The sequence below is a fragment of the Maylandia zebra genome, linkage group LG20 (genome assembly GCF_041146795.1).
Source record: "Maylandia zebra isolate NMK-2024a linkage group LG20, Mzebra_GT3a, whole genome shotgun sequence".
Lineage (NCBI taxonomy): Eukaryota > Metazoa > Chordata > Actinopteri > Cichliformes > Cichlidae > Maylandia > Maylandia zebra.
The window spans coordinates 21,977,559-22,078,934 of NC_135186.1; the positions used below are offsets into that span (position 1 = coordinate 21,977,559).

The 101,376-nt window shown below is 40.4% G+C and overlaps 6 protein-coding genes, 2 long non-coding RNA genes and 1 other non-coding gene across 19 annotated transcripts in view; 5 read left to right on the plus strand and 4 right to left on the minus strand.

The window, feature by feature from the left end:
* The window catches only part of LOC101466315 (SAM domain and HD domain 1), a 12,723-nt gene extending 4,028 nt beyond the window's left edge, over positions 1-8,695 (plus strand). The window contains exons 7-16 of the mRNA XM_014412815.4: positions 1,086-1,244; positions 1,984-2,084; positions 2,198-2,306; positions 2,403-2,494; positions 2,606-2,721; positions 3,737-3,876; positions 5,068-5,163; positions 5,350-5,454; positions 5,599-5,736; positions 7,822-8,695. Coding sequence (XP_014268301.3) covers positions 1,086-1,244; positions 1,984-2,084; positions 2,198-2,306; positions 2,403-2,494; positions 2,606-2,721; positions 3,737-3,876; positions 5,068-5,163; positions 5,350-5,454; positions 5,599-5,736; positions 7,822-7,965 — 1,200 coding nt within the window. The 3' untranslated portion in view covers positions 7,966-8,695. The remainder of the gene's footprint in view (positions 1-1,085; positions 1,245-1,983; positions 2,085-2,197; positions 2,307-2,402; positions 2,495-2,605; positions 2,722-3,736; positions 3,877-5,067; positions 5,164-5,349; positions 5,455-5,598; positions 5,737-7,821) is intronic.
* Positions 8,696-9,318: 623 nt separating this feature from the next.
* On the plus strand, positions 9,319-13,911 carry LOC112434749 (uncharacterized). 2 transcript variants are annotated; one of them, XR_013094827.1, is made up of 3 exons: positions 9,319-9,495; positions 10,913-11,922; positions 12,598-13,911. It is a non-coding gene; the product is annotated as an uncharacterized LOC112434749 (long non-coding RNA). The 2 variants fall into 2 exon arrangements; XR_013094826.1 differs by having other exon boundaries at positions 10,913-13,911.
* A 1,154-nt stretch (positions 13,912-15,065) lies between these two features.
* Positions 15,066-18,625, minus strand: LOC143414306 (uncharacterized). Its single transcript, XM_076878420.1, has 2 exons — positions 18,449-18,625; positions 15,066-17,031 (listed from the first exon to the last, which is right to left on the minus strand). The coding sequence occupies exons 1-2, from the start codon at positions 18,521-18,523 to the stop codon at positions 15,256-15,258; spliced, it is 1,851 nt and encodes a 616-aa protein (XP_076734535.1). The 5' UTR covers positions 18,524-18,625; the 3' UTR covers positions 15,066-15,255.
* A 15,819-nt stretch (positions 18,626-34,444) lies between these two features.
* snai1b (snail family zinc finger 1b) lies at positions 34,445-36,968 on the minus strand. Its single transcript, XM_004545959.5, has 3 exons — positions 36,652-36,968; positions 35,793-36,329; positions 34,445-35,468 (listed from the first exon to the last, which is right to left on the minus strand). Exons 1-3 carry the CDS (start codon positions 36,731-36,733, stop codon positions 35,287-35,289), a joined length of 801 nt encoding a protein of 266 aa, XP_004546016.1. The 5' UTR covers positions 36,734-36,968; the 3' UTR covers positions 34,445-35,286.
* A 9,971-nt stretch (positions 36,969-46,939) lies between these two features.
* On the minus strand, positions 46,940-47,011 carry trnaa-ugc (transfer RNA alanine (anticodon UGC)). Its single transcript has one exon. It is a non-coding gene; the product is annotated as a tRNA-Ala (tRNA).
* Positions 47,012-53,894: 6,883 nt separating this feature from the next.
* Positions 53,895-63,953, plus strand: tp53inp2b (tumor protein p53 inducible nuclear protein 2b). 4 transcript variants are annotated; one of them, XM_076877976.1, is made up of 5 exons: positions 53,895-54,183; positions 58,574-58,912; positions 59,620-59,796; positions 60,037-60,193; positions 60,288-63,953. In XM_076877976.1, exons 2-5 carry the CDS (start codon positions 58,789-58,791, stop codon positions 60,550-60,552), a joined length of 723 nt encoding a protein of 240 aa, XP_076734091.1. In that variant the 5' UTR covers positions 53,895-54,183; positions 58,574-58,788; the 3' UTR covers positions 60,553-63,953. The 4 variants fall into 4 exon arrangements, with proteins under 4 accessions (XP_076734091.1, XP_004546017.1, XP_023010650.1 ...); XM_004545960.5 differs by having other exon boundaries at positions 59,620-60,193; XM_023154882.3 differs by having other exon boundaries at positions 59,623-60,193.
* LOC143414183 (uncharacterized) lies at positions 55,804-66,411 on the minus strand. Its single transcript, XR_013094703.1, has 2 exons — positions 65,882-66,411; positions 55,804-56,124 (listed from the first exon to the last, which is right to left on the minus strand). It is a non-coding gene; the product is annotated as an uncharacterized LOC143414183 (long non-coding RNA).
* A 2,321-nt stretch (positions 66,412-68,732) lies between these two features.
* ggt7 (gamma-glutamyltransferase 7) lies at positions 68,733-80,963 on the plus strand. 5 transcript variants are annotated; one of them, XM_004545965.5, is made up of 17 exons: positions 69,062-69,348; positions 69,663-69,889; positions 70,002-70,252; positions 70,369-70,595; positions 70,778-70,929; positions 71,019-71,136; positions 71,247-71,314; positions 71,815-71,888; positions 71,989-72,182; positions 74,659-74,746; positions 75,166-75,293; positions 75,401-75,489; positions 75,589-75,741; positions 75,863-75,977; positions 76,073-76,210; positions 76,316-76,415; positions 79,308-80,963. In XM_004545965.5, exons 3-17 carry the CDS (start codon positions 70,036-70,038, stop codon positions 79,478-79,480), a joined length of 2,034 nt encoding a protein of 677 aa, XP_004546022.1. In that variant the 5' UTR covers positions 69,062-69,348; positions 69,663-69,889; positions 70,002-70,035; the 3' UTR covers positions 79,481-80,963. The 5 variants fall into 5 exon arrangements, with proteins under 5 accessions (XP_004546021.1, XP_076734325.1, XP_004546022.1 ...); XM_004545966.5 differs by having other exon boundaries at positions 69,663-69,801; positions 69,959-70,252; XM_004545964.6 differs by lacking the exon at positions 69,062-69,348 and adding an exon at positions 68,733-68,981 and having other exon boundaries at positions 69,663-70,252.
* Positions 80,964-83,475: 2,512 nt separating this feature from the next.
* ncoa6 (nuclear receptor coactivator 6) lies at positions 83,476-98,168 on the plus strand. 3 transcript variants are annotated; one of them, XM_076878730.1, is made up of 17 exons: positions 83,476-83,580; positions 86,741-87,078; positions 87,517-87,672; positions 87,818-87,940; positions 88,185-88,307; positions 88,404-89,210; positions 89,327-89,458; positions 90,572-91,868; positions 91,972-92,090; positions 92,291-92,802; positions 92,896-93,132; positions 93,265-96,292; positions 96,651-96,707; positions 96,821-96,851; positions 97,305-97,346; positions 97,595-97,728; positions 97,819-98,168. In XM_076878730.1, the coding sequence occupies exons 2-17, from the start codon at positions 86,781-86,783 to the stop codon at positions 97,863-97,865; spliced, it is 7,143 nt and encodes a 2,380-aa protein (XP_076734845.1). In that variant the 5' UTR covers positions 83,476-83,580; positions 86,741-86,780; the 3' UTR covers positions 97,866-98,168. The 3 variants fall into 3 exon arrangements, with proteins under 3 accessions (XP_076734845.1, XP_076734846.1, XP_076734847.1); XM_076878731.1 differs by having other exon boundaries at positions 91,975-92,090; XM_076878732.1 differs by lacking the exon at positions 97,305-97,346.
* Positions 98,169-101,376: the final 3,208 nt, after the last annotated feature.

The window sequence follows — 101,376 nt, forward strand, 5'->3', positions numbered from 1 at the left end:
CAGTAGTTCAGCACCACTTTATTCTGAGTAACCCAAAATAAAAATATATAATTACATATTTTTGTAGCTCCACTTTTTCTCAGTAGCAGCGTGGAGCCTCTCAATGTCCTCAGTTTCATTTTCCCTGAAACTACTCTTGCATTGTTGACATGTTGTTTTCTTGAGGTTTTAGCTGCTGCAGTGAGTCTTAATAAAGCTATTTGGCAAACAAAGAAATGAGAATCAGCACCAGTGAGTCACATCTACAACCTACTTGCCAGAACTTGCATTTAAGCATGCAAGAAAAAATACTTTTTTTTTTTCAAAAGCCATCATACTTGACCTGAAGTCCTGAAGCTAGTTATAATTTCTAAAGGAAATAATGTTTCTGTTTCTGAGTTGTTTAAAATTAGGAAGTTACTGCTTTAACAAGATGTTTTTAAAAATAAAACCACACTGGATCTGACTTTTTCCAGACAGATGATGACTACTGTCTGGAAAACAGGCTATCTTTGTTGTGGCTCTTTTGGGAAGTTACAGGAAAAGCCTCGAGTTGTCTAAGTCATCTCACTTTGGAGGATAATGAAGCTTGAGTGCTATTGTGTAAATAATTTCACTGCTACCTAAAGACATCCAGCTAATGTTAACATTTAATTGGTGATGTAGGCTTTTAAAATGCCTACCGGCTCAACTCCCTTTATTCTATCGATAGTTGAAACAGTTTTTTAAAATCAAATCATAATTCTGAAATTATTTCCACTCGACCTTACAGTGAAGATCAATTTGCAGCAGTTGCTGGCGATTTTTGTTTACAGAAGCTCTTTATTGGCAATTATAACAACTGCGGGTCAAGACCTAAGCACAAAGCATTATTTGATTTGAAACTTTCTCAGTTAATGGCAAAGATAGCGATTGTAGTGTTCAGACTGATAAGGAGAGCTGATAAGAACACTAAGCACACGGTCATTGTGTACGTTATGACCACAGGCATGCTGTCTGGCAAACGTGAGAGATAAGACGAGCTTTCACGGTTGTTTCCTGTCATGTTTATTCTGAAGTCAGCACTTTCAAGTCACTGATAGTTCAATCTACTGTGTATCTCCCAGCATGAGACTGCCTCTCTCTCCATGTTTGACTACCTGGTGGAGGCCAACGGGCTGAGGCCTGTGATGGAGGAGCACGGGCTGGTGCTGCCTGAGGACCTGGACTTCATTAAGGAGCAGATTGCTGGACCATTAGACAAAACAGCAGCTAAGGGCAAAAAGGTACCTATCAGTTATTCCTGAATGGAACATGTCAGTAACTTCAACGCTCCACTGTCGGATATGTGATTTCTGTATGAAGTAAACCAGGATTTAGAGCCCTGCTTTAAATCTACACTTTAGTCTGTATGTATATTTACACGCTGGTGTGTGTGTCTGCAATGCATTGTTATACCATCACAGGTGAAACTGTGTCTTTATGTTGAGACTTCTGTTAGAGTTTCTCTATATTGGGCACATCAGACTACAGTGTAGGCTGAAGGTTTAGACTAATCCAAAATCTTCAGGTTCAAAAAAACCTTGTTGAAGTTTAGTTTTTTATATTTAACCTTAACTTTTTTTTCTTAGATTCTTTAGATGAATTTACTTTGAAAATGTAATTATTGAAAGACAATTGGAAAGTCTCCTTTAGCATAAAGTGCAAGTTTATTAGGTTAACCATTAACCTGATTTGGTGCCATCACATTAATTGTGAACTTACACGACCTGTATAAAAGTTGTTTGTGTGTGTGTGTGTGTGTGTGTGTGTGTGTGTGTGTGTGTGTGTGTGTGTGTGTGTGTGTTTGGGGGGGTTTTGTTTTTTTTCCCCTAATGTTTTCCTCTGGTTGTTTGTTGTTTTTTTTGTCTGCTTGTATATTTTTTTGCATTTATTTTTGACACTATAAAAACCCAGCAGCTGGAAATTGAGGCAGATAACTGCCCTGTTTAATCACACTTCTGATATTATCAATCATCTCCACAGTGGCCGTATAAAGGCCGTCAAAAAGACAAGTCCTTCCTCTACGAAATCGTGGCCAACAAAAGGAATGGCATTGACGTAGATAAGTGGGACTATTTTGCAAGGTGGGGCTTATTGAGTTAGTGTTTTGTTTTAAAATGATTTCCCAGTTTGTATATTTTCTATTAGATTTAATTACCTATCTCCCTTATGTTTCTCTTTCTCCATCTTAACTCAGGGACTGTTACCACCTGGGCATCAATAACAACTTTGATTATAGCCGCTTCCTAAACTTTGCCAGGGTGTGTGAGGTGGACGGGCAGAAGCACATCTGCACTCGAGACAAGGTGCTAGATTTTGTTGCATCTGTTTGCTTACTTTAAGCAGCAGTTTGAGTTTTAAAAGATATTTGGTCACTAAAATACATCCGCTCCCTTCAACAGGAAGTGGGAAATCTATATGACATGTTCCACACCAGGAACTGTCTTCACAGAAGAGCCTACCAGCACAAAGTGTGCAACATCATAGAGACTATGTGAGTAGCTGATCCCTCTAATAGTTTTGCTTTGCTTCATGCTTTATATTCTCTAACTGTACACAGCAAAATGTCCTCACATGTAAAAATCTGTTGGACATGTTTCTCCAGGATCACAGAGGCTTTTTTAAAAGCAGACCCACACCTTCAGTTTGAAGGTAAAGAAGGGAAGATGTTCACGCTCTCCACAGCCATTGATGACATGGTGGCCTACACCAAGCTGACAGGTGTGTATGAAGGGGTGTTGTTAGCTTATATTTGTAGTGCATCAGGACAAAAAACGAGGCGAGGTCAAGACTTCATCCCATCAAAAACTATCTGTATAAAAGAAAATTTAATTTCTTTTTCAGTCAAAACCTGTAATTTTCAAGCTTGTCTTTCAAGAGACAGTATAGTAAAGATCTTTATCGATATTGATAACCCAAGAAAATTCTGCTAAATTAAACATGATCAGTTTTTATTACTAGTGCTTGTCGTTACTTGTTAATAATCTGCAGAACTAGCTGTCTTCTTTTAAGTGTGCACCTGCAGGTTTAGTGACTACCGAGTTTTGGCAAACCCTCAGTAAATATTTTTATTCTCTCAGACAACCTTGATCTGTTTGTGCACTGTGTTAACTGCCTCTGTGATTAATGGTGAACTTGTTGAAATACCAGTTTGGATTAAAGAACAACCTCACTTTTAATAATAATAATGGATTGGATTTATATAGCGCTTTTCAAGGCACCCAAAGCGCTTTACAATGCCACTATTCATTCACTCTCGCATTCACACACTGTTGGAGGCAAGCTGCCATATTGCGCCATCGGCCCCTCTGGCCAACACCAGTAGGCGGTAGGGTAAAGTGTCTTGTCCAAGGACACAACGACCAGGACAGAGAGCCCGGGGATCGAACCGGCAACTTTCCGGTTACAGATACGCTTCCCAACCCCCTGAGCCACGACATAATATATAGAGAAAAAAAAGAAACATTATGATTGGTGTTAAGGTACAATTTCTAATCAACTAATTAACTAACTAATAAACTCCAACCACTTATGCACTAAAATACAGTTTGTGTTGTGCTTGTCAAGTAACTCAGATGAGTAGAAAAAGACTAATTTGTGTTTCTGCGATAATCGTGTACATGAGAGATTGAACCGTAAAGCCACATTTTTATTGAAGGATCTTTTTAAATATTGAAATGATTTACTGACATTTTTGGTTCTTTATTTACCTGTACCCTGTTTGTTTGCCTGGTAGATAATGTGTTTGAACAAATACTCAACTCCTCCTCCCCCGAGCTTGCAGAGGCGAAACAGATCCTGCACAACATCGTCTGCCGGCGCCTCTACAAGTGTCTGGGCCAAACTACCTCAGAAACTTCCATACTTGTCACCCAGGTATTTTTTTTTCTTAGAGGATTTCTTATAAAAGCAAAAGAATTAGCAACAAAGCATGCAAAAAATTAAAACAACTTTGCTCAATAAAATAATACATAACAAAATAGCTCAGAAAGGTTAAAAAATTGCCTTCAAAATTGAAAGTAAAATGCAAAAGATGGCAGGGGTGTTTGAGTAAATCAGAATCCCAGTAAAAAGGAGCAGGTTTAGCACGTTTATTGGCCCGACGAGGTTCTCCCACCTTTGTTTTCTCTCAACAAACAAATTTTATAATAGAAAAAAATATTGAAAATGACGCACTTGCTTTCAGTGTTATTTGTGATTGAGCTCCAGCCTCTACTCTACACACACGCAGAGGGATGAAAAGAGGCTGCATCCAAGTGAAGTAAAAGATGAGCTGAAGTTAGTAATTAATTAAACTCCTTGTGGTTAAAAAAGCCAAAAGACTTAATTTTAAGTTCAGACTGAGCTTAAATGTGGAGGAAGGTGATCTTTTCACTTGTTTCCATTGATAATGAGCATGTTCTGCAAAGCAACAGCACAAATGATGTAAGAAGACACTAAAACAACAACCGTGTATGCAGTTTGTAACAATCTTCATACTTTGCAGACTAACAGCAGCCGTCTTTCTGTCTCATCACTGCAGCATGCAGGGAGAAAGCATGAACTCCTCCTAATTTAACTTCCTAATTATCTTTGCACTTTGAGATGATGATGATGGTGGTGATGAGGGGACATTATGTGTCCTGAAAGTAAAGACATAATGTTTCAGTTAATACTGAAATGAACGTAATCTGACAGCTGATAACGTGAGTTGCAGTCCGAGCTTTCCCGGTTGCTTGTTTTGTGCAATCAAGAAACAAAACAAAACAACAAAACACAGAGAGATTCTCTGTTCACCGACGCATACAGAAAAGAAAATGATCAGTACTGAAGTTTCAGCCAAATGTTGACATTTTGCAGTTCGCTAATTAAAAAAAGAAATGGAAAAATCTGCCTGTTATGTTTCTGCTGTTTTGCCAAATGGATTTGATATGAGAAATTGCTCAATCTGTGGTTCTGTGTTTGTTAGTGTTTTTTTATTTTATTTACATGCTATATATAGAATTTCAGTTATTTATAATATGTAACAAAAAAAAATATGATACAATGATATATCTGTTAACTCTGCAATTTCTTGCTGTTTACAAGGAGACGATCAAGAGCTTGGAAGCTGACCTGGCCCGATCCATCCCTCAGAGCGGCACCCAGGACGTCAATCTACAGCCAGAGGACTTCGTAGTTAGTGTGAGTTTTTAATTAATGTTAATATTTATCATATAATTTGCTCATGGCCTTAAAACTGGGAGATTCTTTTTAATATGGATGTGCTTTTGTTGCTTGTCATTGGATTTAGTTATATTTGGAGTCAGGGTGTTGCCTGTACTTTTGGGGCTTTAGGCTCTTCACGATGTAATACTTTGTCTGTTTTAGGTTATTGTCATGGATTATGGGATGAAGGAGAAGAACCCCATCAACAATGTGCGTTTCTATTGCAAGAACGATGTGACTAAAGCCATCCAGATACGCAAGAATCAGGTCAGAAGTAAAGCGAGATGCGAAAAATTCAATTTTTGAATCTATGAGCACGTTTCCTTTGGTTTTTCATTTATTCTTCTTTTAAAAAAACAGTGTCTCTTTCCCTCTGCCTCTGTAATTTGTGGCTGCTGTTGTTCTTGTCAGGTGTCTAAACTTCTTCCAGAGCAGTTTGTTGAGCAGCTGATCAGGGTCTACTGTAAGAAGACAGATGATAAGACTTTGGAGGCTGCCAAGAAGCACTTTGTTCAGTGGTGCATGGACAGGAACTTCTCAAAGCCTCAGGTACTGTTTATCTGCTGCACTGTAAAGAATTGCAGTTGAATGCAGCGGCAGTGGTTAAAATATTGAATGGAGTCACATAATGAATAGGTCTGTGTTGTTACCTCTCTGCCACGCCTTGCAGCCTTGCAGTGGTAATGCAAGAGTCTATGTGGATTGCATGGGCTTAAGTGCTAATTGCTTTTATCCATATGTTATTATGTGTGGATAAAGGCATGTGTAACAGTTGTCCTCTCCTTGCTGCAGTCATACAGTTTATCTCCAAGTTTCAGCTGCAATTATCTGGTGCTTTAAATTCTAAAAAGAGGCCATTAGTAGCATGTTATATCTGCAGAGTGTGCAGGTAAGTTATGTTAGATTATTAGCTGATTCAGTCAAGCTATAATAGATGTTTTTAACATTTGTATCAAGTGTTTACATTCACAGAGCTTTATACGTCCCACATAACTGTTTAGCTGCAACAGTGTGCTTTTTGTTTTCTGGCTTTGGGACACTGATCCAGCTCTGCACCCTCTCCAGGAAACTTGGAGAGGCATGTTCTTTGTGGACTTGGAAAAGGCTTGGTGTATCCTCCCACAGTGTGCCCTGTGGGAGTGTATATCGGGCCCATAAGGGCACAAGACTTGTTCACTGAGGGCGTAGAACTCTGTCAGACCTTCTTTTTGTCACATATTCTGTTCATCGCTCTTATGGACAGAATTTCTTGGCTGTGCCTAGAAAGTGTGTCCATAAAACACTGGAAAGCTTTCCAGTGTGGTGGCCTCAGGATGGAAGTCAGAGAGCTGCTTCTCTACTCCTCCATGACAAAAGGAGCCAATTAAAAAAAATAAAATTGTACACAGAACTTTTAAAAGACTGTGTGGTTTGCTTGTAGGTTAGATATAATGCCACTTCTGTTTTTTAACATAATGAACATACAGCTCATTAGCATTCGTGTTTACGAAGTATTGTGTATGAATTTGAAACCGATATGCTGTTAAATCCGGAATAAGTAGCATCACTTAACAGTCGAATTCCCTCTCGTGACTTGCATATCGTTCTTTCCACTGCAGCTGGCAGCTCCTCATACACTGTACCAATAGCAAACAAAAGCCTTTTCACAAAGAATTATTATTTCCAGGGTTGGTCATGTGACTTAGAAATGTTTTGTCACATATTTGAGCTTGTGATTCCTGTAAAAAACAAAAACAAAAAAGTCTCCATGCTTTGAAAGGACCAAAACCTCAATTTGCATCCTGAATATTTTCCAAAAACCAATATATTCTAAAACAAACTCCCTAATTTTGTTATTCAATATACTCAAAATGGTGATAAAGACAATCTGAAACCTTGTGGAGGGAAAACAAAGAGCACAAATAGCTGAGATGCCATCTGAGAGTTATATGGTTGGGAATTTGTGGTGCAGTTTGTACAGAAGAAGTAACAAACATGTAAATAAGGCTAAACCTGGTGACGAAATGATGAAGAGCTTGGATTTAGCAGCTAAAAAGCCAAATATACAGACAAAAAAAATCGAGTAGAAATGTAAATACTGAGTTTACACTTGCCACGTGGCCAGAAACTGCACTATAGAGGATCTATAAAACTGCTCTGTGACTGCTAGATGATTTAGTAATCAGCTGTTTTCTAAGCAGCAGGCTGAAGTAAATAAAAGGTGCTCACAGCTGGCTCAGACCCTGAACAACCAGGCAAACATCTCCCCATATTAGAAAGGACATAGAGGGTAAACACTAATCTTTTGTTGCTGAAGAGAAAGCAACTGTTTGACAGCACTTCCACTGACTAACAGCAGAGAGACATTTTCTCTGTGCATTAAAGGAAGTGACAGATCGAGATATTTTAGTTTTACTTTACATCTAGTATCAGTACTAATCATATAGAACATGCTCTGAGGCCTTGTTACTTTAGCATTTTTGCATAATTTAAAAAGGCATAAGTTGCTTGCTGCTCCTGTCTTTTGCTTAAAGACTGTAAGTCAATGTCCTAGAAAGGAAGAATTGTCTTCCAGATCCTTCAATTCCTGCAATCACTTGTTTATTTCCACCACTTGTCTCAACATCAGTATCTTTTGTTTCTGTTCTCACGCAGGATGGAGACATAATAGCCCCAGAGCTGACTCCTCTGAAACCCAGCTGGTCGAACATCAACGAGGATAGTGAAGAGGGCACATCCACAGAAGCAAACGGTGTCAATTTAAATGGAAAAAAGACGGCCAAAGCGAAGCTTTTCTAGTGAGAGAGGGAGATTTTACATATGGAGAAAGATCAGATGAAACAGTGTGCTATATGTTTCTGTGAGGAGTGTGCTGATGAACACAGCAAGTTGTTTTATATCAAAAAGGTTTCAAATATTCAAAAAGAGAAGAAGCATAGATGTCTTTCAGAACTTCTCAGGGTTTTTTGTTTGTTTGTTTTTTGGTTCGGTTTTGTTTGTGAATATGGTTTTAATTTAGACTTCTCTGGGGGGGAAATGTCTTATCATGTCATTAGATACCAAATGATGAATCAGGTCAGTTCAAATGTTACACAGACTACATTTCAGGGCAGTATATCTTATAGCTGGGATTTAGGTATTTTATTCAGCTTCAGCTAAAGTTTGAGGCTGTTTTCAGAACTCAGGCTTTCACGCACAAAATGTTACATATGAATCTGTGATGATATTTAAAGTGAGCATTTGCTTTTACTCTTGGGGTGGTTTGGAGAGTTGGTTTGACTTTTGTTTTGTGGTGTTTTATTTATTCTCCTTATTGTATCTCAGATTGCTCACTGTCATCTTCACCTCAAAGTTCAGTGCGACATTTTATTGGTAATGTGTTTGGGACGCCTTTTAAAATGATTCTTCTCTTGCCACGATATGGGGCATCATCATCAGATTTTTGCTGTGTTTAAAAATACATGTATTTTTAAAACAATCAAAATGATGGAGATAATCCTGTCAGAATAAATACTTTCATTCAACCATGTCCTTCTGTATGAAATTTTTATTGAACAGTAGAGGGCAGCATGCTCCCAGTCATGGCAAGGCAAGGAGTTTAATAAGTAAATGGCAATTTTGTGGTGTGATGGATCCAGCTCAGTGTATGAGCATGCAAATCACATGTCAGATGGCTGGAGTGCAGCACCTGGGTTCAACTTCTCTCTCTATCCACACCCGTCTGTTTATTACGGAAGAGGATTAGGGCCACTGGAAAAAAAAAAAAAAGAATTCTGACTTTAATCTCAGAATTCTGACTTTAATCTCAGAATTCTGACTTTATTCTCAGAATTCTGACTTTTTTCTCAGAATTCTGACTTTAATCTCAGAATTCTGACTTTAATCTCAGAATTCTGACTTTTTTCTCAGAATTCTGACTTTATTCTCAGAATTCTGACTTTAATCTCAGAATTCTGACTTTTTTCTCAGAATTCTGACTTTATTCTCAGAATTGTGAGATTAAAGTCAGAATTCTGACTTTAATCTCAGAATTCTGACTTTATTCTCAGAATTCTGACTTTTTTCTCAGAATTCTGACTTTAATCTCAGAATTCTGACTTTAATCTCAGAATTCTGACTTTTTTCTCAGAATTCTGAGATTAAAGTCAGAATTCTGACTTTAATCTCAGAATTTTGAGGTGGGCACCTGCAGGCTTCCAGCTTCGGTGACAGCGATGTGTCCAGTTTGGCAGGTGGAGAACTAATTCACTAAATATGGTGGATATAAGTGACTTTTTGCGTGGCCGAGGGGTCCCCGAAGATGCTATTTTATTAATGGAAGAGCAGAAGGTGAGTAACAAAAAAGAGAAATAGTTTGGTGTCTCCTATTTTTACAGGAAAACAGTTACGGTACAGTTACGGTTAGCTGTTAGCATGCTTGTTAGCTTATAATGTTATATAGGAATGAACGTGTTTCACGATGTTACAGTATACTAGGTGAATTGACGTTTTAACTGTTGTTGATCGCAGGATCATCCCAGATGGGTTCGTTGCATTTTATTTTATTGTTCTACTATTTCAGAGTTTTTCAAGGCAGTTAAGCGGAGCTGTGTTACAGATGCTAGCCGCCTGCCAATATCACTGATATATTTGATGTGTACAAGTAAGTTACACTTAGTACAGCGGAGGAGAGAAGCTGTAATGAATGTTTATGCGGATATTTCACTCAGAAAAATGGGTGGCGTTCATACACAGCCACCGACACAGCCCCGGTTGTTGTTCTGACGGTGGCCGACTGACGATCCCCTCACAACATGTTAGCTAACACAAACTAATGTAGTGCATGTAACTGTGTATACGTTAGTGGTACAGTGTCGGAAGAAATGAGCAAACTGTTTATAATGTCAGAATGACATCATCTTTCTCCTATATATAAAAGTGCTGGCTGAGGAGCGCTGCCGGGTTGAACTTTGACCTCGGAGTGACGTGACGTTTGTTCGCACAACCAATAGAAGTGCAGAAAGTCGCAAATCAGGCATATTGTTCGCATAAACACAAAAATAAATAACGAAATAATCCCGATATTGTGCCAAAGACTGATTTACAATGTTACTTTGTGTTCTATGTGTAATACCTTTGCTTAAATGACTAAATGGACTGTGTATTTATGACTCTGCGTTATAGTCTTACATACATAAGTAACATTCATATGTACAGATAAAAATGTACAGAGCTATGTACACAAGCGTGTACACAAAAGTCTACTGCTGATCGAGCTGCTCAGTGGTCGTACAGTCTCATGCAGAGAGCGTGGAGGTGTTGTCCATGGTGGATGTTAGCTTAGACAACATCCTCTCCTCCCCAGTCTGCTCAGTGGACTTTAGCAGACCGCTAAAGCTGGCCCTCCCGACCAGTTTGTTAAGTTTCCCCCTGTCCCTCTCTGCCATTCCACCACTCCAGCAGACCACAACATAAAAGACAGCAGTGTCGTAGAACATCCTTAGAAGACGTACTACCTACATCATAACCAATCAAGTCCCGCTTTTTTTTAAATACAGAAGAGGATTTATTATTTACTGAAAGGCTATGCCTTAGTTTGCTTCTTTCATTATTGTGTTTCGCCCTGCATAAAATAGATAGCTTTTCTGATAACTACAGTCAATACTCTCCTACTGGCATTAACGAGGCCAAGAGGCTTAACTGTAATATTGCTTTGCAGCGTAAATGTTGCAGAAAATGACTGTCTTTTCTTTCTTCCTGTGTGCAGATTGACTGTGACGTCATAGCGCTGATGGATGACGCAACTTTGGCAAACTACATTCCCTCGTACGGAGACCGAATTGCCGTCTTCAATTTCTGCAAAAGCAAGCAACCACTGTCAAAAAGAAAACTAGGACTTCTGCAAAAAGTTCACCTCTCAAAGTGAGAGAAACAGTGGCTGACATGTCAGATTTGGATGACTTAATAAGACTGTATTTCAGACTTTCTTTCAGTAACAAAGAAATACTTTCAATTTTAGCACATAGTCATCAGACAATTATAAGTGTTCGAACTCTAAAGAGAATTTGTAAAAGACTTGGGCTTTTTAGAAGGAAGAATCAATCAAACTTGGAGGAAGTGCTAGCCTTTGTCCAACAAGAGATCATGACAAATGGACAGATGCAAGGTTATCGTTGGCTACATCTACGTGCAATTCAACATGGATTTGTGGTGTCACAAGATACTGTAAGATGCATAATCAAATTGCTTGACCCTCAAGGTGTGGAACTGAGACGAGCTCGACGGTTGAGAAGACGACAGTACAGCTGCAGAGGGCCAAATGCTCTCTGGCACATGGATGGCTATGACAAGTTGAAACCATATGGTATTGCTATCAGTGGCTGCATAGATGGTTTTAGCCGCTATGTTTTATGGATGGAGGCTTATACTACAAACAGTGACCCTAAATTGATTGCAAGTTATTTTCTGAAAACAGTTTCATGCATCAGCGGATGTCCAGAAAGGTTACGTGCTGACCGAGGTACCGAAAATGGTTGTGTCGAACAAATGCAGATGTTTTTACGGAGAAACCACACAGACAGTTTTGCAGGTGAGAAAAGTTTCCTTTACGGAAGAAGTACGGCCAACCAACGTATAGAAGGATGGTGGGCTACCCTACGCAAACAGAGTGCACAATTTTGGATGAACTTATTTCAAACTTTTCAGGATGATGGCCACTTCACAGGGGATTTTTTGGACAAAAGTCTTATCCAATTCTGCTTTCTCAATCTTATTCAGGTAAAAGCATGTGCTCATGCTATGTAATGTCTTAGCTGCATAAATAGAAAATATAAATATGGTTAGAACATTTTTTTTCTTTAAATTAAATATGAATTTTATTTCCATTTTAATATGTCTTGATGCATGCTCAATCAGCCAGGTAAGGAATGTTTTTTGACAGAACATTTCTCACACTGAAAACGCTACATCCAGATGAACAGAATCAACTTTTTGGGATTCCATTTTAATACTTTGATGGAATTGTATTCATGTTATCAGTGGAAGTAACTGCACCTTTCTCAGCACAGGTGCATGGAGCATTTTTTTTTATTTATTGCCACATGGTTTAAATTACTATGGAGTCTGTTACCTAGTGGTCCTTTGGGCACGGTTTCAGAAAGCAATCCTATCATTTGGTTAATTCTCTATTGAAAATTTATTGTAGAATCATTGCACACTGAGTATAAAGTGTTGGGCTATCTATTCAACAGCAGAATCATGCAGCACCATTCTGTGTCCATGTGCTGTTTAGTGAAAGTGCTCTTTTGTTGTTGCTGCTTGGTTTTACATTAATTAGAGGTCAGTTTCTATGTCTGTTGATTAATGAGTTAATAAGCCTCAACTTTGGCTAAATCTACTGGTACATGGTCTGTTTCATATACCGGTACTTATATTGTGTTGTTTTTCATGTAGGATGAACTTGATGAAGTTGTGAACACATGGAACTCGCACAAAATCCGGCCAAGTGGTAGTGCAGCATCGGGTCGACCAGTAGTAATGTACTCATTTCCAGAGCTGCACAGTGCTGAGGATAGACTGAAGCCTATTTCTATGGAGGATATCACTTTGTGTATGGAAGAGTGTAGCCCAAAAGGTCAACACCCCTGTGATGAAACAGTCTTTGAACTGTGTTGTCTGCTTATGGTAGAAAATGAATGGGATGCCCCAGGAGATCCACTTGGTGCTGCGGATCTGTACATTAGGTTAAGAGAAGAAATACTGCAAAGTATTTAAGGAACTTCAGTGTGTAAATGTACAAATAAATACAAAATATTTCTCTTTATCTTGATAACGTGATTTGATAGTAGGTGCCATGTCTTACAGGTACCTTTTATGCAGGTATTTCTGCACTGCATTAAATGAAAAATGTTTTTCTACATTCACACTACCATTAAACAGAAATGTTTATATATTACTTGAAAAAGCTGAATATTGTGATATTATCAATCAGTTATGAAACACATGTCAATCCTTTTAAAAGGCCATACATTAAACTGCATTTACAAATGTTATATTTTTGATTGAATCATAAGTGGTGTAAACCTGCCTACCAGTAAATTGCAATATACATTTCTGTGTTTTGTTGCCAGACATGTGCATAGTATATAAAATATAAACTGACCAGCTCCCTGCTCATTGTTTTCTGTATCAACCTTTACTCTTAATATTCATGGCTGGAAACCCAGGCACCAGCATATGATATGCTAAGTGCCCGGGTTATCTGTGGTATGTTTCAGCAAACCATAGTAGCATTAACAATTCTAGGTCTTGACAACAGCATGTTTCTATAAACGTATCATTGTTAATATTTAAAGTCGTTATGCCTTTTGGGGAGCTTTTAGTGCAATTATATTAAAGCAAAGCTATTATAATCATTTACCCATATGAAGATCCATCACTTAATTATTAATGTATTTCACTTCTGTTAGTTGTAAGATATTTTAGCTGGTTTTTCATGTAAAATGACCACGAATCATTGCTATACTGATTCAGTGTTAGCTGTTGTATACAAGGCTCCTTCATGATATGAATCCTAAAATTATAAGAAACATACCAAAAATATTTTGACTTTTATTTGTAGTATTCCAGCAACAATGCAACAAAACAGTTCCTGCAAGTGGAACCAAGTTATTGTCCCATTAAGTGCAACATGTTTTACATTTATATTTGTGTATCTTTATGAAATATTTGAAATTAAAAATAAATGGTATTCTTCCATGTTACTGAGCTCATGTGTGGCAGTCTCTTGACTTCTGGCATGTTCAAATAGATATGGAGTTTGATGAACATATTCAAAACAACAATACAAATGTACTGTGTACAGTAACATTTTATTGGAAAAAGTTTACAAGAAACCTGTTCTTTCCAATGCCAATAACATGGCTAAAACTCATAACCGTATAAGCTGCCCTGTAACAAGAATGACTCAACTTTTAAAACAAACTTATAGATCTCATATAGTCTTGTTATGCATCAGTATACATCAGTGACTTACTGTAAAGACCATGAACACTGGCTATTGTGGTATCACATATTCCTTCAGTGTCATCTATGGTATAGAAATAAAAACAAGTGTGAATGACTGAGAACATACATGCATACAAATAAAAATGCATAATTTCTGGCAGTAACAAGACATTTTTTCAGGTGTTAAGATTAATACTATATCTGAGAACATGACAATTTGGCATTACAAAAGGATGCCTGAATAATCACAGTACTTGACCACTGCACTGAAGTGTACAGTGTTTATTTATGATCTCAGTAATCAATAACCATCTTCAAAACAGACTGAATCCTTTAAGCAGCTTGAATCAATTTGATGGATGAATAACAGGTATGCTTAGAAACAATATGACATTAAGAAAATACTGGAATTTAAAAAAATATTTTCACCAACTTTATATGGAACCTTTGTAATCAACAACAAATGCCAAACTTTGATACCTTAACCTACCTTAACTAAAAATTGCATATACTGTAAAGCAAAATGTTTTCAGACATGACAAATGCTAAAGTATAAAATTGTACTTATTCCTTTTACAATACAGTGTTGCATAACAGCATTACTTTTACGTTATAACTATGTTCAGTTTTAGCCCTGACCTAATAAGAAAATACCATCTGAATGAATTAGTCTTACTACTAATTACTTACAAAAGTATTTGACTGTGCTGAGCTCTCACACCACACATGGTGCATTAAAGAACGTTTAAGAGCAGTTTAATTATAGTTTATAGATCTTAAGTAATCTTTCTTCATGCTTTTGCTGAAGGTTTCTGTCTTACAGCTGGAAAGCTTGGATTTGGTGAAGACAGCTCTGGATATGGTAGTAAACAGTGTACCTGTTCGTTTTGTTTTGTGACTGTATCATGTAAAACTCAAAATGATAAAAGAAAATGAAATATTAGCCAAAACTAGACTTCTAACAGAGATGAGAAACTTCTCTCTAATTAAAAAAAGTATACTGTATAAGTTCAAAATACATAAAAATACATATTCCTAACATCTCTTTACAGTTATGCTCTAGTGTGCATGAGCAGTTCAAATGTAGCGCATTGCTGTCAGAGTCTAAACAAAATCCATCACCCAGACATTACTTTCAAGAACTGCATTAAATTCAGAACGAAAATCTGGGAAGTTTTCATAGCTGTTAGCTAGCTGCAGAACATTCCCACACGTGCGTCCGACTGGTCTTCTTGTAAACTCTGTCATATCTTGAAATTCCACATAAATACTGTTTGTTACTATAAGGTCAGATCCGGTGCAGAAACGCATAAATTTCTGAAGTTTAATGTTATCCAGCTCTCTGATGAATCTTTTGAGATGATTTTTCACTTCTTTTTGTTGTGGAGTCAAATCCACAGCAAATTTCAGCAGCTGGCACACTTTTTTTGAAGTTGGTTGCAGTTCAGAGAATAACTTGGTCAGTCCCTCTGGACTGAGGGAGATATGGGGGTCGATGATCTCCCGCCAGCAGTCAATAACAAACATTGGTTTTTGGACAAGCTCTTTGTGTGCTATTTCATCAAGGATTGTAGGAAGAGTCTCAGCAGTGATTCTTTTTCTACAGCCATAACTGTCAAGAATTTCCACAAGATCATCCAAGTCAACTGCAGAGAAATCTTTTACTGCTTCCATCAAAACATCACATTCTTGGCTGCTGACAAACTGTAGAAAGTGTGCTTTAAGATCACTGTAAACACCACTGAAAAGCACTTGTTCCATAAAAGGGATTGCAAGTTTATTTGGAAAATACTGACATTCTTGGTAACCTTTCAGGAGTATTCGCCCAACTGCCTTCCATTTTTCAGCAGGAAAATCATGGCGAATGAATGGCACTTTAATGGTTGCACCTAGGGTGCATCGCTCATAAAATTCATGCCAGAAGCATGTGAGTACATCTCTTAGTATTCCTGATCCAGTGCCTGGTTCTTCTGTGTTGTCTGGAAGTATGCGCTTCACATTCAGTGTTTTGGTCAAAATCTCCTCATCAGAGAAAGCAGTAATCATGTCATGTAAAGTGTCAGTATGACGTATGGTGATTGTTATTATGTTCTCTGAATTAGGTGGACTGAGGGGTACGAGAAAACCCTCATAGACTAATGTGTCTTCTGTATCTTCTTCAGCATCAAAAATTGGACCAAAAGTAATTTCTGGATCATCTAAAATTTCTGAACCAGCGATGACTTCATCAAAATTACCCCTGACTTCCCCCACTTGCAATGGATTAATATCACTGCCACTGCTTTCTGAGACAAACACCACTTCAGATGTCTCGCTGGCATCTTCTTCAGGATCTTTTGGTTTTGTTGCAATGTAGAAGCGTAACATTGTCAGTCTCGCTGCCTCATACATATTGCCAATAGACTGGCAGGTATCATCAGTAAGGTGGTTCTGTTTAAAGTCCCAAACCTCAAACTCAAAATCTGTTTCACATCCCTTAGGAGATATGCCATTAGGAAAAAAAAGTTTCTTTCCTTCCTGAAGAATATCTTTTAATCCAGCATCAGTGGCCATTTGAATTTTTCTAGTGCCACCTCCCTGCTTCGCTCTCACCTGTTTGGCTATTTTTCCATCACAATGTATCCATCCTATCTCAACATTGCGTGTTGCTTTTTGCTTCTTTGTCTGTCTTATTCCTGCATCTGTATGTGAAGTGTTCTCCTTTGGACTTTCTTTTCTGGTTTTCATTTTCTCACGAAGTTTTTGCAGAAGTCCTAGTTTTCTTTTTGACAGTGGTTGCTTGCTTTTGCAGAAATTGAAGACGGCAATTCGGTCTCCGTACGAGGGAATGTAGTTTGCCAAAGTTGCGTCATCCATCAGCGCTATGACGTCACAGTCAATCTGCACACAGGAAGAAAGAAAAGACAGTCATTTTCTGCAACATTTACGCTGCAAAGCAATATTACAGTTAAGCCTCTTGGCCTCGTTAATGCCAGTAGGAGAGTATTGACTGTAGTTATCAGAAAAGCTATCTATTTTATGCAGGGCGAAACACAATAATGAAAGAAGCAAACTAAGGCATAGCCTTTCAGTAAATAATAAATCCTCTTCTGTATTTAAAAAAAAGCGGGACTTGATTGGTTATGATGTAGGTAGTACGTCTTCTAAGGATGTTCTACGACACTGCTGTCTTTTATGTTGTGGTCTGCTGGAGTGGTGGAATGGCAGAGAGGGACAGGGGGAAACTTAACAAACTGGTCGGGAGGGCCAGCTTTAGCGGTCTGCTAAAGTCCACTGAGCAGACTGGGGAGGAGAGGATGTTGTCTAAGCTAACATCCACCATGGACAACACCTCCACGCTCTCTGCATGAGACTGTACGACCACTGAGCAGCTCGATCAGCAGTAGACTTTTGTGTACACGCTTGTGTACATAGCTCTGTACATTTTTATCTGTACATATGAATGTTACTTATGTATGTAAGACTATAACGCAGAGTCATAAATACACAGTCCATTTAGTCATTTAAGCAAAGGTATTACACATAGAACACAAAGTAACATTGTAAATCAGTCTTTGGCACAATATCGGGATTATTTCGTTATTTATTTTTGTGTTTATGCGAACAATATGCCTGATTTGCGACTTTCTGCACTTCTATTGGTTGTGCGAACAAACGTCACGTCACTCCGAGGTCAAAGTTCAACCCGGCAGCGCTCCTCAGCCAGCACTTTTATATATAGGAGAAAGATGATGTCATTCTGACATTATAAACAGTTTGCTCATTTCTTCCGACACTGTACCACTAACGTATACACAGTTACATGCACTACATTAGTTTGTGTTAGCTAACATGTTGTGAGGGGATCGTCAGTCGGCCACCGTCAGAACAACAACCGGGGCTGTGTCGGTGGCTGTGTATGAACGCCACCCATTTTTCTGAGTGAAATATCCGCATAAACATTCATTACAGCTTCTCTCCTCCGCTGTACTAAGTGTAACTTACTTGTACACATCAAATATATCAGTGATATTGGCAGGCGGCTAGCATCTGTAACACAGCTCCGCTTAACTGCCTTGAAAAACTCTGAAATAGTAGAACAATAAAATAAAATGCAACGAACCCATCTGGGATGATCCTGCGATCAACAACAGTTAAAACGTCAATTCACCTAGTATACTGTAACATCGTGAAACACGTTCATTCCTATATAACATTATAAGCTAACAAGCATGCTAACAGCTAACCGTAACTGTACCGTAACTGTTTTCCTGTAAAAATAGGAGACACCAAACTATTTCTCTTTTTTGTTACTCACCTTCTGCTCTTCCATTAATAAAATAGCATCTTCGGGGACCCCTCGGCCACGCAAAAAGTCACTTATATCCACCATATTTAGTGAATTAGTTCTCCACCTGCCAAACTGGACACATCGCTGTCACCGAAGCTGGAAGCCTGCAGGTGCCCACCTCAAAATTCTGAGATTAAAGTCAGAATTCTGACTTTAATCTCAGAATTCTGAGAATAAAGTCAGAATTCTGAGAAAAAAGTCAGAATTCTGAGATTAAAGTCAGAATTCTGAGAAAAAAGTCAGAATTCTGAGAATAAAGTCAGAATTCTGACTTTAATCTCAGAATTCTGAGAAAAAAGTCAGAATTCTGAGATTAAAGTCAGAATTCTGACTTTAATCTCAGAATTCTGAGAATAAAGTCAGAATTCTGAGAAAAAAGTCAGAATTCTGAGATTAAAGTCAGAATTCTGAGAAAAAAGTCAGAATTCTGAGAATAAAGTCAGAATTCTGACTTTAATCTCAGAATTCTGAGAATAAAGTCAGAATTCTGAGAAAAAAGTCAGAATTCTGAGATTAAAGTCAGAATTCTGAGAAAAAAGTCAGAATTCTGAGAATAAAGTCAGAATTCTGAGAAAAAAGTCAGAATTCTGACTTTATTCTCAGAATTCTGAGATTAAAGTCAGAATTCTGAGAAAAAAGTCAGAATTCTGAGAATAAAGTCAGAATTCTGAGATTAAAGTCAGAATTCTTTTTTTTTTTTTTCCTGTGGCCCTAATCCTCTTCCGTAGTTTATTGACTAAAATTAAAGAAATAATAATTATATTTCCATACACATAAGCTTTATATTGTATTGAATTGAGTGCTGACTTGTGGATGTGGCAAAAATTGTTTTGCAATACATATGTAAATGTCAGGTGTGTTGTTTTTTAAAAAAAAAAAAAAAAAACTTAGCCCAAACTGCAAAACATTTTAAGCCAAGAGTAACAAGTTAATATTTACCAATAAAAGCAGAATAAATGTTTAAGGAAGTCTAATGTTCCCATAACTAAACTAGGTTTTGTTTGCTGTCATATCTTCCTATCTCACAATAATTTAAAAAAATGTCTTTTATACATAAATTTAGTAGTCTAAAGCAGTGTAAGCATGGTAACTTAAGGAGGAACTTTATACATGTAGAACACCTTTGTGAGGAGCACGCTACAAACACTTTAGACATCATCAGTACTCCCAAGATCAGTACACACCTGTGTTTTTGTTTTTGTATTTTAAATTATACAGTAGACCAAATATGACAGAATTTTTCATTCATTTACAGAATTATAGTTTTTCAGATATTTCATTGCAAGCACAGCAAGGTCTGCAGTTTTTCAGTGTCGCTAAACAGATTTTGTTCTGAATAAAACAAACATGGTAAGACAGCTGTATCAATAGATAGCTAGATAGACCAACTTAATACTTTGCTGAATAGTGAAAAAGTGGACTTTCTCAAAATAAATGTTGTATACATCCAACAAGTTTAAACATGATTCTTGAAAATTATTGGCACATAGTTCTAAAATGTATTTACAAACGTTTTAAATGGATTTTTTGCAAAGTTTATCTGAGTCTTGTCAAAAATGTACATTTAATGTTATAGTGTGGGTTGTTTTAGGGTTTTTTTAATCCACTGAGTCGTTTTATTTCTTTCTGATAGCGGATCATATCCCGTCCATGGTCCTCCGAAGAATAATAGTAAAAATAGAAGAAGAAAAGTGCTTGACTCGTGCATTCAGTAACGGGTCACTGACTGTTTTGATTACACAGCCAATAATATTGCAGTCATATGATCTTTGTGGTGGCCTCAGGGTCGGCAGCACATCATGGGTTGTGATATTTGCGGCTTCAAGATGAACCCATTTTATCGCCGTCTTCTATAAATCACGAGATAATCTAAGATTATCCGCCTTTAAGCAGGTGACTGTTTTGACCCAAATTTAAGAATGGTTCATCGTCTGAGTTATCCAAACGTTTTTTGATGTAACAAAAGTTTTTCACTGATGTAACAAAGAATGTTCCAGGTTTATTGTTGTATTTATAATAGTCATGTTTCAGTTGTTTTCATAAGAATTCTTTTTAAAATAATGAATCTGAAAATTATTTAAAATTAAATTAAAGTAGTTGTTTTGACGTGTCATTAGTTTCTGTGAAAGATTCTCTTTAAAAAGAAGAGAAGTATTATAGCGCCATCTGGTGGGTTGTTTATGGACCCATCTGCTGTTGAGAGTAATCGAAATAGAGAAGTGAATGAATTGAGGTATTCATTATATTCTAAAACAAAGTGACTGATTTATTATTGAGGAAAAATATCTGCAAAAGAATGAATCAATCATGAAAAGTCTTTCTTTGTGTGCTGTCAAATATGAAGTTCAAAATCTTCTGTCTTTCTTTTTTATCTCTTTAGATTGACATTTTGTTCTTCATATGATAATTTTGGAATTTGATCAGTTGTTTTGTTTCTTAAATAATTTTTGTTTGCTATGGTACAGTTAGTGCCAATAATGCAGCGGTCCCCAACCTTTTTTGCACCACGGACCAGTTTATGCCCGACAATATTTTCATGGACCGGCCTTTAAGGTGTTGCGGATAAATACAACAAAATAAAACTAGTACCGGTACCGAAAAAAAGAAGATTTATTCATAACACACGTGAAAAGACCCAGGAAAACCGAGTTAACGATAAAAACGATAACAAAATGGTGCTGAAAACCGATAAAAACCCTGAAAATCATACATTTCACACCTGAGCCTCAACTCTCGCGACCCGGTACCAAACGACTCACGGACAGGTACCGGTCCGAGGCCCGGGGGTTGGGGACCGCTGCAATAATGGATGTATTTAAACTGATAAATCTACCTTATGAGTCAGGATTAGTTTAGGTTTCAGTCAGTGTAATCTTCTGATCGATCTGTACAGATATACCTCTTTGCCTTAAGTTATAGCAGGAAGGAAACTATTAATAATACACTGTGGAGTCTATTGTTTAATCTATTGTCACTGGGGTTTGGTAAATGACTTTGTAGTGGATATTTATTAGAATTAAACTGGTTTAGGTAAATAAATATTTTGTAAGATTTTAACCAGGAAGCCCAGTCCTCCTCATGAAATAACAGCTACTAATATCAGCTGCTAAATAAGATGTTAAGCATGGAGAAAGACTTGGGTTTATTAAAGAGTTCTGAAAAGGGTTTATGAAATAAGTTGTCTGACAATAACTGAGGAAAAAAAATTCTTGCAAATTTATTAAAAGTAAAAAGCAAAAATATAACATATTTATAAGCTTAGCAAACCTAATTTCAGACAGTTTCTCCCATTTGTCTTTGCACAACCTTTCGGTTCAATGCTCACTGCATCCACTTGTATTAAACTGTGTTGAACACAAGAGGGAATCATACACTCATCTTTGGCTGCTGATCAGGAAATGCTGCTGAACTTCTTTCAATATAAACAATAATCATTTGATACAAAATACACAACACTTACCAAAACTCTGTGTTTGTTTGTTTTTCACATTTTAGAAATATGGGGACTAAATGTCTCTAAATATTTGTATTTCATGTAGGAAAGAAGCACTTTTGTTCTTTGTGCCAGAAAAAAGTAAACGATTGATTTGAATTCAAAACTTTACTGATTCACTAAATATCATTTCAGTCATAGTCAGTCTGGGGTCTGACTGTGATTGACTAAAACATCATTTTTGTAATCTTTTTCTTTTTTTAACTACCTGAACAACTGGTGCAACAGTAATTGATTAAAAAACAACAACAAGGGATGAGCCCCTGTTACTCAACCAGGAAGGTTATCTCACAGGATGTATGCAGAAACACCCGCCCTGATGCACCATGGGCACTCTTCCACATCCTGTGGCACTGCGGCAGGCAAAGAGTATCTGCCACACACACTCACACTGTGCACCGGCAGGACCAAGGCCAACTGCCTGCTAGTATTTTTATAATCTTCATCCTCTCTGACCTGTTGCACCCCTCCTGGCGCCACTGGTCTCAGCCCTCCCCCTGTGATGCCTCAGCTTTACACACATGCACACACATACACACACATGCTCCTGTACACTCAGCAGTCACTCCATGTATAATTGAGACCAGCTGTTGCAAGGTGCCTCTTCCCTAGACCCTATACCCTTCCCTCACCCTGCTGCTGCTGCTGCACTTGCCTTTCTGACTTAAAGCTATTCCAAAGCCCTCCTCCCCTCCCTTTCCTTTCTCTTGCCTTACTCACCCTCCTCCTATCCCCCCCCCCCCCCCACATGCCTCCGAGTGTGTTTACTATCAGTTGTTGTGCTGATTGATAAATTGGTGTGATTTTGTTTTTGTTCTGCTCTTTTGTTTTTGTCTTCTCTCATTGATGATGCCTCTCAAGGAAAAAAATGTTGTTGTTTTTTTTAGCTGAAGTTGAATCCCGAAACAGATTTTTTAAAAATTTAAGAGAAGACATTCAATCCACACATTGTAATAGCCGTTTAGAGTCACGGCAGACTTTACTGATCTCTCAAAGCAAACTTTTCTGAGGCTCATCTGCAAGGTGGATCTATAACCCTCAGCTTCTCTTTGATTTTGACTAATTTCAGCCCAGTTTAAGTTTAAATTGGTGAAAAGGCTAGCGCACAAACAGCAACACTGTACAGACATTAAATATAATCTGTAGCTTTTTTTAATAACAAGTAATTTAAGTTACTTTTTAAGCACATATTTATTTTTTTTTAATTCATCTCGTGGCAGATTTAGATTATTTTTTAAGGTTTTGGCAATTCTTTGATTAAATGATAACTAAATAATTACTTTTAATTTCTGGACATTTCTGAGGACTATGCAAAACATAATCAGAAGTAACTTTTTCTTATGAAGATGTAAAGATTTTTCTTTACTTTTTGACAACTTCACATGAAACAGTCACTTTATTTACAAAGTTTTGGCAAACAAAACTCCAGTTAAAGTAATCCTTCCTGTTTGATAGATATCCATTGGATTGAGGTATGTTAGGGAGGTGAGATGTAACTGGCCCACTGGTGACGGCGAACTGCTGCACTGGGTCTGGAATGTGTGGATTTTTGGCAGAGGAATGGAAGAGGCAAGTGGAGGAAGGAGGGTGAGGAGAGGGCAGTAGGAACAGGCATGTCAGACTCTCTTTTCCAGCTGGTCGTGAGGGGTCAAACTGTGCGAGGATGTGTGCATGTCATGGCCTCTCATTAGGGGGTGAGACGCTGCGGCTCCAGACCCCCATGGTAGGATTGCTGGGTGAGTCTGCGGTGATCCTGCCACTTTGATGCCCCTGACCCCCACACCCCCCGCCAGGAGGTTAATGAGCCTCAGTGAGCTCCTAAACTATGCTGTTATTGTGTGTAGCTGTGGGTGTCTGTGTTGTTAGATTTGAGCTGCAAAGACCCTCCATAGTTTGCAGTGGTTAGATCACATGACCGGGTTGCATATGTTTGGGTGTGAAGCAGGATGTTAGAATCATTTCCAAACAGCTAAAGTAGCACCTGCTCCCCGTGGCGGCGCCATCCGAAGTATCGCATTCTCGTATCGCATTCTCGTATCGCATTCTCGTATCGCCCATTTAGTTGTATTTGTTGTCTGTAAGCTGCTGTATGTATCACTGCAATCAATAATCACCATCTTCTAATTTGTTTTTCATCAGCATTTTGGCCATCATTGGACTTGAACACATGGAGTATGCATGGTTAACAAGCATTAGAAATAAAAAGTATGAAAAACTCAAATCATTTTTTTCTCTTTTGTGCTGCCAGTTTAAAGTAAAAGGCTTTTTCTCATATCTTTTGACACAAACATGTTCCAGACCAGTCATATAGAAAGTGAAATCATTTCCTGATGAGAGCACAATGGTAAGTATGGCAGTGTTATCACACCTGCAGTGTGTGCACAGATCACTCTTTTTTCACCTGCAGATGGTTGAACCTTTTTCAGAGCCACAAAATGCACCTGTTTGGTTTTCAAGCTAAAATAAAACAAACCTGCAGTTTGCCGTTTGTCTTCTCCCCTGTTCACGTTGCCTCACCATTAGGCTGCTCAACAGAATGAAGTCTGCTGTTTTGTGTACTGCCTCAACATTGGTGATTACTGACCATAATTGCCGGTCTTACTTGACTATTTTCCCATTTGTGTTTTCCTCTAACCCCTTGAAAATTGACCCCGGCATTACTTCACATTGCTGAGCAGGCACTGAGACGTAAATGTGTTGTTAAGGGCGGGGCAGAGCGAGCCCCAGCCTGCAGAGGGAAGGCACGGGAGTCCAAAACAGGTGCTCATGTTCCCTTTTTCTTTTTTTTCTCTCCTTTCTTTTCATCGTTCGTTCTCTTTCCTTCTTTCTTCTCTCCACACCTGTTGAAGTGTGAAGAATCATGCTGTTTTATCCAAGCAGCTTCAGCCAAGCAAAGCTATGCCAAAAACAGTGGGAGTCTGTGGGTAATTACTTAACTAGTATGTTTTATCTCCTCTGCCTCCTCCCCCCCTGTCCTCCTACCTAATTCCCACATTTTATATCAGGTGTTACTTCTGGGCTGATGAGTTGTGTGTCTTTTAGCAGGTCATGCCAAAAAGGGGGAGGGATGGGGCAACATGTTTGTGAGAGTGCAAATGGGAAACCCCCAATAAGTAAGAAAGGTTACATGGATAAGAACGAAACAGAACGCAACCTGTTACGTTACACCTGTGCCATCTGCTCAGAGCTCAGCACTGTGCACTCTTACTGCAGTAGAAACCAAAGTGGCAGCAGAGACCTTCAGTGATTTGATTGTAATGTGACTGATGTCTCCAGAGGCAGTGGCGGGGGGGGGGGGGGTCTCTCAGGTGGAGCACCTTATGGGGCCCACAGAAAGCCCTCTGGCTTCTGTCTGTTGTCCCACAACAGGGGATCAAGATTTACCCAGCTGTTTGGGATCTGTGGTTATGCTTGACGAATGAAAGTTGACTCTAGGTGCAAAGCCCAACTGATGAACACTACTGTCTGCTGAAAACTATATAAATGTCTTGAGATTATTGGGGTTTTTATCAGGAGCGTGTGTGAGGAGATCTGTTAAAGAAGAATAAGATAACACCACATAAATAAATGATCAGCAGCCCTCACCAAACAAAGAAGGTCCAAGAAGAGTACAAGAGATGCACGATAACTTTTTTTGTGTAACATATGTGTATGATGTACACACCTGTTCATTAGAGTGTCTGGAGATCAGCAGCTGGTTTTCGTACCTGCAAGTGTAACCCGTGGATGTGTTAGAGAAAGAGGTCAGGAAAGGTAAAGACTTTGACAAGACAAAAGATTCAGCTCAGACAGAAAAATACAAGTGAACTTTGACAGAAGGTTTAGTCTAAATGTGTCTAATTTTCACTGACAATACATCTGTCTGCAGAGTTTTCTGCAGTCTGAACCTGATATCAAAGCTTTGCCCTGAACCAAATGAACAACAAAAGAATAAAGAAAAATTAAATGGGAAGAAAAATTATTAAGGTTGTTTTTGTTTTCATTTTCTATAATCATCAAGTGACGTGTGACACACATTTTAATTAAATTGCACACCTCTGGTTCTCAGCTTAGAAAACGAGAACATCTTTATTGTCACACAAGATGACAATAAAGACCAAGGTGAGCACATTATCTACCCCGTTGACTCTCGTTGACTGTGCTACGCACATTGTTTATTGGATGACCATGGACATTTATTTCAGCGACCTCTTATTTGATTATAAATTAGACATTTCCTGCAGACACAACCATTTTGCATTGTTTTGTTTTTTCCCTTGCAGTTTCCTTGCAAATGTTCTCATTGTTTTCCTTCACGCTGGCTTGAACAGACCAGTGAAATCAGGTGGAAGCTGACATTGTTGCTGTAAGTAAATAGCACAGTTAAATTAGAAGTTAGAAGAATTAGTGTGACAATATCACTCACTTTTAATGTCTCTGTATTAATATGGCCACTCTTCAGGAAATGATTGTGATGGAAAAAGAAGGTATGTAGTTATACTTGATGACTAATCGTGAATACATGAAATAAAATATTGACAGTGCTATCAGTTTTATACTTTTATTTTAGGAATGATTTCCTTAAGGATGCTTCGGCAGTACTAATGTTTAAAACCAATGAGTTCATGCAGCCTGAAGACTGCAGCTAACCAGTATGTGGGAGCTAAATAATGTGGTACCAGGACGTGTTTATTGTGCTGCATGGACTCACAGCGGAGCAAATTACATATTGTACACTGAAATAAAGCTTTACAAATAAAATCAAATTGTCCAACCACAAGTCACCCAAAGTCAATCATTAAATGAAACACGAACTCACACTACTGAGGGCTAAATACAACAACTTTTTGCATATAATGAAAAGTTTCAGTTTCTATAATAATACCTGAATGTAACTGCACATTCAACTATAAGTTATAAGTTAATTTTTACAATATGGCGATTCAGATGAGACAATGTGTAATTTAAGTTTGTAGAAACCGTTTGAAATAAATATGTTTACTGTAACTCTACAACCAAATTGACATTTATGCTTTCTGCGCTGATTTTCTTCTACAGGTGAGAAAAATAACTGCACCTAGTATTTGTTTCACTGATTAAATAACTGTGTTAAATCTAACGGTGGATGTTAAAGTGGCGTCATTGCAGTGAAAACTGACTTGGTCACATCTGGAAAGGCTTTGTGTGGAGCCTCTAGTTTCAAATGCTGCATTTTGTGTGTGTTTGGGTGGCACTGGGAGGCTGTCATGTGTGAATCCTTTCAGCATTCTCCACAGGGGTGTTGTTTTCTTTGGGTTTCAAAAAAACAAGCTCTCGGGTAATGATTTCAGCGTGGGTTTTTTTTTTTCTTTGTGCTACCAAAAGTTCTGCCTCATTCAGTGCAACGTATCAGGTGCAAATCTTCCATTAAAGTGCTGCGGCATCCGGCAATGTGGCGTGTTCAATCGATAAACCGACGGTGCGTGTCAGATGATGTGCTGTATGTGTGTGTTCGGGCACATGTGCGTGCATGCATGCCACCCTGTGCTCCTGTCATCTGTTTGGCCCCTCTAGCTGGTAATCTGAGCATAGAGATTAGAAAGAAAAACACCACAGAAGAATGTCTTTGGTTGAGCCAACGAGGAATTTACAATGGCCTTCAGGCTGCTTTGACCTGTCCCTGCCTTTCTCTTGCTGACTCTTTCTCTCACACACACAAACACACATAAAAATAACAGAAGAAAATATCAACCTGCACCCTTTTTCAGTTTATCAATTATTAAAACATTTATTTCACCAACTTCAAATTAGGCCAAACAACACATTCATTTGAAAAATAAAAAAATATTAGAAACATTATCTCATTTATCTGGCAGCAAACCAAATGTTAGCTCTCAGGGTAAACTCTAATTATCCTTTAAAAATATAATAATATGCACTTGTATTGAAGCTGTAATATCAATTAACAATCTGGGTAATCATTTCATTAAATTGCCTGTCTTTTCTCTTTTGATGCTGACGATTATTTACAGTTTATATGAACTTAACAGTGCTATCATTCCTTTTCCCTTCTCTATTGTTCACAGGGGCTGAAGCATCTTAAGGAATAGGTTGCAGTAATGTCGCCATGTGGGTAGACATGACAACATGTAACATGTTGTAGGGCAGAAAGGGAGCTTGAGGTCGATGCGTCGGTGGAGTTCTAGTTTCAGTGGGACAGCTGCTTCAGTGCCCAGGTCAAACTGGACACCAGACCGTCTGACCTGATTCCTCTCACTCCGTCACAGCCCAGCAACCTGCCTTCCTCATAGACAAGCCACAGCCGGTGTGTGTGTGTGTGTGTGTGTGTGTGTGTGTGTGTGTGTGTGTGTGTGTGTGTGTGTGTGTGTGTGTGTGTGTGCGTGTGTAACACAGGCAAAAAGGAGGTCTTTGCCCCGACGAAGGGGACAGGTGTTAGGGACAGGAGGTGCCGTGTGGCCCGGGGGTGTGGTCAGGTGGTGACACACCTGTCCCCCCTTGCACAGGCGGGTCTAGTTACACACAAATACACGCTGACTCGCATGCAGACGACTCACATCAGCCAGACCATGTGTTCTGACATGCACCATTAGACCATCTACCCGCTGATGCCATCTGGGATTGATGACAAACCTGGTGCGCCATAGAAAGCAGTAGATATGTTACACAAAGCTTTGCGTGGATATTTGGTTACCATGAAAAATGTGCATGACAAAGAGAGAGAGACAGCTTATAGAAAGTTTGTCTGGATGTGATAGATAATTTTTCCAAATATACTGTGGCTTAAGTTCCCCTGTGTAATGTGGCTCAGAAAATCAGTGTTGACTCTGTTGATGAACTTAGGAAGATGGCAAACCAGTGAAATGAGGAGGTTAACTCCCTACATCCAAAATGTTTAACGGCTAGTACTTGACTAACTAAGAATATCATCACAGCAGAGGCTGATTTATTCTCCTCTGAGTTCGTCTGAGAGCTAATGTAGCCTCAAGCCCTTGTGATTTTTTTTTTTTGCTTTTGCAGACTTGTCATCTTAAGCTGAAATGTACGCTGACTCAAGTTACAAAGTTGAAGCAATTTATTGGATTTCACTCAGCTTCCCCTGGAGCCATTAAATGTGTTATACAGCTTCTTTTTACATACACTATTGTCATCCTTAAAAGCTGTAAACAGACTTCAATTCCAGATTTTGGACCCTTAAGGTGCACCGTTGCTACATGTCCCTCTGTGCTTTCCATTTAAAAGAGTGTAAGTGGACACCAGTGTGTGTGGCACATGCGGCATTTCTGTAAAACCTTGGAGATGGGGAGATAGGCGTCTGGCCCTGGGGTGTGGATTTCAGGCAGGTGCATGTGCCTGCCCTGCGGCTCCTCAAGGGACAGGACAGGACGGGACAAAACGAAGAGGAGGAGGAGGAGAAGAGGGGAGGCAATCTGCAGTAACACACACAAACCCCAGATCCTCACTCAAAGGCTGTCCCCCACCCATCTTGTCCTCCCTGCCCAGAGCCCCTCCTTCCTTCGCTCCCCACCATATCCTTCATTGACTGGAATGTGCTTGGACAATAGAACTGTCCTGGTCCTTCGGCTGGTGCCCACCCACTCCACGCCGGGCCCACACAGGCCCTGACAAGAGGACAAAAGTGCACCTTGCACTTCTCAGCACTACCAGCAGCACCCTGGGGGCGAATACCTGAATACCTTTGGTAAAGAAAAGGAGACAGGCGGGCAAGAAAGAATGAAACAACATGAGGAGAGAGAGGGGAGAAGGATGAATTTTTAAAAAACAAAAACAAAATAATACTCAGCGCAAGATAATTTTCACTCTCAGCTGCCAAATGAAACACAGACTCCTGGAGAGATCCAAGCAAAACACAAGAGAGGTATTGCAGTTTTAATATCCTCCCCCTCATTAGTCATTATGTTGCTCATGCTTATATATTATATCCATTTTGATACCTGCTTTCTTGGCAATATCTCACCCAGAAAGTGTTTGATCCTGCTCTTCCTCCAGTACTCCTTTATTCCCTCATGTCACGACTTGCTGGCCCCTGCCTAGCTTGTCCTGCGTGTGGTTTGCTCACAATCAACCCTTACACTCCTTTTCTTGCATCACAGTTAGTCCTAACTGGCTCACAGCTGAAATACACACCAATGCCACTGGCAGAGCAGCAGATTGGTGATTTAACTGTTGAGCTTCGAACAACTTTTCTCACCAAATTGAAGCTTCACAGCCTCTCCTTTCATTCCCTCCTCCTGTCTCTGGGCGAAGGCGTGCTAATCAGTGAAGTGAAGTGTGCTAAGCCTCAGTCACATTACCGCTGATGAAACCGTAATCACTTTTCCACCGCACGGCAAATGTATGTGAGGTCATGATACTGAAAAAGTAAAGCAACTTTTAATAGAATACGCAGTCGCTTCACCTCTGGCAATACTTCATCAGTGCTTCTGCTCTTTGCCCAAGTAAGAACTTCATGAAGCATACTGTATGCAAAACCTCTCCTCCACCATTTCCTAAACCATGCTGCTCCCTTTGCACATGCATTACAATACCTACAGGTAGTGTGCAGTTGCAAAAGGTTAACAGATAAAATAACGTCAAATAAAGGTGCACATAAGACAACTTCAACATGAATATCTGTTGGTAGACACTGAGCATCTGCAGCCAAAACTACTCTGATCCACTGGGGCAAAGACACAGGATCTCAGGGGGTTTCCTGTGGTTGCACTGGGATGTTGGCAGCAAGCTCTTTGGGATAGAGCCTCCGTGAATCGGGAATATTCCACCATCTTGAGGGATTGTTGATCAGATTTTGATGTGGGGAGTCTGGGCTCTTTTTTTCCCCCCTCCAGCTGTTCTTGAGCACTCTTTATGTGTGGCAGGGAGTCTTGTCCTGCTGTTGACTACAGGGTTTTGCATGGCGGTCTTTAACAGTGTTAACGTGGGTGGTACATGTCACGTACACGTGAATTCTGAAGATCACTGCAGATCATTGCACTGTGATGAGATGAAGAATGTCTCTCATTTCACCAGCCATGTTGTGGCTCATTAACAGACCTGTTTGAATCTAAATCTAACTTGAATCTAAGTTGAATCTAAAGGAATTTTGTCCTAACATATTGGTATGTTTTAACAATTACATAATCATCTATTTATTTTTGTTTATTCTGACGAGAGATATTTGCATCCATACTACCCCTGTATTCTCTTGCCCCATATTCCCATGTAACTAAAGATTAGTAGTTCTTTAGCTGTTTATGAGCAGTAGAAACATTCATGTAGAGAGCTCTGCAGGACACAAAGTTGGAAACTTCTGTTAAGCACAAAGTACCGGTATCTCATTTGTTTACGCTCCTGTTTCTTTATGGCTCATCCTCTACCCTCTGACCCTGTGGGACAGAGTGTCTGTGTTTAGGAGGAAAGCACTGGCCACATAACACTGATACACTCACACACTCACACACACACACACACACACACACACACACACCACTGAAAGGGGACAGCAGGAGTGCGGAGGTGGGCAGGAAATGGCGTGTACCCCCTCCTGCAGGCCATATCCTGTCCTTGGGTAAAACTGGTTTATTTGTGCAGAGATCTGAGCTCTGCGTGCGCGTGTCTCACATAGTTGAATGTGGATGTCTTCGGAGAGGTAATGAAAAACAAGAATTTAAAACAAACAGAGTTGGAACAAGAAATAATTTCTTTGGACTCGACACAGGAATAAAAAATAAATTTAAAAAAAAGATCTGCACGTGATTTGCACATTGATTGTGTGTTTGTGGGAAACTCTCACTTGAAAACCTTCCATAGTCAGCATATCTCACACAGCATGTCATTGATCAAGTCTGCATTGCAACATGTAGCATTCCTCTGTAAATTCTACTCCCTAGTGATTTGATTAATGGCCCACAAACAGAAACAGTCATTCTTCTCCAGACACCCACCAAGCCACCCCACCCCCACGCTCCTCCAGTGTCCAGTCTCCTCTCCCTCGTTCTGTTCCTCCTCCCGTTATTATCTTCTTATCCTTACTTCACCCTCCCATGCAAACCTCAAGCCATTACTTTCCCCATCCTGCATTATTTTCTGGAGTAGAGAGGTGGAGATTTGTCAGCCCTCTGAAAAAATTGAGCTTTTTTAATGGCTTTTTAAGGACAAAGGTAGACAAGAGTCCATTGGGACAGCTCCAGGAGAAGAGCGGTGGCATTGTGTAAGAGCCACTTGCAAAAAAAAAAGTTTGAAACTTTAACCCAGTGACTTAACCCTCCTGGCTTGAATCTGATCCTCTAGTGAATTGGTTTTGCAACCCCTGCCAATTCTGATTTCAGCAACATACCTTCTTCAATATGGACCACTGTAAAATCCCAGCAGAGACACATCAGCCCCTCACAGAGACTCACAAATGCTCTCATGCAGTATGTGCACAGAAACAGCCGTAGCCGCACCCAGATGCTTTATATCAGCACTTTTTGGGGCAGGCTGTGTTTGTACAAGACCGACAGGCCACTTCCCGTGTCCTAAACATTACCCGAAACCTTTCAACATATCGGGTCCCAAAAATGTTCATGCTACACATTTGAAAAAAGTTTATTTCATTGTTGATATCCTCTGCTGCTTACCATTTCTCAAATCCAGAGACCCGGCTTAATCCAGCCTTGTGATCTGTTCTTTTACACTCATGCAAAGCCCCACTTATGAGTCAGGGTGATTGTTTAGAGAAAGCCATATATTTTGTGTTTCCAGGATGACGCCATCCTAACAAAATAAAACTCATCCCGCTGCGTATTGTCAAACATCAGCTTTTGCATACACAAAACCAAAAGCAGGGTTTGCTCTTCACTGGACACCGTCCAGCTTTTAAAATCACAGAGTTATCAGTGAATACATTTTCACTGTTTCATTTGTTGGAGCAAACTAATAACACTTCAGACATTCTTTCCATGACAGTAACACATGTGGTATATTTAAATGATCGGCAATCCCCTTTTCTTCGTAATCATCTCAGCATTACATTATTTCCTGTTACTGGAAAATCTAATTATTACTTTAATTCAGGAGCAAACTGCAATGACAGTAGACAGAGCAGCCCTCTCTGTGTTAGGCTGTGGTATTGTATGTCTGTCACTAATGGCTCAGGAATGTTAAATTAGTCAGGGGCTACATGCGTGACGATGTGAACATTAAAGCACTTTGAGGAGACCAATATGATATTACACACACACCGAAAAAGAAAGGTGACAGGTCCAGTGATCTCATTGCCTCAAAGCTACAGAGTGATAGACTGCCTCCCACACACTGCAAACCAGGAAAAATGCCCCCTGAGCAAGATGTCAGAGTTAAATTTCAAAACGGCCGAAACACATAAGAAATGACAGTCTGTTTGGTGGCATTGTTTTGGATAAATTTGGTTTGGCCGAGCTTCAATGTCCCAAGGAGAAAATGCAATATCTTTCTTTTCTATCTTTCTTTTTTGCATTATTTGACATGTTTTGCATCTATCTAACACATAAAAGTGACAAGTTCAAGCTCAGTTCAGTCCCTTGTGGCGTGCTTCTCTGCTTTTCTGACTCACTGCCTGCGTAGGTGTGCAATGACTAAATGACTCTCACCTCACAATTAACAGGAGCCCAGGACAGACAAATGTTTAAAAAAAAATCCCCCTTGATCACCTCTTTATTCAGCCGGTGTGTGTTTGAATGTGTGCACACACGTGTGTAGTCTTTCGGGTGCTGTTTACATTGGACAAGCTAAGTCATGCAATCTGATCTCAAGCTTTTTGAGTGCCCCCGCAAACCCCTGTCACACACACACACACATGCATCCACCTCTCAACACCGTGAGCTATTGGAGGAAACACTTTGTTACCTCACTAAGACATGCTGGCGTCAGTGTGTGTGGGTCAGGAGGGCAGTAGGGATTGGAGACACATTGCTGCCATGTGTTCACCCTGAATGTTCACATTCAGGTTGTGGAAGACTGCACTTTCACCAGAACTTCCTACCAGGTAACCCAGAGATTAACCATTCCTGCACAAGCTGCAAATTATTTCTGCATTTGCTCATCTTGACCCCAGAGCGCTCCTTCCTCTCCCAAAGCTGGACGTGGGTCAGTGGGACTCTTCTCAGCTGATTTCACACAAATTTTCTTCTGAAAAATAAAATCACATCCTTACCATCTTCTTTGACGCCAGTTTACTTGCCTGCCTTTTTCCCCCGCACCTGCAACCGCAGTGTTCCCCGCCTCTTGGGCATGTGTCCTCCATCTGTGCATGCTGACAGCCTGGCAGGTGTGCGCAGGTGTTCCCCTCATCACTCAGCATCACACAAACCCATCACCGCTCCCCCTTAACACACATGAACCCATATACAACAACGCACAGCTCTATCTTCCCATTCAGAAACTGTCATGTCTGTCCTGATGAACTCATTTGTATTTAAATAAGAAGCCTGCTGACACACTTCTTTAAAGAACAAGAAGCAGACGAGAACGAGCTGTTATTTTAAAACAATGCTTTTATTTACAAATGACAGAAAAATTCACAACCTTTAAAAAAGGCACATTCAGTTCAATGTTTCATAAAAACTGTATGTCAACACTTATCCTAAATACAAATGTCATTTAGATTGTAAAATAGCCCTGAGCAGTTAGTCCCTGGTTCAATTCCTGGCTGACTGAACCATTTGTTGCACGTCATGAGTGTCTGTTGTATATTTCCACTATTTCCTGTGACTCTCCACTTAAAAATGACAACTTTTTTCTTTTCAAATGAGACATTTGTAAAAAGGCAAGGTGTATTTTTGGTCCTATAACACACATATATTGGAGTGCCTATTGAAAGTGTTTCTGGCTTGCAGAGAGGCACACCAGGCGGGGGGTGTCACCTGTTGTCGAGGTCACAGCTAACACATCCCTCGGCGCCCTGCCTCCACAGTGCACCATGCAGACAGCTGTCTCAACACTCACATTTGCTCAGATACACACATGTCATGTATGCATAGTATAGTGAGGAAGGACATCCCCACACACACACACACACACACACACAAACAAACACAAGCAGCTGCAACATTGCCAAAGTCCCGGACTGGCGGGCACCAATGGGCTCCCCTGGGAATTAATTGAATGTCCACCTGCTCTCAAATCACAATGGATGAGACAAAATTGTGCCACAGATAGGACCTCAATCTGATCCTCTAATTGATTAAGGCACATTTCATAAAAGTATAACTGCATTTTTTTTTTCATGTGTGTGTGTGTGTGTGTGCGCAGCTAATAGCATTGGCTCCCATCACAACAGGTAGCTTCAACTGAAAGGACAACAGGAGGAATGTGACTTTTACGAGGAAGGACAGCATCCGGAGGCGCTGTGTTTGTTCAGAAGAGACATGCGACTGAAGGTCCTGGAGCAGGAGCCACACTGGTACTTCTTCACCTCAGAGTGGGTCTGCATGTGGGCGCGCAGATTGGAGCGATCGGCAAAGGCCCGGCTACAGTGCTGACAAGCAAAGGGGCGCTCACCTGGTTAAAAAGAAAAGAAAGAAAGAGAGAGACAATCAGTGCCAGCCCAACATTCCCAACACATTAACAAAAGTTTACCCCCGAGTCATTGTTTTTTCAGATACTCTAGAGATAACAGAAAACAGTGGTAGGACACACTAACTTCATTAATGCAGAGTGCCTTTTAACATGCAAAGCACCTGTGAGGAAGATTAGATTATGTCCCCCCCCCCAGCATTTGCTCACACATCAGGAAACATCAATGAATATCAATGAGAACAAGGTGCAACCAGCTGTTAAGTTAACAAGCCTACAGATCTTGGAAAAATCAATTGTCTGACATACCTGTGTGTGTGCGAATGTGTCCTCTGAGGAGCCACGGTCTGGAGAAAGCCTTGCCACACGTGGTGCACACGCAGGGCAACGTGTGTGATCGAATGTGCATTTTCAGGGCACCCAGGCTGTTGTACTCCTTGGGGCAGTGTTTGCAGTGGAAGACCGGGCGTGCTGAAGCCTCTGTGGTCATAGGAGTCTCGGGAGCACAGGGGGGGAGCTGGTGGGACATCTGATGCTGGGAAAATGCAGAGAGGCTGGTGTAGCTCTTGGTGCAGTGCAAACAGTGATAGATTGGCTGAATTGTATCTGGGCTTGGTGGGTCTGAAGTACGTCCGCCGTCCTCCTCTTCCTCACCGCTGCTGCAGGAGGGAGAGCTGCTGAGGTCCAAAGGGCCCATGGGTGAAGGGGGGAGAGATTCTGGGGAAATCAGGGGGTGAGGTCGAGGCAGGATGTCCACGCTGAATATTAGCGTGGCGGGTTGGCAGGTCAGTGCAGAGCTGTTCTCTGATGGAAGCTCAGCCAGTGGAAAATTTTCTGGCACAAAAGCTGGAGATGCAAAGGAAATGAAGTCAGGTTAGTTAAATGGGACAGACGATCTAATAAACCACTAAACCTGTTTTCATTCTTCGGGTTCACGTTACAGCCTATTTTAATCACAAGCTTTCTTATCATGAGTTTTTCCAGGTGACAGGGACAAGAATTAGGAATGCCCAAGCTGCTACATGACAGGTATACACCTTATCACGTCTGCCACATGACTGTTATGTGTCTGCAGGTAACTTGATGGGGAGCTCATGACTGTGATTCCCTATGTGTCTAATGCACTCGCAAATATCTTGCATACAATCACGGACAATAGCAAACTTACCTGTGTGGCTCTCCGGGTAGCTTTCCCTATTATGCTGCTTCTTGTAGGGAAAATACTTCTTGACAAGGAACGACCGAGGCATCTTGAGCTCTAGCTTCACCGATGGAATAACAATACAAAATAAAAAACGGGGGGAAAAATACAGTCCAAGGCGTTGTGCGCTCTAATCACAGCTTGAGCAAACAGCAGATTCCTGTCGGGGTGGAGAGAAAACTCTTGGAAGATTGACAAGACGACTACCAAAGTTGAATCTGTCTGGGGGATCCCAAACTTGCCTCCTCATATAGTAAGCAGAGGAGAGAAGCAGCGGAGTGGGTGGGCACGTCTCCGCCCACATACACACCCCCGTGTGTCCGGGCTGGGCGCCACCGGCTCCATTCATCACAGGTGACCAATGTGCCAAAAGCTGTTGCAGCGCCCTGATCTAATTATGCATTTCACGCCTCTAATGGCTGACTTTCAAACATCGGGCATACGCGTATTGTCATGTGAACGGCCGAGTGTTCAATTCAATGTGCCGAACTGTTTTCATAGCCTACCTGAACTGAAATGTGCATATCAATGCTTTTCATTGTGAGGAAGACCCGGAGGGAGAAGTGAATATGTAAAACAGACGGAGGGGGAGAAGTTTGCCTTCAGGGCCAAAAAATTACTTTTATATTGTGTTCAGTCGAAGATCCTGATATGAGTTCAAATATGTCCACGGTAATCCTAACGGGGCGTCCTGCAGGAAAAGCACCAAAACCAAAGCATTTCCCATTTTTGCAATAATTTTGCAAAGAAATAAATCATACACCTTACCAAAAACTTGAGCGTCCTCTGTTGGTCCATACTGCAATGCAGTCAGTGGTTTGTGGTGGAAGAATATGTTTTGCACAATATATATATTCACAAATACCCGAAAAGCAGTGTTAAAAAATAAGATTTGTGGCACTGATTTGCACAAAATATTGTTATTTCTACGTACAACCCGCACAATAATGTGCAAAAATGTCAGAAGTAATCGCATAAGCAGTTTGAGAATTTCACCATTATCATTGCATTGCAAAACAAGTGACACTACATGACTTTTACAAGCAAATGAGAATAAGCTGAGGTTTTGTCCTCACTGACTACCCCTCTCATTCTCTCTCTGCGGGGGACACGTCCGTTTGAATAAAGGCGCCGCTGTTCTCCAGATTGCTCACAGCGTGATATAAGGTAAAAAATTAACAGAGCCGACAGGAGCACATGATGATGTAAACTGAGACCTATTAAATCCACATTAGGCGCTTCTCTCGAATGAGCATCACATGATGTTTTAGACTTCACCCCAAGGTTTTCCAATCAAAAGTCATGTCTTTGTCTCCGTTGTGTTTGTGACTAAAGTGAGCATGGGTTACAGGGACCGTTGGAAAGATCAGCAGGCAAAGGTTTATTGTTGTTATTATTATTATTATATTTTTTTTATTACATACCAGAAAGTTATTTTACCTTGATCACTTTAGAAAGCTGTATTTTTCTCTAATATCCTTGCTTAGATTGGTTATAGTGGTAAATATTGTCTAGTCTTAAAGATTTATGTATATATATAAAAAAGAAATTACCTCTTTTTGTAAATATCCTTATTACTTGTACCCATTCTGTGTTTTACGTAATAATCAATCCCAAAAGAAGTGTAATTTATGGACAGATAAAATACCTTTATGGTACTGTTGTGTTCTATTTGTTGCTGTTTCTGCTGCTCTCTTGACCAGATATCGCAGTGACACTTTTTACCTTGATAAATAAAGGATAAAAGTCACCTTGCCAAAAACTGTTTTGAAGCATCCTCCTGAAATGACAGATGTATATTTAAAAGACTCTATGTTGACGGGTTATCTACAAAATGTTAAAAACCCACAATCTTTTTTTTTTTCTTTTGCAAATGCCAGCAGTCACTGTGCACCCTCTAAGTGTGAATATCACGTGAATGCCATTCACTAAACAAGACCATCACAGTCTTCACTGGTCCTATTTAGCACTGCAAAAGAGAGTGTGTGAAGGGTGTATATACACCTGTCTAAAGGCGCCATTGTCATGGCAGGCCCGATAGTTCACACATCGTTAGAGCGCTCCTTGACTCCGACGCCACGTAGGCTGGAGGGTCATGAGGGCAGGTCGGCAGTAAAAACAAAAGCAAATAGCAAAGACACACGTGAAAGTGATCTGAGCGGTGCTTCTGTGCATGTTTAACCTGACTCTTAAAAGTCAGTTGAAATAATTGACATTAAAGGTATGCGCAGTGATATGATTACGTGTGTCTAACCCTGACACACTTTCATAAGATTTTCTCTTTTGAAGAAGTAAGAGTGAAAACAGCTGATTATACACTGCTGAATCTGCCCCTCCGTGCAGAGCAGTGTGTCTGCGGACAATTTGTGACACAACAGGGTTGGAGTGACCTCATGACACAGTGGGGACACGAAGACATGAAAAGTTTTCTGCTTGGAACAGATGTTATTCTTTTTTCTGGCCTCCAGAATAAAGCAGCCAGTGTTCTCAAAGCCTCCTCAAAAGGAAACTGTTGTGGAGGACGAGTCTTAATTCAGAATCATCTTAGAAGGGCTTTACTGGTGGAGAACCACAAAACTAAAACGAGACGCTGTCTGTCTAACGTTAACTGGGTTCTTTAGAAAACTGAATAAAGATATGGATGAAACCAAAGGGTAAAAGAAAAGGTGTCACACAGTCCAGGATAAACTGTAGTACAGAGCAGGTTACAAAAACTAAACTCTGGGCGTTTATCAATAAACTCAGAGTACAAAGAACAACTTACTGTTTTTCTATGACATTATAAAGCATCATAAATTGTCTTCTGTATGAGGATAGACCGTTTTATAATGACAGGAATAGGTCATTTCATTGAATTGTACATTGCTAAACTAATAAATATTTCATCACCAGTGTACTGTAGATAAAATGTGTTTCTTGTATGCACACATAAATGAATGCATTCATTCATTTATAAATTATAACTTTTTTCTGGCATTGAATGGAACATTTCAAAGCAAGCCTTACCTATGCAGCTGCATGTAAACAAAGCATATATCAAGTATTATAAACGTGAGTTGTGAAAGTGATACAATATAAAATCAGTGGGAGTCAAACTGACATTTTAAACCTCTGTAGCTGCTGACCACTGCTGACCGCCCCCATTTCATTCTCATTAGATTCTGTGTCCTTGTGTGGGGACATCACATTGTGGCTTTTCTGCACCTTTATCCCCTGTTCTTCTCAAGAAATTATTAGCAGTCTGTTCTAATGTCATACACAAACCTTTACTTCAGGATTCATTTTTTGAGCACTTAATCCTGAAATTGAAGATCCAGAGTTTTGTACAGGGTCAAAAATTATTCATTATTTATATAAGTGATATATGTCAGGTATGTGATATTTTTAAATCAGTATTTATTGCAAATCACACAAATATTTTTTTTTTCTCTGGGGCTAATCTAAAGGAGCCACTGTGATCACTTCATAAATGTGCAAAATAAAAAAAAAGAAGCTTGACAGGAACAAACTGTCATTAAATCTAAAGAAAGTTAAATAAGGTCATTTGGGAATTTTAAAAGAAATTAACAAGTGCATATAGATGGGCTCGACATGGAAGAAGTTCATGAAAATAGGTTTGTTGGTGTGATAATAAATGATAAAATAAGCTGTAAATCTCATATAAAACATACAGTATTAACTAAAGCAAAACATATACTGGATCTCAAATCACTTCACATTCTCTACTGCTGACTGATATCACTGTATTCAAATTACTGTGCAGAGGGTTTCATTAGTGCTTATAAATGTTCCATATTGCAGAGAAGGGTGTGTGTGTGGGGGGGGCTCCTTAATACTGGATATAAATCTTAAAGGAGCACAAATTATGTACGAAGCTTTAAACAATCTACTTACTCACAGTATGCTCAAATTGTTTTCTAGAGAATAAGTTAAATTTAAAACATTCATGTATCCGTACGACATAAAAAAGGAGTGAAGCTGTGGAACACACTGAGTGATGAACCGTCCCAGCATGACTCTATTAAAAAGCAGCACAAAAATATGTTTTTGCAAGGTACAGAGTGTGCACTATTTAAACACTATGTGTGTTTATACATGTATGTGTGTGTACATTTATGTGTATATATACATCTGTAAATATCTAAATCTCTTTTCATGTTACTGAGGTTATAAAACCTAATTCATGTAACAAATTATAAGAAAGGATTTATGATAGGACAGGGCAAAAACAGGGGGAAACTTGTGGTTATAAGTTACTAAATAGTTTCAAAGTAGAGGGAATAAATAAGATTGTCTCCTCGTACTCATTTTAAACAGTTGTAAAGTTATTTATTAAGATTTGTCATTTTACCCTGGGGGGGGGGGGGGGGGGGGGGGGGGTCTGTGTTGTTGTTGTTTTATTATTTTCAACATGTTCAAAATAAAGGCACACATCCCATCTCATAATACAATAAGGATAAACATTATAAGCTCCTAAATCTTTTATTTAGCCAACTTTTACTGGAGCTGAGCATATTTATTTAGAATGTTTTGATATGTTTTTTTTTTTTTTGTTTTCTGAGCAAGTCACCATTTCATTATCTTGACATCACACATCAGATCAACATCCAAACACTTGCTTGGACATGTGTTTCTTTTGCTCAAGTGCAGCTTAAAACCCTTTTTTTGCATTTTAAAACCACCTTGATCACCTTTGGTCAGCCAGGTGCATTGTTACCATTCAGTCTATTCAAGCAGCAGGTAACAGCCACTCAAGCACATTAGCATTTGTTTATGCATATTGACTTCCAGGCTGAAAACAGGTCAAGTCTTCTTTGAACAACAATTGATGATAGGCAGGAATACTGTAGCCCTCCTGGTGTGCCTCTAATTTAATCTGGAAGAAAGGTGATAAGTCTTTAATTTTTGGCTCTGTTGAGTTTTTTTAAGGGTTTCATCTACTAAGTGATGCATTTTCACATATTAAACTGAGCAGTTATATCTTCAATTCACAGGATGGAAAATATTTGTTCCTTGAACAAAATGCTCCATCCTTTCACCACCACAAGTTTGCTTTGTTTGTGCTTGTGCATGTGAGAGTGTTGCCCTACAGTTCAGAGGTCTTTAAGCTCATCAGCAGGGAGATAAGATTATCCCAGAGGAATGCAGAGGTGGACTCCGACACATATGTTCTGTGGATTGCACATGTTTCTGTTCCAGTCTCTTTCTCCAAGACACAATCACTGGTGGTTAAACTCCGGCCCATTCAAGCACATTTTGATGTGGGGAGGCAAACCGACATATCATGCAGATTAAAGCTGGTCTACCAGGAGTTTATGCAATCGACTGGATATTATCTGTTTTTGTAATCAGCCAAGTGAATTGCACACTCACTTACATTTACAGTGGCTCTTTCAATCATCACTAACAATTTCAAAGGCTCGGTTCAATTAGTTTTCATTTAAATGGCGCCAGTTCACAATAACAGTCTGCCACTGAAACTGTGGAGCAAAAGCGTCGTTAGATTTATAGTAAGGATAAGGTCAAGTTACATATTTAAAGACATTTTGTGCTTTACTTTAGTGGTAAATATTGTACTTTGTACTCAACTAAATGTAACTAAAAGTTGCATTACTTCAGCTACAACTTTATACAAAACCTACGAGTCTTACAATAAACCATGCGACACATGCATCATGATAAATAAAGCCTGAGCTTCGGGAATTAGCTCATTTAAATGGTTAAACATCTGTAGTGAAAGGGTTACTAGACTTTATTTCATTTTTTTTATGTCACCTTTATTTATTGTGATACTGACATTGTATCCTCTGTATGCTTTAACCACGGGTTTTGTCTTAAACAGAGACAATAACTACATTTTGGTTCTAAAATCTTTTTGTGCTTTTCTACCAGACTCAGACTGTTCAAATCTCACGTGTGCCATCTCCATCCTAAACTTGCAATGTCTTTCTGAACTCCACCCCTGCCATGAAAATATGATAGGAAGATAAGCTGCTACTTTATAAAGGCAGTTTTTCTTGGATTTGATGCTTTGTGTTCCTTATATTACATTTTGACAGTGCACTATGAAACATACAGACATATACAGGATAAGAAAACAAAACATACATGCAAACAAAAAACACATCATCATAACACAATTTACACTTCATGTCAGGATAAATACTAATAACATAGGATTTGCATAACATAACTTTAAATAAACTATTAATGCTACAGCACAAAAATGACGATGTCGAACTGAAGTGGCCAAATCAGGCGGTCAGATTTGACTTTGATTTTCTCATCAGTTATAATTCATTTACTGTGTTTTATATGCTACAAATGTGGAGTTTGTTGTGCTGAATGCCAGATATCATAATGACAGTTGTTTCTTTACAATCAGCACGTAGCAGAAGTCTAAAGAGTTGAAATAATAATTTGACAAACTGTCAGTGATTACCATGAAAATACAAATTAACAGTGTTTTATGTTAAATATGAAGAGCTAAGTTGGTCAGATGAACAAATAAAAGTGAGATTGTTTACTCTTTACTATTATATTAAACACCGATTTTCGGGAACTACTAAAATGCTGAATAATAAGTATCATCGCTATTCTTATTCTCATCAATGTGCGTATGCTGCACAAGCGTATTGCATTATGTACAGTTTTCATACACCTGTCACCACCAGATAATAACTCTGGTGATAATAGACTTCTGCTGCTGCACGGCGGTCGTCTAAACAAACATTTGACAAGACAACAGACTTGGTAATGAGAAAACACATAGATGGAAACATTTTCTTTCTTTAAATGAGGCGATGAAGGCTGATGTTTGTTTAAAACAACTTCTGGAAATTTGAAGCACAGAGTTAGTTCCTGTGCCTTTACATTTGCTTTTCTTTCCTTCAATCCTAAAACTCGGATCAATTCCCATCTCCAGATGCTGACAGAGATGGAATTTGCCCAGATGCATTCAAGCGTCTGTTTCTGTGCGTCTGTTTGCAAGCTTCTGTTCTACCCTTATCTGGATAACATGCAGACACCACAGTCCAATCACAGGCAACCTTTGATGTAATATATGCTACAAGCAAAGGTCAGTTGATGGCCAGTTTTTTTCTAGGCAAAATTAAAGCTCTTGCAAAGAGCACATAAGGAAAGTGCATGCTTTTTTTTTCTTTTTTGCTTTGTTTTTACAGCATAGTGTGATCTAATCTAAATTACTCCTTTGAAAGCCTTTTATTTTTCTTTTCATCCAAAGCTCATGTCTCACGTAAAGCTTTGTTAAATATGTTTGCAGAAAATGTGTTAATTAGAAAGAAAGAAAGAAAGAAAGAAAGAAAGAAAGAAAGAAAGAAAGAAAGAAAGAAAGAAAGAAAGAAAGAAAGAAAGAAAGAAAGAAAGAAAGAAAGAAAGAAAGTTAACAACTTTATAAAAACATATGCAAATTTGGGGGATTAAATCAATAAAAAATTCAATACAATTTTTATTTAAAACATGTAAGTGACAAGCATTGATAAGCATAAAAAACGGAACATGAAACCTGGGAAAACCTTCATATTCACATTTTAAACATCTGTTTTGATCATACGGTCTGATATCTACACGAACTCTATAAATAATACCCTACAAATAGTTTACACTGGCAATACTAACCTGTACCTTTGCAACTGTGCACACAATATATTAATCATTGTTATAAACATTAAACAGTTTTATATAACACTCATACACTCTGAATGTTTTAACATGCATAACTCAATGCACATTATATTCTGACCATTATTTTTACACGCAACATAATAATTTCGTTCCCCAGGGTAACCAGTGTGTTTCACAGTGTTTAAGACAATAAATTTTTTGAGTCTTGATAAATATACCTTCCCCATACACAGCCTTCACAATCACTAATTCTCTGATATCTCTTTCCAATTTAATTTAGTGATTTTTCAGGAGAGGAATTGGCGCCCCCTACTCTTCATAAACTGAACTGATATACAGAAGGGATATTCTAGGATTAATCACAGGGGGGCGACTGTAGACCAGAAATAACACTGCTGTTCACGAATCAATTATCAGGTCAGAAACAACCAAATAATCTGGCCAATAATCTGGCTGCTCCGCATTAACCTGTTATGTGTGATTAGTAGGTGAGAAAACAGGTTGGATCATAACAGCACTTAAGCTGATGACAGGGTGAAGTACAAGAATCCTACCTGCCCAGAAACACACACCAAACACACTGTTGGTGGGTTGTTGTTTTTTTCTTTAGTGGTTATCAATGAAAATCTTTATGCAAACCGACACTTGCATGCGTTCTGTAGAAAACATGTTATGTAACACTTTGATAAATAAAACACTGACCTTTTTGATAAGACGTTTTTGATAAGATTCTGATCTCTGTAGGCAATATGGTTCCTCTACAAATCCTTTATTAACTTGTTTCGCTGATGAGCTTGTGGCTCCTGCGTTTCTGTTTTTTGTTTTTGTTGTGTGTTTTTTTAAAGGTACACTTTTTGCACGCGTCTAAACGTGCATTTCAAATGGGACAAACACGTGGTGCAGCAGGCAGCTGGGGTGTTAAAAGTGACTGACGTTTCTCCTCCTTTCCCACCTTCAGCAATATTTGCATGACACTTTGTATGCATGTATCACACTTTGGAAATGTAAAGGTTCTTGTGATACAACATTTTCAGTTCGTAATGTGCTGTATTATGTGGGTCAGGCTGGATCTAGATTATTTTCTAGGAAGCATTTTGAAAGGAATATAGGTCATTTTTAAAGTGTTGCTTCAAAATTGTAAAAAATAAGACAAATATACACCAATAGAAATCATATGTAAATATCTGTGTTTGCAGTGGGTGTAAAATAAACATAGTTTTTTGTTTGGTTGTTTTTAATGATTAAGCTACGTTAGATTAACGTACAAAGTTTTCTCTTAGGTAAGAGAACTGTAGACTCTATGCCTCTTAATAATTAAGACTTGCAAGAACTAAGAGACAAACACGACCTGATGACATACTGCGAGAAAATGCAGGTGATTAGGTGTGGCTGTTGCGCTTTTGTCTGAAAACTCAGCACAACTTACTCATGTACATGAAAATCACCATGTGTACCACACCTTTATATTTATTCATTTATAGTTAAAGGCATCTGAAAAGATGGACCTGACTGTCCAAACCGGCCCTTCAGTTTCTCAGAAAAATGTCTTGGAAGTATTTTGCATAATGATTGTTAACACACAAATGTAACAAAGAGGCTCTGGTGCTCACGTCCCTGGGTTCACCCTTTCCTCAAACTGAATAAAAACTACAAACAAGATAATAAGATTAAGTTCAAGACCCCTCAATACAAAAATGTAAAGGACATTAAGTAAAACATAAAGATGTAGACGTGCAGAACCTGATGATGGTGTGAAGAATGTAATAATCTGGATTAGCAAAACATTACTGTGTAATATAAAGATATAAATACAGGTGCATAAATTAGAGCACAGCATGTAAGCATATTTTATAAGGTTATCTAATGAATTAAAATAGCAATTAAAACTTAAGCTTATATCAAATAGCCAATATTCACGTTTAATGGCGTAGAGCACAGACTTGTCAAGTTTTTATTTGTACAAAAAATAAAGTACCCTATATTTCATTACTCCGTATGTTAAAGTTTTGCTCCTCTGCTCCATTTTTCATAAATCTCAACGTTTTAGTGACTAGATACAGTAACATTCTTTGTTAGGCTGAAGAATAAAATGTGATTCAGCGCCTCCTGGCGGTTGAAAGAAGGGCCTGCCAATCAAAAACACGCTAAAAGTGTATCGTTTAATTTTTATAACAACATTTTATTTAATTATGTTTTACTGTGGATCTTAGGTTGCTAAAGGCCGCGTGTTTTTTAATATAAATGCACCCCCCCCCCCCCCCACACACACACACACACACACACACACACACACACACCAAAAAAAGAAAAACACACACATACACCCTCCTCTTGAAATTCTAAGTAAAGCAAACGCGATTTAATCAATGTAAGCAAAATAAACAGGCGTACATTTGATTAGCTGCTAGGCTTCTACTCAGAAAATAAATTCAGATAAAAGCTAACAGTTTATCTCAACCTGATTTAACCTGAGTGCTAGATCCAAATCAGATCACTGCTAAAATAAACGTTATCGTTCAATAATAGCTTCGTAAAAAGAGAAGGTATCGCAGTATTTGCTCGCCTTCCCCCACTCACAACACACACAAAATATAAACCCTGGTAAAACAAGTGGAGATGCCGGGGATTGAACCCGGGGCCTCATACATGCAAAGCATGCGCTCTACCACTGAGCTACATCCCCTGTTGGAAATCATGGCGCATTATTACGTATATAACAGTACGCATTCATGAACCGGAAGTTGATATTCCTTCTGTAAAATGAGTCGACGTTGAGCAGGTTATTTTTGCTCTCCTTGAGACCAGGTTATATAATTTCAGATCACAGCTTTAGCCTTTGACCCTTGCAGTATTTCTCTGGGTACAAGTACATTACTGTAAGTTACCTTTTTGAATGGATGAAGAAAAGTCCCGAGGTACTCCAGCTCAAAGGGTTTTTTTTTTTTAGTAGTGGTTTTGTAAACACAGGAACTCAACTGACGTCAAGATGGATGAATGGGAAATGTATCTGCTTTTTTGTATCCTTGTTTTGTGCTATTTTTAGCCTGCACATCTGAGCAATCTGCTCCTCATTTTCCATGCTATCTGTAAAGCAGATAAACTGATGGTGGTGATGAGGGCTAAAACTATACTGAAAGACACAGGCACAAAGCCTGATTATAATAATTCTGAAATGAAGTGAGTTTGACACGAGTGGCTGAAAAGCAGGTCCTTCTCACCATCCTAGGTACCCTAATCCTTCAGAGAATTTAAAATAGCTCCCCTCATTAAGTTTCATAATATTCTCCAGGGGAGCACGAGCGAGGGGCTGTCGGCCCCCTCTGGAGAGCACAGTCTGTCCTCACTCATTCTGTGTTTATCTGCACACCCTTGCCAAGGACACCACTTACAGGCCCTGTTTGCTCTGCCCATGTAGGGACAGACCCGACCCATGGGATGCACGCATGGCCTGAGGGTTGAAGGAGGGCTGAAGGAAGGAGAAGAGAAAGGGTGAGAGCCTTTGTCTACACAGGGCTCTCCCAGGATGAGGAGGGATGGGCACCCACTGATGCTGTTATTGTGTAAATTGTGTAAATTTGGACTGGTGACAGAACGCCACCATGCTGAGTCTGTGCTGAGTAATAAGGAAAGGCTGACAACCGTTATGTGGTGAGGGTTATCTGGGGACTGTAGAGTGCTGCATGTACAGACAGGCTGTATGCAATATGAGATCCAAAAAGGAATTCTTTATCTAAGGCCACAGACCTCCAGACGTTACACTGGACAGTGTCAAAGAGGAAGACCCCAACTTTGGAGTTTCAAGTGTTTCATACAGTTAGTGTGGATTAGTTATAGTGTGGATTTTTAAAAGAATGGTTTGATATTTATGTTTTGACAATGTTCTTGTAGTCTTAACACTTGCAAAGTTAGATGACCTGTGCATGAGCTTTGGTGGTAGAGCTACCATATCCAAGTAAAACAGAGCTGATCAGTAAGTCTAGCTCTTACCAGATTTCAAAAATATACTTAAAAGCCTTAAAAATAAATACATTTATTAGCAAGTCTTCTCTTCACAATCAAATTGTGGCTTTGCATCTGGGTGTCATTACTACCCTCCACTGGCTGCATTGCAAACCTCATTGAGGCAGGATTATGCAACCTTTTTCTCCCCCATATGATCAAACTGATGTAGACAAAGTATTCATAACGCCACATATTCAACAACTCATGAAAACAGGGCTACAAGCTACTATGAAATTCACTTACTTACGACAGCTCTTCGACTGCATAGGACACGGATGAATCACACTAAACATTACAGTCACCTGCCTCGAGCTTCTTTGGCACGATGATACCACTTATAGATTTTTGTGGGTTTTCTTTTGTTTTTCTGGATAGAGATGTGCAGCCAGTTTTGTACCTCTGCCTGTGTTTGTTTTACCTAAAGGTGTTCGAGGAAGTAGGAAGTAATGAATTGTTTCAACATATAACGTACTGTTAAACCCTACAAACTGCGATGTCAGTCAGTCTGTCATTTTTATACAGATTAAAATATCTTTTGTACAGAGGCTCATAATTCCTAGAGTATAAATCCTAATGATTGGTGCTCTAGTACCTACTAAATTAGCATTATCACTTCTTTTAGTGACCTATATCAGAAAGATGACTTCCAAAGAGTGTGGCACCTCAGATTCCCCTGTGAACTGTAATAGTATTGGTAAGCTTTTTAAGCCATTAACACCTCCATCCATCCATTTGCTTCCGCTTATCCTTTTCAGGGGCGCGGGGGGCGCTGGAGCCTATCCCAGCTGTCATAGGGCGAAAGGCGGGGTACACCCTGGACAGGTCGCCAGTCTGTCGCAGGGCTAACACATAGGGACAGACAACCATTCACACTCACTAACACATTCACACCTAGTGGCAATTTGGATTATCCCCACAAGCTGCATGTCTTTGGATGGTGGGAGGAAGCCAGAGTACCCGGAGGGAACCCACGCAAACACGGGGAGAACATGCAAACTCCACACAGAAAGACCCCAGCCTGATGGTGGAATTGAACTCAGGACCTTCTTGCTGTGTGGCAACAGTGCTAACCACCGTGCCACAGTGCTGCCGCCATTAACACCTTTTTTATACAAATATCAGAAGAAACTCACAGATTATCCAACTAGTCCTTTAAGTTCTCCACCCCTTGTAATGTGTGTCATTTACTTTACTTCTGGTACTGTTAAGTTGTCTGACCTCCTATCTCCTGGGGCTGCTGTCTTATCATCAGCTGACAGCCAGCAGAAGGAGAAAGGCCCGAAAGAAGAGAGGGGCACCAAAAATAAAGCCTTCATAACAGGGTGAAGAAGAGGTGAATAAGGTAATGCTGGGAGTCGACTCAAAACAAAGTGACATACTTTTGAAAGTATGTCAGATCAGTCGATTTGATTTATGAGCCAAAATACAAAAAGATTTTATGCAAACCACGAAGAAAATAAATTCTCTGAAGATCAAACTGAAAATGTTGTTTAGAAGTAAAACACAAATTGTCATGGTCTGGAGTCTGCGACTCCGTGTTTATGTTTAGTTTATTAGTATTCTGTGGTTTTGGTTGCCTTGGGTGTTTGTACTCCTCTGTTTCATGGTTCATGTTCCTATGTTCTGTGTCCCCCAGTCTGTGTTACGTTGGTGGGTTATGTCATTGCGTGTATGTGTTTCCTGTTTTATTGTGAAGGTCTGCGTCTTATGTGAGTGTTTTCAGTTTGCCTCCCTAGTCTCGTCACGTTAATCACTCCCAGCTGTGTTCCCCACCTGTGTGTAATCTCCCTGTGTTCTCTGAGTGTATTTAAGTTGTGTCTTCTGTCATGGTAGTTGCTGGTTTGTCTGTGTTGTTTCCCCTCGGTCTCCCTGCATCTCTCCATGTGTATTTCCCCGGATCTCCCTGCATCTTCGTTTCTGGTTTGTGTTGTTAGTTTACCCAGTTTAGGTTTCCGGTTTCATGTTTTCCCACCATTGCTGTTTGTACCCACCCTTGTAAATAAATACCCACCTGCACCAGAGCTGCCGTCTTTTGGGTCCTTTCTTCAACTCCACACGGCTTGCCCCGGCAAACCGTGACACAAATTTCTGTTAACACTAAGTCCTAATCGTCTCTCCTGCTCCCAGCAAGTCCCATCAGTATTTGTTTTGTTCCAGTCAGGAACTCACTTTATTGTCTGATTCAAGCTTCAACAGGCAACAAGCTGGACTTCCGAGTGAGCTGAATCATTGCTGCGCCTCGGTGTTTCACCACAGTGTTATCCTTCTCTTGCTGGGAACCTGGGTTAGCTGTGTTGGCCAGGAAAAGAACAGGTTTGCTGTGAAATAGGAACATGACCATGAACGTGAACCCAAACAGGGAGGGGGAATAAGGGAGCTAGAGAGGGAAATACTGCCCTGACCTTTCGCCTATATTTTTTCCAGCTGGTAGTGGAAACTGTGGGAATCCACGAATGCAGGAAAAAGCTCTATAGCCTTAGGCAGAAAATGGAAAACCGGAGCCTCTCTTCTCTGTGAGCAAGCTGGTGTGGCTGTGCTGCTATTCATTGCAGCATATTGCTAACACCTTAAAAAGCATCTGAAGCACGTCATAGCGACTGACAAAGTGTTTTACAAGGACGTACACAGGAGCGAGCCAGTGACATGTACTGATTAGTTTGAGAACACAGACATTACACAAACACAAGCACAGATAGCTCTTCCTGAATGTTTGTGTTCACTGTGTTACTGGGGTTGAGATATCATCATCACTGCAGGGTGAATGAGTCTGTGTCTTCAAGAGTTGCCAAGCACCTGGTAACCATATAGGCCGATACCTTATCAACCTGACGTTAGAAAGCTCGTGCTGAACTCATTGTCTGTGACCAGGCAGCAATTACATACCAAATGTCTAAAGCAGAAAAAACTAGTTCTCAAAGAATGTGTGTGAAACATGAGAGGTGTGGCACATTTGTTTGTTTGCATTTGAGACATCCAGTCAAAGATGCTTCAAAATATAAGACAGCATTTCCAGCTAAATCAACTATGGAGAAATTTCAAGATCATGCTCTTGTCATTGTGTAAAAGCTTCTTAACTTAAAAACATAAGCATAGGCCTTTAATAACACGTTTATTATAATCTATTCTTAAGAAATACACCAACAGATTTACAATTAAAAACTCTCACACTCAGCTGCCGGTATGCCTGTTCGCCAGCTTTTTAGTGCAAATATCTAGTCAGCGATCACATAGCAGCAGCTCAGTGCATATCTACATTTTGGTCTAGAAGAGCTCCTGAAGTTCAAACTAAGCATCAGAAATTGAAAGCAAGTGTCAGTGTCAGCTATCTCTGGAGTTTTACAGAGAATGGCCCAAAAAAGGGAAAATATCCAGTGAGCAGCAGTTCTCTGGGTGAAAATACCTTATTGATGTTAGAGGTCAGAGGAGAATGGCGAGACTGCTTTGAGCTAGTAACTCAAATAATAACCACATATTTATCTAAGGTAAGCAGAAAAGCAGCTGCACAAAACAGCAAACCTTGAATCAGATATAGCAGCAGACTGCGTGGCCTCACCTACGTTGGCTGGTCTGAGTCTCGATTTCTGCTGTGGAAAATCAGACACTAGTCTGTTGGATTTGTTGTAAACAACATGAAAGCTTGAATCTGTCCTGTTTTTTATCAACGGTTTGGGCTGCTGCTGGTAGTTTAATTGTGTGGGGATATTTTCTTGGCACACTTTAGTTCCCTTAGCACCAGTGAAGCCTTGTTTAAATGCCATAGCCTACCTGACTATTCTTGCTAACCAGGCCTAACACTTTATGACTACAGCATACCCATCATTTTGTTAACACACCATGTCACAAAGCTCAGATGAACTCAAAGTAGTCTTTTGAACATGGCAATGAGTTTGATGTATTCAGGTGGTCTGCACAGTCGCAGAACCTCAGTCAAATGTACTGGTGTACTGTATTTATTCTTATTGTATCCTAATTTTTGCCTCATAACTTTTGCACTGTCCACTTCCTGCTGTGACAAAACAAATTTCCCACGTGTGGGACTAATAAAGGTTATCTTATCTTATCTTATCTTATCTTATCTTAAATAGACGACCTTTGGGATGTGGTGGAACCGAAGATTGATCTTGGATGTACAGCTGACAAATCTGCAGCATGGTATCATTTTAATATGGACTGTGTGGAACCTTTAGCACCTTGTTGGATCAGTGCCATGAACTATTAAAGCAGCACAGGGGGGGAAAGGAGCTCCAATCCAGTACTAGCAAGTTGCATCTGATAAGGTGTGAATACATACAGTTATCCACTTATTTAAAGAGGACCAGCTGCTACTGAATAATTCCCAAATTTATTGCATCCATGTTATAAAATTTAAATAAGTCATTATGTGTTTGGCTGAGTTTCAGCTAGAAGAACAGAAGTATGTTTCACCCTGAATGGTGACTGCGAAGCATGCAGGTACACACCCATGGAGACATAAACATGCGTGTTGCGAACAAGAACCATTTCTATTAATCATTATACAATATGTATTTTATAAAAAACACAACACCTAAAGAAACACACATGTATAAAACACACACAGTAATGGCAACAGTCACAATGTGCTAACACAAAGAGCAGTGGATAATCTCATTGCTTTACAAACTGCTGGGTACAAAAGTGACCACAAGGGGTATTTCAAACATCTAAAAATCCCATTGGTTACACAAAAGCTGCATTCAAAATAGCAAATATGATTGGCCGATATAGGCTGAAAAGCAAAAGTCGTCCCCACCAGTGGAATGAAAAAAAAAAAAAAAGGTGAAGGGGAAGAGAATGAGGTTTATTTACTATTGAAATGTAAAGTAAAACCACCAGCATCACCTGACAAGAAAAAATTAACATGATGTAAACTGCGGCTATTAAATTATTTGAATATTTGAGGTTTTAGTAAATAAGTCACCCTCAGGGAAAAACATGCAAATGAGATTGCTGTTGTCAGTGTTGTCCAGCATCCAGCATATGAGTAGAAGTAAAAACTACACCGGAAATGATACTGTTTCATATTTTAAATATCTTGTTTATAGGATTTCACCTCATATCACATTTGGGCCCCTAATATGTTAAAAATTAACTGCAAAGGCCTCACTAAAACTGGATCACACAAAGTTATTGCAAACATGTTGTGTCTGTGGTTCAAATTCCATTCAGATGGTGACATAACCGGTTTGTTGCATCAGATTCCTCTTTCTCATTCTCTTGATAGTTTAAATACTTTCATTTCTACATCCTACTTTTTCCTAGTCCTATATTAAAGACGTGTGAAAACAGACCCAGAGTCAGTTTACCTCCCCCCAGCCAAGCTTTCAAAAACCACGGATGCTGTTCGTGGAAGCTGATTAGAGTTCAGATTCCCAGTGAAGCCACCCTTTCCATCTGGGTGCAGGTTTACGGCTCATCTTGCCCAGCCCCCACCCTGTCACCAAGTAGACCGGCTTGCATCGGGTGTAATATTCTGATTGGCCGCTTTCTTTGGCGTGGGCGGGGTGATAGGCGTGGCTCTGAGTGATCTCACAATCAGCTGTTTTGTACGCTCTACATTCTGATCCGAGGATCAGCTGGAGGCAGCGATAAACAGGAAAATCTGCAGCGTAAAAACTAGAGGAAAGGAGGGGAAAGCTGCAGATGTTATGATCTGAAAACGTCCGTGTAAACATTTTTACACGAAGCCCTTCTTCTAAGAAGAAAGCCTTTTATTTTTATATAATGGTGTTCTAACTACCTCACATAAAGGCTATCTAAAGCTATGCTTTAAGAGTTGTCGTTTCTACTGTGTGTGAGATCTCGTTTACAACTTGAATAACACTGCAAGGGCAGGTAAGCTATTTCATTTTCTGTATTTTTTATCTCTATTTCTTTTTCCAGATTAAACGCTCGGTGTGTTTTGTGTCTAACTGTGCTTATAAAGAGGCATCAGACTAACCTACATCTTTGCAATTGAACCTGCTGCTTTCCTTTTAAGGTTATTCATAAAAAAAAATACCCATTACATATCAGCTGTCGTGAATCATAGAGATTCTTATTATTGAATTGCATCCCTTTGTCTTGGCCTGCCTTTGAGTGTGTGTTTTTTCTTATACTATGAAATGACCTGTTAATAGGACATGAATAGATGGGGAAGCAGTATGTTATAGGCCCAAATAAACAGCCTTAGTTGGGTCGATTCGACGTCCTGCATCTGCAGAAATGACACCAGCCTGCATATAGATTAATCCTATAGGACGCCAGCAGTCGTTGTTTTGCAAACTGCACCAAATGCTGGTGTGGAGTCGATGGCGGATGTTGATGTATTTGTTGCAGGTCGACCTTTTTAGGTTTTGATTTCCACTAAAAATACACCAGGCCTAACCTGAGCTGCTCTGTCAAATAACCGACTCGCTGTGTATTCAGGAGCCTCTTTTCTCCTGTCTTTCGTGCAGTGTTGCTGAGCCACAACTGTCATTGCTTTGACCCCTCAGCTGTAGCCAGAGCTTATACGGATAATTCATGTTTAACCTGGATACCCTGCGCAGAAAGTCGCGTCTTCTCTGGGCTCGTCGATGCTCTGGCATCGAGGTCGATGTTTTATTTTACATGAAGAGCCTATTCTTTGTGTTGGAAACGTAAACACCGCTGCATATTTTTTTCATAAGCGTTTCAAGTCCAGACGACAGCCGTCGACAACAGCAGCCGCTCTCACACGGATGGTTTTTCGGTACCGTGTTGCAAAATGCAGATCAAACACGAAAACCATGTCGACTGCAAACACGCGATCAGAAAATCTTGATATTTTTCCCCTGTTTGTTATTCTGACCGATTTTCTTTTTTCCTCCGGTCGCAAAATAGGCTGGAGCCTCTCCGTCAGTGTCAGTGGCGTGACGTCAGACGCAGCTTGTTTTTACTTCTCGGGAGCCCCGCCCACTCCTCTTATGAAATAAATAAAATAAAAAACCTCAATCAATAGAGCTGCCTATACATCCGGAACATATTAAATATATACTGTTGTGTTACTGCCACATTTTAACAAATCCACAAAACTTCTTGTTCAACATGTAAGAAGGCTTTCTTCTGCATTATTCATGCCTATATATATATATATATATATATATATATATATATATATATATATATATATATATATATATATATATATATATATATATATATATATATATATATATATATATATATATTGTTCCTTTTGACCTGTAAGGTCTCCTTATTATCTAACAGCATCAGTGATCATATAAACTATAAATGGGCTACAGTTACCCTAGAGGGCCAAATGTCACCTGCTGTCCCTGGCCAGATAAGGTATCCTAAAATAGAAAAAACAAAATGTGTTATGAAAATATTATTTACCTCACAAGAAATATTCAATCAGCTCTATTTCCTACTGTACTGTACATATGCTCAGCTACAAGCAGTGATAATAAAGAAAAAGAAAGGGAAAATGTAATGAGTGAGAGTCACTTTTATTGCTTTTAACTTTCAGATAACGCATATCTTTCTGCTTTTTTACAAAACAGTCAGCATCATGAATCTTTGTCATTGTGTTAATGGGTGGATTTGACAAGGTTTCCACAAAACATACATCATCTGGTCATTAGCTATCATTGTTTCTTTGGGCTCTTTTGGCAGTGTCAGTACCTATAAGGCCAATCAGTAGCTCTCAGTTGGCAAGCTAACAAAATGGTCAGGGAAGTGCTTCTTACGAGTCCATGTTGGGTGTTTATTGTGCGGATCTCCTCTCCACCTTATGCAAAGCAGCACTGAGGCCTGAAAAACATTGTTTATCAGAATTTACTTGTCATAGTCCCATGACTTAATGCTTTATTAGTCAAGGAATGCATTAATCTTTGTGCTGAGGTATGCACTGCACCGCATCAGCTGAAAGACAGTTCCTCAAAAACATTTCATAGTCATTGTTTAGTGACTGAATGTTTTTTTTCTCACAAGATCTAAAAAACAGGTCATGCAACCCAGATCTTTTTTTAATTAAGAGATAAGAGATAAGAAAGATAAGTCTTTATTGTCATTGCACAGTCATACCTAGTACAATAGTACAACAACATTGGAAACTGTCCTGCATCGGCACTATGCACAACAAAACACAACACAAATAAGACAACACAACACAAGACAATAACTTAACTGAATAAATTTAAAAGAGAATGAGTGTATGACAGTAACTTAATTATATATATAACAAGTTAAATAGCTTTCATCATTTAAAGAAAAGGCTTATAAGGTTTAGCTTTTTTTCTTTTTGCACCAGTTACTGCTTCACTTGATTTATCTCATATCTTATCGTATCACTTCAAGCACCTGACATCAGCAATCCCACAAGCATGCTCTGTATGACTGCAATTAGGATGTGTCTTCCCTTTTTTGCTCCGTTATCATGGTGATTCTCCAAATAAGGACAGAAACCCATCATGCATCCATGCATATCTGCTCCCATGACTCTTTGCTCTATAAATCCTTGTCTTTCACCTTATCTTTACTAACCTTCTCATTTATTTAGTGAGAAAGTTCAGCTTCATACACTTTACATTATAGTCAATGAGATTTCTGGGGCAAATGAGACTGTGGTTGAATGTGATGATTACTTAAATAGGTTATGGCCTGATATCGAACCTCTCCTTTAGTAAATAAACACTAACCTTGAATTCACAAACAAAAATAACTGTGTCAGACAGTTGCAGAGCGTGTTGAACTCTGTGATCTCTTGGGTCTCTTTGCCCTATATACTCAGTTTAAATAAAACTCAACCTTCGAACATGCAGAGCGTTGTCACATAAGCTAAACTTCAGGTTAACATTACACCAGTGTGTTCACGTGTAGTTCACATCCTCGTCCTTTGGCCTCAGCACCTGCTGTCACAATGTTTCTGGTTTTCTTTGCATCTTTCACATGTGTGCACACACATTACTTGGTTTTGTAAGAGTGTGGCTCTTTGTAAATATACCTTTTTTAGTTTTGCCTACCTTTTTCTAGAGGTGGATACCAACACTGGACAGATACTTTGTTTCACTATGTTGCCTTCTTAATTGTGTTAAATAATGAATTATTTCAAAATTAATAATTTCTAAATACACGAAAAGCTGAAAGGTGTGTTTTGTTTTATTAGCTAATAATTAATCACAACCACAATAAATTACAATGAAAAGTCTTCATTCAAATTTGCACAGAAATGCAAATGAATGTTGATTCAACTCACAAACCATGACACACTGCTCTCCCCTACATAAGCTGCCTTTATAGGTTAAAAGTATCAGTATTGATACTGATATCAGTAATACTGGCCCTATATTTACTTGGTATTAGATGAATACCAAAATCTTCTTCTTCTTCTTCTGTGCTCTGCCCATCTGTCTAGAAACTGAGAGTTGATTGGTTTTCTTGACCTAATAGGGGAGGGCAGTGTAGTTATTACACACTGGCTTGCTGATTAACTCATTAACTCCTGTTTCTTATGTAACTTCGCAGTACCTTCACAGTCCACTAGGGGGGCCCGACCCACATTTTGGAAATCACTGCACGAGATTGCTTGTAGTAACAAACCTGTAATTATTATTCGATCGTTCTCAGCTCTAAAAAATATTTCAGCATCTTTCAAGTATTTGTCCTTTTGTTTAGTTTCATCTACTATTACTGCAGTAACTGTTAAAAAAAAACGCATTCATTAACACATTTACCTGGACAGGCAGGCAAAATTAGCAACTATCTTGGAAATATGAGGAGATGTTTAGCTGCTAAGGCCAAATATTCCCTCAGGGGTGCATGGCAACCAAAAACACAGCAGCCAGAAGTAAGATGCCAAATGAATGACAGGCACAGTGTTGATGTGCAGCCCCCAAGTGGTCAAAACATTTTTTTTCAGTTTTCTGTGACCTTTCAGAAGTGTTAAGATATAAAGTGTTTAAAGTGAGTGGTGTTGAAGTTTGTTTGTTTTTTCAAAAAAGCTCTGTTGTTTTATAAACTCATTATAAGATTCCCACCTCTTCTAATTAACACGTTAATGTTCAAAATAATAATAGTAATTTTTTTAAAAAGAGCAACACTTTTAATGCCACTAAGGTTTGAGTTCACGCTAAAAACAATGACTGCATTGCATTTTTAAATAATCCTGACCTCTTTTGTTTCTTACTCTCTTTATCTAATGTATGTTTCATCTTTTCATTGCAACTAATTATCCCCTTTTTCCTCTCTCCCTCTCCCTCAGGCCTTTGCTCCAAACCAAGTGAAACCTTATATTTGCACTACAGAAGCCTGTCCACACCTGTTTGTCAAAACAAGGTCCAGCAAGAGGCTTCAAGTTGGGGAAAAAAATAATCAAAGAACAGCGTAAAATAGCAACCGACAAGAAATTCAAAAAGGCAGCTACAGCTTTTTCTTTGTGCACCACAACAAAAGCACCAGAGTCGTCAACACTTGACAATGTTTCAGCGTCTTAGCAACCTGCTGTTTGGGGAGGTGGAAGAGGTGGTAGCTGAGCTGAAGGGACCCAACCCATGTGTGACTGAGGCCGACGAGGAGGGATGGATGATTGTCAATCTGCCTGGTGAGTCAGAGAGAGCATTGTGCTGGGCTTGTGTTGAAGGGATGGTTATTTTAAAAGCTACATCAAAAGTGAGGAAATAGTCAAATTATGCTTTGTGTGCTGCTGTGCATGTTTATGATACTGACTAATATATGAAGTGTAGTGATAACAACAGTGGGATGATGAGATGGGGTGAAGTATTATGATAAGGGCGTGGCTCAGCTACACTGCCGCTCATCCATATGGCTGCCATGCCAAAGGTTGTGTTGTCCGTCAAATGGCGGAAACACATAGCTACCTGTGAACATGCATCTCCTTCCACTTTGTTTATGATCTTGATCATGACAAAGACTATTTTAAAGTATGAGAATGTGCTTTAATGCCTGCTCAGAAGAAGCCAAGCAAACAACATAACATAAAAGTACCTCTCAGCAGAGTCAAGGCAGAAATTATGTCAATGACATAATCACAGCTTTAGAGGGTCAACACAACTAATGATGTGACTCTTTTATGTTTCCTTACCCCTCCTCCCCCCTCTTCCTTTCCTCCAATTTTTTTAAATACCCTTACATTCCTCACACTGGTATGTGTGTGCGTGCGTATGTGATCCCTTCTTTGACCTGCATGGCTTTTTGAAAAATCTGCCACATTTGCATAACTTGTGCAACATCTTCCCCCACCCTGACCCCCCTCTCATCTGAACCATCTCATCGCTGCCATGTGCTCAGAAGAGTCTGACTGCATGATGCAGGTTGATGATGAGTCAGGAATCCCACTGATCGCACAATCATTCCCAGAGAATAACTTGTCAAATCGTCAAGACGCACGTACAAGGACTGAATGCCCGGCCCCTGTCCCCCACCCCCCTCACAAGCGTCGTAGGACACATAAAGGCCGGCCACAAGGTGCAGTAGCATTAGTAGACCCTGTGTCCTGTCCCAGCCCCAGCCCATCAGACATGGGTGCTACTACACCCGTAACCCTGCCAAGACGGGTCAGACTGTCCACGCCCTCCTCCACGCCGTCAATGTCCCCAGGCTCTGGGAGTGAGTGTGGGGGCAGTGGGTGTAGCAGTAGGGCAGGCTCAGAGAGAGGCTGCATGGATGAGAGCTGGTTTGTCACCCCTCCCCCCTGTTTCACTGCAGAGGGAGCCACTGCAGAGGCCAGCCCGATGGAAGACTTGCTCATAGAGCACCCCAGCATGTCTGTGTACGTCTCCCCGAGCAACCTGTCCATGGTGTCCAACAGCAACCTGTCTGCAGTGGCAGAGGAAAGCATGGTTAGCCTGGGGGGCAGCGTGAGGTGAGAGCGATTGGCTAAAAATATACCTGCCCTTTATCCACTTTTTTCCCCAGCATCAGCATAACTATGTTATCTTTTCTCTCTTTTCCATCAGAGCGGCTGAACCAGCTTCGGTCCCCGCCACTCACGGCACTATGCCCACCAGGGTGAGCCGTGGAGCAGCTGCCCAGGCCGGTGCTCTGGCCAAGGTCACCCAAGTGGCCAGGGTCCAGCGTAGCAAAGCCCGAGTGGAACGCCGCCATCTGGGGCGCAACCGCATCCAACGCCAAAACCGCACCAGGGAGCAGATCCCTCGCCACGCAGCCCACAGCAGAAACACCTTCCTTCACCAGCCCAGCAAGCGTAACTTCTGCCACTAAACTCCCCAGTGCACATGGGGCATTGTTTACTCTGAGGGCATTAGTAGTCACACATGAATAAACGCAGTCAACCACAGCATTTTTAATTTCCGTTGCACTTAAGATAACAGTAGTGTTTTGTTGTTTAGACATAATCTGACTTCACCTGGTAGCTCAATTCCCATTCTGGTGTTATGAAACCGAACCCTCTGAGTAGATATTGTTGACCTTTTTACTACTTATTGTCCGACGCAGTATCCAAACCACAAAAAAAGTCTTTAAAATCTTAAAAGAAGCTATTCGTAGTAATAATAATGCTTGAAAAGCACGAAAAACTTGATTTCTATAAAGTTTCTGTCCAATCTTGCCTCCCCAAGTTCATTCCTCCGCAGTGCATTTTATTTTAGAGAGATTAATTCAGCTAATACACCTCCGTTAAATGTATTTAATTATTTTGGAGACAATAAATTCAAATTGAAGTTTATTTTTCTCTGGCTGGAATAACAGTTTTCTGACTTTTCCAGTGGAAACAATGCAAGACAGATTTTGTCTTTATAACACCAAAAACAAGTCATCATGTCTTCAAAGCTTTATGTTAAAGAGATAAAAGAATTCAATCAAAATATGATTTTTTTTTAATAGTTCAGAAGAGGTGGAAGGATATACCGTGTGTGACGAAGGGGAGAGGAAATTCACTAGACATTTGTTTCTCTCCAATTTGGTGCGCTAATGAGCAAAGTACACGACAAAGCCCAGGAAACATGAAGCAACCGATTTCATCAGAGGAAACCAAATGTTGTGAGATTTTCTCTCTTCTTACTTTGTGAAGGATAACAGCAAGTTGATGATGGCGAGAGCAAAACAGATTAAAGAGTAAAGCAAAAAGACATGATGAATTGGAACATAACTGAATGAAGACTGAGGTGGTTTAACGAGAAAGGTTCACAGGAAAGTGTAACGTAACCCTCTGAGCAGCCTGAGTCCTTAAAATGTAACATCACATTTTATTGGAGAGCTTTTAGAGTACAGCTGCTGCTTTTGCATATTCAAATAGTTGTCGTTGGCACTTCTATAGTCATTAAAGGTGAGGATTATAAATGCAGTGGAAATAGCCAAGGCTAGCCTTTGGGTTACAGGGTATGGCAGGTCATAGTAAGTGCAGAGCGGTATCGGTGGTAACTCATTATTTTGTTTTGTCATGTGTTTTTCTGCTTACTTTGTCTCGTAAACAGTAATTTTATTGGACTGTTTCTGTTTGCATGATTCCATCCGGAGAGAAAATCTAAACTGTTCCCTGCCAGATAAACAGAAAGTAGACATTTGGGCTTTTTAAAGTCAACACATTATAATCGTTTCTCCCCCCGCAGATCATAAAACAGCACGATTATCATTATTTGTGTCCTCTGTAAACTAAAGCAATGTGCCCAGCACACACATCAGTCATTCTTTTACACAGTGTGTGCTGTGATCTTATGTTATCCATGTGAACACCAACACAGAGAGCATTTTTACGTCTGTCCCTTTTATGGATAAAAGCACTGTCTTCACGGGACTTTTTTTTTTTTTTTTTTTTTTTCAAAGCCTAACACAAGCATCTTCACCCCAGATTCAACACTTTCAACAAATATCATCTTCCTCATGGACGCGCAGCGCATTGCTGATATCTCCTTCATGGTTCTCATATTTCATATTAGCACATGCAGCTCTAACAGTGTCCACTTAAAAATCTAGCTTACTGATATGTATTCAACAACAATAGTAAACAATGGTGCTGAAGTGTATACTGATGTTTGTAAATTATTTGAGAAATGGATGTACGTTTGCACTGTCATACATTTTGTGAGTCAAAAAGTTTTAGCGGTGTGCCGTGTGCTTGTTTTGTTTTGTTTTTTCCTTTTGTGATCATTTTTTTTTCTTCTTTTCATTTTGACCCGGACTGTGTGTGAGGTGTCCCGATCCGTTGAATCCTACGAAAAAGACACAAATATCTGTCATCTTTTTCTTCTTGTAAATATTACAGAACAATTTATAATGCTTTGCTAGATGTCATAGCCTCTCAGAACTCGTGTCCAACGGGACTGATGAGAATCCAGTCTCTGCCGCATCTCTGTGCTCGCTTTTTAAACCAGGAGGGCCACAAGTGGTGTCATTGCTCCATTTTCAGTGTCACCTTGTTGAGATGCACCATTTAAAAAAGAAAAAAAAGATATAGGCTCAGAGTTGACGTGCCATAGGCAAACACTGCCCTCCAGAGGGCCCACTCGACACAGCACCAGCTGCTGTGTAAATGCTGTTGAGGGTCCAGTCTTATGACCGTACTGAAGTGTTAAAAGGACAGACTGAGATACATCGAGAAAATAGATGTCCTGTGTGGTTCTTGAGTCACATGCTAAACCTTTTTTTCTGTCAATAATCCTACAAATTACTTAATTTTATTAAATTACAAATGTTTCTGCTTTAAGGGTGGCTATAATGTATCCTGTCAGTCTCTCAAGTGCAGCGGGTGTATCTGAGGTGATGAGCCTGCACACATACACATCAAGATATCTCTGTTTAGGCTTTCACACTCTCTCCAAGGGGCTTTTACTATTCTCACTGTGCCTCAGAGGAAGCATCTTGTTTGAGGGGAAAACAGTAAAAACAGGTTAATGATGAGAGATCACAGGTGGATTATGGGTGCATGCCAAATCGCCGCAGATACCTCTGATGCTGCAAATTTCATTTACTTTTATTTTCTGTCCTTTATCAGCAATGAAATGTAAAAAGGAAACATGTTTAGGTATGTTGTGTGTGATTATTGCAATGTGTGGTTTTAGGAGGCAAGGTCATTCAAAACTTGCAGGGGAGGGAGTGGGCACCCACTGTGTTGAGCCTATAGCAGATGTGGGATGTGGATAGTGACAAAATGAGGCAGTAGACATATAGTTTATATATTTAAAAAAAAAAAGAAATGTACTATAAAAATACAATAGAACATGCTTGTATTTTCCCATATAGTTATTAGAAGAGTTGTTCGACAATATAATCTTTTAAATGAAAGCGTTGAATGTCTGGGGAGTTTCACATGTTTTACGTCGTGCCCTAATATGACGGCAGCTTCAAAACACTTGGGGTTTCCCCCCCATGTTACATCTCAGTTAGTACACCCTCCCTCCCCTCCATGAAAATGAAAGATATAGACATATAAAATTTGATGTATCTGATATCTATGGTGATTGTGCCTTTCACTATTTCTGCATGGTTTTTGTGATGTACTGATTTTTTTTTTTCCACACCCAAAGCGGACAGTTGTCCACTGACAGGCAAGACCTATGCAAAAATCAACGGATGGGTTGTCCAACATCCATTCAGAAAACACAGGTACCCGCCAAAAATACCCCCCACGACAATAACAACAATAAATGCTCAGGTTAACACCTGAATCTCGTGTCATTATTTTCATGTGGGACCGCAAAAAGAGGTGTTGGAATGCAGTCTTATATAGGAAAGCTTAAAAAGGCCGTAGTACTTATTATTATAACACTCAGTGTTATTATTTTATAGCCTAACATTTAGAATAATGCATAAGCACCTGGTTGAAAGCGCAATAATTGTGAATATTAAACTATATATGGTAAATGGCCTGCATTTGTATAGCGCTTTTACTCAGTCCCTAAGGACCCCCAAAGCGCTTTACACTACATTCAGTCATTCACCCATTCACACACACATTCACACACTGGCAATGGCAAGCTACATTGTAGCAGCTGCCCTGGGGCGCACTGACACACTGACAGAGGCGAGGCTGCCGGACACTGGCCCTCTGACCACCACCAGTAGGTAAACATGGGGTTAATATCTTGCCCAGTGCCATATTTGGCATGCAGCCAGGAGGCAGCCTTCTGATTAGTGGCTGACCTGCTCTGACACCTGAGCTACAGCCACCCGCTATATGGCTTATGACTTGGCATTATAAATATCCAAATTGGTTGGATTATAAAATTTTATAGCTGAAGTATTTAACCAAATAATTGTACAGTGTAGGGTTAAGGTGACCAGATGTCCCTCTTTAGCATGTTTATTCCTTGTCCCCCTGTCCCACATCTGGAGACAATGTCCCACATTTTGACTTGTTCTACACTCCTTCTAAAGTCTTTCTTTTACCAGACGTGTGTGAAGGGAAGACTTTTTATGATATTCAAAACACAGAGGGTCAGTTTGTTTAATGCCTGTTTAATGATTTTGTCTTTTTTTCCCTTAAGTATATTTTTCTGTTTCATGCAGTGGCAGTGACACTCAAAAAGGTATGCTAATCTAGTGATAAATATGAACTGAAAGTAAGAACGTGTTAGCATAGAGAAGAGCAGCTGAAATAACACTTAATATATAAAGTGGAATTTATAAAGATTGTCGTATGAGAGCATGGACACATTGTATTTGTTTGGAGAGAGAGCAGGGGATATATTTGGCATGTGCTTGCTGTTAACAATATAAAACCATACACATTTTATCAAATTTCTATTTGCAAGCTAGACGTGAAAATTTCATTGGTGGCATTGATGATGTTTTCCTCTCTGCCCACCAAAAACACAGTGTTTGTTTTGCATTAGTTTGCTGAGACCTGGCTACCAAGTAGCAAGTACCTTTAAGTACACCTATTTGAATATAGGCAGTTCTTTAAGTGTCTTAACTGCTGATGAAAGTAGGGTTTTTTTTGTAGGCAGATGTAACTGTTTGCAAAAAGGGAACAAGCAAATAGACAGGTGTGGTTAAAGAGAGTACTGTCTGTGGACTGAAACTGGGTGGAGTCCTGTTATGCTTAGCTTTGAGTACATTAGTCCAAGCTGAGCAGGAAACTTAAAAGGCTGACGAGGATTTAAAAAATAAAATAAAATAATTATGTCACACAGCAGGGTTTTTCATTGTTTTAAACAAACCAAAATACTTTTTATTATTTGGATTTCTCAAAGCTGCCACTAGTTTTTTTTTTTTTTTTTTTTAATGAATAGGACAGGGGGAATGAATGAGAGAAAGAGGGGGAGAGAAAGAAAGAAAACCAAAGGGGAGAAGAGACGGTGAGAAGGGGGGGGAAGAGAGAGAAAAAAAAAAAAGAACTCCTGGGTCACCTGTATGGAGAAAAAAAAACAAACAAACAAAAAAAACAAACAGAGGAGACAGCAAACAACAAAGAGCAACATAATAATAGAGAAAACAAAGCACCATCACAATAAACTAGCTAGTCATAGATATCAATATTTACTAAATAATAAACGATATTGTGCAGCACGCAAGATAGACAGCGCACAGTGTGCTTTGAGGCAGCAGCCAAGAAAGCTTTAGTCCGCGTCTGTGAATACCCATGTGTGCATACCTGTGTGGATCAGCATGCTTGCATTCCAAAGGTTTCTCCATGTAATGATCTGCTAGGGAGTGTGGGGGGGCCACAGCCCCGTCCTCCAGGGTGTGAAGCGGGTATGGAGGAGATCAAAACTCCAGACATCCAGAGGCCCCCAGAACACAAGAGACCATGGAAGACCAACAGAGGGGCAGCCGCGCCACTGTTCCAGTAAGAGCTGAGGAGAGTCCCAGATGAGGGCTCGCCCAGCAGCCGCGGAGCAGAAGTCAGGGGGAGTTGCAGTGACGCGCCCGTGAGCTCCGCCGGCCCCCAGCTGTGCCTGAGTGACCGAGCCCCAGGCCGAGAGGCCGGGGGCACCCCACCTCCAAAGGGGCCCGAGCGAGCCCCAGGCCCCAGGCCCCGACAAGCGGCCGCCAAGGAGTGAGCCGGTGTGTACCCGGAAAAAAAAAAAAAAAAAAAAAAAATGACAAAGGATGAACTGAAGCTCTGCCATCACGTAATGTCGCATACTGCTGTTTCTGATGTCATTTAAAAAAAAAAAAAAAAAAAAAAAAAAAAAAAAAGCTGCCACTAGTGTTTGTCCTGATCCAGCACAGACTGCTGCTGTCTGGTAAAAATGCAAACTAATGTGCAAAATACAAATGAACAAAAGAATCTAAATGAAGCTTAATTTGGATAGCGCCTCACGTACCTTAAAATGTTCTTGTTTCAAAACCTAACCCAATGACCCTGAATGTTCTAACAAGGACAGCGCCTGCAATGTTTTAACCTCTGAGGGGTTTGCTGCCAGTCAACATAGGGCCCATTACTCCCCCCTAGCGGCCAGGAGTACTTCCGGTTTCTTTCTCGCGGTCATTCACTGTTTATGATATGTATGGAGCGCATTTCTCTTAATGTGTGTGCCTTACTCATACATCTGTTGACTTTACAGTTCTCCGCTATTACTCAGCTCTATGATATGGCAAGTTAGAGCCTGCCCCCCAAAGCTTCCTCCAAATATTTTTAATCATTAACAACAAAAGAGGATCCAAGTTAGAATGTAGAGACATAAAGGTCACCATGATAACATTTGCAAACACTTCTTTGTTTACTTTTTCCTGTTTAAATCGTGCTAACAAGACTCTTATCAAGTTAGTTACTACTTCTCCACAGTCCAGCCCTTTAGTTGGTGCAAGAAGTTTTCAGGAACTTTAAAAATGTCTTTGAGTGCAAGAAAGTAAGATTAATCACTACAGAGGATGTATTCATTAGACACTGGGGACTGACAGTTAAAAAAGTCAAACTAATGGTTTTTGAAGTATAGGGAAACAAAAAAATGCAAAGCTCAGGGTTCACATAATGCAAATAAAACACGACATTATGCTTCGATATAGAGAACAGAAATTAAACTATGTGGTGATTTTTAATATATCATTCCTCCATTCACAGAGAATATACAGTGATTCTTGAATTTGCAAAGCATGCCCCAAGCATCTTAATCTGAACGTTAGAAGATGTACTGTATGAGATTAGATCATATATACAATACGTCAACACTTCACAGTTCAGATACATATCTCAGCAGGAAGCTGCATGAACCAGATCTTCAGACTAGAAACTACAAGGCTGAATGAGACAAGTGAACACAGATAAAATGTAACTCGAGAAAGGGGACTTCAGTTAGTGGAAAATTAGGTCAGGATGACTTTAAATGTATGTGTTTGCTGGGCACAGAGAATGTGCACTGATTGTACATGCATATGGATTCTCTGTTGTGAAGCCTGAAGCTAGGGGCGTGATGGTATAATGAGTGCTTTGCATTTGACACTGTTTTTTTCTTCTTTTTTTTAAATATCAGGTTTCAAGGCAACACTTTATAAGCAATGGTAGTCCCAGAGTAGCAGCTACACAAAATCCCATTTCATTTGTGGTCATGGGATTCATTTATCATCAGGAAATGACGCAAAAACACACAGACTTACACCACAGACTAAGAGGAATAAACTGAAGTAGCGACCTGACCTCCATAATCTCCTGGCGTGCAGCTTACATGCTTGGTGAATATAATTTATTTGGTTTTGTTTGTTTTCCTCTGCACCTTGTTTCTGAAATCTGTCAGATTTTTCAAGGTAAGTTCTTTACCCCTTTGCCTCTACCACTATTGGATTTGGTATATTCCTACTGATCTACCACAGTAAAACTTTGGTTCTTCAATCAGTCAACCAAAACTTTATTTCAAACATATAAGTAACAAATGTTCATACATATAAAATAATAACTGAAAGCATCATATTCACATGAAAAAGAAAATGTTGACCATTTCCAGTTCAAAAGAAGCAGGAGGAAGCAAATCCTTTTTAATTCATACCCCTGTCTAGCTCATCTTCTATACTGGTTTCAGTTAATAACAGTACCACTTTTAATATGCCCATTTAACACACTGATTCATGCTATGTTGATACATAGATCTTTACACATTGATCTATAACTATTTAACTACACCTATGCAAAAGTATTGCTTTTTAAAATAAATCATTATATGTAAATATCAATTTTGTAATGCACAGTACAAAAGTATAAACATATAACACATACCTCATCCATAAACTGCGTTATAAATGTTTTTTTTTACACAATTTCAACACTGATTCATATCCTTAGTGTCCTTGTTTTAACATATGTATTAAATATGGATTATTTTAGCCCTTAATTGGACTACTTTTCTTTTAATCAGGCTTATTGTTGTTGTTTTTAATATGAAGCATAAGATCCCCCCCCCCCCCCCCCCCCCCCAATCACAGTCAATCTAGCCCCAGACGCTTTGCTTTGAAAGAAATAAACAGAGGAATTTCCCCTTAAGAGATGGCATAAGCAGGCCACTATTGCAACTCTATCACTGAAGTAATTTCATGTCTCTTGCCTCCTATTTCACAGACGGAGGAACAAGAATAGAATAAGGCTTCATGGGAGGGACCGAAGTTTTGTGAGTAGAACAGGTTTTTGTGCACCTGCTGTGACCTGTTTGTCCAGCTCACAAACACACAGGGTGGAGGTGGACGGTGTGCTATGGTCGACCCTTGTGAAAACAGAACTGGATTAATGGTCTTCAGCTGTTCGAGGCCCCAACGCTATCTAAGTAAGTTTAATATTGGTAGGGGGACTGTCGACGAATAATTTAATAATTGTTTAATAATGTTTATTTACAGTATAATTTATTTAAATTATTAGCTTCCCTCGGTTATTAGTTCGCACTCACATGTATATTTAAAACACCCTTATCCCGAACAAGTCCAGCCGGTTATCCTGAGCTGTGGGGCTTTGGTGTGGGCTGTAACACGAAGCTAGCTTCCCAGAGCTGCGCGGTGGTGATTCAGCTTTGGCGACGGAGCTGCGTTCACCTCAGCTCACCTGCTGCTTTTAAAAATCCAAAACAACCCAGTCGGGAACGACTTTTTATTTTAGTATCACTGGTATTATTTGACTGGAGGTACCTTACAACGACGGTAAGTGACGTTAGCCGAGCTCCGAGCGCTTTGTAGCTGAATTTAAAAAAGGAGATGTGCTAGCTTGTGGCATCGCGGTGGTGGAGGCGCCGCGGAGGGAGGAAGGTCCGTGTTTAACCGGCAATAACGCTGTTATTCTGCAATAGTAATAGTTTATGTGTCTGTGTGTGTTATAGGCAAGCATGAAAATATTTAGATTAAGCCATATTTCGCGAGGGTTTAGATACATAATAAGCATGGTTATGAACATGTGCGTCTTTAAGGAAATTCATCCTCAAAAACTAGTTATTCTGCGTGGTTTCTCGTCTTTGCAGGTTGTAGAAAATGCACCATCACTGGAGCTACACATCCGCGTCTTGGCCTATTAATAACATTCCCCTAAGGAGGACAAATGAGGCTGCTGTGATCTTTTTGTAAGGGTGCCAATGTCACACTAGAGATTTACAGATCACGGTAAGAAAACTGTGATTTATTGGGACATTAAAGATAAAGCAGATGAGGTCATTCTTCAGCGCCACAGCAACACTAGCGGTCCATAAAGGTATATTTTAGTGATTTATTTGTGTTTTAGTGTGGATAATAGTAGCATGTGTGTGGCTTACTATCCCAGACAAGGAACAAGTGGGACAGTGAATATGGATATCCTGCATTAGGTCCTCAAAGATAAAGATACAGTACTTAGAAGTCATGCACAACGCTGCTCCAGAAATTGTGGCCGGATACCCGAGTGGAAGCGTGGTGGATAAAGATGCCAATCCAGAGACAACCTTGGGGAGCGCTTACTCTCCAGTGGACTACATGAGCATCACCAGCTTCCCCAGGTTGCCAGAAGATGACGTGTCTGGGGAAAATACCCTGAAATCCCGCAAGGATGATGACAACGTCCTGAGTGAGCAAGATACAGGTCAGACAGAAGTTATCAAAGAAAATCGTTTATCTCACACACAGTCATGGTTACAAGGGAGCTTTTTTTGTGATTTGCTGACTAATAGCATTTGGTATGGTGGTGCTGTGTCTCAGACCCAGATCTGTTTCTGAAGTCGGCTCGCCTCCAGCGCCTCCCCTCCTCGGCTTCAGACCTAGCTAGCCATGATGCTGTGTCGCTGCAGGAGACCAACAGAGACCCTTTTACAGAAGAATGTGCCTGCCAGCGAGATGGCTTGACAGTCATCATCACGGCCTGTCTCACCTTTGCTACAGGAGTCACTGTGGCTCTCATCATGCAGATCTACTTTGGAGATCCACAGGTAGGGTTGCATGTCATTTTTCTGTAGTCGTGTTGCAATGCTGTTGCTTCACTCAAATAAGTATGGGTTATTATAGGATTATGGGTGACTCCACATGCTTCTTAGCCTCCTTACATGCAAGCCTCTGTCATTCTGAATGTTTTTTAACTGCCTCTCTCCCTTTCTGCTTTGTCTACTGCAAGGTCTTTAACCAAGGAGCAGTGGTGACAGATGTGGCTCAGTGTACATCTCTGGGCTTTGACGTTCTTGAAAAGCAGGGCTCCAGCGTTGACGCCGCCATCACCGCTGCTCTCTGTTTGGGAATTGTGCACCCTCACACGTCTGGTATTGGAGGGTGAGTTATAGGAACAGATCAATCTCTGCTAAGCAGAACCACCATTAAGTATGAATTTGAAGACCACTTTTTGCTCTTTTGATGATCAGTGGAGGCGTTATGTTGGTGCACGACATCCGTAAGAATGAGACAAGGGTCATTGACTTCAGAGAGACAGCACCATCGGCAATCGACGAGAAGATGCTGCTGACAGACCTTCAAGATAATGTAAGGAATTACTCTGGAGGACTCTTTATTATACCTATATGGGGTTGCTCAGAGAGCCTTGTCACTCTTTTGATTATTTATGCACTGTTTACTTTGCATTGGCATTTCAGAATGGCTTGCTGGTAGGAGTTCCTGGCATGCTCAGTGGGCTGCATCAGGCACACCAGCTCTATGGCAGGTAAACAGCATATTATGCAGTCCTTTCTTCTTATGCCATAAATAGTTGCGGCTTTCTGGATTATCTGCATTCCTTTCTTCTTGGTTATTGTTTAATTCACTTTGTTTGTGACACTCCTCAATGAAACAAATCATTTTCTTTCATTGTTCTTTTAAGGCAAGAATAGCAAAAACTGATATTTTGAGCTGTTGACAATGACTGTGCTTCTCTCATTGTTCAGAACTTAAGCAGTGACTCATTGTGAATGTACACCAGCTGTGTTTAAAGAAAAGCCAGTAGCTTATTTTTGTCAGATTGTTAAGCCGCAGTTACTCTAATGCTGTGTAATTATCCTGATCCAGAGGCCTCGGCTGTTAAGAGCTAACCTGTTTGATCCGTTTAGGGAGAAAATGTGGCTTCTCAATTTGGCAAAATATACTCTTTGAAAATGAGGAGTGTCTGTATGAAACATATCATATTTGTAAAAGAAGGCAGACTTGTATGACCTTTGATTTCAACAGGATCCCCTGGAAAGATGTCGTTGCCATGGCAGCAGATGTGGCCAGAAATGGATTTAACGTTACTCATGACTTTGGTAAGTATAGGGTAATATATAGAACAAATTGCTTGGTGTGAAATCAGTGGGGGTGTTTTTTTTTTTAATCTCATCTGCCTCCCTTTTGTTCTCTCCACAGCTGAAGCTTTGGCAAATGTTAAGAGCCAAAACATGTCGGCTGCATTTCGGGATTTATTCCTACCCAAAGACCAGGTTCCCCTCACCGGACAGTTCACCAGACGCCTCGATTTAGCAGCTGTTCTCGATGCTGTCGCTGTTAAAGGGATATCAGAGTTCTATAGTGGAAATGTGGCTCAGAAAATGGCATCTGCAGTAAGGATAAACATTTTTTTCACCAAGCTACAGATGTGATTATGTAAGTGGTCATGAATCCTGCATAGTCTCAGTGGCGAGTCGTTTTCCCTCTCCTATGCTAAGTCACTGTTATACTTGCCCTCTTGTTCCCTGTACGACTCGGGGAAATAAGGCTTCAGAGAAATTCAACTTCACTGTGACTCTCGACTACCTATCTTCAGATTAAAATAAACACATTTTATAAACTAGAAGTATTGCTTCTTTTTGGAAGTACTTTCATGTCTACAAAATTAAAACATATAAGAAAAAGCTTACATAAATACAAAAATATTTAGTGCAGTATTCAATATTCATAGCAGTTCATGAGATAGCCATGACCTCTAATCTACTTCTTCCTGTTCCTGGGCAATAATTTCTATTACTTTTAGGCCCCTGAACATAATTTTTCATTAGTCTTGCCTCATATGTCCTGAAACGTGTCCATCACTGTTGGGTGTAACAGTTTTCAGTAAAGGTCTAGGTTCAGTAATAACATTACAGTTATTTGTACAGTTAGTCCAGTAATTACTTACAGGTATCGCTGCGCTAATAACTGTAAGTAATTACAAAAAATATATGCCTTTTTCTTCCTGTACACTTGCGCTGCAATCAGCTGATTTCAGTTTGTCAGAAGGGAAATGATGGAGCGGTCTCCACTCTTTGAGGAGTGGAGATGTTGAGACGACTTTTATCTTTACTGCACGTTTTTTTCTGAGAAGAGCAAAATGCAAACCACAGCATTTGCTCTTTGCAAGCATCTGGTAGGTAGTAATAGGTGTGTCCTCATTAATAATAACTAGAAAGCAATGCAACAAGTAGTGTAACAAATTACTTTCTCCGGTGAGTAACTGTGTGAGTAAAATACTGCATTACATTTCAGTAAAATAATGAACATTGTGTAAAAGAGTACTTTTTGGTGTGTGTAAATCTACACAAAATCAACATGAACTGGATTAGACATTTTAAAGAACTTGTTTAGAGCTGGGGATTAAAAACTAGTGGATTAGGTTTAACAAAAATAAGATGCAACAGTTGCTACTTCTTTTACAGCGCAGATTTCTTGGTTGCCAAGGTGATCCATCCCCACTTTGTCTGAACAATATAAGTGATGTCATGATTCAGGTCAACAAAGATGGATGATGACAGAAATTGCTTTTTTGTGATTGTTTCACATTTTGCTCTGAGACTGGGCTAAAAATTACAGATCTCACAACAGAAAATCATTACACGCAATTATTGTGACAGTGACTGGTGTAGATTTAATGATATTCCAAGCAGCACTAGCTTAATAAAATAATTCATTGCAATGAAATTTGAATATGAGTTCTCTAATTAAGCATAAGTTGTTGGGGGGTTTTTTTGTTTGTTTTTTTAACATGTGGGGTAGCAGGCATCACAGCAGGTTATACCAGACCTGATATTTTCAGTCTTCAAATGTTTGTTTGTTTTTTTTACTTTTTTCTGTAAACAAAATCATAAATTACACAATCTTAAATTAATCCTGAGATTCTAAATAATAGGGCTGTGCGATATTACCAAATATAAGATATTTCTCATCCCAATAACGATATATATATATATATATATATATATATATATATATATATATGTGTATATATATATATATATATATATATATATATATATATATATATATATATATATATACACATATATATATATATATATATATATATATATATAAAAATAGTGCTTTTTCTGTAAATTCTGTGAATCTCTGGCAAATCGACTTATGTGAAGTGTTTTCAGCTGGGCGTCATGTACCTGGAGTCGAGTGTTTTGACTGATGCATGAAGTGATATATTTTTAGACATAAGTTGTAACAGCTACCATTTTCTTTGTGAGTATTTATTACATGGCGTGCTGCAGAGGAAAGCCTGTTCTAACGTTTGAGTCTAGGGTTTATTTTGAGCACCTGATGCCTCTTTTTTGTTTCTTATCCGTAAACTCTCTCCATTCTCTTTCATGTGATTCTTGCATAGGTGGTTGACGAGGTTTGTCGTGTTTGAGTCCGTGTTGGGATCGGTTTGTGGCATAATTTGCATAGTTTTCTGGTCCGTGTCAGACTTTTCATAACCAAACCATGTCCATGCTACAGAGGTAGCCTCTTGTTTAGGAATAATGTCCTCGATTTGTTTTGACTGATCTCTCTGTTTGGAGCTATCTGGTTCTGCCTCATCTTCACGGGCTATGCTGGTATTAACAGTGTATTTTGCGACAACATGAAACAACGATAGCGTATAATTTCAAAAGATAGATGTTTTCATTTCGTCATCCAATATATTTCTTCATATCGCACAGCCCTACTAAATAAGCATAAGAGTAAGGTAAATGAAATGTTCCTGACTCTTAAAATGTCCAGTTAGTAACAGTAACACACAGGATAAAGAATACTCGCCTCTAAATTTCAGTTTATCCTTTCATTTTTTAATAGGTGAAAGCGAGAGGCGGAGTGCTCACAGAGGATGACATTCGAAACTACAGCTCAATCATACAGAAGCCAGCAGAAATCACCTATCAGGGTAAATACCAGTTCAGCTATTTTCAAGAACACAGCACTGATCTGAAGCAGTTCTGTGAACACAGCTTGTCCTTCCAGTATTTATTTAGTAACAGCCAGTTACATTTGAAGTTGACAAGGTTAAAGGGTTAAAGCTGGGTTGGGCAACATGTTTTTGGTATCATCAGACCGAAATCCGTAACAGCCTTTCAGCATATTGTTATTTAACCGATCTGTAAATGAACTGCACCGCCTCCGGGCTTCAGGCTCTGTTTTGCAGCTAGATAAAATCCAGCCCCTGACCAGACTTTGGCCTGTTTTTTGATCAGATCAGGTGTATAGAGTGAAGAAGTCCATGGCAGAAATGAGAGTTGGTGCCCTTGGCGAACACATTTCCGATGTATATCTATTCTGTCTAATGATCTGTTGGTGTTTCTGAAGGACACCACGTGATGGCAGCCCCAGCCCCACATGCAGGCGTTGCTTTGATCACTGCACTCAACATCCTTGAAGGGTACAACATCACCAGCCAGATGCCGAGGACCACTACCTACCACTGGATTGCAGAGGTAATGCAAAACAGTTTAGCACAATTTACAAAGCCTATTAAATGTGTGTAAAGTAAATTAATTGACAGGATTAAAAAAAATATGTTAATTATGCGTTAATCTTCCAGGCTGTGAAAATATCTCTGGGCCTGGCTAGTAAGCTGGGAGATCCCATGTATGACTCCACCGTTCCAGAGATTGTTGATAAGATGCTGAGGTAGATATCAGCTCCCACTGCCTTTTATATTTTATAAATACAGCCTAATTAAGTAAGATATTTTATTTGAACCCTGCCCTTTCTTTTGCAACCTTCAAGTAAATCCCAGGCTTCCCAACTTCGCGAGATGATCAGTGACTCTCAGGCATTCCCTGTCCAGCATTACACAACAACCTTTACCTTGGAGGATGGTGCAGCAGCGGCCCAAGTCATGGTCATGGGCCCAGACGACCTCATTGTGTCTGTAATGAGGTATGCAACCCTTTAAAAGGACTGTAGGGGATTTAAACAATCCCAAAGATGTTTAAGCGTTGATTAAAATTCATGAATAATACAAGTTAAGACTTTTTATACTCACTTCTGCTTGTTTTAGCTCGCTAAACAAGCCCTTTGGCAGTGGGATTGTGACTCCTTCAGGAATCCTTTTGAATAGCCAGATTCTGGACTTCTCATGGACTAATAAAACACAGAGCTCATCACCCAACCCAGTAACTACGACTTTTTTCTTTCAGTGTTAACGGATTTGTTCTTAACACATTTGCAGCATTTCTTATGGATTTTGTTTTCTTTTGGTTGGCTGTAGCATAACAACCTCCACCCTGGGAAAAGACCCATGTCCTTCTTGATGCCCACAGCAGTGAGGCCAGCCGTGGGGTTATGTGGCACATATGTGGCCGTTGGATCATCCAATGGAGAGAAGGCTCTCAGCGGCATAACACAGGTTGCTTGATTTCTGGAGGAATTTGTAACATTCATAGTTATTCTTATAAATGTGGAAATACACGTTGACAGAAGTTTACTTTGATGTTATTCTGATCCTTCGTAGGTGCTGATGAATGTTTTGTCTTCACGTAAAAACATGAGTGACAGTTTAGCATATGGAAGACTCCACCCACAGCTGCAGCCCAACACCCTCCTAGTGGACTGTGAGTTTTTCTTACTGATAACCTCTTTTATCAGGTTTGATCCAAGCATAACAGTGTTGGCTCACCATTACTGCTATGACATGCAGTATACACCATGCAGAGAGTCCTGTAGTACCCTTGCACCTCTATGGCGTTATTTTTGTTCCACTCTTCTGAGCGCACGCAAAAAAAATTTGAGCACACGTAAAAAAAAGTTTGCAGGTGCAAGTGTTGCATTTTGAGGAGAAATTTATTTTGAGTGAAGAAAAGCTGAATTTGAGTGAACAAAATTCATTGCTGCTTGCAAAAAATGTATTTCTGTGTTTGCTATTATCCACACACACACAATAGCAGCCCCTCTCGCTCAGTTTTTGCATTTGCGCTTGCTCACATTGTGTTGCTCGCGCTCTCAACATTTCTGCCTGTGCGCGCTCAATTCTTTCCGTTATATTTGTGCCACAAAACCAGCCAATCACAGACTTGGATGCAAAAAAATAAACTTATATTTTGAGAGCATTTGTGCAAATATGTGATGCCTTGATAAATCGAGCAGGTATTTGAAGTTTACACAGCACCATTCTCGCATGAAAATATCTTAAAAGTTTATTTTGTGACCCAGTAAGAGTAATATTTCAAACTCCGCCACTGCCTCGTTTGAGTTTTGGACGAAATGGATTTTGGGATATTGCATTTTGTCATTTCGAGCTGATTGGAGACCAGAACAGCCAATCAGATTTTTTTGCATCCAAGTCTGTGATTGGCTGGTTTTGTGGCACAAATATAACGGTGTACAGAAAGAGCTGAGCGCGCACGGGCAGAAATGTTGAGAGCGCGAGCAAAACATTGCGAGCAAGTGCAAATGCAAAAACTGAGCGAGAGGGGCTGCTACTGTGTGTGTGTGTGTGTGTGTGTGTGTGTGTGTGTGTGTGTGTGTGTGTGTGTGTGTGTGTGTGGATAATAGCAAACACTGAAATACATTTTTTGCACGCAGCAATGAATTTTGTTCGCTCTAATTCAGCTTTTCTTTGCTCAAAATAGATTTCTCCTCAAAATACAACACTTGCACCTGCAAACTTTTTTTTTACGTGCGCTCAGAATAGTGGCACAAAAATAACGCCATACACCTCTGCTTACGTTGTCTTTAGGTTGTGTTTTCTGTGTACACTATGCAAAGTAGAGGAGGAGCAGGAAAAGCAGCAGGTACTTCTGCTGTAATGGGAAGCAGATGCTGAGGTTTAGTGTTTCCATGGAACAGCGAAGTGTCTTGATTAAAAGATCAGTCTTCTGTAGTTTTAGTAGGATGTAGCATAAGTGGACTGGAGTGGTACTTTGTATAGCACTTCTCTGACTGAGCACTCAAAGTGGTTTTTACTACAAGCCTAATTCTTTCAGTCACACACATTCACACAGCGCTTCCATTCTATACCTTAAAGCACTATGTCTTACATTCGCACACACCCTCATACTCAGACTGATCCATCGAGAGCAACTTGGCCGATGATCAAACCACCAACCTTCCAATCAGTGGACGACCTGAGCCACACCCACCCCCTAAATCTTAAGGTCATATGTGGAAATTCCATAAGAATTTTGTTTATGAATAATAATATAGAATCAGTAGCCAATTCATTAGTTATACATAGACTAACCGATATTGGACTACAGAAGAAAAGCATTGCCTGCTCTGATGGGTCTTGATTTGCGCTGCAGCATTTAGATTCATACTTTGGCAACATGAAGACATGGATCCAGCCTGACTTTCCTCAACAGTTCAGGCTGTTGCTGGTGGGGATGATATTTTCTTGCCACACTTTGGGCCACTTAGTAAGAATTAAGCCTCATTTAAATGTCACAGCTTAACTGAGTATTGTTGGTAACTGTTATGACCAAAGTGTACACACCTTCTGATGGCTGCTAACTGAAGCCAGCCATTGATCTGGCTAATAATGAACCCACAGTTAACATGTCCACGTAATCTAGCAACTTGGTGCACGGGCTCTTAAAAAAGAATGAAGCTTGGCAGTTTGATATCTATTATTGCCTGGGAAAATTGTGAGGATGAATACTGTGTTACAAAAAAAAATTATCTGGTTTATACACTTTAATTCTTGTCCTCTGGCTCCATTTTTATAGCAAGAGGGACAAACTACTAACTGAAAGCTTCTAGATAGATCTAACCAATCTACAGCATTTGGCTCCAATCAGTTCACTAAAGAACAAAAGAAAAATGTGACCAGGTAATCTAGGTAGCCTGAATCTATTGGTATTAATTCAAAGGGATCCTAATGTAGAATCACGAATTATCATCTTGGTTGAATTAATAATGGATTGGATTTATATAGCACTTTTCAAGGCACCCAAAGGGCTTTACAATGCCACTATTCATTCACACACTGGTGGAGGCAGCCACGGTTGTAGCCACAGCTGCCCTGGGGCAGACTGACAGAAGCGAGGCTGCCATATTGTGCCAGCCTCCTGGCCAACACCAGTAGGTGGTGGGGTAAAGTGTCTTGCCCAAGGACACAACGGCCAGGACGGAGAGCCCAGGGATCAAACCGGCGACCTTCCGGTTACAGATACGGTTCCCAACCCCCTGAGCCACGGTCGCCCATGGATCAGGGGCAATAGTCCATCTCTCACCTACCAGAGCTTATTGACTGGTATATGAGCAGCAGAGTGATGATCATTGGCTCAATCAGAGCCTCTGCTAACTTCTCACTTGTCTTAATCTTGCCCTTGAATCCATTCATAAGTCAAAAGCCAAAAAACACGTGCTTGGTTACAAACATGATATACTAGGTCCTTGTAGAATTAGAGTTTAACCTAATTGTGATCCCACAGCTACTGTGTTTATTAGCTCAACATTATGTTAGTACCGTCTTCTGTCTCACACTTTCTCTTTCTCTCTTGCAGCCAAGTTTTTAGAAGAGGATGTGGAGGGGCTGGAAGCTAAAGGTCACAAAGTTCAGAAAAGAGATATTTTGTCATTGGTGGAGGGCACACGGAGAACTAATGACCTCATCATTGGAGTGAAGGACCCCCGTAGTGCAGATGCCTCTGCCCTTACTATGTCCAATATGCCTTAGTGCATCCGTCCAATTTTACAAACATATAATGCCAAGATAGTAAGACTTACTCTGTATGATGCCTAAAGAGGGAGTAAGAAGGCTGCTGATCAGATAAAAGTAGATAGGCAAAAGATTCTGAAAGGGATCCTCTGATACTAATTTGTTTTGCTCACAAGAATACTAAACTGGTCACCATCTTGCATATCAGTCACTCTGCCACATCCTCACATAACGTCCAGTCACGGTGTACATAGTGTTGAAAATGTGTGTTCAGTACCTTTACCCTTAGTGGCATCAGTCTGCAGCCTGCATTATGCACAGCAGGGTAAAGAAATGTTAGGTGTGCTCATTAATTATTATCCAACACACTCGAGGTCGGTGATGAAAACAGTAATTTTTAAAGGTTAGAAATTATTGGGAGTAGCAGCTAGTTGAGACCTGAGTGAGCGGTTTTATATAAATGAATGAAAGAAATGATGCCACACCATTTAAACGACACATGCATGGTGCAAAGTGCATATGAGCCATCGGATTGCTTTTCATCCTTTGCACTACATTTCACCATTAAACCAGATTGCGCGTGAGATCAAGTGGAGTGGTGAAAGTGATTAAGACGTGTATTGTCACGCATGAACAAGACTGTCCTGAACTGAAACACAGAGGCTAAAGCTTTTACTTTCCTGTTCGTTATATGGTGTGTAACTGTGATTTGATGTTGTTTGGTACAGCTGCTGCAGCTTTAACTGTTGCAAACAATCAGTGGCTCTCTGGACCATTTTTAAGACTAGCATTATATGTTGTACACAAATGTGATGAGACCGTCCTATCTCAATCGATTTCCTTCATCAAGTGGATTTGATTCAGTTTAAAGGGTTTTAAATATCAGTAGAGTGAACGTATTTAAATACATAATTTAAGAAATTTGAGTTGTTGCATCATTTTGTTCTCACTTTGAACCTGTGAAGGCTTTTTTTTTTCTAGAGCTGGGTGCACTTGTTCGTAAATTTGGATTGATCAAATTCTTTAGAGATGGAATGAATGTAATGACTATTTTTATATGAACATTTGTTGTGCTGTACACATTATTTTTACTGTTGGAGCAATACATTCACTCGGCACATATTTAGGAAGGGATGTTCTGTTTACTTTTTGCCTACTTTTGTTGTTATATTAGCCAGAATATTTGAGAAGCCAGCAACTTTTGTAAAGCATTGCACTTGTACACAAAATGGGTTTGATCTTTGCGTCCAGAACGGCCAGTGCTGACTAATCAAATTGGGGTTTTCACCTTGTTTTCTCCCTCACCAGTGCAATATGACTGTTGATACTTGTTTCCTGTACTGTAGAGTGCCATGCCTTAAGGCACACATTTGCACAGTCTGATGTTGCACCTGTCTGGTTTTTTGTTTGTTTGTTTTTTTATGTTTGCATTTGTTGCTGATTTTAACAAAGATCGGCACTGTTCAGACCCAACAAATAAAAAGCTTGCACACATCCTAAACAGTAATGATTGTTTATCTGTTTTTTGAGTCTTCATACACTGAGCAAAACATTTGAGCCACCACCTATTTCCAGCAGATTTTCTTGTAATTTTTACAAATTGGTCTTGAGCAGTAGCTCTCCAGGCTTTTTGGAGACTTTTCAAAGTGTTTCTCTGGACGTTACCACTCATTTTCATTCCTATCTGTTTAACTGAGGAATCTGTTTTTGTCAGTTAAACCATTTGACACTGACCTCTCAATCATTCAAACAACAAAAACCTTAGCAAAGGATTTTTAATTGTATCTTTACATGACTATGAAAAATGCAAAATATAGAAGTTTAATTGGCATAAAATTTTCTTTTAACATTTAACAAGGTGATTCCCAAAGTGCTGAAAATTTTGGTTATCTTGGTCCTGTGTGCAATGTGTCCCTAAAAAAAATTTGAGTAAACTGGATAAGTGGAGGACAGAAGAAGTGCCAGGCTGAGAAAACTACCAGATAAAGATTACCTTTAACAAAAAGAAAAAAAGGGCAGCACGATGGCACGGTGGTTAGCACTGTTGCCGCACAGCAAGAAGGTCCTGAGTTCAATTCCACCATCAGGCCGGGGTCTTTCTGTGTGGAGTTTGCATGTTCTCCCCGTGTTTGCGTGGGTTCTCTCCGGGTACTCCGGCTTCCTCCCACCGTCCAAAGACATGCAGCTTGTGGGGATAGGTTAACTGGATAATCCAAATTGCCACTAGGTGTGAACGTGCGAGTGAATGTGAGTGTGAATGGTTGTCTGTCCCTGTGTGTTAGCCCTGCGACAGACTGGCAACCTGTCCAGGGTGTACCCCGCCTCTTGCTCTATGACAGCTGGGATAGGCTCCAGCGCCCCCCGCGACCCTGAAAAGGATGAGCGGAAGTGGATGGGTGGAAAAAGAAAAAAAATCCCTGCAGTTAATACATCTACTGAAGCCTGATCGCAAATGATCTTAGTGGAAGGGTGTCATCAAGGAATCATTGAGAAGGGAAATGGGGAGAAAATGCTGAGGGATGTCAAATTATGCAAGACCTGAACTGAAAATCAGTGGCAAAGAGTTATATGGATGCATGAAAGCAAACATTTTCCAAGCAAAGTATAAAGAAATGAGGGGTGGGTCAAGGCTTTTGTACTGTACTGTACTGTATTTGACCAAAAACTGAAGGAATAAGGTAGACCCTGGTAGACCAGGGTTGGTTGTCACATGCTTTTCTCTTGCACAAACTGCTCTTTCAGTACTCCTTCAGTAACCATTCCTTTGTTCAATCAAAATGTGTGTCCTTCTCATTTTTGCAATTAATTGCAACAAAACGTAATTAACCATCACCAGCACTGACACTTTGTGACAACCAACCCCATAGCAGGTTTGGTTGTACCTATAGTTATTAATTGGGTTTCAATAAAAATTGTGATTAAAAAAAGAATGTGTAATGTTGTGAGGGGGTTTTCTGCCTTTCAGATAGAGCCATCAATAAGTTTGAACACCACCTAGTGTTCTGTGTATTTAAACTGTGAATTTGAAGCAGTGATAATTATTGTGACTTATTCTACATATGAGCAGTTAAAATTAGGAATTTGCAGTGTTTTGACAATGTAACCTTTATTAAAGCCACAAAAACAAATGAGAACAGATTCCACATTCATGAGTGTATTCTGAAGTTTTGTATCACTGATATCATTAAAACAGCCAGAATCTTTTTAAAATCTTTTTGTGCAGGATTTTTACCACAGGTAATCTACGCAATAGTAAACAAGTCAGTGTAAACATGTCAGAAGAAGAATGAAAGTCTGGATGGATGCTCAGTTATACATGTAAGGAAAGAGATGTATTTTAAAGTTCTAAAGATCTAGCAACCCTGTAACTTACCCAGGTCAATTATGACAAATGTACACCCCTGGACTGGTACAATATTTGTGAGATTATTTTTTTCAGACAACAAATTGGTCTGGCTATTTGTGCATGACTTAACACAAACCATTCTGCCAACCAACAAACAAAAAGATTTGTCATACCTGTGAGAACCAACCCTAAGACCAGTGAGACAACCATCCCCAACTGACCTCTTGTTAAACATTTTAACTTTTCTACCACCACGGCTTGTGAAAAACTGTTTCAAAGCAAAGCTACTGCTTTGAGCTTTTTAATAAGTGTCTATTTTTAATTACTAATATTATGGGATCTTTTAATACCAAAACAAAACAAAAAATAGTCGCACCAATTAAAATTACAAGATACAAGTGCAAATGTGTGATACTGACAGAATTCCATAGTGCTTTCTAATGTGGTAGTAACAAGTAGTGACAACCCCACTACTCTATTTGACAGAAAATGCCCATTTAAAATTATTCAGCTGGTATTTTACAAAACCGAATTATAAAATAATAATATTTATTATTATTATTACAATTTTAGAATGATGTAAATTATTTTTATTTACTTCAGTTACCTTTATTACAAAAAAACGTTGTTACTTCCTCTGTTTTTATTTTGAAAATCATCGCCGGAAGTTGTAACTTGCTGTAAATTTACACTGTATTTGATTCATGTTTTGTTAGCTAATCTAGCAAGCAGATGCCGACTGCTTCAACTTATTTTCAGATGAATATATGTGGTAAGGCTTTTGCTTTTCTTACGCCTATTTTACTTATCATATGTTGTAAGCTAAACTTAGGGAATTGGAAAGCTAATGCATTGCGTTTCAATGCATTCATGCTGAATTACCTTCTGTGCTAACCAGCTAACGTAGCTAACGATCGCTAACTGGAGCCTATGGAGAAGCCAGGGGGAACAGCCTTGACGTTAATTTTGACGTCTTTCACAGTGTGGTGAAAGCCGTGTTACTTTCGGCTATTAAATGTGCTCAAGAGGCCAAGAAAATGCATAGCAGCATAGGATATGGGCAATCTGTGGTCGCCCTGCGGATTTTGATCGCTTTACGTTAGCTTATGTTTGCGCTAAGGCCTGTGCCACGGCTGGGCCGTTGATGTAAAGCAAGTTACGGTTCATGGCAGTAAATTTATGTGTTGTAACACTTTAATTGGCAGTGATGGAAATTAACCTATACTTCAAATAACTGTACCTCTTACAGAACAATCTTCTGTTATTTGACATGTCTTCGATAATAACTTCACCATCACCGGTCAAAGTGACGTCATTGTATTACAGGTGTGTTAACGTATGATTTGCAATGATGGCCATTTACATACTTAACGGGAATTTATAGGTCTTTGCTGTACTGTGCTATTGTCTTGAGCCACTACTCATTTCTGTTCAGTTTGCTTGAGAAATGGTGCAGAGATTTAGTTAAACATGTGGAAAAATACAGTATATGAGGTGAAAGCAGAGTTTGTACAATTCTAAAAAGCTTGAAAGTCAACATCTGATATGACCACGTTTATTCTTCAACACAGCCTGAACTCTTAGGCAAGCTTTCTTTTAGGCAAGTAATTTCCTTAAGTAGCCTTTAGGAATAGGTCTATGGAACAGAGCTAACAACCATGCCACCATGCTATTGTATAGTGGATCAAAATCTGACGGTGCTTTTCCTCAATGCAGCCCTAAACCAAGACAGAGTGGTCCACCGTGTTTGACAGATGGTTGTAGATACTTTTTTCTCTCCTGACTTCTCCCATACATTATCTGCCATTTGACACAGAACAGGGCTGTAGACTAGCCTTTTGCCAGGTTGCACTGGTGCGTCTAACTTTTTTTTTTTAGGTGGATCAGCACAAAAGAACAGCTTGATAGCTTATGGACTATCCTCCATTGCAGTGCATCATGTTGTTAGCTTTACTGTATCTTATCAGGGAAACTGGTCAAGCCACTCTCTTCGAAATGTATACACTTTCCCCCTTTTACTTTCAGTAGGCTCTGGCCCGGAGTTGATCGTATGTGGCTCATTATCTGATGCCGTCTCCAGACCAGTATTAGACATAACCTGAGAGGATGATGGGTCCGTGTCAGAACACTGGCTATGAATTTCGGACGGATCGGGCCTTAACTTAACGAAGAAGTTATCAAGCGTTCTTTTCATCTTTTCTCATTACCCACAGCTACATCCACTTCTATCGGGCCTAGGCTACTTACCCCTTTCTATCCACCTGCACTTTCAAATGTACACACACACACGTAGGCCTACAGGAATATCTGGACCACGGCCAATCAGAGAGGTCCTGCACCCTTGACTATCTCTGATTGGTTTAGACCACGATATGGGCATAATGTGTGTCTGTTGCTGACCACGCAGAGACTTTTTTTTATTTACTCGAATGGTTGGTCGCACTGGTGCAACCTAGCCTAACCCAATTTTTTTTTAGTCACACCATTAAGAAATTAGGTCGCATGTGCGACCAAATTGGTTGCACTCTAGAGCCCTGCAGAACTTTCAAATTTCGGTTCATCAATCTGTAAGTTCATCACTCTAATTTTTGGTCCATTTCAGGCGTAATTTGGCATACCACTGCCTTTTTTCCTCTTTTCCCTTTCCTTAAGAATGGTACTGTTTTTTTGCAATATGTAGTTCAGTTTAGCCCTGTCACTTCTGTTGTACCCCAGATTTTTAAGGACAGTTTTTTTGTTTCACCTCAAACAAAACAAGATGTCTCCTGGGAACAAATTATGTTTTTGCAACAGGCTGCTTGCAACAAAGTGCCTTAAGATACATTTTAGACAGGTTCTTTGCTGTTTGTTATGTGTAGACACAACACGGGTCATTCCTTTAGTTAGGTGCCTTTTTATGTTTGAATGATTCATAGGTCAGTGTTAATTGACTTCACAAATAAAACCACATTCTTCTGAAATGGTCATGGACAGTGAATGAAAAAGCCAAAGACCAGTGAAAATCTTTGAAAGACCTTCAGAAAGCCTGGAGAACTATTGCTGGAGACCACTTAAAAAAATAAAAGCAAGTGTAGCTCCATCCTTCTATTTTCGTCCACTTAGCAGGGTTGTTGGGAGTTCTGGAGCCTATCCCAACCTGCGATAGGGCTACAGACTGAGTACGCCTTGGATAGGTTGCCAGTCTGTCGCAGGACAGACAGAGAGACAGACAATCATTCACACTCAAATTCACACTATGGACAATTTAGAATTACCATATTACTAGTTAACCAAACCTAACTGCATGTCTTTGGACTGTAGGGGGAAGCCAGAGTACCCAGAAAGAACTCACACAGATGTGGGGAGAACATGTAAACTCCACTCAGAAACTGCTCAATGTGACAGCGGTTAGCATTTGTTACCTCACAGCAAGAAGGGCCTGAGTTTAAATCTACCATCAGGCCAGGGCCTTTTTGTGTAGTGTTTCCAAAGAAAATATAAACAAATGAGGGGTCACGCAACTCTTTTTCATAGAACTTTGTGTCCTTACCTTGTTTCCCTTTAAGATTGGTGCCTACCACCTACAGCTGAGCCATCAAGCATATATATTATACTAATATATAATACATATTTAAAAAAATTCAATTATAACTCACATTTTCAGTTATTTGTCACAAACACTGATGCTGTCCAGTTTATTTTATTTTTTCAACTGAGACATTTTGGATTATAAAATGAATTTGGGATTATTTATGTATTTAATCTTTTTTCTGAACCAGTGTAGTTAGTTTGGTTTGGGTTTCAACAGAGGTCACATATCAGTTAAAATAGGTAAAATGTAAAATAAAATAATTGGCTGTATACTGTCTATCAGGCATCATGTGGCTTAACATAAACTTTGTGTCAGGCCTACCCTATTATACTCTTAATCTATGTCTAATGTGTGATTGCAGCATAAAACAGCTCATACGCCACTCCTACTAAGAAGGGAGGATGGCACACCACCGCACCCCACCTGAGACATCCCAGAGGACGGAGTACCTAGAGGCTGATAATGAATCCGACAGGGACTCTGGTGTTGGGGATGATGCAGGAGAGGATGCTGACAGTTGCCATGAAAGCACAGTAACAGAAGAAGAGAAACTTGAGAACCACGATGGCGGGGAAGGAAAAAGTGGGGAGGGAGAAGATTTTACAGTCTTTGTTGCCTTTCAAGGAAATATGGATGATGAAGACTTCATTCAGAAACTTGAGACAATCCTCAGAGGGATACCAAACGTGCTTGATATGGGTTAGTTCTATTTCCTTTAATGCTTTTATTTTGAAAAAGTTATTTGTGTTTGACAATTTGCATTTTAAAAAGCTGCTCATTAATAGATGAACAAATGCAAACTTTCAAGTGCTACTGAAAGTTGTTTCTACTGATGTCTGCATTTATATCAGTCTTGAGCAGAATCCACTTGGATCTTTCCATGTTTCTGATTGTAATGTTGACTCTTAGGGGTCTGTTGACACTTGACAATATAAAATGGCATTCTAATGTGATGAATCTTTAACGATCTATGGTACACTGACTTTGATTCTGTCTTGTAAAACAAGTTTTACAAGGATTGCAAATGCAGACATGTTACCATTTGTGTCCTGGTCTTTCCCCCACAATAACCAGAAAAAAAATTCCCTTCTGTGCACTGTAATTGCAAGACCACCTCATTAATTATTGCTCCTCTAGGCCCTGAGCGGCTTCAACCACAGCATGTGGAGCCGTGGAACAGTGTGCGGGTTACCTTCAACATTCCTCGGGATGCTGCTGAGCGTCTCCGTCTGTTGGCCCAGAACAACCAGCAGCAGCTCAGAGACCTGGGGATTCTCTCTGTCCAGATAGAAGGTAACGGCACAGTCCTCACGGTTCACTGCACGTCAAAGCAGGATGCATGAGACCATTTTTGTCGATGGCACTTCAATATAAAGCATGCAAACAGGACTTTCTGTACAGATTAAGTTACTTATTGTTTCTGTCCATTGATGTTCAGGGGAAGGTGCCATCAATGTGGCTATGGGACCAAATCGAGGACAAGAAGTCAGGGTGAATGGACCAATGGGTGCACCTGGTCAGATAAGAATGGATGCTGGTTTTCCTGGTCAGCCTGGTCCAGGTATTACTTTACTCAAATTAACACACAGAGGAAGTTCTTGAAAATTTGTTTAATATTTCTTTTACTAGTTTTTTGAATAAATTACAATTTGTATTGGATACTTCGTTTTTGGTTCTTGTTATCCCTAATGTGGTCTTGTTAGTAATTGTGAATTTGTTTTGTTTTCAAAGAAGTATTTACACATTTTTGTATTATTTTTATTTTTGTATTTCATAATGAATAAATATGCTTATATTTCCTCTAGGAGGGGTTCGAATGGCTAATCCATCAATGGTTCCTCCAGGGCCTGGCATGGTAGGTCAGACTATGTTACCAAGTAGTAGTGGACAGATCCACCCTCGACTTCAGAGACCACCTTCACAAACAGGTTCAGGTTTCTTATTTCTCTACATGTTGCATTTTAGGATATGTTGCATTTTATACTGTACTGTAACAGGAAAAATTGCACCTTCCTGACTCACAGATGCGATGGATCCAATGATGTCAGTCCAACAGCAGCAACAGCTTCAGCACCAACAGGCTGGTCCCCATGGCTCAGGCCCCATGCCTCCTCAAGCTGCACATCACATGCAGGCTCTACAGGCTGGGAGACCGCTCAATCCTGCTGCACTGCAGCAGCTACAACATCAGCATCACCAGCAGCAACAGGCTCAGCTCTCCCAACTTGGACCTAGACCTCCATTCAACCAATCAGGCCAGATGGCTGCGCCCTCTGGCTGGAATCAGTTGCCTCCTGGTGTCCTCCAACCACCCACAGCCCAAGGAGGCCCTGCCTGGAGAAAGCCCCCACCCCAAGCACAGATGGTTCAACGCCCACCTTCCCTTGCTACAGTTCAGACCCCCAGTCATCCTCCGCCCCCCTACCCAGTTGGCAGCCAGCAGGCTGGGCAGGTATTCGGTGCGATGGGACAGGGACAATTACAGCAACAACAACAACAGGCTGGAATGGGTCAGTTTGCTGCTCCCCAGCCTAAAGGTCAACAGCCTGCCACTGGTGTTGCAGGGCCACCAAGACCCCCTCCACCCCTACCACCAACTACTGGACCACAGGGTAACCTCACTGCCAAATCCCCTGGTTCGTCCTCATCTCCTTTTCAGCAGGGTTCACCAGGGACACCACCTATGATGGCTCAGAGACCTACAACTCCACAGGGCTTCCCCCAGGGTATAGGTTCACCAGGAAGGGCAGCCCTCAGTCAACAGGGTAACATGCAACAGGCATTCATGGGAATGCCCCAGCATGGACAGCCTGGGGCCCAAGTTCACCCAGGTGAGATGCTTCATAATTATTTATTGTCACACTAAAAACACGTTTTTGGTTATCAGAACAACATTACGTATTTGGTTCTAAGATGTCTAAAATATCAAAATGTTTTATATATGCAGGTATGCCAAAGCGACCCATAGGCTTTCCAACCCCAAACTTTGTTCAAGGTCAGGTGAGTGCTAGCACTCCAGGAACCCCTGTTGGAGGCCCCGGCCAGCAGCTACAGAGCAGCCAAGCAATGGCTCACACAGGTAAAATGTCTACAACACTGCACACATGTGGGATTTATGTCTTAGGTGCAACACAGTTATCTGCTTTTCTAATACATGGGCGTCTTTTATATAGTTATTTATTTTCTTTTGGCCATTAAACTGTTAAGACAATCAGAATTTTTTACATTTAATAAATATATTTGTATTGTTAGAGCGTATAGTTGCAGAGTTTGTAGTTTAGCATTATTAGATCACTGAGAAACAGCTTAAAATAGTTAATAATGTATAATAATGCAATAATGTATAATAAATAGCAATAAATTCATTATAGGCCTTAACTTTGATTTTGACAAACTTAATAGCGGTCGGCAGGCCATACAGTGCCATTTGTACTAAAATAAAAGGGTTCATTAAAAAAATGGCATCAGTAAGTAGCTTAATCTATTTTCCTTTTTGTTAAGAGTAATGTATTCTGTTTACCCTTGTTAAGACCAAGTCACAATTTGGCTTTTTTTTTTTTTATCAAGTTTTTCATTAAAATATTAGAGTAATGTATTTTAAATTATTTATGCTATGGATCCACCTGTGCCGTTTCTGATAAAGATGAGAATGTATTTGTCAGTGTCAGTGCAACATGCATAAGACTGACACATTGAATAAGAGCACGATCTTAACTCTGCAAAAAGCCAGTGCTCCATTTTGTCAAGCAGGCCTAGAGACCCATCAGCAAGCCCGTAGCAACTCAGCAACCTAGGTGGTTGGCATAAGCGATAACACATTTTCCCTAGTAATCAGTGGTTGCCGATTCGTCGCAGACCGAATCGGCAACTGGGGCTTTAAAGAAAGTGATGAGAATTCACACCAAAATTTAATCGACTCTTCCTTTGGACATGTTTCACTTCTCCAGCAATTCAGATGAAAGATATGGTAGTTTTTGTGTGAACTTCATGTCAAACAAATTAACTACACCTTTCACATAATAGTAGGTGACTTATAGTAGACTAATAGTAACTTATCTCTGGACACTTTATAATCTAATTTAACAAAGCATGGCTCTGTGTGCAGTTAGCAGAAGGCATAATAGCTGATTACCTCACATGAAATCCATTAAGTTATTGTCTTTATGTCCCTCCCCAACCCATTTTGCATTAGGAGCTCAACCATCAGCCTCTACACCAAACTCAATGCAGGGACCACCCCATGCTCCACCTAATGTTATGGGTGTTCAAAGTAGCATGGCAGGTTCAGCACCTGGTACAACTGCTGGGCCTAGTATGGGCCAGCAACAGCCTGGCCTCCAGACCCAGATGATGGGCCTCCAGCATCAGGCCCAGCCTGTGTCCTCCTCCCCCAGCCAGATGGTTCAAGGCCAGGGTGCAGGTCAGACTGTCCTCTCAAGGCCCATCAATCAAGGGCAGAGAGGAGGGATGACCCCACCCAAGCAGATGATGCCTCAGCAAGGCCAGGGGGTGATGCATGGGCAGGGTCAGATGGTTGGAGGCCAAGGGCACCAGGCCATGCTCCTGCAGCAGCAGCAGCAACAACAACAGCAGCAACAAAACTCAATGATGGAACAAATGGTTGCCAACCAGATGCAAGGCAACAAGCAGGCTTTCGGGGGCAAGATGCCAGCCGGGGTTATGCCTGGGCAGATGATGCGTGGCCCTTCTCCAAATGTACCAGGTAACATGGCTCAGTTCCAGGGTCAGGTTGGCCCACAGCAGATGACTCCACAGCAACAACAACAAATGGCTCAACTTCAGCAGCAGCAAATGCAACAACACCAGCTGCAACAGCAGCTGCAACAGCAACAGCAGCACCAGCAGATGAATCAGCAACAGTCTCAGCAGGTTCCTGTTGCTGGAAATCCTAATCAAGTTATGGGCATGCATGGGCAACAGATGAGACTGCCTTCAGGGCACCCTCTCATTCAACAACAGTTGCAACAGCAGCAGTTACAACAGCAGCAGAAGCAACAACAAGCCATGATGCAACAGCAGCAGCAGCAACAACAACAACAGGCAGCTCAGCAACATCCACATGCCATGGGGGATCCAAACAGTGGGACAGGAGATTTGGGAGTACAACAAATGGTTCCTGATATGCAGGCACAGCAACAGCAAAGCATGATGGGAGGCCCCCAGCACATGCAGATGGGAAATGGGCACTTTCCAGGTCATGGCATGAATTTCAACTCACAGTTTCCAGGTCAGATGCAGATTGCAGGACCTTGTGGACAGCCAGGTGGCTTTCCTGTTAGCAAAGATGTTACACTGACTAGCCCACTGCTGGTCAATCTGCTGCAGAGTGATATTTCAGCCAGCCAATTTGGACCAGGAGGAAAACAAGGAGCAGGTGGGGGAAATCCAGCCAAACCCAAAAAGAAGAAGCCAGCACGCAAGAAGAAGCCCAAAGAGGGAGAAGGTCAACAGCAAGTAGAGGGACTTGGGTAATAATTTGTACTTGTAACAGTTTTTGCCATGGGATGCAATTTATTTTCATCACTCATTGGTTAATTGTCTAATTGTTCAACAATTTCTTTCTCTTCTTAGTAGTCTTGAAGTGGCTGCTGGCATGGAGGATGCTGAACTGCCAAATCTTGGTGGTGAACATGGTATGGGCTTAGACAACGCAGGCCAGAAACACCCTGAATTTGCTAACAGGCCTGGAGGTAAATAGCAACATACATTTCCAGTTATTTTGTGCACATTTAAGTTGCATTCAGTCCAGGGTAAATACCCTAACTTTATTTATTTGCAGTAAACTTTTTTACTGCATCTTTTAAAAAAAAAAAAAAAAAAATATATATATATATATATATATATATATATATATTTGTTTGTTTGTGAATCTTTTTATGCTTTTACTTAGGCTTTCCTGGCCAGCCTGGAGATCAAAGAGTATTGCAGCAAGTACCCATGCAATTTATGCAGCAACAACAACAACCACCATCGCAGCAACAACAACAGCAGCAGCAGCAACAACAACCACCATCACAGCAACAACAACAGCAGATGCAGCAGCAGCAGCAGCAACAACAACCACCATCACAGCAACAACAACAACAGATGCAGCACATACAACAACAGCAGATGCAGCAACAACAAATGCAGCATCAGCAGCAGCAAATGCAACAGCAAATACAGCAACAGCAGCAACAGTTGCAGCAGCAGCAACAGTTACAGCAACAGCAGCAACAGTTGCAGCAGCAGCAACAGTTGCAGCAGCAGCAGATGCAACACATGCAACAGATACAAGGTCTCCAGAATGCACAAGGACAGCAGGGAATGACAGGACAGCAGACTACAGGTCAAGGCCAGCCCCAAATGCACCCTCATCAGCTACAGCAGCAACCACAACAGCAACCACACCTGCAACAGCAGGTAATAAAGTTATGTACATTGGTGATAATTTTTGGTATTAGCATAACAATATGTCAGTTCATACTTAGCAGTGAGCCTCATGTTTCTTTCTAGCAACAACAGCAGATGATGATGATGCTGAAGATGCAGCAGGAGCAGGCGAAGAATCGTATGCCCATCCCTCCAGGAGGGCAGCTACCTCCCCGAGGAATGGGCAATCAAACTGAGGTGCAAAGACATCCTGTCTCACAGCAAGGCAACATGCCTGTGATGATCAGCCTTCAAGGACCTGGAGGGGTGCCACCATCACCTGACAAAGCCAGAGGAATGCCCCTGATAGTGAACCCACAGGTGAGGGCCCTGTTGGGACATACATTAACATAGTGCTGAAATTCTCATCTATTTTTTTTTTTAGCATTTAAGTTTGGAGTGCAAAGATGTAATATGAACAATTTGCCTTTGTTTTTCCTCTCTACTTTTTAGCTTGCAGGGGCTGCACGACGAATGTCCCATTCTGATGCAGGACAGGCTCCCCAAGGAACTGGATCTGAAGAAGCCCCTTCAGGTGCCCACTCAAAGCAGGACAGACCTGGTGGCCCAGAAATGGGGGGACAACCAGGAAATGGCACTCAACAGATTGTGGGCAATCAGGCCTCCAACACTCACATGATGAAGCAAGTCCCTGGTTCAGCGCAAATGCCCCAGCATACTGGAGCTAGTCCTCAGCAGCAGTTACCCACTCAACCTCAACAAGGAGGTCCCATGCCTGGTCTTCATTTCCCCAATGTCCCCACAACCTCACAGAGTTCAAGACCTAAAACCCCCAACAGAGCCAGCCCCAGACCATACCACCATCCCCTCACCCCAACCAATCGTCCACCCAGTACTGAACCCTCAGAAATTAACCTTTCACCCGAGAGGCTAAATGCCTCTATTGCAGGGCTTTTTCCTCCCAAAATTAACATTCCTTTGCCTCCAAGGCAGCCAAACCTAAACAGGGGATTTGATCAGCAAGGTCTTAATCCAACAACTCTGAAAGCCATTGGACAGGCACCTCCTAACCTAACTTTACCAGGAAACAACAATGGCAGTGCTGGTGGAAATAACACTAACAACAATCAGCAGGCATTTTCTGCTGGTTCTGGTACTGGGATGGTAGGTGCTAAACAGGACAAACCAGCTGGAGTGCAGGGTAAGAGGGCAAGTCCCAGCAATAGTAGGAGGTCAAGCCCAGCCTCTAGTCGTAAGTCAGCCACCCCGAGTCCAGGAAGACAGAAAGGGGCAAAAATGGCTGTCACTGGCCCTCCACACCAGCAGCAGTTGGTCAGTCCTCAGGGGCAAACAATGATGCTAAGCCCTACCTCAGTACCTCCAAGTCCAGTATCTATGGCTTCACAAGTGACTGGTTCCATGGAGGCGCAGCAGACCCAGAGCAACCTTCATGGAATTCAAGGTAACCCTGCTGATGGAGTCAGGGATAGTCAGGGAATGATAACAGCAGAGCAGCGACAGATACCACAGTCTCAGTCACAGCCACAGCCTTTAAGGGAGTTATCAGCACCCAGAATGACTAGCCCTCGTCTGCCTGCACCTCAGCAGCCTAAAACTGACTTGGAACTGCAGGCTTGCACTGTTGATAGGCAGCTGACGCATTCAGCGCCTGTACAGGAGTCCGAGGTCTCACCTGCTATCAGAGCAGCCCCGACTTCCCTAAACCAGTTACTGGATAACACAGGTGTTCCAAATATGTCCCTGAGAACCGTACAGAGTAGTACTGTTAGGGATGTAATGGGAAAGGACAGTCCTAAGTCTGCTTTTGATCCAGAAAGACCACTTCACAGTAATTCCCAAAGCACAGATGTGGCAGTGTCTGTTGCTAATACTGCAGAAACCGAAGCTAAACTCAAACCTGCTGTCCCAGTCCCTACCAGCAGTCCTAACTTACTGCCTGTTTCAGTTCCTGGTTCACATCCTCCCAATAGCATGAACTCCAATACCACTCCCAGCCTTAATCAAAACCCAGTTTCCAGTCTTGGTGTCATTCCTAGTTCAAATGTAAATGCAACACCTACACACACAGTCAGTACCAACACTAATGCCACCACAAGTGTAAACCCCAGTACAATTGCTTCCAGTCAGATTAGTTCTGCGTCCACAGTTAGTAGTAGTTCGAACTCTAGCTCTGCTGTAAACCCAATTGGTTCGGCTACTAAACCAAGCCCTAGTCCTAAAACTGTGACAAGTGTACACTCAGTCATACAGATCCCTGCCTCTTCTAGCACCATTTCCCCCAACCAGATCACTGTGTTTGTGGCCTCAAACCCTATCACTTCTGCCCCTGCTTCACAGCCGCCCACATCTATGGTTTCAACTATGGTGGCTGTCCCTCACAGGAACATTAGACCTCAGGACATCCGGCAGCAGAGCTCAGCATCCCGACCTCCTCAGTTCATCACAACCACCCCTGTATTTATCAACCCAATTTTCCAGGTCCCAAGTTCATCTGTGGCTCCCAATACTACAGTGGTATCTCAGTCAGTCACCATGGTGGGGTCTATCCAAGTGTCAAATGCAAATATCCAGCTTTCTGCTGCTCCAAGCTCTACCCAGTCCTCAGGGACTAACATGACCAGCAGTCAGCCCACTAGAAATGCTGTTGGACAGCTTCAGATTGCCACTAGTATGTCATCACCGGCCCCAGCACCTCCCCTAGGTCTTCAAAGTAACCCAGCAGCTAACAAAACAGAAAGCCCCGGTGAGGCTATTTCTACTCCAAAATCTCACCCAGTTCCACAGCCATCTCCTCATCCCAACCCTTCAGCATCTCCCTTTCAGCCACCTCTGGCTTCTCCTCTTCCCTGCTCTAGTCCTGGGGCTGTTAACACCGTCCGGAAAAGCCCTGTTTCTTCATCTCCAACTGCCCAGTTAAGAAGTAAGCCTGCACAGGTTGCTGTAGCTGTTTCTGTTACAGCGGACTCCCAGCAAAGTCCTGTGGAAAGGCCTGCACAGGGGCACACAGGGGCTGTGCCACCACAGGTCTTTCATCCTCCTGCTAGTCCAGCCATTCAGATTGAAGCACAAGCCCCCCATACTACTGCTGTTTCCCAAAACACCCTTGCTATATCTGCAGTTTCATCTCCAGTCCCAGTTCCTGGTCAAGTCACTGCTCCTACTCAGATTATAAGCCAGACTCAAGCACATGCACCAGCTTCAGTCTCAACCCCAATGCAAGCTGTAACATCTCAAGCTCCTGTTGTGGCTGTAGTTGGTACTCCCACTGGTGTTTCTTCTTCAGCTGTGCTCTCCACAGTTCCTCTTGTGCAAAGTCCAGTACCGTCCATTATTCCAACCCTTGCCACACCTGGACCTGTTCGCGAGGGTTCCCAGACCACATCCTCTCCAGCTGCTAACCCAAGCGGAGTTCCAGCAGGCCAGTCTGACCCTGCAACAGCTGTGGAGCCCTCCATCCCAACAGCTGGAGCAGCTGCTGAAACCACTCAGACCACAGCAGGTAAACGTGCAGCCGTGAGCTACATTAATTTTTGAAGCTGATGAGCACCTTAATGCACTACATGTCAGTCATGTGCTTAGGTCCACTTATTGTATGTTACAAAAAACCTGTATAATGCTAGCTTATGTATGAAGTATTGTTTAATGTTTATGTCTTTTTCGATAGAAAAAGGCTGTTTCTCTGTGCAAATATTCTGGCAACTGATTCCCATAGTGGGAAGAATCCACTGCTTAGCTCCCTATATACAATTACATAGCTATATCATATGTGCCCATATGTGAACAGTTAGTGGTGTGTATTTTAATGTGTTATTTATTTAGATATGTCAATTGAACTGTTTTATTCTTTCACCTCCCAGCACCTATTCAACAAGAAGCTCCACAGTCACAGGAACCTACTGCTACCGAGAAGACCGGTTAGTGTTGTCATCCTTGTTTTTGAGCTGTTAAAATACTTCTCTCTAAAATAGAATATAAGCAATTGGAATTTAAATTGCACGTGAATAATTCCTGTTTTTGTTTTGTTCAGGTGAAGAGGCTTCGACCGGTTCTGAACAGGGGTAAGATCATGTTCTTTGTTATGGTTTGTTAATTGCTGTGTAATGTGTCACGGGCTAGGGTTTTTAAGGTGTCCCTTACTGCTGATCTTTGAAAAAGCTGGCCTAATCTTAAGATTGATGCTTTTGAAGAAGAAATGCTTAGACATTTCAAGCTTCACTGAAACTCAGGGAGTTCATTTGCTTGGCCACGGAGGGATACATGGTGAAATCAATGAGCCATATGGCCCCAGCAATGGGTACGTATGATAAGCATGCAACAATATAATTATATTAATGCATGTCAAAAGGTTGAACAATGAGCAGCCCATCACAGAACAAATTGCAGCTCTCCCACTGACCTTTATGGCCATGTTTCTTTTCCTGGGGATTGTCGTGTTGTGGTGGGGGGAAGTGAAGCCATGTTTTGTTCAGCACAGTGTATAGTTTACCGCTGTTTTTCCACTTCTATCACAGATGGGCAAAGAAAAGAAAGGCGCCCATCAACTTAGTCTCAAGGTATGTATTTTAACACGTTTGTGCTGAAAAGACACAAGCAGTGATCATGTCAGCGTAGTGGATGCTGTCGGGATGAAGATGGACAGTATCTGTGGTAGACGAGGAAAAACAGCAGAGTCCTGATTGGTATTATATCTTTCTCTGACTAGAGCAGAGTTAACTCACACCGTTGTCTGTTTGGTAAAACTTTCTTGTGTTGTTCTCCTTTTCTTTTCCATTTTTTCCCCTTTTCTATCTTGTTCTCCCAGAGCTGCTGTGGAGAAGCCCAAAGGGCCAAGCAGGCGCAGCTCCCGGGCTGAGAAAGAGGTGGAGGAGGAGCCAGTAGCAGACAGCAGCCTTAGGAAGAGATCGGCCAGGCCTGCAACCAGTGCTGCTGTGAAAGGTAATTAAAAAAGACACCGTATCAATCACTATATCCAAGCTGTGCCTGCTACCATTTCCCCGACACAAATGCATGTCTTCTCTTTGACAGAAGCTGGAGCGAGCCCCACGCAGGCCAAGAGAAGGAAGTCTAAGTAGGCACGACTACAGTTGTGTTTACCTGTGAAATGTACTGTAAATGTTTTTGTTTCCCCGCTGTGAATCACTTGATAATGGTTTCTCTGAGCAGGATTATAAATTTTTACTAGAGGAAGAGACCTGTGTACAGATTGTTTTAAAAGGAATCATGCTATTGTCGTGTCCACGTGAGATTGTAGTTAGGTGTGCATACAGTTTGTGTGAATGTGCTTTTTATATGAAATGCTGGATTAATCATGTGAAGATAGATGGTGCAGCTTGTCATGACGGTATAATGTAAAACAAATAAAATTTTCTACCGCTTTTTTTCTGTGGAAATGAGTCATTTGATCTGTGTGTTGCCCTTAATTCACTCTTTAGTTGCTTTAAACAGGAATGTCAGACTTTGAGTTTAAGCGGGCCAGACCAGTAAAACTATATAGAGATTGACAGACCACGTGACTTTCGCGCATTGTTTTGTGGGTACCTGTGGCAGAAATTAAAAAAAAAACACTGCATCAAGCGCTAGTATTTCCAGCATCGGTAATCATTAATTCTGCGGTTTTAATCCCTACTTGCATTTTATTCGCCCCAAAAACAGTTATGTACAAAACGACGGAGAACACGGCAGGTCCAAACAAAGACAGACTTGACGAAATGGCAAAAAAAGGACGAGGAAAAAAATCAAAGGAGTGAAATGGTCAGACCCATACGAGCATACAGAGTGGAGTAAGGACGTTAGCGTGGTGCCCAACTTTCATCACGCACCTATTTATTATTATATGGTCCTAAGTGTGAGTGCATACACTCACAATATGTTTAGTAACTTCAGATCCCTGCAACAAGCCCAGGTCCAGTTTACTTTTGTGATTTGGACTATTCCATTTAACAGCTGCTGTTTTTTTCCCCTTTATCTCCTGTACAGGCCAACGTCTTTTCAGGTTGTAGTATTACACAACATTTTCAGATCTAATATAAATAAAATGAGTGTTTCGTAATTCATTCAATTTATTGTTTTTATTTATAACTGGCATTATTGTTTCATTCTATTATAGAATCTTACAAGAAAGAGGCAAAATTGTATTCCATTATGCTTTATTAGCTGCTTCGGTAAAAAAAACAAAAACAAAACTATTGCAAAACAACATACTGGAAAATCGTTATTCATCACTTGATTGCTTCAATACAACACTTGGGCACATATATGCGGGACGCTTCGTGGCTGTTTTGATATCGCTCTCTGTCTTAACCGATCAAATCCCGCTGTGGTAGCAGCTTTCCAATCGGTATGACCCCGGTTGACAGAGGGTGGATCGCATTCCAGCATTTTGTAGGCTGGTTTTCCTACAAAACACAACAAACATTAGCCCGCAAAGCCACAGTGAACAAAGCAGCATAGCGCAACAAATTCAGTTCAAATCAATATAAGACTTCTTTGTAACCTACATCAACAATTATATTAAGATAAATTACACAATCACAACTACAACAGAAGACGTACCTTTGTGGAAATGCTTGGAGCAGACTAACATGTGAGCTGGAGTGTTCTGAAACGTTATATTTGCTCTGCAATCCAGGCCATCCGTCGGCTCTTTGTTACTTCGGAAACATGGCTTAACCCTTGTGTGGTGTTCATAGTTTTGTTACTCAGCCAGTGTTCATGGGTCTGGTGGACCCGCCAGAGTTTTGGCTTTCCAAATTAACACTATCAAACAATTTTATGTTAAATTACTCAACAGATGTTTACTTCATCCCAATTACAAGCCATATGAACAGCAAACATGGTTATTTTTTTCCCTTTACCTTTGTTAGATCACATTTATGAATTAATGTGCTTCTCGTTTTTTGTTTCTTTTTATAAAATGTTATAAAAAAAATAAATCAGTTATAATCAAGTGGAGTGAGTGGAAAGACACAACACATTTACACGTGAAGCAATATGTTTCACAACTAAATGGGATCAGCTGCTCATCAATGGTGACATTAGGCCCAGGGTTGTAAAACAGGGGAGGTGGTGCACACACTTATCCCACACTGTCCTGATGGCAGCTAGCTTGTCTCTCTGCCGTCGAGCTGGTCTGTCGTCTCGGTTAAAAACAGATAATCCTGGAAATTTTGTGGAAGTTTTCCAGAGACATTGATGCACGGAAAGGTTCGTGCCGGTTTCTGAATCCCACAGGGATTTGGTGGATTCCCCTTTGGACCTGAAAACTCCTGCAAGGATAAAAACCCCAAAGTAGGCCTTTGGGGTTCTTAGATGAATTTGGTCCATCTCCTTCCACCTCTCTCCAAAAAAACACCTTCCTTCTAGATTACTGCAATCCAGAATAATTTTCTGGATGGGATCTGGGATGAAAAGCTCAAATGAAGACTTGATGTCCTGCACATGAGTAACTGTCAGCCGTGTTGGCCCTGGCTTATCACAGTAACAGCTCTGCAGGGTGGCTCATTTCTTGGGCAAGAAGACCATTCAATTTCACCAGTTATTGACGTCCATATTTCTTCACTTGCTGTCTGGTGGGCTTGTTCTGGTCCTGGAGCTGGCTGCAGATGGGGTGCTCGTCTTCGTTTTGTTACTAAATGGTGATCAACCTCGTCCTCTTCTTCAAAGTCACTGTCAGACTCTGAATTTTCAGAAATGTGAAATATTCTGAAACCTCTTTGTCAACATCATCATCCGAAGCCTCTCTCTTTTCCAAAATTAATTGGATGGCCCTCGCAGCAGATAATCTTTTGCCATCTTGATCAGTTGTGATAAAGAACCACACTGGCAAAGTCTTATTTATAGTATTATGCCCCTAATTTGCAGGTGGGACAGGGTATGAGAAAATAAAATTTGGATCCCTCAAGAAAGAGGGTAAAATGTGTGGGAATGTCAGAGCAGACGGTGTTGATAGTTGAATTTTCAACAATGTTGCAACTTTGTGCGGGAGCAGGAGGGGAAGAAAACACTATCAGCAGCACCAGAAAGGAGGAGGACAGAGTGTGGGAACACAGGACCTGCGCTTTCAACACTTTTATTAGACCTGGGTCCAGTGGACCCGAACACCTTGTATGTAATGTAAATGCGTGGGGGGAGGTACAGTATGAGGTCATTGAAAATTAGTCCAGATTTATGTTCTTCACAGAAAATAAGCCAAAGCCAATGAATTTCAGGTTGAAAAAATAATTAATTGTTTAATTTTTCTTTTGAAAAAAACTGAAAACGGGTCTCACAGACCCGAACACCATACAAGGGTTAAACAATTTCTCTTCCACGACGTAATCCGATAAAAACCGATCTCTTTACCGTCGGCTTCCCGTGGCTGTCATGCGACCGGCTATTGCAGTTAATAATACAACAAATTCTTGCCATTTTTTGTGTTTCTTTTTATCGCTGTGTGACTGTTTTCATGTGAAAGCCTGCGTGCGCTAGTACCACTTGCCACTCGTTCCCAGAATCCTTTGCGCTTTTACCCCTGAATGACGTCACATTTTCAATGTTTGTTCATAGATGTCAAACATGGGGCCCGAGGATCAAAAGACTTCAATG

Excerpts from the sequence above, each read along its gene's own strand:
- LOC143414306 (XM_076878420.1), bottom strand. The coding sequence starts at position 18,523 with ATGGTGGATATAAGTGACTTTTTGCGTGGCCGAGGGGTCCCCGAAGAT. Across the intron at positions 17,032-18,448 it reads TATTAATGGAAGAGCAGAAG|ATTGACTGTGACGTCATAGC; the intron begins GTGAGTAACAAA and ends TCCTGTGTGCAG.
- snai1b (XM_004545959.5), bottom strand. The coding sequence starts at position 36,733 with ATGCCTCGGTCGTTCCTTGTCAAGAAGTATTTTCCCTACAAGAAGCAG. Across the intron at positions 36,330-36,651 it reads CTACCCGGAGAGCCACACAG|CTTTTGTGCCAGAAAATTTT; the intron begins GTAAGTTTGCTA and ends TTGCATCTCCAG. Across the intron at positions 35,469-35,792 it reads ACACATTCGCACACACACAG|GTGAGCGCCCCTTTGCTTGT; the intron begins GTATGTCAGACA and ends CTTTTTAACCAG.
- tp53inp2b (XM_004545960.5), top strand. The coding sequence starts at position 58,789 with ATGTTTCAGCGTCTTAGCAACCTGCTGTTTGGGGAGGTGGAAGAGGTG. Across the intron at positions 58,913-59,619 it reads GATGATTGTCAATCTGCCTG|AAGAGTCTGACTGCATGATG; the intron begins GTGAGTCAGAGA and ends CCATGTGCTCAG. Across the intron at positions 60,194-60,287 it reads AGCCTGGGGGGCAGCGTGAG|AGCGGCTGAACCAGCTTCGG; the intron begins GTGAGAGCGATT and ends CTTTTCCATCAG.
- ggt7 (XM_004545964.6), top strand. The coding sequence starts at position 70,036 with ATGCACAACGCTGCTCCAGAAATTGTGGCCGGATACCCGAGTGGAAGC. Across the intron at positions 71,889-71,988 it reads TAACGTTACTCATGACTTTG|CTGAAGCTTTGGCAAATGTT; the intron begins GTAAGTATAGGG and ends TTCTCTCCACAG. Across the intron at positions 72,183-74,658 it reads CTCAGAAAATGGCATCTGCA|GTGAAAGCGAGAGGCGGAGT; the intron begins GTAAGGATAAAC and ends ATTTTTTAATAG.
- ncoa6 (XM_076878730.1), top strand. The coding sequence starts at position 86,781 with ATGGCACACCACCGCACCCCACCTGAGACATCCCAGAGGACGGAGTAC. Across the intron at positions 87,079-87,516 it reads ACCAAACGTGCTTGATATGG|GCCCTGAGCGGCTTCAACCA; the intron begins GTTAGTTCTATT and ends TTGCTCCTCTAG. Across the intron at positions 89,459-90,571 it reads CCAAGCAATGGCTCACACAG|GAGCTCAACCATCAGCCTCT; the intron begins GTAAAATGTCTA and ends ATTTTGCATTAG.